This window comes from Onychostoma macrolepis, chromosome 03 (assembly GCF_012432095.1).
Source record: "Onychostoma macrolepis isolate SWU-2019 chromosome 03, ASM1243209v1, whole genome shotgun sequence".
In the NCBI taxonomy this organism is placed as follows: Eukaryota; Metazoa; Chordata; class Actinopteri; order Cypriniformes; family Cyprinidae; genus Onychostoma; species Onychostoma macrolepis.
Window position 1 is genome coordinate 38512316 of NC_081157.1, and position 144179 is coordinate 38656494.

The window sequence follows — 144179 nt, forward strand, 5'->3', positions numbered from 1 at the left end:
ATATATTAGTAAGAACATCAAATGCAATCAGATTTGCTTGAGAAAATATTTAATAAATTAAATAAGTAAAATAATTAGTACATATATAAAATAAAATAATTAGTGTGCATTAGAAAAAAACAACCACTATGATGAAATATTAGCTACTGTATATTTAGATTTTTTTTATTACATTTTAGTGCACCATAAAATGCAAAAAAAGTTTGAATATATTAGGAAAAAAAATCTATATAAGCAAATACCAGCTAAGATATATTTTGCCTGAAAAAAATAAAATAAAAAAATTGTATACAATAAAAAATTAGTATACATTGGGAAAAAGACCCCTGTAATGAAAAATTAGCTGGGTGTTTTTTTACATTTTAAATGAAATAAGAATAAAATTAGTACATAAATAAAATTATTAGCAGACAGTGGGAAAACACTGTCTGCTCTTTCTTGAATTTTAAATATTATTAAATCAATTACATTCAAATAAAATAATTAGCAAATACATACTAAAATAACTGAAACAATTAATATACATCTGTTTTAATATAATGACATGTTTGCTATTATGTGTGGTTATTCTCAGTTTGTCCATAGTCTTAAGAAGGATGCTTTTGGGGCTAGCAGACCCATGCTAACCAAGAAAAACCTTGACCTTGTGTTCCAGCATGATGGTTTCTGTATTTCCGCAGATTAAACTTCACGCTGAGAAACATGGACGTGTCCTGTGAAGCTTATGATCACTTCTGCCACTGTCTAGACCAGTTACAGCAGATGACAGATGGAAAGATGAATTTCACGGTAGAGCCTGTGAAGAGCTCCTTTCCTCAGTTCTTTCAGTATGAAAGGGTGGAACAGCTGGTGAGGAGCACTTGTCTGTGTTTATTTACTCAGTAAATCATTCAATTGTTTCTTTGAATATGCATCATATACAATGGTTGTCAGTTATTTTGTTAGCTTGTTCTGATCCCCTCGAGCATGCTTTTGTTACTGCCTTTAGGGGGAGCTGTTGATTCTTGAAGTAGATATTGTGTTCTGATTAATGGTGTTAATCAAATGTTATGTATTCTCTCCTCTGCAGGAACTTTGGAAGGTGACGGCAGAAAGACTTTAATATATAGCACCAAAGGTTTTTATGCTTTTAACACCAGGATTTATAATGTTTGCAGAATTAATCTTTGTAATTCCTATTTTACTTAAACGTGAAATTCAAGTCCTTAGTTTGTTAATTTGCTTAAAAGTTATTTATTAAAAACTTTAATAAAAAAGCAAAGGTTTTTCAGTGAAGGCCTTTCACTTTTCTTGTGAAAATTGATGCAAATGTATGTTTTACTGTGACCTGCTTGTTTTTCAAAGGATCATTGGGAGAGACTTTGGGGCATGTTTTATGAAATTTTGAAAACAAACACAGAATGTATTGTTATTGGGGTAGTATATTATTACCTGTGCCAAAACTGTGTTTCGGCAAATATGCATTTTAAGACACTGAAGAGAAGGAAAAGATGTTTTTCCATTAAATGAATTATGCTTGAGCTCACATGTTGGTGTAAATGAATAAAATGGTTTAATGCAGCAACACACAGGTGAAGTGGCTGAATGTTATTTGTGTGTTTCCTTTCTCTGAACACTAGAGTGTGCAAGAGTTGAGACAGGAACATGCTCACCTCATAAAGTAGATGAGTACAAAATCTTTGCCTGGTCTGACCAGTATTTCTTGTTTTGAGTAACTGTTCATGAAGCTATTCAATTTATAAAGGAACCTGGCATGTGAATTTGGTTTACGGTGTTTCAATGCACAGTTGGAAGGTAGAGAGCCTGAAAACAATAAAAATGTAAATAAATTCAAATGTAAAATAAACTTAAAATGTAGTTAAACTTGTTGCTACCTTTAAAGCTAAATGCACACATTTCCCCCAACCAATTAAATGCATCTTTGCATTTAAATCCATTTTGTATGTACATACAACAGTCTTTGTAATATTGTTGTGTCCACTCTGACTGTAACATTTACAATATGGGAAATATGAAGTGCTGACAAAACACTGGTGATGCTTCTTGCCTGGAATTGGTGTTTTTGAACCAATCTTTTAAGTGAATGAATCATTCTCGTTCACTTTCATTCCCTCATACTTCACTCACTGACTATTTTCCTACCTCTGAGACTGACAGTAACACGAACCAATAGCATTCGAGTAAGGGGTGTTAAGAATCATTTAATTGGTTGTACATACTAAACGAACACGCCCAATTCACTTAACTAGTCTGAATCACATGTAAACAAAATGAGGGAATGAATATGATTTGAACAGTTATTTTTAAACCTTTATAAAATTATTTCAAATAAAAGACATTATTTTTGCTAACTCAAGCAGCATGCATTAAAAAGAAAATAAATAAATAACCTACACAAAATAATTAATGACAAATAATAATTACTGAAATATATAAAATTCAAGCATAAATTAAACTTATGAGCGTTTAAGAATATAAATACTGTGCATGAAAAATACTATAGTAATTTATAGTATATACTAGTGTTTTTGAACCATATTATACTAATGTGTATTATACTGTATATATCATAGTATTTACAACACTTTGTTAATGAATGCTACAGCATACTGTAGTATTAACTATAATGAACTGATAAACTGCAATAAATACTGTAGTATACTTTAGTTTTTACTACAGTAAACTAGTGTATTGTAGTATAATATACCCTATATTTGTAGAAAACGTGGTATTGGGTAGTAATTTGTTTATAATATATTACTATAGTTGTTATATTGCTATATACTGTGTATACACCACAGTAACTATAGAATTATCACAACAAATTAATTCCAGTACTTGGTTCAAAAACACTATAGTATTTTTTCATGTAAGGCATTCCATTTTTAGCTGCTTTTACAATTGTAGCCAATGCAGCTTTTTATGCAGCAGGTTTTTAAATTTGAAATTTCAAAAGGTGAGTGGAATAATTAGTATGTGTGACAAAATATATAAGCTAGGCTACTATTTTTGTATTCGTATAGCTTGATAAAAGTCACGCTCTGTAATTGATAACAGAGTGAAAACCTACTTGGCAATAATTTGTGCAATTCTGAAACGCAAGACTCAAAGTACATTTGCAGACATGCACATTTAAATCATTTTGGACTGTTTTGAAAGGAATCGGTTGGACGAATGATTCAGTAACTCACTCATAACGCAACCTACTGGCATAAAGAAAGGGACTGCGAATTAAACAGTGAGCGAATCTTTCTGCTGAACAGATTCGAGTCACGGAGATGAAGCAAAACCCCGACTACTAGACTGGAGCTTGGATTACATTATGGGAAATATGAAGTGCTGACTGCACACAGCTGTGCTCGGTGCAAGGCATCTGACATTTCCGGGAGCTGCAAGTCTCTCTCTATTGGCTGGAGTCGCAGGATCCCTCAGCAAAACCCTCCTCTCGCGAAAAAGGCTAGACTTCAAATGATGTTTTAAAGTCTGTCTGTGTTCCCAGCTCCTGAGCCCATCTCCGCCAAGAACCTGCTAGATTTCACCTCCTCTACAGAAAAAAGGCACAAAGGTGAGTCTTTAAATATCATTACAGCAGCAGCAGCGAACAGTGTAGCGAATGAGACGCAGCAGCGCTCCCACCGCGAAGCATAAGCATGCGGTTTGTTTTAGTAATTCATAATCATAAGTTTAGTGTGCATTAGACGTATAGAGGCGTTTCGTAATGGACGCGTTTCTTATGAAACATTGCGGCGTTGTGATAGAGTAGAGCTGGCCTGCTTCAGCGATTCGATGTCCTCCGTACGTCTCTCGCTCCAGAACCGTTTGACAGGTCAGATCCAGTCGGAACCGGATACTGTTGCGTCTCCCTTCCACCAGCTGCTTTGTGTGCAGCAAGTTTCCTCTGCTTTGAGACTGAGACTGAGAAAAACAACAGAAGCCACTTATCGTTTATATGCATTCGTTTATTGCTTCCCATAATGGATTGAAGCTTTGTTTTGTTTTGTCTTTTTAAAAAATACCTAACTGCATTTTTGCTCTGTCTTGCTATATTAAAAAGACACATTTCCTCTAGAAATAAAATAGCAAAATATACTTGTTTTCAGTTATTTCTCTACTTTTTTTTGTCTTAAGAATAAACCTCATAAAATGCTGTTAGATTTATACTTCAAAAATACAAAATAAAAACATGAAATGGGTTAAAACTGAATAAAAATTATAATTTTTAACAGTGATGACCTATAGTTGAAAAATAATGGATTAATATATATAACTGTTTGTTTGTCATTTTGTTTACTACACTACACACATCTACACGCAAATACTGTGTTTTTGGCAGAAAGCATGGTTTACTAAAGTCAGTTTATGGGTGTGCTTGCTGTAGATTGTACGCACACTTTAAAACTAAAAGATATAGAGCATAGATATTTGTAATATCTATGCAATATTTGTAATATTGGGGGCAGTCGTGGCCTAATGGATAGAGAGTCGGACTTGTAACCCAAAGGTTGTGGGTTCGAGTCTCAGGTCTGGCAGGGATTGTAGGTGGGGGGAGTTGAGCAAGGCGCCGAACCCCCAACTGCTCCAGGTGTGTGTTCACTGCTGTGTGTGTGCACTTTGATGGGTTAAATGCAGAGCACAAATTCCAAATTATGGGTCACCATACTTGGCCACATGTCACTTCACTTTCACTTAAATTTAGCTATGAATGTGTTGGTTTCTTACACTGATGATTATATATACATCAGTTCAATATTTACACCTCAGTCTGTATCGTCTACATGCATACTGAACTCTCTATGACATTAAAGGCCTGTTTCTTTGAAACTCAAAAGGCCAATTTAAATTCTGCAAGATTATTTAAAGTTTAAGTATTGTTTGACAAGAAACCCCATTTTTCATCATCAAATGTTTACAGTTGATACACCAGCATCAACATAATTGTTGAATTTCTCCTTTTGAGTCGTGTTTCCTAAACATCCGCGTGAAATGTTGTTTACATGCTCAGCTGCGCTTGATTTATGCTCTGTCATCATGTTAAACATCATTTTAGACTTGTTTGCTGTCTCTCCTGAAATATTGTCCTTGATTTGCACACTGAAATCTGCTAAAGGACGATTTGTCCTGTAAAAAATATGAATTTATGTTATGGTTAAAAATAAAAAAAATGGTAGCTGTGGTTGGCAGAACATTTACCAGTTTGTTTAAAGGTGCATTAGGAGATCTCGGAAAATACTAACTTTAGCCTGATAGCACTGAAAGCAAATTTCCGTCCAAAGCCATGCCTCCTGAACGCATATACAGTGAGGAAAATAAGTATTTGAACACCCTGCTATTTTGCAAGTTCTCCCACTTAGAAATCATGGAGGGGTCTGAAATTGTCATCGTAGGTGCATGTCCACTGTGAGAGACATAATCTAAAAAAAAAAATCCAGAAATCACAATGTATGATTTTTTAACTATTTATTTGTATGATACAGCTGCAAATAAGTATTTGAACACCTGAGAAAATCAATGTTAATACTTGGTACAGTAGCCTTTGTTTGCAATTACAGAGGTCAAACGTTTCCTGTAGTTTTTCACCAGGTTTGCACACACTGCAGGAGGGATTTTGGCCCACTCCTCCACACAGATCTTCTCTAGATCAGTCAGGTTTCTGGCCTGTCGCTGAGAAACACAGAGTTTGAGCTCCCTCAAAGATTCTCTATTGGGTTTAGGTCTGGAGACTGGCTAGGCCACGCCAGAACCTTGATATGCTTCTTACAGAGCCACTCCTTGGTTATCCTGGCTGTGTGCTTGGTCATTGTCATGTTGGAAGACCCAGCCTCGACCCATCTTCAATGCTCTAACTGAGGAAGGAGGTTGTTCCCCAAAATCTCGCAATACATGGCCCCGCTCATCCTCTCCTTAATACAGTGCAGTCGCCCTGTCCCATGTGCAGAAAAACACCCCAAAGCATGATGCTACCACCCCATGCTTCACAGTAGGGATGGTGTTCTTGGGATGGTACTCATCATTCTTCTTCCTCCAAACACGTTTAGTGGAATTATGACCAAAAGTTCTATTTTGGTCTCATCTGACCACATGACTTTCTCCCATGACTCCTCTGGATCATCCAAATGGTCATTGGCAAACTTAAGTCGGGCCTGGACATGTGCTGGTTTAAGCAGGGGAACCTTCCGTGCCATGCATGATTTCAAACCATGACGTCTTAGTGTATTACCAACAGTAACCTTGGAAGCGGTGGTCCCAGCTCTTTTCAGGTCATTGACCAGCTCCTCCCGTGTAGTTCTGGGCTGATTTCTCACCTTTCTTAGGATCATTGAGACCCCACGGTGAGATCTTGCATGGAGCCCCAGTCCGAGGAGATTGACAGTCATGTTTAGCTTCTTCCATTTTCTAATGATTGCTCCAACAGTGGACCTTTTTCACCAAGCTGCTTGGCAATTTCCCGTAGCCCTTTCCAGCCTTGTGGAGGTGTACAATTTTGTCTCTAGTGTCTTTGGACAGCTCTTTGGTCTTGGCCATGTTAGTAGTTGGATTCTTACTGATTGTATGGGGTGGACAGGTGTCTTTATGCAGCTAACGGCCTCAAACAGGTGCATCTAATTTAGGATAATAAATGGAGTGGAGGTGGACATTTTAAAGGCAGACTAACAGGTCTTTGAGGGTCAGAATTCTAGCTGATAGACAGGTGTTCAAATACTTATTTGCAGCTGTATCATACAAATAAATAGTTAAAAAATCATACATTGTGATTTCTGGATTTTTTTATTTTTTAGATTATGTCTCTCACAGTGGACATGCACCTACGATGACAATTTCAGACCCCTCCATGATTTCTAAGTGGGAGAACTTGCAAAATAGCAGGGTGTTCAAATACTTATTTTCCTCACTGTATGCTCACAGACCAGAACACCTGAGACGGCATTACTACAATACATCATATGTCATTCACCGGTGAGAAAACTTTATAGCACAGTTAGTAAAAGCACTACAATACCAGGAAGGAAGATCAGGTTGTTGATGTTTGTCTGCCATTCTCGGTCTGTCTGCTAATGAAGTATCCTGTCTGCGTTTTGATTGAACAAACATTTCTTGGTCCTATACGCCTTCCACAGAATATATAAATCCATTTAGACCACTTAACTTAATGATTGCTATCGGGATGTGAAGAGACTTTCAACCAGCATAACAAAAAATGTCTCTGAAGACAATCACCTATTGCACCTTTAAAGTAACAAAATCAAATTTTTACCTTAAAATGGTATAAAATATCTAATAACAAAAATAAGAAACAGGATAGTTTATATAAACTTTATTCACGTGTTGCGTAATGCAGGGACTTTTTTCTGTCTTTACAATAAATTATAGGTTTTACTCACCAAAAACATTTATTTATAGTAAGATTAAATATAATGCAATGTTTACCATTTATAAATGATCAAAAATTACACTGTTTTAACAGTATAGTTTTACAGCGCAATGCTTATCAGTTGAATTGTGGAGCAGGTTTACAGGAATGCTTAATGTCTTTAGAAGGCATATTGACAGTGTACATGTACAGACAAAGACCATGAATAATATTTACTTATGGCACAGTAGTTTGGCTGTTATTCATAGCAACCTCCCATCTGACGTTGAGAATCACACATCTTTGTCCAATTTTCAAGATGCATTTGTGATTAACCCTGCAGTACTGTCTATCATGCTATGTTTTAAATGAATCAGCCGTGCATTTCTTATTATTGAGGTATTGATAGGCATGCATAAAGCATGGCCAATTGCTTTTTAACTAGGATTTATCCTTTAAATAGCGCCGCAGTTTTCCCTACAGAGGTTGATCTGTCATCCAGACAAGAAAGACAGCCAGTAGTACAATTGTTTTCCTCAGCTGGTTCCCTTGGCAACCGTCTTGGAGTATTTATCAGTTTGGAGAGGTTTTACCTCTTCAATCCCCCCAATTGTCCCCTTTTTCACGTACCGTTGCTACAGAGACTGATTAAAGACCCTTAATGTCTATTTCAACTACATAACCTCTCAGATTTTGACTGACTCTTTATATTAGTCATATTTTTGTAGCACTTTCAGTGCAGAGTTCCCGATTCATCTAGATTCTTATGTTTTTAATGAAATAGGGAAAAGCATGAGTGGTTTGAATCCCCTCGTATTCATATGAGAAAATGTAGCACAGAATGACTTCTGCATGACCTAATAGGCTGTTTAAATCATGCAGAGGGGGATTGGTGTAATGAAGTTTACCAATAGGCTTTAACGGGGTTAGAGATGAGCATTATGCGCAATGAACCATGCTCATATCCTGCACTGACAGCTCAGTGTCTTTAGCCAGCTCAATGTTATCACTAGCCAACGATCAAAGTTCATTTGGTGCTAAATATCTGATCGGGATTATGATGATGATTTCACAAGCACAAACCAAAATTGGTGCTATCTTTTCTTTTTTTAATTATGATCAGTCAAAGATTAGTTAATCACATTTTGTCATCTCTGAAGTTTGAAAATGAGCTGTATTGAGGATGTAGACGCTTTCATGTCTTGTTGCTTACTTCTAGTGATGTTATCTGGATCCTTCAGCGAGGGGGCGCTCACACTGCTGTGTTACGTAACACCAGAAAATTTGCATTTAAAAAATGGCTTTGCGGTTGGTGCTGTTGGTCATTGCTCTCTGGGGCTGCTGGCTTTAGTTCACACTCTGAGCTGAGCAGGGGGATTGGTGTTGTGTAATCCAGCACAGGCGGCTATTGTTGGCTTTGAAATGGTCCCCCAGCACAGTGACCACGCGGAGACCCCTGATGAATATTGATTAGCTGCAATGAAATGTGATGTGAGCAAAGAGTGTCGGTTTGATTTTTATGCTGAAAATAAGAAGATAAATGAAAGCTCATGTAATGTTTTTAAAGGTGGTGGTGTATTTCCAGTGTTTTTATTGCCTGTACAGTCCTTCTCTCATATTATCACCAGGGATCAATTTTTTTTTGTTTGGACAGCCGATTGTTCAAATGTATCTTTTATTATTTAAACATTTTTTACTTTACATTACTAGAAATACAGCTATAATCTATATGATGTTCAATGACAGATTCATAAAAATTCATAAACACACTCTTAAACTGGTAAACAATGCACAATCAACAATGTTTATGACTTTCATCTTCTCATAAACCATTTTTAACAAATTTCAACAAATCTGTGTTGGCCAGCTTGATGGCATTGTCACAGGAAAAGTTTTTCATAAAAACAAGGGATTTTTTTTATTTAAAAAATTTAAGTAACAGTTTGAATTAAATTGCTCAAAAGCAAATGTAAAGATATTTACAATGTTACAATATTTCTGCTTTAAAGACATGCAGTTCTTGAAAAAATGTATTGTGCTGCTTAATATTTTGGTGGAAATCACAACTGTTTTCAACTTTGATCATAGTTATTAGAATAATAGAAATGTTACTTGAACATCAAATCATCATATCAGAATATTTTCTGAAGGATCATGTGACACTGGAGTAATGACTGCTAAAAAATTCAGCTTTGCATCACAGGAAAAAAATACATTTTAAAATATATTCAAATTGAAAATGGCTATTTTAAATTGTAATTATATTTTGCAATATTTCAGTTTTTACTGCGTTTTTGAACAAGTAAATGCAGCCTTGGTGAGCATAAGAGACATCTCTTTTTTTTTTTAAATTTACCAACCCCAAACATTTGAATGGTATTGTTTATGATCAGTGATAGGGAAAGTGACGAAAACTCTTTATGGCTGATCCCTGATTATTGTCTAAATAGAATTTTTGAGACCCCAAGGTTTTAACTGACAGTGTCCAGACTGTTTTACACTTGGGCATGAAGCTGACCCACGATACTTTGACAATAAATCATTTCAAAGATGTATCCACACTCTTTTTTCCCATCAGCATTCACTGTCGCTATCAGTCAATGAAATAGAATTAGTCCCTTTCACTGGAGAAAGGAAAATCAGCTCCATCAGTCAAGTTGTTCCCCCACACCCCCCGGCCATTAAACTAGTTTAACCCATTTTGCTTGCTGCATCCTCACAGGCGCATGACAACAGGCTTGTGTAACACATATTTTCAGAACCAGTTCTATCCAGTCGATGAGCCGTCTGGTTGGGGTGCTTCTGAGAGAGGAGCGTCTGGATTTTTCTTGCTTCTGCCGCTTCGATTGCGTAAGCGTCCTCAGATCTGGAGCACATGAGAGATGCACTTTCTGCTTTTCCTCTCCTGCACATGAATAAAGATGCCGTGGATCTGCTCCGATGTCCAGCGGGCTCCCAGTTCTTCCCTCTGAATTGATTCCTTTGGACAAGCAAATACACAAGACTAGCTTCTTTTCAATAGAACAGGAAGACTGATTCTCAGCTTTCCAGTGTCCAGACTTTGAGGAAAACATACACCATGACATTTAAACTAAGGAGGAACAATACTGGTAAAAAACAAAACAAGGTGCTTAATTTAACATTTTGTGCATAATAATTGCATGCCGTAACCATGCTGCTCCTTTCCTAAGCATATGCTCACTCATTATGAGAGCTGAAGATATGTTGGGATTCCCTCAGGCATTGGCTTTTCCCTTAGGCAGGACTACTCGTCCCAATTAATCTTAGCGCTAAAGTGTGACCGAGTGAGCTCGGGTGAGCTTCCCTGAACCCTGTGCCTGTTGGGAAGGTTTAACGGTACTTGAAAGTCACAGCGTTAGTCACTTGTCTGCTGCCCCCAGCCTTGTCCTCACAAGATTCACCATCCCAAGAAACGACTGCGATGGTTCCGCAGTGCAAAAAGATCATCTGAGGGTCAGTGAGCGTCTAAGCAATGTTGTAATTAACACCAATTAACCGTGCTTTAATTAAAGAGGCATGATGGCCGACTGTCAGGACCACTGGAATAGGACAGGATTGATGGCCAGGGCTGAACCTGCTGCTCAGTGAAAGAGGAACTGTCTGTGGTACTGAAGCCTGATCCCAGGACTGTCACTTCACAGCCTGTAAGATTTGCTCCCATCTGGTTGTTAATCAGTTTCTGATTAAATGTTTTTTCAGCACAAAGGCGTAAATGGTGATGTTAAAATACTTCCTTCTGTCCCAAATGAATATGCAGAGACAGCTATTTGTAGAGACGAGCTGTTTGTAGGTTGATTTCACTGAATATTGTGAACACAGTGACTCTGTGGAGCTATCTGAACATTGCTCTGATTGTTTGAGCGTCCAGAACAGGCCAGTGTATCATCATTTCATCCAGTGGGTTGAATTTGTAGCAGAACTATATCTGTCTTTTGTCAATTTGTCTGACTTATGCCAAATTTCTAGATGATATATTGTATAAAAGATTTTCATTTACACATCTCTTTTAATTAAATTTTTTAATTAAATTTAAAATTAATTTAAAATTATATTTATTTATTTATATACATTTGATATATATATTTTTTTATGCATGTTAATTTATTATTAAATTTTTTTAATTTGCTATTTATATTATTTTTGTGGTATTTTATAGAGGCATACCGATTTATCGGTTTTGCAGATTAATCGGCACCGATAGTTGATTTGCAGAACTATCGGTCATCGGCAAAAATCCATGCCGATAGTTTTCCGTGTTGCGTCTGTTGCTGGAGTGGTTGAGAATGATCTGCTGCCATTATACAGCACGAGTGCGGCCTCTAGAGGCGGAAATCACTAACAGCACATGTTGTTTGTTTTGGCATGTGACACTGAGCGCTGCACAGAGTGGGAAACTTCAAACGCGCATTTAAATGCATCCGACAGAAAATCCTGCCACGGAACAGAGCACCATTCACATAGTTTTCCATTAAATAACATTAAGTTTGTCCTAAATCATTGTTAATTTACATAATGACTTCACCCTAGGCTATAAATTATGTTTTGTGCATTTTTCAGCAAAACGTTTGTCTTTCTGTGGCTCTAATGCAGTCTGTATGCTTCATATAGAGAGCTGTAATACAGATCGTTTTACAGATTTAATAATACGTAATACAGATTTTTTTTTAAACACCGAACCTCAAACTCATTTATGCCACATGAAGCAAATTTATGTCCGTTTGGTACTTAAATAAACAGTTTTAGACCGCTGCTTGAATTGAACGTGACGCATCTGTTGTGTGTGACACCTGTGACTTCTCCAAGACGCAGCGTTGAGCTTTTGCACAGTGGGTCACTTGCATATTTTTTTTTTTTATATTTTGATTAGATAATTATGCAGTGTTCTAAAACAGCAGCAAATAAAATGTGAGAGTACACATACAATATCAATAACTTGTGCATGTAATGTTAATATGGCCTTGTGTAGGTATTTCAAGATGGCTATCTTTAATTTAAGCATGACTTGAAATTAAATGGTAATACTTAACAATAAGAGTCCATTTGTAACGTTAATGAAAGCTGTAGAAGTATTGTTCCTTGTTAGAGTGTGTTCATTTCATTTCAACATTTACAATTACTAATAGGCTTCATTTTTAAATTTTAAAGTTTCTTCTTTTAACATTAGTGAACTATGAAATAACTTTAATGATCAATATAATAATTAATATTAATACAAAAATTTTATTCATTTACAAAGTATGGTTCAGTACTGTTACTGCTTTTTAAAAAATTGTAAAGCTCTATTTTAGTTTTCATTCAGTATCCATTTTAAAAACTATCGGTTGATTAATTGGTATCGGCCAGTGTGGTCCAACCTAGCTATCGGTATCTGTAAAATCCACTATCAGTCGACCTCTAGTATTTTATAAAAATCATCAAACAAATGCTTAAAATAAAAACTATAAACTATATAAATAAATATATATATATATATATATATATATATATATATATATATATAGTTTTATATAGTTTATACAGTTTTTATTTTATTTAAAGCATAATATGTTTATGCAATTTATTTTGTTATATTATTTTGTTATATTATTTACATTATATATATATATATATATATATATATATATATATATATATATATATATATATATTATAATATATAAAATACTTTTTACAATTTTATTTTTGTATATAGAGTGGTATATAATAGTATAATTAAATAGTACATTAAACATTTGTATTTCCAAAGATCAAAGTAATTCCTGTTATGTCACATAAAACTGTAAATATCATGTCCTGGAAATTGTATTATCTACCAGAATGTCTTTGATTGACATTTTCGTAACCCATATCGGCTTCCCACTCCCTGTAACTCCCTGTATCTTATCTCTGTGTTTGTCTTTCCTCAGGTGAAGTGAAAGGCTGGTCCTGTGTGCTGTCTCTCTCTCACTCTTCATCTCTGTCTCAGTGAGTGTTACACATGGCCTCCTCACTCCTGACCCGCCAGCTGGCCATCTCCCTTCAGCAAAACCTGCGTCTCGCCGCTCCAGGTAAAAATACCACAGAGAGATGGAGGACTAAGATACCCTCCAGTCTTAAAAGCTTGTTTAACTTCCCGGTCAGATAGAGGACAGACTATAATGTTCCCAACCTACCAATGACCCTCAAAAAGAGCTGTAGTTGTCACAGAGACTTTATCGAAGTGATGCAACTCCACACTCAGCTTAGGAAGTGAGACGCTTCCTTTAAAATGATAACGATGTGCGGTTATGGAGCCGAATGTTGAGAGGGACGCAGTTCAAAGTTTCTTAACCATGTAAATGAGTTACTGGGATCTGGTTTTGTCCAGCTTTGGCTAGTGAATTCTGCATTCGTAGAAAAGTCTGTGCATGTCTCGTCCTTCAGTGGCTGGTCACGCTGATTCAATCCTGCCAGCGTCCTTCATTAATCAGTGGCTCAGTAGTGAAAACTTGTGTATCCCCTCAAGAGGTTTCTACTGTCCAAATATGGCTATAAAAGACTGGCTGTTTAGATGCATTCGTTGACCACTGTTCAAATGTACTGCAACAGTACAAAAGGTCTTACAGAGTTCAGTTGGTTAATTACTTTGAGATGTCATATAAACATCTAAAATGCATTGCTAAGCATTTTTAGGAAGTTACTTTCACTGAAACTGACCTTTCATAATTCAGGAGGAACTGAGAATGAATGATTCGTTCCAGCACCTGTTGAACTCTGTACCTTTTTAAAAAGTGAATATGCTTCATGTCTTATAATTTAAGGACAAATATCTATAAAAGGGCACCAGATTGGATCATTTACACATGTGCAAGAAATTACTAAATAAAACAAAACTCAAGTAAACCTGTTGATTTTAATTTAGTGCACAGCACTCGGGGCATGGACTAAATGGTAACATCTGCTCAAATCAAAGTAAAATTATATATGATTTCAGTTAAATGTGATATTAATGAGTTTTTCTTGTAATAGGATTGCCGCTTTTGTAATAAGAGTTTATTTTTGGGTGAAGCAATATTTAATCCAGCATATTAAGTCATGATGGGGAAAATATGTAGTCTTATTTATTTATTCATTTTGCATTAGGTTCCAGATATGTCAGCAAAACTGCCACAAAGACAGTTTCAGAGTTTGAATATGATGCCCCATCCATGAAAACTGCTGTGCCAGGTCCAAAGTCGCAGGTACATTCTCAACATTTTTACACTTTTACCATGAGATTTGTCACTAGATTGCTGTGTGACACCTCTCTGTTGGAAATAACATATTTTTATTTAGTTTTTATTGGTATTTTACTGTAGGCTCCTTTTATATATATATATATATATATATATATATATATATATATATAAATCAGAAGTTTGGGCACACATATGCGTTTTATTACTTTTTTCCCATATGTGACCCTGGACCACAAAATCAGTGAATAACAGTCGCTGCCGCTGGGGTATATTTGTAGCACAAGCCAAAAATACATTGTATGGGTCAAAATTATAGATTTTTCTTTAATGCCAAAAATCATTAGGACATTAAGTAAAGATCATGTTCCATGAAGATATTTTGTACATTTCCTACTGTAAATATATAAAAACTTAATTTTTGATTAGTAATGTGCATTGCTAAGAACTTCATTTGGACAACTTTAAAGGCGATTTTCTCAATATTTAGATTTTTTTAGCACCCTCAGATTCTAGATTTTCAAATAGTTGTATCTCGGTCAAATAATGTCCTATCCTAACGAACCATATATCAATGGAAAGCTTATTTATTCAGCTTTCAGATAATTTATAAATCTAAATTTTGTAAAAATTGACCCTTATGACTGGTTTTGTGGTCCAGGGTCACATATTTCAAAATAAATAGATTGTGTCAAAACAGCTTTACAGTATTAAACAGGGAAGCAGTGTGGCGAAATAGTGTTCCTCTGTGCTCCTCTGGCTAGACAAAACCAGCAGTTTAATTCTTAAAGCTTAAGCACTTAAGCATAAGCGTATTTAAAATCATAAGAAAAATAACTTGTGTCCAATCTTTGTGTGTTTGAAGCATCTTTCAATAATGCTGCAGAACAGAATGGCTAATAGATTAATTTCTCTCATTCAACAGGAGCTGCTGAGACAACTCGGAGAGATTCAGGTGAGATAGACATGGAAACGAACTTTGGTGTTTGCTCAGTTGTTTTAGTTTACCTTTACAAACTTGTGTTATGCAATCAGATTTGAGGTCTTGCAGACTCTGTACATGCAGTTTGTTACATTGCCAGTGCCAATCAGGTGCAGTTCTCTTAATGATTTAAGTGTAATGAGTCACTTTTTCAGACAGTACTACACAAAACAAACAACTGTATGAGAAACATTAACAGCAGTAAAGCTAAAGTGTGACAGCCCACTGATGTGACGTCCAGCCATATTTCAGCCTGCCTGGATTTCTTCTGCTTATTGAGTGATGAATGTATTTTGGGAAGTAATTTATCTGCTGTCTGGACCGGCTTCTTGAGAGCCGTCACAGTCGTCTTCTGACCGCTTTGCTGTGGATGAGCACATAGATGTGAGCTGACAGGCATCGATGAAGCTAATATCACAGATTCGCTTCGCCGCAGCTCCTGTGCGTGTCTGCTGGCCGCTGTCTGTCTCCCTTGTACGAGAGCAGACATAAGAAGAGTCATAATCTATTCATCAGATGGGCTAAAAATAGATGCTGCATCAGGTTCAAAGCCACACAGGGGGAAAAGGCATTTTCATTAGATAAAGCACCGCTGCTCACAATTTTGCGGTAATAAGTCACAGTGCGAATCGTGATATCTTCTGCTTTTTCAGTTGTACTGTGCATGTGAATCCATTAAAGGAGTTGTTCACAAAAAAAAGAAAATTTGCTGAAAATGTACTTTTCAAGATGTCATTCAAGATATCGATGAGTTAATTTATTCATCAGAACAGATTTGGAGAAATTTGGTATTACATCATTTGCTCACCAGTGGATCCTCTGCAGTGAATGGGTGCCGTCAGAACAAGAGTTCAAACAGCTGATAAAAACATCACAGTAATCCACAAGTAACCCACACCACTCCTATGCATCAAATCCATAAAGACGTTTTAACTTTAAATAGTTGCTTCCAGACAAAATACAAGTCCTCTATTCATAATATTGTCCAGTTAAAAAATCATCTCATCTGAATCAGCAGAGAAATATGCACAGATTAAGCACCGTTTATAATTGATTACAGTCTAAAATAGTTATGAATAAATACATCAGTGGATTTTGGTGTGTAAGAACGACATTTGATGGGCTTTTTTACTGAAGGAAACATTATTATGGATTCTGGACTGGTATTTTGGCCAGAAGCCGCATTTTAAAGTTAAAATGCTTTAATGATGGATTTGTTTCTCAAGATGTTCATTGATGAACTGGTGTCATGTGGATGATTGTAATGTTTTTATCAGCAACTGATGCAATGCTGATGTAAATATTTCCCCCCCAAAAAAATAAACTCTCGTCTACATCTTGGATGGCCTGAGGGTGAGAACATTTTCATTAATTTTCCATTGTTGGGTGAACTATTCCTTTAAAGAGAATATATTGTACATTTTTGTGGGATTAAGTTTTGTTTTTCTGTTATTCACTCCCTTCAGCTATTCATTGACATGGAGTTGAAGCTCTGCCAAAAACATAAATAAATAATAATAACAATATCAGGTGTGCAGATGGATCGCAAATCACCTTGATAGCAACATTCAACTCTGCCTGTCTCCTGGTCTGCAGAATGTTGGAGCGGTTCATTTCTTCTGCAACTATGAGGAGAGCAGAGGGAACTACCTGGTGGACGTGGATGGCAACCGAATGCTGGACGTGTACACACAAATTTCCTCCATCCCCATCGGTGAGCTCAGTCAATAAGCAGATCCCTTTTACAACACACACTGACACATCTAAAACAGGAAAGCGGACATCTTTAAATTAATGTTGTGAGTTAGTACTTACTTTTGTCTAGTGTCAGGGGGTATTTTGTGTCGCTTGAAGGGATAGTTTACCCAAATAAACCCATTATCTTACCCTAACGTCATTCCAAACATGTATGTAGTTTTAGTTTCAGCCTAAATGAAATTTGGAAGTTTTGCATTCAGCTTTATTTCAATTAATGAAATGTTTTTTTTAATGTTTGTAGTTAACAATAAGAACAACAACACTGCACTAGAGATGGAAAGGATCTTAATTCCACCATGTAGTTGTTGCTGTGGCTGCTTTGTTGTTCGGTAAATGTGAGCAGTGTCCTGTGGCTTTGCATGAAGGCACGTTTGTTGTGGGTGATTAAAAGTGACTGACAGGATCTGAGGACTTCCCGAGTGGCAGAAAGAGCGCCTTTCTTCTGTCTGCATGCTATTGGTTTGGTCCGTTAGCTTACTTGCATTTAATCAGCTTCAACAAATTGAGTGAAGCTGCTGTCTCTCGCTCTCAGAGATGCCTTCAGGTGGTGACTCAGATTTAATGAGCTTTGATTTCCCTCGCACTTGCTGCTCCTGTATCATTTTGACAGATGTACATTATAGGATATTTTAGTTACATTAGTGTATAACCCCCACTCACCTGCAGCATTCACAATTACAGACAAATGCATACAAAAGGAATGTAACTTGACCACTAAAGAAAAATTAGTTTGTTTCCTTTTTGCGTAACGTCAACATAACTGCAATATACCTGCGCTTAGGGATATGCTGGTATCAATTTTTCATGTTGCGATTAATTGCTAAAGTTTTTATCACGGTATACGGTATTATCACGGTATTGAAATTTAGTTGCAAAAAAAGTGTTGTCATATTACAGTATAACAGGTTTAATAACTTTTTTCTTATGACAAAAATATCTGATTTAAATACAATAAAGCAATACACAAATTTCTAAAGTTAAACATTTTGCACAGATTAAAGTGTAAAAGAATTAAAGGTCCCATGACATGCTGCTTTTTGGATGCTTTTATATAGGCCTAAGTGGTCCCTAGTACTGTATCTGATGTCTCTTTCCCGAAATTCAGCCTTGGTGCAGAATTTCAGCCACTACGAGCCAGTCCCACAATGAGCTTTCCTTAGGACGTGCTATTTCTGTGTCTGTAGCTTTAAATGCTAATGAGGAGGAGAGAGGCGGGGCAAGGTGGAGGGTGGGTGTGTGGCCTTAACCAGCTTGCGCTACCATGCGCTAATGTTGACAGTGGATGTATCGCAATGGCTCATAGACACACAGTCCTTCAAGCTTTTCAGTTTGACCCAGAATCTGATCCGGATGGAGAAGCATCGGATGAAGAAGTACAGCAGGACGTCTCCGAATGGTTAGTTTAAAATATTGTGTCTGGATACGGTACTTTAGTTGGTTGGTTTGTTTATGTATGCTGTTACAGTTATTATCATGTAGCTAATGCTAGCCATAGGCTCGGATGAAGGAACTAAAAAAATACTTCGGTGTTCATTTGTACATCCAAACACTGAGCAACTGTCATGCTTCGCTCGTTTGCAAGCCATGATGTCTCTCGAGGAAAAAAAAATATTGCACTCGCCTCGCACGGTAGTACCTCATTTTCTCATGGGCGGGCAAAGCAGAGAAAGGGGAGGTAACCTTTGGGCCATCTGAGCTTTCATTTTCTCAAAGACGAAGCAGGATACCCAGGGCTCGGGTTTACACCTATCGCCATTTCTAGCCACTGGGGGACCATAGGCAGGCTAGGGGAACTCATATTAATGTTAAAAAACCTCATAAAGTGACATTTTCATGCCATGGGACCTTTAAAAGACCAATAGGTATCACTTTACAGTAAGATCTCATTAGTTAACCTTAGTTAATGCATTAACATTATCAATGAGCAAAAGCTACATTTGCTACAGAAGTTATTCATCTTTGTTAAAAATAATAATAATGCCTAAGGCACACCTGTGCAATAATCATGCTGTCTAATCAGCATCTTGATATGCCACACCTGTGAGGTGGATGGAGTATCTCAGCAAAGGAGAAGTGCTCACTAACACAGATTTAGACAGATTTGTGAACAATATTTGAGAGAAATAGGCATTTTGTGTACATAGAGAAAGTCTTAGATCTTTTGAGTTCAGCTCATGAAAAATGGGGGCAAAAACAAAAGTGTTGCGTTTAACAACGTGCTATTAAATATTTGAATTACCTAAAATTAATGAACGTTTAGAAGAATATTTCATTGGGAGTTTATGTTAACTAATTAATTGACTAATGTTAACCAATAAAGCCCTAATGTAAAGTATGACCGAACAATAAAGAATCAAAATACTTTTAAACAATATCTCTATGGTATGTTGTAGTCCAGATTAAAATGTAAAAAGGTTTTAAAATAAATAGCCTATTTAGTCTAACAATTAAAGTATTTGGCGCTGTGCTGAACACCACTGCGAATACAAAAATCTGAATGGCTATTAAAATCATTTAAATACATTTTAGAAGTTTTTTTTTTTATTTTTTTTTATGCAATTATGTACATGTTAATACAAATATATACATCTCACAACAGTATAAGAAAAAAAATTGAAAAAGGGTGTACAGAGAAAGGGGGAAAAAATTAAAAGAAAAAAAAATAAGATCTTTGCCAGAGAAAAAATAAAAACATTTAATTAACCAAATTAAACTGACATAATGCTTCATAAGTCTTTTTAGCTTTTCTGTTTCTAATATTGTGCAAAGTAGTACCATATTGTTTCATTTCTTTAATAAAATATTCACAATTTGGCTTAGCTTTAGCCCACTTCTTTACATGAATATGATATTTTCCAAGTAAAATAATTAGTTGTGTAAGAAAATAAATTGTACTTTTAGAATCAATGGTATCTTGTACAAAACAAATATGACATCATATATTCCTATTTGTATTAATGTTCCAAACATCCTAGAAATGAAGTTAGAGACATCTACCCAAAATAATCTTGAGTATAGCCTACACATTGAAAGAAAAGATGAGTTACAGATACACTCAATGTTTTCATATTTAGATGACCAAAAGACTGTTGAGCATGGCACAAAATTCTTCTTTAACACATTTCTAATATATCTATTACTGCATTTATCTTTAACAATATTAATATCACCAATAAATATCATATCACAAGTCAATGGCTGTTGGTCAGCATTAATGTAATGTGCAGAATTACGTAATAATGAAACAACATTACTTGGAATTGCATCAAAAATAGCAGCATAGTCTTTTGGTTTCACAGGAATTTACATTTTTTTAAGAAATTCTGAATATGACAAAAGCAAACCATGTTCATTAAGCAACTGACAATTGTCATACCATGACTGATTAAAAATAGATTTTTTTTATACAAGATATCTCAATTATTCCACAGAAAATACCAATGTGGTGTGAAATTGTGCTTATTATGCCATGGTCTGTCTGAATACTCGATTCTGATTGGCTGGGAGGTGTTGATTAAAATTCGTTTAACACTGCGTGTCGGGTGGTTCTTCGCCTCCACGTCATGCATTCAAATTGTTTAATGCACAGCTAGCCATTGATTATTCCTTAGACTAATTGCCAAGCCAGCAGTGGGATTTTATTAACTGAAAAATTACATTTTAATAGAAAGTTAATACCACCCAAAGAATTGAATATAAAATTGTGGAATATATGCCACACAATATCTTTATTTTGAATGTACTCAATTATTCATTTTATTTTAAATACCTCATTGAGGTCTGTAAAATGTAACACTTCAAGACCCTCAAATTCTTTACTATTATTTAAAATATCATTTCGTAAATAGTGAGGGTTTTTTTTCCAAATGAAATCAAATCCTTAACAACAATCTTTGGAACTTCCATTGACATTGATACATACAGACCTTGAAATCCCTTCTGCCTTTGACAGTAAAATACGACCAAATAAGGACAAATCTCTCATTAACCAAATATTATACCTGTTTTTAATCTTCTCAACAATAGGCTTAAAACTGAATGCATTTCTTTGCTTCAAATCTTTACATATTACTATACCAAGGTATGTGACAGTGTCTTTAATTGGTATTCCTTTAATTTTTTTCAAAGGACAGTCTTTAAGAGAGAATAAAATGGACTTACTCTTATTCATCTTTAAACCAGAGACCTCAGAAAATTCATCTATACAATTTATAACACTCTCCACTTCTTCTCTGCTTTTGACAAAAATTGTGGTGTCTTCTGCTAACTGACTGAGTTTAATGTCTTTGTCAAACACTGAGATTCCATGAAAACTAGCTTGTTTAATATGAGTGGCCATCACTTAAAAAGAAGAGGCGATATAGGGCACCCTTGCCTTATCCCACGGCCCATATTAAATCTCGGACAAGGACCATGAGATAACTGGACTGAGCTATTACAACCATTATAAAGAGTTTGAATTGCTTTTTGAAAAAATATAGCAAAGACAAAAAAATCTATAACTTTGAACATAAAAGAATAATCAATAGTATCATATGCTTTATAAAAGTCTATGAATAATATTAAACTATCATCTGAAATAAAATGTCTGTGATCAATTAAATCAAGAATTAATCTAATATTATTTCCAATATAGCGTCCTTTCAGAAAACCTGATTTTTCTTCATCAATTATCATATTTAAACATTTTATACGTTTTAGAAGTAGCGCAGCTGCTTTGTTTACTGGGTTTGCGGGGTAATAACACTGCATCTGCTGTTCAGCGCCATCTGTTGTCAGAGAGTGAATGTGCGCTTTCATCCAGCGCGCCTCTCACGCGCTCCGCCACGTGCTTCTCATCCGTGCTTGTTTACATCAGAGTGCACAGGCGTCTTTGACGCAGTGGTGTTGTGCATTTAACCAGTTGATGGGAAAAGTATTCTTAAAATGCATTCAAAATTCTGAATAATTTTTAATAAATAATTATTTTCGGTATTTTGAAGTGCCCACGAATACCGGCACACGTCTACCTGCGCTATTACTTAATATTTTACTTCAAATTTAATATCTAGAGCTCTCTGCGATCCTGGATCAGCCGCTGGACAGATTTAGCCATCAGTCTGCCAAATGGATAATTCGGCCACTTTTGACATCTGACAAAAATGAGAATATCCTTTTCAGATAACTGAAACAGTGGGTGGAGGGTTAAGCTAGTCTGTACTTGCTTGTTACGAGTTCATGTGAAGGTTATTCCTTTTCAGCAGTACTTTTTGTACTCAGTATAGGTATAGGACATAAGTATGCTTGCGTAATTAAAGGAAGTATTTCTTTGAAAAACATTTCAGAAATGTGCTCAGGAGGACAAGCTCAGGCATTTCAACTTTTTTGATTATTACTTGATAATTTACTCTATATGGCAAGAAAATCATGAAGATGGATCTCAACATGATGGAAATAAGAAAAAAAGAGATAAAGTTCACCACTGCAAGTTCATTTTGATTCTGGTTCCTTTAAATTTATATAGCTTGATAAATTTCTTAATTTCTTAAATTTCTTCTTCTTTCTTTTTAATGGAACAGACTAATAGCACAAAACATTATGGCATTAGTTTGGTAGAAAATTTACATATACTTTTATTTGTTTCTAAGAAAACATGTATTGTTTGAACTACGTTAATTAGGGCAAAGGAAAAACAGGTGAAAGATCAAAAGAACAGAACTCAAAAAACAATAATTAAGAGTAAAATTAATGGGATCTTTAGTGTTGTTTGTTCAACACAATAGCGAATACAACAATCTAAAAAAAAAAACGCTTTCATTTTTATGGACATATGCTTGTTTCAGTTGACCTCACAGGACTGGAAGTGCCAGATGAATGCAGTGGTTAGAATGAACTCAGCATTCAAACTGAGGTCGAACTATTGTTCTGTTTCACTACGTAGTGAGCTTTAGGCATGCCGCTTTAAAAGGTTGTCATCTTAATTTGCATCTGCCTTTAAACAAGCCTAATTTCTGAGAGATATTTTTGAGATATTAATTAGAAACTGAAAAGTATTTGTGTATATTATTATTGTTGTTGTTGTTGTTCTCCTAATATGCGGACATGCTGAATATCATGGCAGTGATGGATGTATCAGCTGAGTTCAGCTTTCTGTTTTTGGACAGAAGGGAACAACACAGTCCAACAATGTTATGCCACATATCTATAATTCATTTTCTGTGCTTTGCCATAATTTGTCTGTTATATGTTCAGTATGTACAAGAGCTCTCTGCTGGTCATAGCTAGGATTGCTATGCAGAGGTTTATGTAATCTCAATTTAAAGAAAGAAAATAAAACACTGAACATTGTGTGCACTTAAATTTTGGGCAGGACACATGTTCATGTGAACCTTGACATTTATTCAGTTTGCTTTGGGTGAGTCTTGTTCTGCAGACATGACAGATTATTTCAGGCATTTTTCCCCTTGTTTTTTTTCATATCTAACTGCTACAACGAAGTTTTAAGTAAAAATTATTACAGTTAATAACAAGCTCACGCAACCTTAACTGCATTTTATCCAAGAAACAAACTAGAATGCAGTACAATTAATTATTAATCTGTTAATTATGATTGATTAATCTCAATAAATTGAGTTTGTGCACAGTGCACAGTGACCCCAAAAAGTGTTTTGGACACTTGAGGCAGACTTTATCAATTATCTACCTAAACTCACTAGCATGCAAATACGCTTTGTTGCCTTCGGCTCCAATTGACAAATGTCAGTTCGACAAAGGTTAATTCAGTTGCTGTTTGCTTTGGTTGGATTGTGCGTGTTTACACTGTTGAATCTCTGCAGATATCACAATACATGTATAATAAATAGACTGACAATATTTTTGATCTTCCTTTCTAGGTTACAATCATCCAGCATTAATGAAAGTGATGACCAATCCAAATAATGTGGTGAGTCCTGATCGGACTGTGTAATCATTGTTTGTGTGTATTTATAGATTGTAGAATGGAAAATAGATTTGCAGTGATCTGTCAGACAGAGCAGCATGAGTGTGACAAGATGAGAGATTTTTCAGTTTGATACTGATATGATTTTTACATTTCAATGGCTTACTTCAGTTTGCCCTTGCAGAATTAAATTCACTTCCTTTATAATTCACTTTTAGCAAATGGTCTACTGTTCTAAAGTTTGGGATCTGTAAGATTGCATTTATTTGATCCAAAATATAGTAAAAGAGTAATATTGTAAAAAGTTATGATGATTTAAATATCAGTTTTAATATGTTTTAAATGTAGTTTATTCCTTATTCTTGCAAAGCTGAATTTTCAGCATCATTACTCCAGTCTTCAGTTTCACATGATCCTTCAGAAATCATTCTAATATGTTGTTTTGCTGCTCAAGAAACATTTCTTCTTGTTATTAATGTACAAAACAGTTTAATATACTTAATATTTTTATAAAAACCATGATGCATTTCTTTCAGGATCTTTTTTTTTTTAATGGACGGTTCAAAAGAACAGCAATGTGAAATAGAGATATTTTGTAACATTATAAATGCATTTGCTGTCACTTCTGATCAATTTAATGCAACCTTACAAAAGTAAAGCTTCTCTCGAAACAAAATCTTACTGACTCCAAACTCTTGAATAGTAGGTAAACACCCTCAATATTAGTTCTGTCAGGAGGACTACTATCGTCAAAATGATAGACACTTAGCATCCAGTTTGGATTGGCGGTATGGTTCTGTTCTGTGCAAAAACTCCCTGACCATCCATGTAGCCTGTCATGAATGAGCAGGAAGAGCAGCAATAATAATACCCCCAGGATAAACAGATCAGAGCAAAGCAGATACCATTAATGTACTTAATGATATTTAAAGGGTTACTCCACCCCAAAATTCAAATTTGGTCTTTAATCACTTACCCCCATGTCGTTCCAAACCCGTAAAAGCTTCGTTCGTCCTCAGAACACAATTTAAGATATTTTGGATGAAAACCGGGAGGTTTGTGACTGTCCCATTGACTATTCTCTGTCATCAGTAACGCATGGATACACTGTTTTCATTTAAATCAAAGCGTAAATAAACGTACAATACGTATTCATGCATTACTGATGACAGAGAATAGCGTACGCACTTTGCATCCATCGGATGCTCTCCAAAACGGCGCTATGCTGACACAGAGAGACAGAGAGGAGACGAATTGTTGAATAAATGTCGTTATTTTTATTTTATTTGCATACAAAAGTATTCTCGTCGCTTCATAAAATTCAGATTGAACCACTGATGGCAGATGGACTATTTTGGCGATGTTTTTTACACTTTTCTGGGCTTTGACAGTGTAATTTACTTGGCAGTCAATGGGACAGTCACAAGCCTCCCAGTTTTCATCCAAAATATCTTAAATTGTGTTCCGAGGACGAACGAATCTTTTATAGGTTTGGAACGACATGGGGGTAAGTGATTAATGACAAAATTTGCATTTTGGGGTGGAGTATCCCTTTAAGTGTAACACATTATTCAAGATAAAAGGAGTCTGATTCAATAAGGAATATCAGAAAGCCAAGTCCTGATTATGGCGAAAGGAGGAGTTGGGGATGGAGGAGGGTAATTTGCTCCTGAGCAAGCGAAAAAGCTGCTGAATAAAGGTGCGTTCACGCCATATCGGAATTCCCGTAATTACAAGATTGCAACTTGTAAAAAGCGTTCACGTCCTCGTAGAACTCGTAATTACAACTTGTGAACTGGGAGTTTTCTGAGAGCTACGACTTGTACCTCATAACTAGCCAATCATGTTCATCTCTGTGACATTACTAAAGCCTGTTGGCTTTTATAAAGAAGGACATGCATGTTTGACCTAAACTTCCTGTTTCAAAGAAAATGCATAAATATAGGAAAGAAATACTTTTCTTGGGCACTTAAAACATTTTTACGAAATAATGAAATTCTTAGGGTCACTGTTTCCTTTAGTGAATTCTTTTTGTGTGAATCTTTGTTTTCACAGAGTGCATTTGTCAACCGGCCGGCGCTTGGTATTCTGCCTCCTGAGAACTTTCCAGACAAACTGATGGAGAGCCTGCTGTCGGTGAGTGTTGTTGAATTGGAAGAAACACAACACAAGTAAAGCATCTCTTGGAAAAACAATCTGTGTTCATATTTCAAAACATCCACGAAAGCTGATTACAGCATATGTCTCTACATTATTGCTGATAATGCTGAAACACTTCACAAGTACAGTATAAGGACTACGTTTTGCACAAGGATTACAGATTGCCTGGATCTGCTCCAATAATGAGGCAACTACAACCTTTCACTTGAAGAATAGCTTGTGTTCAGCAGTTAAAAAACAGCTCAGTGTGATTCTCTTAATCTTGATAACATCCTTTGCAGATATCATAAATAAGTGCACTCTTTTTCACATTGGCCGGAAGTGGCCTACTATTTATTGTAGTGTGGAGTTCTGTGAATGACCCTTTCTTCAACATCAGATTGCCCCCAGTGGGATGACGCGAGTACAAACCATGGCCTGTGGTTCCTGCTCCAATGAGAATGCTTTCAAGACCATGTTTATCTGGTACAGAGTGAGTGGACTTTCCTCAGTTTGCTCTTGCACAGACTTGATGTGTCATGATGACCCACACAAAGCAGATCTGCTTTATGTACTCTAGCTGTGATATTGGTTGTATTCTGGCAGTAATAATAATACACATGGAGAAGCAGTCTTCTAAAACTGTTGCTGAAAAAACTCACTGTAGTATCTATTGAATATAAAAAATACTAGTGAATATAATGATTTTTTTCCTAATATAAAAAACATAATATTTTATAATAATAATTATTCTGATATTTTCATTGGTGTTATTGCTTTCATTTATATTACATTTTTTCAAATTACTTTGCATTATGGCTGTTATATAATATAGTAATTTGATCAATGGGCATATCGCTATTGACAGCCCTACTTTATGTACATTAATAGCTCTTAAATCACCTGATATCTAATCATTGTTTTTATTGGTTTCTAGAATAAAGAGAGAGGATACGCCACCCCCTCTGAGCAGGAAGTCGACTCTTGCATGATCAACCAGGTTAGAAAAAAACACTACGCATATGACTATGCAACATCATTTAATTTTCAAACACACTAATCTCTTATTTTCTCTGTCTCAGAGTCCTGGTTGCCCAGATTTGAGCATCCTGTCTTTCATGGGAGCTTTCCATGGGAGAACTTTGGGTAAGTGCTTGTAAATTGTATGTTGACTTATATAACTAAATGTAATTGAAAGATGTGTCTGATGCAGTTAGAGTAGATTTTGAGCAGATTCTGATTGTCTAATTTTGAGGCATTTGACCTAGCCTGCGTATATTTGCCTTACATTTGTTTGCCTTTGCAGCTGTTTGTATCATATGACTTCATTTGAAAAACAAAGAAGCCTTTTTTGACTAGGACACACATCCCTAATGCGTGTGCTGTTGGATTGCAGGTTGCCTGGCCACAACACATTCCAAAGTCATTCACAAGCTGGATATACCGTCCTTCGACTGGCCCATCGCACCCTTCCCTAAGCTGCAGTACCCTCTGGAGGAATTTGTGAGGGAGAACGCCCAGGAAGAGGCCCGCTGCCTGGAGGAGGTCAGAGATGTCTCCTTGATATGTTCACAAAAAAACTTTCCTCCACTTACCAAGCAAAGAAGTATTCCGGGTTCAGTACAGGTTAAAAAGTGAATGTTGCCAATCCATAAATGATAAAATGCTCACCGTGGTCACATTTACCATTGTTTGGCAAAATGTTCTGAACGATTTTCTGAGATTTAATAGAAATGTGCATGATCAAGAGTTTTGCATAAGGGCAAAAGATTACCAAAAGAAAAAATCAACATAATGCTACAAATGCATATATATATATATATATATATATATATATATATATATATATGTGTATATATATATATATATATATATATATATATATATAATTCACAGAATGGCATTTTTCATATTTTAAATGTTCCTCTAAAATAGCCTAAATTTAGTTTTTATTAAAATTATTAATTGTTAAAAGCTTTTGTCATTTGAATTAGTTTTTGTCATTTTTAAATATTACTATTTAGGTTTCATGTATTTTTATTTCAGTTTCAAGTTTTGCTTTTTATTTATTTCCAATTAATAATTTTAGTTTGAAATGTAACTTATTTTAATTAGTTGCAAATGCAACATTTCAGATTTTTTTAATCTAAAATATAATATCTATTTTATGTCAGCTTTATTTCAGTTAACAACAACGTTTTATTATTTTTTAATTTTAGTTAATGATAATAACCCTGGCTGGCACTGAATATTCATTAGAATTGCAGCATTATTTAAGAAAAACAGACTAATCGCTGCGTTTCATTGCACCTACTGCAAAGTGTTACCTACCTCTTCACATAAAAGTAAGATATTAATATTTGTGTGTGTCAGGTTGAGGATCTCATCGTGAAGTGGAGGCAGAAGGGCAAACCAGTGGCTGGCATTGTGATCGAGCCCATCCAGGCAGAGGGAGGGGACAACCATGCTTCACCTGACTTCTTCATCAAACTGAGAGATATTGCACGCAAGGTGAAAATGCTTCTTTTTTTTTTTCAGATGAACTGTTCTATAATGCTTAGTTATCATCCTTGTTTACCGGATCTGTGCTTTGAAGTCGTTTGAGAGAGACCCTACAGTTATAAATAGCTAAAATGAGGCTCTTTGAACTGTCCAATAAAAAAGACACTCGAGACTCTGTAGGAAGTTCTTCTTATCTGCTCTAATTTGAAAGAGATAAAGCTGGAGACAAAAGGGAATCATTTAATATGGCTGCTTTATTCAGAGAAAAGAGGCTCCTTAAGTAATTGTAATGAAGTCCACGCTCTCCCTTAAAAGCTCGGGAAGTGTTCGCTTCAAATGGAGCGTAGCAAAGTGCAGCAGCTGTGTCCGGCGGGTGTTGTATGCAGTTTTATGCAGGCTGACAGGATGTCTTTTGACAGAGGGTGAGCTGACAGATGTTTATCTGTGTCTGGTTCTTTCAGCATGGCTGTGCTTTCCACGTGGATGAGGTGCAGACAGGTGGAGGAACAACAGGCAAGTTCTGGGCCCATGAGCATTGGGGCCTGGACGACCCTGCTGATATTGTCTCCTTCAGTAAGAAGCTGCTGACAGGAGGATACTACCACAGGGATGAACTGCAACCAGACAAAGTAAGAGCTGTCACTGCTTCCGCAACCTCATAAAAAATCGGCAGCAATAATCACTCCCAGTAATTGTCCCCTGTAACTGGCTGCTTTATCCTTTTCGTTAACGAGCCATCGTTGATGAATAGCATTATAATGTATTTCAGTACAAGATGATTGTTCTGTCAGTTTCACAATCTTTGTTTGTCTAAATGAGTGTGTGTGTCTTTGGGTGAGGTTCATGGTTGTGTGGAATTGAGCAATCACGCCCCCTACTGTTGAAAACTCGTTTCTTCCTGTAAAGTAACCTTCTATGGTGCAGCTTTATCTAAATTCTAATCAAAAAATAGCTTGGGCTACATTTAGCTAATTGACTAGAAAGACTAAATTACAAGAACAACAGCTTATTGAATCGAAGACCTTGGTTGGCAGTAATATATGCACACGACAGGATGTTACTTCTTGTTGCAACTTTCCAAATGTTGTAAACTATAAAGTGATTTTTGTATCAATTGTTGTAAAAAGAAATCTGAGTGTGATTATTTTAATAATGAAATAATCACACTCAGACCCCTCCCCTTATTATTTTTATTAATAGTAGTAGTAGTATGCTTTACTAACAAATATTTTTTTTTACTATTATTTACTATTATTATTTTTGTTGGAATTATAAAAATAATGTATTTATCAATAAAAAAATTGTAATAATAATAATGTATTATTATTATTATCATTATTATTATTATTATTATTACAAAACAATAACAAAAATGTCATTGTTTTGGTCTAAGGGATCTTTTTGCCATTATTTTAATGAAATTATGATTATCATGAAAATGCTTGTAAGATTTATTTTTTGTCGACACATTACAACATAAAAGTTGAGGTGGAACATTTTTTGTTTTGTTTTACTTTGTTTTTAAATAGCCAATAGCCTTTTTGGGTCTAATTCCATTTAGGATACTTTATATTTACCAAAAAATAGAAATTAAAAAAAAACTTTGGTAACGCCTTATTTTAGGGACTAATTCTCTCTATTAACTAGTTGCTTTTTAGCATGCCTGTTATTAACATATTGGCTGTAACTACCTTACTAGCTACTAATAAGCAGCAAATTAGGAGTTTCTTGAGACAAAAGTTGTAGTTAATGGTTTGTTAATAGCGAGAATTGGACCTTAAAATAAAGCGTGTCCATAACTTTTAATAGTGTATTTGCCTCTAGATGACCTCAAAGCTAAAAGACATCAAATAAATGCCTCAAAATGCAAATGTTGGTTGCATGACATCTTTAAAGAAGACTTAAGTATAAGAACGCTTTAGTTACACAAGTATAATGACCTGATGTGACTCTATGCACCTCAGCCCTACAGAATCTTCAACACTTGGATGGGAGACCCCTCAAAGAATCTGTTCTTGTTAGAGGTGCTTAATGTGATCCGAAGAGAGAACCTTCTGGAAGAGGTGGTGCGCTCAGGGAAGGCTCTTCTACAGGGCCTTTACGCACTGCAGGTACGGCCATCTCCATTTATACCCCCACATGACTGATTCCTCACAGGTGCCACAGCTCAACGCGAGATGCTTTAAAAGCATTAATGGTTCTATTATGTGGACGTTCATTGTTCATCTGAGAGCCGGCCTCATAACTTCTGCTGGGAACCTGAGCCTGTAATCGATCTTGTCAGCGTAATGAGTGTTTGTTTTGAGGCTGTGCTTGTAGATTGATGATACCTTTCACATGTGGGCTGTACATTCGTTTATTGTCTCGCTTCTTCCCCTCACGTAGACCCAGTACCCTCATATTCTGAGCGGAGCCCGCGGCCAGGGTACATTCTGTGCCATAGACGCCTGCAATGATGCCACACGTGACAGTATCATGAATAAGGCCAGGAACAAGGGTAAGCCATGGCCACTTTAGTTATTTTAATAGTAGGATTATTTATATGTATTTTTTCTTGCATAAAAGTTACAAAGGTCATTGTGTCTTTAGCAGCAGCATATAGCATAGTTATTATCTAATATTCAATTTTTAGTAATAATAAAGTAATTATAGTAATAACTTTTAAGGATAATAATAATGTATACAATATATCATTATATAATGTATGTATATAATGTATCATTTTATTATTATTATTATTATTATATCAATGCGTGCATTATCACCTACTACTAATAATAAAAAATAATAACAATTGTTAGTATTTTTATGAATATTAATATTGTTATTGCTAACTGAACATTACTAATTAAATTACTAAATATAATTACTAATGAACTACTACACAGTACGGTACTACTACTGTGGTTGTTGTGCTTACTGTTAACTATTATTATTATTATTGAAAATAATAATAACAGTAATAATTTTAATTATTTTATAATTCTGATAATAATAATTATCTGATCAAATTTATGATCGTTAATCACAACAATAACAGTAATCATAATATGAATTATCATTAGGATTATTATTGTTGTTTTGCATCATAATAATTATTAATACTAGACTAATAATAATAATAAAGTTACACATAAATAAGTTAAATTTAGACCTGGTCTTCACCATAAGATGCAGTGGCTTTATGGGATGCTGTGCTCTTTCACCAGGTCTGTTTATGGGTTCCTGTGGAGAAAAGACCATCCGTTTCCGTCCTGCTTTGGTCTTCAAGGAGTTCCATGTCCATCAGCTCCTGAACATCCTGAACGACGTTCTGGCTGAGCATAAATAGAGTTCTTGCTGCCAGGTCGGCCTTGATTACGGAGCACATAGGGGTCCAAGACCACTCAAGGGTTTATACCAGCCTGTCACAATTAATTGGTCACTCTGTCTCTCTCTTTTCATTCACTCTCTTCCTGTCATTACTAATTAAGAAGGATAGAAATCTGTTTTCTATCTCTTTTTATTTAGCTGACAGATTTCAGCCCCATCAACATATTTCTCGTCTTTTACTGAGGGTTGACAGATTGAAGATCTGAAGGAGTTTGCAGGAATGATCCCACTCAAATTACATATTTAAATCCACCTCAGTTTGTGTCCTACAATGAATGAATGAATGAATGAATGAGGCATTTATATAGCGCTTTATTGTGTATTGCAATACACCCAAAGCGCTTTACAAGCAGCAAGTCAGCTGAATAAAGCAATATAGTGACCACAGACACAGGACAGGATTTCAAATCGCAATATTTCTTATATCCCTTTATATGTCAAATAAAAAAAGTCCTTAGCATTTGGAAGGTAACATTAAAAGATTAGTGATCTAATTGTGTATGACGCCAAAACTACAGAAAAGCAGCTGTTGTCTGATTGATTATATCATTTATGGACATGAAATCGAACTATTGTAGTATCTATAGAGAAATGGCTGCATTTGAAATGTCAATAGTGTGAAATTTTGCATGACGGAAGATTGAATTTCCAGAGTACCTGAATATAACAGTCCTCTCTGAATTAAAAGCATGTGTGAAAGACAAACCGTGGAAGCAGCGTTGGCCTCATTGCATTCTGAGGTACTAGAGAAAGCCAATGGAAAGCTGGAAGAAGTGAAAGTGCAGAGAACTATAGAGCCTCTATTCCCATTTTAATAAGACGTCCGTAGAGAGGAAAACCTTCAAGCAATCAACAAGTTCCTTTATTGAGGTGGCAGCTTTACTGTCATTGCTCAGTCATAAAGAACCATTGTCTGAGACACGAGGCCTCTCATTTGAATCCCGGTGAGATATATGAGCGCAGTGTTTCCAGCACAAACATATAAAGCACAACCTGGTGTGGTAATGTGAGGGCTGATATTTTCTACAATCCTACAGCATTAACAGGGTGAATGAAAGGCCATAAATCTGTATTTTTCAAAGCCAAACATCAACCTAACAATAGAAATCTGTCAGGAAGCCTGTTTGAAAAGCACAAGCCTCTGCTCAGGTGAACATGATCCCCTCGTGTTTCTCATTACAGGCCGTGCAAGAAAAGGTATATCGTTTTGCTGGATAACAACTACAAGGCCATCTTCACTTAATGGTTATCATAGCCTGTAAACATTTATGATCTTTGGGGTGATTCTCCTCTTCCAGTTGCTCCGAGCCGACAGAGTAAACGTCCTTTCAGCTTGATTAAAACAAACCGTCTTTTCCTTTTTAAAAACACTTAAACCCCAGTATGTACTTACTGTAGTGAGATTATGCAATGCTCATTGTGTAAGTTTTGTTTGTGAACACTAAAATGTTTCCAGCCGCATCGGAATCAAGTTCCTGACATTAACTGACATTAACGCATCAAATATTAATATGTACGAAATCAAACCCTCTCTAACACAGAGTGTTACTCTTTCGTGATATTGTGCCCCATATGTTAGTGTAATGTAGAAATGTAATTCATGTTGTTTTAATGTTGTGAACAGGCAGTGTGCATAGCTGCGACCTGAGTTGTGAAAGCTGTCTGTACTCTGCAAAATCAGTATTTAATTGAGAAATGTGTATTATTGATACATACAATAACAATTATATTAAAAAAATGCAGATGTTTACAGTTGTGTGTAGTACAAATAGAAAGAAATTGATGTAATTTCTACATAAAATCTAAATGTTGTCTGAGGAAGCTATAAAATAAATCTGTTAAAATAAATCTGACAATTTTGATTAATCTTCTATTGTTCTTGACTGTGTTTGAACCAAAATGACCAATAAACACACGTGCACATGAGAAATGATCAAAATGATATATTTTCACAATGTAGACATACACAGACAACTTTTTTTTTTCAAAAAAAAAAAAGAAGCAAATTTACATATTTTAGCAATTTAGATATGCGTTAAGATTGTGCAGTCAGTTCTTAAAAGTATTCAAATCAATCAGCGATTTACAGATGGTTAGTGTAAGTATAACTGACTGCTGTTCAGTCCACATTATTAACCACAAACCCAACAATAGAATTTTAAACAAACTCCCCTCCTGAGCCCAAAAAAACAGAAAGGAGGAAAAACAGATGCAGTATTTATATATTTTTCTTGGAATTGTGGCGTCATGTTACACAGCACTTAAAGGCATTCAATCATTCATTCAGCCCCGTTCCCATCCCCCCCAAACCTCCAGAAAAGGGACAGAAACCCATTTTAACATCACTATCACACAGTTCAGAGTTAAGAGAGGATCTCAGGATTCAACCACCGCTCCAGACCAGGTCTCATGCTTCGTGCCTGGTGCTAAATGAGTGATGGTCACCTCCACGGCCTGGATCTTCTCATGTTTGGGTGGAATAGAGCATATCTTGTAGCTAACTTCATCTCCTTCCATAGGCACATATTCACCCTCGATGCTGTGGGAAGAATGGAGATCATTAGCAAAACATTAGATGTGTTTGCTTGATGGATTTAGTCAAAGGTGTTTACATGGAAAACACACTGGTAATTATTGTATACAGATATTTTTGAAGGAGCAGATTGACATTTCCAAATAAAAAAATGCCATGAACAAAGTCTACACAAAGACTAGACATTTTGGTGATAAAGTCATTTTTATTTTACTATTCTCAATCTCTGAAATTATTTTCTTGATGTTGTAACCAACATTTAGTTTGATGGTGGAACAAAAAAAAAAACAATAATATTGTATATTATTTGTATTGTATTGTATATATATAAAATATTTGTATTATTCAATACTAATATATATTTTTAAAATTATTAATATTAACTAATTATGGTTTTTAATTATAGAATTAAAGCGTGTGTGTATATATTTTTTCCTGTTGAATATTCTGTTAATTATACATTTGGAAATACATAATGAAATACATGCTACAAATGTGTTATGTTTTCTCAAAAGTAACCTTACAGAATTTCATTTTATGTAGTTAAAGAACATTAATAAATCTAGAACTAAGCAAATCCAAAAGAGTGCAAACGCTCATCTGAAGGTTCCCAACATTCTGTAAAATCTATAAAATAATTGAATGTGCTGAATGTTTGACAAGAGGGCAGCTGGCAAGTCTATCCATTTTTCCACTGGTCAAACACACTTGATCTGAGAGAAGCCAGTGACTGCTCTTATCTCTCATATACAAGTGTTTAACTGAGCCTTGACACAAAGACCTTTCACACACACACTCCACAAGTTTCTATTCCCAGAAGCCTCTCCTTCACGATCAGCTCAAATCCATCTACAAATACACTGGGAGCACTAACATTTATGATCTCCGATTAGGAATGCATATTAATAATGATTTGTGTTTGCATCTGCTCCACTGATAATCAAGGTGTTGTTGATACGTGTGATTCCGAGTTAACTGGGTTTGTTGTGGAATGCGTGTTGGCTTGGATGTAGGAGCATGAAATCTTGTTGAAGGTTCAAGATGTTTCCCCGGTGAACTCACTCAGATATGTGCACAAAAATGTCATTGCCTCCATCCGATGGCGTGATGAAACCATGTCCTTTGGAACGTGAAAAGCACTTGCAGACCCCAGTGAAGGCTGGACCCTCGGCTGCACGCGCTGCACTGTAGTGGTAGAGAGGAAAACACATGATTCAACTTTCTACATATGGATGAATTTCACAGAAACGTGCCTAGGTCACAATCTAAAAAATAATATGGAACGTTTGGATAATTAAGATGTTTTAATGTTATGTTCACCAAGGCTACATTTATTTGATTAAACATACAGTAATATTGTGAAATGTTATTACAATTTAAAATAACTGTTTTTAGTTTAATATTTAATATATAATTTATTCCTGTGATCAAAGCTGAATTTTCAGCATCATTACTCCAGTCTTCAGTGTCACACGATCCTTCAGAAATCATTCTCGTATGATGATTTGGTGCTCAAATATTATCAGTTGATATTTGTGCTCAATGATTAATAATGGTTCTTATTATTGTCAATGTTGAAAGTTTTTTTTTTCTCAATATTTTTGTGGAAATAATACAGGATTCTCTGATGAATAGACATTTCAAAGCAGCATTTATTTTAAATAGAAATATTTTGCAATATTATAAATGTTATAAATACAGTCTCAAATACGGTTCAATTTAATGCATCCTTGCAAAATAAAATTCTTTTTTATATATTATATATATATATATATATATATATATATATATATCTTACTGAACCCAAACTTTTAAATGGTAGGGTACCATGGTTTTCACAAAATTAAGCAGCACACCTGTTCTTATCGATAAAAAAAATTCTTCAGCAGCAAATCAGCATATTAGAATGATTTCTGAAGGATCATGTGACACTGAAGACTGGAGTAATGATGCTGAAAATTCAGCTTTGATTTCACTCGAAAAAGTTAGATTTTAAAATGTATTAAAACTGAAAACAGTTATTTTACACTAATATTATTTTTACAAAATGGCCGTTTTGACCATATATACACAAACGCATGAAGATATGACATGGACAGGGACAACAGTAGGTGGTTGTGGCTGTACTCACGCTGAGCACGTGCGGTTGCGGCGGGTGGGCAGGGGGCTGGGAATCAGATAGCCCCTCATAGGGGAGGGTGATCGGTCTCTTTGGCGGCAGGCGGGCAGACGCAGAGAGCTGGGGGAAACTGGAGAGACAGGAGACAGCGGGGACAGAGGAGGGGTGGTGGACTTCACAGGAGATGATGCGTCTGAGGACATGCTGATGGTAGGACACTCAAAGGATACTGGGAAGACAGAGACGGTGAGGAGCTTGAGTTTTTTGGACTGAAATGGGTTCTCCAGCAGGATTTCCTTAAAATACAAAGCATGACATTTGTCTGGATGATGAACCAAAAACAGAAACAAAGCCCAAATTCCCTTAATCATCCATCACAATGAGAAAAACCAAAGAATATATTTCTGATGTGCAGCAAAAGATAATTGAGCTTCACAAATTAGTGAAGCGGCTTTAAGAAAAGAGCTAGAGCAGTGAAAATTTCCATTTCCACCGTCAGGGTAATAATTAAGAATTTCCAATCAACATAAAATGTTACGAAACTGTCTGGAAGAGGACGTGTGTCTATATCGTCCTAATGCACGGTGAGAAGGAGAGTTTGAGTGGCTAAAGACTCTCCAAGGACCACAGCTGGAGAATTACAGAAAATAGTTGAGTCTCGGGGTCAGAAAACCTTTAAAAAAAAAATAAAAAAATAAAAAAATTGTCAAACAGCACCTACATCACCACATGTTGTTTGGGAGGGTTTCAAGAAAAATTATCCTCGCTCATCCTAAAACAAACTCCAGCATATTCAGTTATCAGACACGACTGGGACTTCAAATGGGACTGGCTTCTATGGTCAGATGAAACTAAAAAAAAAAAAAAAGAGCTTTTTAGCAGCAAACACTCAAGATGGTTTTGGTGAACACAGGGATATAAAGTACCCCATGTGTACAATGAAATATACTGCTGTATTTTTGATGTTGTGGGCCTATATTTCTGCTGGAGGTCCTGGACATCTTGTTTAGACACATGGCATCATGGATTCTATCAAATACCAACAGATAGAAAAAACAAGAAGTGACTGACTCTGTTAGAAATCTTATAATGGGCCATGTTTGGATCTTCCAACCGTACAATAATCCAAACACAAACCTCAAAAACACAAAAATGGGTCACTGAGCACAAAACCAAGCTTCTGCTGGCCATTCCAGTCCTCTGACCTGAACCCTATAGAAAATGAGTGGTGAACTGAAGAGAAGAAGCACCAACATGGAGCTGGGAATCTAAAGGGTCTGGAGTGATTCTGGATGAAGGAATGGTCTCTGATCTCTTGTCAGGTGGTCTCTAACCTCATCAGGCATTATAGGAGAACATTTAGAGCTGTTAAACTGGCAAATGGAGATTTCAAAAAGTATTGAATAAAAGGGTGCCGTTAATTGTGGCCAATGTGTATTAGAAAAAAAACATTTATTTCATAATGATATTTCCCCCCATTTTAAATTCTTATTATCCAATGAAAGGTTAGAGTTTTGTGAATTTTTTTTAAATACAAGATCAAAAGGATTAACAATGCAGATTAATTTTCACGGCCTTCTTTGATCATATTTACCAAGGGTGACTATATTTTTGGCCATGACTGTATGTAATGTAGCGCCCTCTGTTGCACTGAAGTTGGATGTTTAAGGGAGTGGGTTCAGTTAACAGGAGTCAGTTCAGCCTTCTAAAATGACATGAGTAGATAATAAAGTTTTAATGACAAACAAATAAATTTTAAGTAGGCTTTCTACACAAAATCTTTACAAACAAATGTACAAACGGACAAGCTATATGTGGTACTATTGGGGCACTATTCTCTCAGCTGTAGTACAGCAAGTTCAAAACAAAACCTGCTCTATTGAGCTGCAATAGCAAGCTACAAAATAAATATCTTAATGTGTCTATGTAACCACCTGTTTAAAGTTACATTGTCTTATCGCCCATCTGTTTATTTCCCACGGAGAAAGTGAGCGAGAGGCTGGTGTCTTTACACAGTAGTGGTAAATAAAAACTCTCCAGAATATGTGATACCACTCGTATTCCCTGAGAGAGGGACTTGCTAAGGTGGAGTATACAAAGAGCCTGTCAGTGCTCAGACCATACGCCGCACACTGCATCAAATTGGTCTGCATGGCTGTCGTCCCAGAAGGAAGCCTCTTCTAAAAATGATGCACAAGAAAGCCCGCAAACAGTTTGCTGAAGACAAGCAGACTAAGTACATGGATTACTGGACCCATGTCCTGTGGTCTGATGAGACCAAGATAAACTTATTTGGTTCAGATGGTGTCAAGTGTGTGTGGCAGCAACCAGGTGAGGAGTACAAAGACAAGTGTGTCTTGCCTACTGTCAAGCATGGTGGTGGGAGTGTCATGGTCTGGGCTGCATGAGTGCTGCCGGCACTGGGGAGCTACAGTGCATTGAGGGAAACATGGATGCTACTGTGACATACTGAAGCAGAGCATGATCAACAGAGCAGTATTCCAACATGATAACGACCCCAAACACACCTCCAAGACGACCAATGCCTTGCTAAAGAAGCTGAGGGTAAAGGTGATGGACCGGCCAAGCATGTCTCCAGACCTAAACCCTATTGAGCATCTGTGGGGCATCCTCAAACGGAAGGCAGAGGAGCGCAAGGTCTCTAACATCCACCAGCTCCGTGATGTCGTCATGGAGGAGTGGAAGAGGACTTTAGTGGCAACCTGTGAAGCTCTGGTGAACTCTATGCCCAAGAGGGTTAAGGCAGTGCTGGAAAATAATGGTGGCCACACAAAATATTGACACTTTTGGCCCAATTTGGACATTTTCACTTAAGGGTGTACTCACTTTTGTGGCCAGCAGTTTAGACATTAACGGCTGTGTGTTGAGTTATTTTGAGGGGACAGCTAATTTACACTGTTATACAAGCTGTACACTCACTAATTTACATTGTAGCAAAGCGTCACTTCTTCAGCGTTGTCACATAAAAAGATATAATAAAATATTTACAAAAATGTGAGGGGTGTACTCACTTCTGTGAGATACTGTATATACACACACACACACAAATTGGGGAAAATAATTATTTGATCCCCTACTGATTTTGTAAGTTTGCCTACTTAACAGAAAAAGAAGGATTTATCATTTTTATGGTAGGTTTATTTTAACTGATAGAGACAGAATATCAAACAAAACAAAAAAACCCAGAAAAAAGTAGTATACAAATGTTAAAAAAAGATTTACATTTTAGTAAGTCAAATAAGTATTTGATCCCCTACCAACCAACAGGAATTTTGGCTCCCACAGATTGGTTATGTGCACATGTGGAACACAGATTAGTCCTGTCACTTTAAGAAGATACTCCTAATTTCAACTCGCTGTGTGTATAAAAGACTCCGGTCCACAGAATCTGTATCTTCCATTCCAACCTCTCCACTACCATGGCCAAGACCAAAGAGCTGTCAAAGGACATCATGGACAAGATTGTAGATCTGCACAAGGCTGGAATGGGCTACAAGACCATCAGCAAGAAGCTTCGTGAGGAGGAGACAACTGTTGGTGCGATTATTCGGAAATGGAAAAAATACAAAACAACCATCAATCGACCTTAGTCTGAAGCCCCGTGCAAAATCTTGCCTCATGTGATAAGGATGATCATGAGAAAGGTGAGGGATTATCCCCGAACTACACGGGAGGAGCTTGTTAATGATCTCAAGGCAGTTGGGACCACAATCACCAAGCAAACCACTGGTAACACACTACGCCGCAATGGACTGAAATCCTGCAGTGCCTGCAAAGTCCCTCTGCTCAAGAAGTCACATGTATTGGCCTGTCTGAAGTTTGCCAATGAACATCTAAATGATTCAGAGAAGGCTTGGGACAATGTGTTGTGGTCAGATGAGACCAAAATTGAGCTCTTTGGCATCAACTCGACTCGTCGTGTTTGGAGGAAGAGAAATGCTGACCATCATCCCAAGAACACCATCCCTACAGTCAAGCATGGAGGTGGAAACATTATGCTTTGGGGCTGTTTTTCTGCTAAGGGAACAGAAAAACTTTACCACATTGAGAGGCAAATAGACGGGGCCATGTACTGTAAATCTTGGACAAAACCTCAGCCAGAACACTGAAGATGGGTCATGGATGGGTCTTCCAGCATGACAGTGACCCGAAACATACCGCCAAGGCAACAAAGAAGTGGCTCAAGAAGCAGCACATTAAGGTCCTGGAGTAGCCTAGCCAGTCTCCAGACCATAATCCCATAGAAAATCTGTGGAGGGAGCTGAAATTTCGAGTTTCCAAGAGACAGCTAAGAAACCTTAATGATTTAGAGAGGATCAGTAAAGAGGAATGGACCAAAATCCCTCCTGAGATGTGTGCAAACCTGGTGACCAACTACAAGAAACGTCTGACCTCTGTGCTTGCCAACAAGGGTTTTGCCACTAAGTACTAAGTCATGTTTTGCTTGGAGATCAAATACGTATTTGACTTACTAAAATGTAAATCTTTTTTTAACATTTGTATGCTGCTTTTTTTTTCTGGATTTTTTTTTTTTTTTTTTTTTTTGGATATTCTGACTCTATCAGTTAAAATAAACCTACCATTAAAAAAAATGATAAACCCTTCTTTTTTTAAGTGGGCAAACTTATAAAATCAGCAGGGGATCAAATAATTATTTTCCCCACTGTATCTATGAAGAGTTCAGATGCAAAAGTTTAACATTTTCTTCTAAAATGAGGATTTGTATCAAGCTCCTATGTGTAGGTTCAGTAGTTTCACTTTAATAGCAAAGAATGTGTTATTTTCATTGCCATTAAAATGAAATATCTGAACATAGGTGCCTGAGAAAAATCCTCATTTTAGAAGAAAATTTCAAATGGCACTTAGAGGCTTTTGCATCTGAATTCGTCATGTGTGGATAGACAGACAGACAGACAGAAAGATAATTTGTATAAATATATATTTGGTGACTTTTCTCAGCAAATATATTGATACATGCAATTATGTCTAATCAATTAATCAGCATATCATCCAATTAATTTGATTATAATTTTAATAAGCAGCATTCAACAAAAATCAAATTTTTTTACACTGAAAAAAAAAAGCAATCACTGAGAAGCACTCATCATAAAAAAAGATACCTGATACCCATCCTTCAGAGACTTTTTCAATGCTGTGAAACAACAAAAAATTAAAAATAAAACAAATCAATAATAAAATAATAATAATAATAATAATAATAATAATAATATTGCAATTCCTCAGACAGCTGGCTGTGACATTGACACAGATCTCAGGTAACTCAGTATCTCTAGTGTACACAGCAGAGGATGCAACACAGCCTGAGGGAGCCACTTGACAAACCCGACACTGCATGACTCAGATCAGCAATTAATTACTTTACTACTGAAGCATGAGACATAAAGCCTGTTATTTCTTCTCCTGCATCTAAATATACAACTATAACATTCCATATCCAAGCTCTCTCTGCATCTCTCACTTGCATATTCCTTTTAAATACAACTACTATAGATGTTGTTAATTATTCATATTATTCATATACAATTTTTATCAAACCGAATGTCAGCTGTGCCCCTTGACTTTGTCTTTCAGCATCCCTGATAACCACCAGCACTGAAACACAAGCCTCCAGTGGCCGCAGGCTGCAGCTCCCATTTGCAACAGACAATAATGCGATCGTTCACTGTTGATGCTGCAGGCCACGTTTAGCCTTTGTTGGCCCTATCTGACCGATCCACCCCGACCGGGAAGATATTACAAACTTTGGTTGTGGAATCTGTTAACTGATGCAGTGGAGCGCTGCATGTTAACATGAATGGGCCAGGAAGGGTCAAGCATCCCTAGTAATCACAGCAGGAAATGGCACCGAATGCATAATCGCACGCCCTCCCACATTGGCATTGCTCTCCTCTGGGCCATTACAGCCCACACAAATCATATCAAGAGCGGGATGACCAAGAAAGATGTTCCTTATGTGCAATAAAGCATATTAAATAATAATTTGATTATTTCAAATCGCACCCAAGAAGTGGCAAAGCGGCTTTCCGGACACTCCCGGGCGGCTCTGCCATGGCAACACAGTACCAACGGCTCCCTCGAGAGATGCGAGATGAGAAAGGGCCCTTTGTACCTTCAGATGGATTACATCACTGCAATTATAGCTTTCTGCTGTCAGGCTCAGCATGCCCCATAAACAGAAAACGAGGCCAGTGAGTGTTTGAAAGCCAGAGCCAATTATACAGCGCTGATTGTGTGCTGAGGTACTGATGCATGGGTGAACATTCGCTTCTGCTCTCATTCGTTCTACATACACATCAGCAGAAGTGGACACGGGCTGTTCATCCCATCAGGAGGAAGAAACTTCCATCATACACAAAAAGTACCAAGGTTTTGGTCATTTGAACAATGTAAATACCACAATATATGAATTTGGCAATCAACATATTTTGACAGCACATATTACAACACCAGGGTATTACCGCCACTGTGCCATGATATTACCACAGTAATGTTGTAAGGAATTCTGTTCATATAAAGCAGACTCTTCAACCTTTGCCACTCCACATGGAGTTTCCTATTACCAAAGACAATATTTGACAGCCCCCTAGCCAGGGAGTGATATTTCCCCTTGCACCCTGCTGAAATTAAAACAAAGATACTAGGGAGAATCTAAGGATGTTATTACAATTCAAATAATTCCAATCTCTAGAATATTTTGTAACCAACACATTAAAGGAGATATTGAGGGGATTATTACTCCGCAATAAAAAGTGCGCATGTCAAGTTCTTAATTTCTGAGTAAGAAATATGTCATATGATCTTTACCTTTTATTATTATTATTATTTTTAGAATTACTTTATTTTTTATTTTTTTTAAATAAGAAGTATTGTGTATAACTTGATTTTAAGCTTTTTTGTATTATTTTTGAATCATTAAAGGCAGGGTAGATGATTTGGTTCAAAAACATTTTTTGTTACTGGTTGAAAGTCTCTTCACCAAAGTATCTTTACCGTCACTTTTGATTGATTTAATGCATTCTTTCTGAATATAAGTATTAATGTCTTACAAAAAATCTTTCTAACACCAAACTTTTAAATCTATACATGCATGATTTGTTTATGCAATACACAGAGAAACTAGCTGTTAGACAATTTGTCCATAATTTCAAAGAGGTCCAAAACCAAACAACAACTTTTAGACAAAGGTCAACAGAATGAGCACACAGACCACACTAAGGTCAGCTATGGAATTTACTGGAATTTTCCATCAACTCCACCTCTAACCAGAGTTTGCTGTTGAAAAGTCTGCCTGCGTAGGCAAATAACTCTGTTCCACAATAGGAGCACTAAGCCATATTGTGAATAGAGATCCTAATGCCATGCCAGTGTGCAATATACCGTAGCACAACAGAACAGGTCTTTATAGACAAAATGTGATTTCAATTTACGTCTTGAGGTCAATAAGGACTTAAAATACTAGCACAAGCGCTGCACACTCATAAAAACAGGGAATAAAACATGCAGCAGGGCCAGAAAATGTACATTTGCATTTACATCACCTAACAGGAAACTCATGTCAAAGCAGCAATGATGAAACACTTGAGTACCGCCCACAACAACTAGTTTAACCTTTTCAGTGGTGAGTTTAAAATAGGCGACCTTATTTTAGAACGTTTCCCCTTAATGTTTCCATGGCGACGCGTCATGATTGTCACGTGACACACCGCGGCCACAATAACACTGTATGACAGATGGATGGCTTTTATTTCGTTTTTCTTTTTTTTATTCAAAATATTCATAAACTTGCTTACCATATAATCAACTATCTGATATTCCGATTCACAAATATGTGCAAATGAGTGTGTTTTATTTAAAAACAGTTCTAAATGATCTTGATCGTGATCTGTAACGTGAGATGGGCGCCGCCATGTTTGTTCGCGCGGCAGTTCAGAGTCCTGTCAGTCGGATTTACATCACGTAAATTCATAAATTTCTCGGGAAATACATGCAAGTAAGTGGCGGGTGAAATGGGAGAAGAATAGAGTGAATTTTATAGTTACTTACACTATGTGTATTTGATATTAATAAAACACGTCTTAAAATTATATTTGAATGGATTGTTATTGCTGCTTCCATAAACATCTGAGTGTATTTTACGAACTCTAAATGTATTGTTTTACTAGTACTTGTGTATTTAAATGTCTAAAGCATAAAATAAACATTATGTGGTTAAAAACACTGCATAGGTGCGATTATATGACAAGTGCAGCGGCATCTCAGCATCAGACAAAGGTTTGAATTTGGCAGTTATGCAACGTCACGGAACGTTCTAAATCCCATATTCTACCCACCATCTAACAAAAATATGTTCCAAGAAGGTTTTGCTGATGTTCCCAGTGTTTATGAAAATGTTCAAAATTTGTTTAAAAAAAAAAAAGTTTCTCTTTGGTTATAAACTGTACAAAGATGTTACATATTGGAGTATGTTTTACAAGAAAATACTATTTTTCAGTTTTTCTACTTCTAAATGTCTTTAGTTGCCACTTATTTGTAATTACTTGTGAAATTAACTAGTCATTTCTGAGTGAAGGTTTTTTCCCCCGGTGTACACAAACATCAACGGAACATTCCATTTTCTCATCATGCAACCTTTATTGAAAAGTTACTTTGAATGTTCTCTGAAACAAGTAGTAAAATTCTTAAAGCATTAAACAAACACTCAGAAAAGAGAAATGTTCCATGCTGAATAATAGCATTTTTGTGCTAACACTTTTAGAACATTAAAGACCAGTTATATTTGAATGAACATTCTAATAATGTTGCTTACTACTTACCTAGGCCAAGATTTGAGAACATTTCCTGTTAGCTGGGTAACGTTCTAGCATACTCTTTACATGAAGCATACAAATGATACAAAATGAATGAAGCATGCAAAGGCCACAAACAAACGTACATGACGCAGAATGTACGTTCTGCGTCATGTACGCAGAACGTACATTCCCTCCAAGCTTGATTGTTGGGACAAACAAGCCCAGCAGGAAGATCACAAGTAGACGTCATCAGCAGAAAGTTATGTACGGTATGTAACTGCTGATTTACTAATCTACACCTGATCTAGCAACTGTAATAACAAGCAGCTTTGAAATCAACCTCATCTCTGGCCTTGACGTGACCGGGCTACTCACCAGCAACAGTGTGCTCTGGTACAAGCACTACTTGTTCTTCAAAGAGGAAGTGCGGCGACCTTGGTGACATCAACCACCTCTTCCTCTTGCACTCCACCTGTAGCCCGTATTGGTGGGCGAAGCTTCTGTGAAGGTAGTGATTATAAATACGGCAGTGATGGAGAGATAAAGGGAATCTAAACGCTCTCCATCTGGACTGTGAGTTGCCAGGCTACAGAACAGCTGCGGGACATGTCCGGGAGAGGGACAGTCTGACGCGTCTGGAGGTGGGAATGTTGCGTGGGTTACAATTATCCGTTTGTTTGCACTCAAGGGCTGAAAGCACCTGAAGAGGTTCAGTTTGTAAGGTACACAGGAAGTGAGGAGCACTGCTTTTATTGCCTTTTAACGATCCAATGAATGTACATTTCCAACAAAACGCGAGTTAAGAGATACACTTAACAAAACCGCACCACTTAATGGAATCAACAACAATCATTATCACACCAGCACAGTAAAACTATCACGCCAACCTCAGCTGCCTTCGTCCAATACCATGCCCACTCCTGCAGATGTTTTCCCTGAGGAAAACATGCTAAATGGATATAAACTGACGGATGAATATAATAAAGAGTTTGCATGCATCATAGCCTGCAGGAAATGAAATAATGTGCCTAAAATGAATGGCAAAATGACTAAAACCTCTGCCAGGTCCAGACGCCTACATTTTCAACAATCGATGTTTCTACACATAGTGACGGCACACTATTGAATCCGGCCCACAGTTTCAGGGTGCAAGGACAGCTCTGACTCAGATCCTAATGTTACAACCTCAATAAGTCTGAATACAGCGTGAATGAGAGTGCACAAAACTTTCTCCAGTGACATATTAGACCCTGAAATATTTGGTTTTACGACACATTTGAGCACAATGTGGCGCACAACATGGGGACATACTGCACACAATATTCAGAAAAGAGGTCAATCTTTTTTTTCTTTCAATAACTGAGTCTTAAGCTTTACATTTAGCCTCTACCATTCAGGAATGTCCTTTCATTTTGCAGAATATACTTCAATGCCAGCAGCAGCAGTTACAGCAACATGCCATTTCCTGTTTTCGTAAAGCCATGTGCAAAAGACATATGAATTTGACCTGTTTGAACACAGCAAGCTGAAACATTTTTCATTGTTTATGCACAGAAAAGAAAGACAAGTGATACTTCTTGAAACCATCAAGTAAAACATGGTGCCTAGGAATCGAAGGGATCATTTTCCCTGAATAAACAGATACTTTACTCAATGATTGTGCTTAAAAGAGTAGTTCTCAAATCATTTAAAAAAAATGAATAATAAGCTGGGATTTTCATTGAATAACAACTTAAATTTGACTAATAATTGATAGACTTTTTTTGGTCTGTTCCATGATATTTCTGCAAAGGGAAAAATCATACAGGTTTGTAACGACAAGAGGGTGAGTAAACCGTTTTCATTTTTAGGTGAATTATCCCTGTAAATGAAAATGCACTATAATAAAATTCACTGCCCCACATAAACTACACCACAGGTATCCTGACAAAATGCCACTGCTTAAGATTGTGCACAAACACATCTGTGAAGATATTCAGGCCTAGCCACAAAGACTAACAAGCTGATACAAGTTAACATGTCTATTTTGATTATTTAGAAATGCAGAATACATGATGGAAAACAGGGAAAGCTTAGGTTTTTTTTTTTTTTGCAGGATTCAGAAGGGTGGAGATCCAAAAACGTATCCAAATTTCCAAACGGCCTTGAGACAAGCATTAGCAGGAGGGAAATCAGGGAGGCAGGGACCTTTTGTTCAATCAAAGGACACAACCAGGAAACAGTTAATCAAAACTGGTAGGGTAGTTTCCTCATCCGAGGACTGATGGGTTTCCAACAATACAGTTATTATAAATACAACATAAAAAGATTTCTATGTGCATTCATCCTAACATCGATTTATTTATTTTTATTTCTATATCAGCATCAAACTCCTCCATACTCGTACGGATTACGGATGCACCGAATGTTCAACAACCGAAATTGTTTGGCTGAAAATAGCAAAAAAAAGCGTAAAGACCGAATAAATTATACCGAAAAATGACGTGACGCGATCAAACAGAGGCACGCACTAATACAGCAAACGTGTCGGCAGTGTGAAAGCATTTAAAACTGTCCAAGACACAAAAATCATTACAAGCACCGACAGCGAGAGACTGCTTAGAACTGCATCGCATGTCTTCACTGAGAAGAGGAAGGGGTGGTTGTCGCTAGTTACTGTATGATAATTGAAATCGTGAAATGGCCTTTGATAAATTAACTGCAGAACGTTATGTTTTCTAATACACGCATGAATTGCATGTTCAAACAGCGCTGCACGAGCTCAAGGCATCAGGGTTCAAAGTCCAAAGTGCAAGGAAAATCTGAGCTGAAACAGTGTTAGTCGTCAGTTGTTACTGTCAGTTTAAAAAAAAAACATAATAATAATAATAATAATTACAACAGCTCTATTAATTCATTTATTATAACATTCACACACAGTGTTCAAATTGGGATCTGTAATATTTTCTAATGTTTTAAAAGAATTATCTTCTGCTCAGCAAGGCTGCATTTATTTGTACATTAAAAATACATAACAGATTCAAGAAGGGATCCCAAAAAATATTATTTTACTAACTTATTAATTTTAAGTTAAATTGTGCTTTGTTGGTATAATGTCTGCTAGAATACTTAACACTAAAAATGTTCAGTGTTAAGTAAGCATTTTTAAATTTATGCAATGGTGAAAACAACTGGCTAAATACATGAGGGAAAAAAACGTGTTCGGTATTCGGTCTTCGGCCCAGTGTTTCATTTTGAAATGGCTTCGGCTTTGGCCAAGAATCTTCATTTCGGTGCATCCCTAATAAATAGGCTACGCAAATAAACAGAACAATTAGTACAACAATGGTCATTTGGTTGTTTTTCCAGAACCTGCGGAAAGCAAATATCTGGAAATAGTACATCACAGATCAAGCAGCTGAAACACGCTGCATGGCTCTTCTGATCAGAACAGCTTTCATGATGAAGTTCTCTGGTACAGAACAACAATCAAAATGAAATAGCATGAACAGGCAGACTCCACCTGATACTAGGTTCAACCCACTTTGTCCTGGTTGACCGAGGTTGGGATTGCACAATATGAAATGCATAGGTCACACACATGGTGATGCTTGCAAAATATGATCTTTGTAAGAGATGTATATGACTGGTAGAGTTGAAAAGGCCAAATCTTTTCTGTCAAGAGGCTTTGAACTCCAATTTACATCTCAATGGTATTCTCTGACAGCAAAACCTCAAGGTGCTTTCTCTAGAAAAAATTAACATAATTTGCCATTTCATTATCCTCTTCCTTATTGACTATGAGCTTGCTGTTCTTGAGTTTGAACAGCAACAGATTGTGCTAGTCTATGTAAACAGATGATCAGATACCCATCCTCATGTCTTTAACTACATTAAAACATGCATGTGTCAGTTTTGTATTATGCTCTCTCCATTAACTCGATGGTTGGATTATACAGAGAGATATCCTCTTAAATCAATGTTTTTATACCAGGTCACACAAAATGGCTACACACACAAGGAAAATCCTGTTAATAAAACCTCTGTCTGGATAACCTCATAATTGTGTAACAAGGGAAGAGAGCACACTGCAGTATTTCTTTTAGTCAGATTCAGTACACTATGATGACCTCTAGTTGTCTGTATAAGGTCCCAACGGGGTAAGCTGTCACTTTCCAAAATCCAATATCCCAACTTGAGAACTATCAGTTACGTAACTGGAAGCATGTCCCAGTGGTCTAGGCAGAAACAAGTAATTAACACAATGTGGAGTGAAGACACAAAATAATTTTCAAGACAAGAAATGTGTTATGATGCAATTGTTTTTCAAAACAATGGAAAAAATGGATCAGCCCCCTCAAAATACAAAAACATGTACGAGTGGCACCATTTCACTGGGTTCCTTTAAGCTCTATGACTTCAGTATTGGGAAAAATAGTGAACATCAGCCTGTATATGTAACCCTCAACGTAATCAGCCTTTTCCTTGTAGTTTACAGTATCATTTTACTTTCTCAAATCAATAATAATAATACACTAAATAACCATAAATTATATCACCTAAGACAATCAATGATACTGGGAAATTTGTATTTACGAGTTGGGAAGATGTAATTACAATGTCAGGTATTACTTTGGTCAGACCAAAATACTGATGCTTTCTTTTTTTTTAAATAAAAAATAAAATAAGATTTTGGAAATCTATTTCTACATAATGATACATAAACAATCTGCATCAGGTGTGTTTATGTTTTATGTTTTTATTCAATTTAGGCTTTAACCTTAATCATTATATAGGCTATTCTATAATAATTGTATTGTGTATCCAGTAACTAGTTTTGTTGATAAGTTTAAAAAAAATAATACTAATAATTGTAATAATTTCAACAATTGTACCCTTGTATCTGCTATGTTTTCTAACTGACACACCCCAACTCTGAGCTAAAAGAAAATCTAAAGTTTACACACTCGCCAACTTTGTGGTGGCAATCATGTGCGTTCAACCTGATAACACAATCTTTCCGACACGACTTGAAGGTAACATTACTCATATTCGTTCCAAACCTAGGCAATATGATTCACCGATTTGGAATTTGTGTTCCAGTGGGGGAAAAAAAATAATTTTTTTTTTAACTCCTGCTGAAACAAATTTTTTTTTTTTTTTTAAATCACAATTAATGAATGTCACTGCAGACTGAGATTGTCAAAATCCAAAATAACAAAAAAATCTGCATAGAGAGACTTCTGCAAGTCAGAAGACTTGTAATATAGTGAACAAGTCATATGAACCCCCAGAACCCCCTCTTACATCGTTTTGAAAATTAAAAATGTATTGCAAGTGCATAGAAAACAGCAACCAAATACATCAGTCGAGTCAATGTCTACTTTTGCATTCAGCAGAAAGGGGAGAACAAATTTCCATTTTGGGTTAAAAAAAATTCATTCTTCAAAATGGAAAAACATATTTATGTTTAAAAATGTAGCTTTATATAAGTCTTATAATCCTAAACTATGTAATGCATTAATCAAGATGTTAATTCAACATTATTTATATAAGGTGAAAGACTTGCCAAAGGTCAGGTGTACCTTCATTTCCTGTACAATGTTCTAGAAGATTAAGTCATCAACCCAATACTGAGACACTTTTTTTGTAGCGTTAAATCAAAAGCAGTAAAGAACACTAAGTTACATTGTTATTTGTTCTGGTGAAGCAAAACTGAGAAGCAAAGCACACATCTCTAGGGATGATGTTTTTCACTGTCATCTAGTATCAACACGACTTCTGCAATATTGTGTCAACATCTGCGCGTCAGCCAATGACTTACAAGGCAAATGTATCAGAATCAAAGTCGCAGTCTACCACCAAAACACCTTCTTTACACGAAACACACATTTTTCCTGTATATTTCCTAGAATTGTGGCACATGTGTACTTGTATTGTTACTTCGACGAGCTGCGCTTCGACCCCTCCCTTCACAAACTCAACTAGTCTCTCTGTGCATTAATTAAAGCACTTTATTTCACTCATTCGCTCAAACTTTCTACAATATCTCATATCTGAAAGCTTCAAAGTTACATATTTAAAAAGAAATGTACAACAGTAAAAGTAGAACGATGCCGATGGTCGTGCAAAGATGCAACAGATTAAAGACCGCCAAAAGATAAATTAATCAATATTCAGCAGAGGTCAAAAACACGTCTAACCGATTTTAAACAGCGACCATGGCTCGTTATAATTCATTTAATCTCTTGAATAATTCACGAACACGTAGAAGTGCATTTTCTTTCACTTTCATAAAAAAACCAAGTCACTCCCTGCGTCCCAATGTGCATACTATCCACCCTAAATAGTATTGAAAATGACTACCATCACAGAATTTAGGAAGGATAGTATGCACATTGGGACGTAGGCACTTTGTTTGGCTACAACATTTCAAAAAGAATCACAGCATCACTCACCGTTAGCAAATGTGCACGAGCCAAAGAAAGCAATCGTAGACTGTTGGAGACGGTAAACAACGAAAAGCAGCCACGATAGAAAGTAGTTGCCAGGCGTTTGCTGGTCTCTAGTCTCACTCTGAATGAGGGTCCAAAGAGGCGTGACTAAACCGGAGCCATCCAAAATTACATCATTAGATGACAATTACCGTAAAACCCAAAAAGTAACATAATACTATTCAAACAAATGGTTGCACAATCTTGGTTTCTTTATTTATTTTTATCTCTCTTACCTATAGGTCATCTCAAAATGCTTTTAATGCATGAATGAATAATCAATTCATAAATGAAGAAAAGACAAATGGACAAGAGCAATACAACAAATAAAATTCATTTTGTGAATATTAAAAAAATCCCCTGGTTTAATATCCTCTCAATGAACACTAGAGGGTGCTTCACAATTCAGAGACCATCGGGTAAGATTAAGAAAAACATTTCAGTTACTCTTTTCAGTATTTCAAGTCACCTACATGTTGACCATCCTGGCTTCAGAATGTTATTTTTATTTAATTTTTTTTTTTACTGTAAGAGTAAAACATTTTCCCTGTTTAGATTCTTCACAAAAAAAAAAAAAAAAAATACACAACAATGTACCAGTTCACAAGAATGTAACATTAAAACAGACTGGATAATAATTGTAGGAGATTTACATACAATCTCAAACTCAAAAGCACAAGGTGACAGTGGTTCTATTACATATACTGATAACTTGTTCAAAACAGCTATTCATACATGCAATTTTGTCTCCAAAAACTCATAATTTCATTCAGTGTTTACACATCCAGAAATGGAAGACACAAATTTCCAAATACACGAAGGCCAATTACACATGATAGAACAGTTTTTGTAAGGTTCCTTATGTAATCTCACAGAAATGTTTCTCTGTAAACACCCTTCGCCGATAAACCAGTGTTTCATCAAAGACATCATGAATGAATGGTCAAACATAGATAAATAACATTTTTGATATTGTAAGTCACGTAATGCAGGAGTGTCTATTTTTAAACATGTTTATTTTGTGTGTAAATCCCTGATTCACAGCAACATACCGAAATTCAAGCATTCCTCCCCCCTCAACATTCACTTATTTCCCCATTAAAAGAACAGAAAGTACACTGCATGGAACGGCAGGATGCAACTCTCTAGCTAAATTAAGATGATCTGAATTTAAAGAGTTTTCACATTTGCATTTGACAGTGACAATACACATTTGGCGAGATGGAGGGTTGTCTGCATCTGTGTTATTTTCCCTTCATAGCAACACTACATTCATTGCCTCTGTGCAAAATGTTATTAAAAAAACATCTTACTTAAAACTGGGGGCTAAAATATATGCTTAGTGTCAAAGTGTTCCTGCACAAAACCCCACACTATAGTGCTTGACACATGCATGAAAGTGACTAAATGAAAAAAAGTATGCATACTTCTACCATCAAACCCTAAAATCACCTATATAGAACAGGCACAAATAAAAAAAATCTATTTATATTAAAAATCTGGATAAGCAATATATTTCTACACAGCAGCAAAATTACAGGCATGAAGTGGAGATTTTATATTAAGAGGGCAATCTACTAATGACTAGGCATATATTAATTAAAGTATATATAGGTATATACATGTAAAATATACAAGTATAATACACTGCTCGAGATCTGATGTCAGTCTTCACAATCCTCTTCGGCATCTGATGTGACCCAAACAAATCAATCCCTTCCACCTGAAAAATAAAACATCATTAGATCATAGAAGAGTTAAAAGAGGTGATCTCTGTAGGTGGATGAGTCAGGCTTACCCTGCACTGTCGTGACCTGACGATCCTCACATTGTTCTGCTGTACTCAATGCCGCTCTTGGAAGAGATGCCCGACCACGGCAGAAAACTGCGCAGCAGATTCTGTGCTTGCCGGTAAATTCTCTGAGGAATTGAGCAGGGGCTCAGACTGGCCAGTGCCGAACCTATATGATGAATATAATCAGTGCCGAGTGAGTCAAGGAACGCTATTAGACAACTGGGAATATACACTACTGATCAAAAGTTTGGGGTTGGTAGAATTTTTGTAACTTATTAACATCAAAGCTGCATTTATTTGAAAAGGATATAAGATAGTCCATGGAGGATGTCCGCCATTGATGTAGAGGACATAGGTGAAGCCATCCTTCAGCACTCCTCGTATAGAGTAATAATACGGTAAATAGTGGTGCTGTTTAAAGTCTCTGTTCTCATAGAAGTGAATGGCAGTGTTATTGGTGGTGAGCACATGCAGGTAGATGGCTTTACAGTGGTCCTGTGCCGTGGTGGAGATGTGCTCCTTTAGACTGTCTAGTAAAAGAGAGCCTGCAAAGAGAAAGACATATGAGTGACCGTTCAAACTATTTGAATACAGTTTGTAAGAACAGGTGAGACAAACGTCACCTCTCACCTATTCCATGTTTTCGAAACTCCTTCACGACCCCTAAACTCAGGATGTACGCAACTTGAGTGTCAACAGGAAAGCTGGAGGCCAAGATGTCTCCATCCTGGTGGAGAGAAGTATATGCTGAGTTAGCAACACAGATGGTTAGCTGCGAAAACAAACTGAAATAACAAAAAGTGATGATTTGGATTTTGTTTTTAGTTACTGAAGGAGTTAAAGTTTTTTTTTTTTTGTCTCGTGCTCATCAGGGTTGGATTTCTTTGGTCAAAAATACAGTAAAAACGCCAATATTGTTAAGTATCATTACAATTTAAAATTATTATTTTTTCTATTTTAATATACATTAAAATGTAATTTATCCTGTGATGCAAAGCTGAAATTTCAGCATCATTACTCCAGTCTTCAATGTCACATGATCCTTCAGAAATCATTCTAATATGCTGATTTGCTGCTCAAGAAACAATCATTATTGTTATCATTGTTAAAAACAAATGTTAAGCTAATTTTAAGCAAATACATTTTTTGTGGAAACATCAGCAATTAGCGTGAATATTATTATAATAAAACAATAATATACATTGTGTTCATTTGGGTGCTAAGCATATTTTAGGGAAAAATATGAATAAAAAATTTAAATAAAACTTTTAAAAAATGCTAAAAGAATTTTGCACTTATCTCTTGCAATCACTTTAAGAAGAAATCACACTCAAACCCAGACAAATCACATATTATCATGCTATCACACTAAAATCACACTTCTCTTTTCTGCCCTCTGCACTAACACGATTAGATACAGAAATAGTTTCTACCCCAGTGTTGTAAGAATGTTCCACACACAACAACATCAAGGTGTAATATCAATAATGGCACTGGACTTTATACTGCCAATCTCTACAGAACCTGATCTTTTACCAATTTCAGTAAACTCATCAATAGCACTGCCTTTTTTGTTTGGTAATTATAATAATTATTATAGTTTTCTCTGCATATATGTATGTTTAAATGCACAGCAGTACTGTATATTATGTTCTGTCTATTATATAGTCTGTGGAAAAGCATTCAAGTAAGATTGTACTGTTTCATTGTACTTCATGCACAGAACTTGTACATATTAAGGACTTTGACAGTACTCATCATTTTTGGGTTTAAATAGTTCACTGAAAGTGAACTGACAGTAACATCTAACTTGCATAATATAAAAGCACAGAGAGTAACTGCAAGCATTCAGTAGGGAGACATAACTGTACCATGAAGAGGTAAAATCCTTTCTAATGAAGGTCAAATCCTTTGCTACGTGCAGAAATTTAGTCTGTAACCTAATTAATCATCTGCTATAAAAAGGCTTTGGATATGTCAGATGATCTTAATTATGATCTTTTACATCAAAGCTCAAAGTAATTTTTACTGATCCAAACATTTATTATTCAATAGCATAAAACTCAGTAAACAAAATCAACTCACATTTTCATAGACGTTAAAGGAATAGTTCACCCAAAAATACAAATTTCCTGAAAATGCACTCATCCTCAGACAATCCAAAATGTAGATGAGCTCTTCACGGGAACAGATTTGAAGAATTTAGCATTATATGACTTGCTCACCAGTGGATCCTCTGCAGTGAATGGGTGCCATGAGAATCCAAACAGCTGATAAAAACAGCGTAATAATCCACATGACTCCAGTCTATCAATTAACTTATGAATTGAAAATCTGTGTGTTTGTAAGAAACAAATCCATCATTTTGTCACAAGTCCAAAAACCATAATAAAGTTCCACAAGTGAAAAAGTCCATTCCCTTTTGTCCCTCTCACATAAAAATCCACTTACATATTTGATTAAAACTATTTTGGACTGTTTTATAAGTTGTTCTTGATTTGTGCATATTTCTCTCTTGATTCAGATGAGACAACATTTTTAATGGAGAAAAAAATCTATATTATGGACAGAGGGCTCGTTTTAAGATCTTAATGATTAATTGGAGTGGTGTGGATTGTTGTGATGTTTTTATCAGCTGTTTTGGACTCTCATTCTGACGGCACCCATTCACTGCAGAGGATCCATTGGTGAACAGGTGATGTAATGTTAAACTTCTCCTTATATGTTCCGTTGAATAAACAAACTCATCTATGTCTTGGATGGCCTGGGGGTAAATACATTTTCAATTGTATTTTTGGATGAACACCTTTAACACTAGAACTAGCAAGGCAGTCATTTTGACTTTAAAAATTTTGCAATGTAATAACTTTATTGAAATAAAACCGATATAACTATAATACCCTGACTTTTCCTAAATGTGTATATATTTTATTCTAACATTGTTATTTTATTAAAATTACAAAACATAAAAGAGTTCTGAGTATTTCTACCTTGAATGGCCATAGCGGTCAAATCAACCGCTCGCATTACAGACGACATATAATTTCAGGTTTTGCGACTTTTTCCCATGGTTGAAGATGCGTGTCACTGTTGCCTAGCAACTTTTGTTCTAGTTGTTTTTATATTCTATTGCTAAGCTAAAATTCCCGTTTGTAAAAAAGCCGGGTGAACGCCTCCAATTCAACAACTGCTGTCATTCAATCTGCCACGGTTCCAGTTAGGCTATGTGAGGCTGATCCTAGGAAGACCAGCCTGGCTGTTATCAATAATAGCTTACTTCAATGTTATGACAAAATAGCCATTATGTTATTATTATTAGTAGTAGTAGTAGTAGTAGTAGTATGCTATTGTAATGCTATAGCTAATCCCTATAGGCTAATTTTAGCCCTGACAAGACTGACATTGTGAAATAAATAAATAAAAAAAATAATAATAATTAGGGTATTTTTTAGAGACAGTGACAATGTTTATTATTACCTGTACTATCATAACACATCCATTTATTCATGGATTATGATTCCACTGGTGGCTGCACAGTTTCCGATTCGTGTGCTCCAAACACTTTCAATGTCCTCCAGAGCGTTGTAAAGTACAAATAGTCAAAATGTATTGAAAAAAAAAAAGATATGTAATCATTTCCAAAATTCATAACATGTTTTATCTATTGAAATATTCAGGTTCATTTCATATTTGTTGGCATTTAGACTTTTAAATAGACTACACTGCGGTGAAAAACCTTTGCTCTCCCGCTTGCCGGACACACAGCGAGCAAGTCACGCACATTTGGGAGCGGTCTAGTCTTACATAATTATATATATTACAAAAAATATTGTATTTTTTAGGGTGATGGCATCATAAAATATGACGACGGACATTCAAAGCTTCATTGTAAAACCTCAATATAAGCTTCAAATGTAAATATGATATGACAAAAATGGCATTCGGTTCAGTCTAGTATGAACAGTCAGAATGACTGCTATGGCCATTCTAGTAGTTTTAGAATTCCGGTAGTTCTAGTGTGAAGCACAGAATGTAGCGCACTATTATAACAAGCATTCTTTTATTCTGACACTGCTTTTCCTCTTTGTGTCATTGACTCAATACACATATGAAAGTTGTACCTCTTTGTGCACTTTGGTCCTGCTTTTTATTTCTGCCACAATCATCCCGACAATTCCACCTCTAAAGGTGGCAGCCAGAGAGAAGAACTTCTTATTTGATGTGATGTCATGGTACCATGAGTCTGGATACCTAAAACACAAGCAAACCAATAACAGAGTGTGTTAGAAGGTTACTTGGCCTGTATAAAGGGATGGTTTGGTTAGATGTTTTGGCACTCACTCAATGGGAAACCACTCTCCACAGAGCACTTTTATTCTCTCTATGTCATCGTGGCAGAGTAGGCGGAGCTTTATTTCACTGAGGGCAGTGGTAGGCACCACGTCGGTCATTCACACCTGAAAGAAAGAGTTAAGATGAAGAGTTCAGAAGTGCAAAACAAGCTGAGCAACATGCATCTCAATTTGAAAACCATTACTTGTACTGATCAGTCCATTATGTATTACAAGATTGATGGACTGGGACATTGCGGTCAGTATGTGTAAAAATCATGCCCAATAACTTGCTTTCAAAGGCTTTTAGCTACTTGTTTATTATCATCTTCACCAGTGAAGTAGTCACTCTGAGGAGAAATATGATAAGTGTAAACACGCTACTTTAAAGTTTAATGTCAACTCAAATGCTGTCATTTGTAAAGAAAAACATAACATAGTTAAAACATTTTTGCCATAATAAATAAGCAAATGAAAAAACTGTATTGAACAAATACCACGGAATTGACACTTTGATACTGACCTGCGTCAATTACAGTAACCTCACAGTAATCTAATTAAACTTCAGGAACAGAAAAATCAATTCAAAACACTGTTGAGTAATTTTATACACCCACAAAAACCCAAAAACTAAACAACAACTTCATAATCTCACAAGCTAGCAGCTAGTTAGCACTCCTGCCTGTCAAAACACATACATGGATTTCACAGAGCCAACTAAAAAAAATAATAATAATACGAAGATTGAAATTTCCAATAGCATGATGTGGGAATGTAATGCATTCAAATAATCAATCTGTCAGTCGCGTTTGCTTTATTTCTTTACATGCTAACAGCTACCTGCAGGATCGTTAGCTGAGATGCGAAATAATTCCTAACCTGCCTAGTTTCACCGCTTGGATAAGCAGAAGGATATGCAGTCGTTTCTTTTTATTGCCGTGAAGAAGGTTCACTGCTGCGGTAGCATGGCGACAGTGTTTAAATTTGTGTCCGGAGTGGAGATGACACATTCAGTCAGAGAATCGTATCGCGCTCTGTAATGCATTAGCGTAGCCGTTAGCACTTCTACAAACTCTGACCAGACACTTCCGGTGTTACACCAAATTCTGTGACCGTAGTTGGCGCTGTTTAGCTTTAACTCGATCACACAGGCGAGTTTCAGCTTCATGAAATGTTCAGCACTACAGGTTCTGGCGACCGTGTGCACGTTATATGAGCGCGCCTACCATAGCCATACTCCAAATTCACTCTGGTCATTTCTAACCTCCTCTAATTCTCCTAGAAGCATTTTGGTCCGATGTGAACAGTAACGGACATACAGTACTAGGGTCACCAAATGGACCCCCTTGGCAGAATTACAGGTTATCAAAATCTGAACACTGTGTTGGGCATTGTGTTCTTTGACTGTAGTAGGTGCTGTTTTCACTGTGCAGATGAGTTCAGTACGCAAACAGCAGTTCAGAGTATATGTGACCCTGGTCCACAAAACCAGTCTTAAATGTCAATTTTTCAAAATTGAGATTTATACATCACCTGAACGCTGAATAAATAAGTTTTCCATTGATGTATGGTTTGTTATGATCGGACAATATTTGACAAAATCTGAGGGTGCATAGAATTAAAATATTGAGAAAATCGCCTTTAAAGTTGTCCAAATGAAGTTCTTAGCAATGCATATTACTAATCAAAAATTAAGTTTTGATGCATTCATGGTAAGAAATTGACAAAATATCTTCATGGAACATGATCTTTATCTTAATGATTTTTGGCATAAAAGAAAAATCGATAATTTTGACCCATAAAATCTATTTTTGGCTATTGCTACAAATATACCCCAGCGACTTAAGACTGGTTTTGTGGTCCAGGGTCACATATGCTACTGAAGGCTTGCAATTTTAATTCATTTATTTATTTTTTGGTTTATTTACGACCACATTTTACAATTAAATTTTCTTCAATTGTAATGATTTTATTTTTTATTTATTTTCATTTTTCCCATTTTGTCATGTTTTAGCCTTGTTTGTCACTATATCTTCATTGTCCTCCTGAAGATGTACTTTTCATATCTGTTTCTTTAATAAAAAAAATTTTAAAAAGAGAAGGATTTGGAGGCAGAAGTTTAAACACAACCCATTGTTTGCAGAATTTATTTGTGTGTTTCATAGCAACATAATCCCTTACGTGGTTGAAAATGCCTGACACACCAATCAAACCATTCCAGGTGACTTATCTTTTATTTGTATTTTTAATTTTTTTTTTACCACAAATGTAAAATAAATACCGTTTACTACTACTATTGTATTATATACATGTAATTATATAGCCTAAATGAAACAAAGCTACAGTACTGTGAAACGTTTTCAACACTTGTGTAAAAATGCTGTAAAGTGAGGATGCTTTTATTTATCAATTAACTCAATCAAATCAACATTTTGTGTGACCACTCTTTGCGTCTAAAACAGCATTTGCTCATGGGCGTAGATTTCATCTAACAGTTGGGGGGAGGGGGGCAGCAAACAAAACATATCTCAAGAGCAATTTTTGAGGGGGACACTAAGATGTTTTGCTTTAATTATGGCCAAATTGCCTTAGTATGGGGACTTTTTGTACTTGGCATTTTGGTGCACTGAAAAATCTGATCTCATGTCTGTTTTCATTTTATCTGACCAACAACACAAAGCGATAGTTGTTTAAATATGAGTTAGGTTCATAGGTTCACCACATGATCATATTATAATTATCAGACTATTTTGCATCCTCCATATAGTATTTTAGGTTTCACCTGGGAGAGAGGACGTCTCTTAGATATTCAACTGATCTGCCACTTAACGTCATACTGAGCAAAACGCAATACAACCACAAATCCTCTCCAGAGATTTAAATCCCTGAGCATGCCCCAGAGCTTCTTATATCTAGTGTCTGGTGTTCCCTTTTCTTTTGAGGTTTGTGGTGTCATCAAGCTGCAATATAAAGAAATATAAAGAAAAAAGAGACGCACAACAATTCTGCTCCAGACTGAATTCTGAGGTGGATAATAATAGTTTGCCAAACTGAGATTTTGATTTGTGTATTAGCAGTGGCTTATAGAGCTTCAGTACTGAACTGCGTCTGTGTCCTTGCTTATTGTCAAGCTAAAATATATCATTAATGTGTCCTTTTTATTTCTTTGTTTGTATATTGAGTTAAAAGGAAGCTTTAGGAAGAGAATGCTTTTTTCTTTGAATATTGCTTTTATCCCTTTTTTTGGTACAGTTAGGGAGTTGTGGTAAGTGTATGTTGTTTATTTGTCTTTTCTTTTACATTTGAGGTAAGTTAGAGCTGCTTCCAAAACTAGTTAGAGAACCATTTTGTTTGTTTTTTAGGCCTTGCTCTCTCCTGAGCCATTGCTTAAACTTATTGCTTTTCTTTTGTAAATAAAACCCCTTTGTTTGTACACGTCTAAATTGGTGTCATCTCCTTGCTTCCCTCCTATTCGAAGGAAGCAAAAAAATTTAAAAAAAAATCAAGCAAGTGTTGCGTTATAGGCTTGTGGAATCTGGGATTTTACCAGAGTCTGCTGCCATGGAGGATGAGGAGGTTTCGCTTGACATTAGGAGCTATGTCAGATAGGGGCCTTCCTAATGTTGCCACGTCAGAGTCTTCTGTCGACCCAGATTTAGCAGTTAAAATGAAGGAGATGGATCTCTGGATTAAGTAAGTGAAGCATGAAACATTACTCGTTAAGCTGCACATTATAGAGGTGAAGACAGACCAAGCTTTAAAATGATGGCAATTAGAGCTAAATGATCTGGACCTGAAAAACTGGCCTGTACCTAAGGTGCGGTCACGTCCTCCTTCTGTTTGCTCCCCTGCTGTTGTCCCCTCAGAGTTTGAATGAGGTGAAGTGTCTGATTAATATCAATAAAAATCCTCTACAGAGGCTGGTGCAGATGTGAACTATGATGGTAGTAAGAATCCAAACCATTTAGAGAGAGCGAGGTAGACACATGTTTTATCACATTTGAACAAACCGAGACACCATCAAACTCATCAAACTTTGTAGGAAAAGTAACAGTAAACAAGCTTGCTTCTTCTTTCTTGACACAAATGATCTCATTTCCGATTGTAGGGCTTGGAAACAAAAGGTTTCTGCTTCACAACCCAAAAGTACAGCTTTGGTTTACACGTTATGTGATGTTGCTAATGTCACTACTGTTACTTGCGGGTATCAGCGGTTTCTGCTGGATGGCACGGTGTATTATTCAGTCAGTGAAGATTCTGAGAGACACTGGGTCAGTCCAGGCACTTATTCTGGAAGAACAGTTACCGTCACTATCTAATTATCCTGGTGCAGATGTTTTAATACGAGCTATAAGGGGTAGATGTTATCATGGGTAGAAATCTTGCCAGTGGAGATGTTTTTCCATATTTGTTAGCGAACAGAACAAAAGTTATTGTTCAAAATTTGCCCAATGTTTTCCTGAAAGCTGATGTGAAGGGAAACGATAATGCAGAGACAGAAAACAGACCCCTTGTTAGCCAGATGCATTGAGTCTATGGTAGATCTCAAGGGAAATCTAATGATAAGGTAGTGTATTTCTGGGATGACTAAGTTTTAATGTGGAGATGGAGGCCAAAAGCTTGTGCTGTCCTTAAAGGGTTACTCCACCCCAAAATAAAATTTTTGTCATTAATCACTTACCCCCATGTTGTTCCAAACCTGTAAAAGCTTTGTTTGTCTTCTGAACACAATTTAAGATATTTTGGATGAGGCTAAACCGAGAGGCTTGTGACTGTACCATTGACTGCCAAATAATTAACACTGTCAAGGCACAGAAAAGTATGAAAGACATCGCCAAAATAGTCCATCTGCCATCAGTGGTTCAACCGTAACATTAAGAAGCTACGAGAATACTTTTTGTATTTTTTTTGTAACGCTGATCTGAAGCGCCTCATTTGTGCAGCAGTCCCGCGAGTGGACTGTAGACTAGCACAGGTTAATTCTCACACTTTAATATTTATAGCTCCTAACAGGCTGTGTGACTATGAGACGTTATTACCTCAAAATGTACATTGGTATGCAGTTTTCCCTATTGCTCGTGTGCCAGCGTTTATCCCTATGGTTGCCACTGTTGGCATGCGTGCCATAGGTTGCCTACCCCTGCTCTAGTGGAAAGAACTGGGCAAAAGGCTTACCATTTTTAATGTTTGCCATTAGAGAAGCAGAGCAGGAGTCCCTTGGAATTAGTCCTGCAGACCTTGTATTCAGACATACAGTGCATGGTCCACTTAAAGTGCTAGCTGAACAATTGCTTGTGTAATGCTTCCAAGTTGGTTACCACTACTTTCTAGACACTAGACACTACTTTGATTTTTGGTTTGTATTCTTAAGGGTGTTATGTCCCTAGACATATAGTTTTTGTTGTTGTTGTTATTATTGTTCTTATTTATTCCTTTCTGGTTTGCAAATGTATGGGCATGTTGTATGCCCTGTGTCTGTGTTAGGCTTGGTCTCTCTCTCTCTCTCTCTCTCTCTCTCTGTATCCCTCTCAGGCTGAATCACTGCCACCTGTAGTTTGTAATGAGAGTGTGCCTAAGGGCCTGTCCACATGGAGATGTGCTTAGCTGTATACATACACATTTTGTGTCATACTTTTATTTATTTTTTATTATTTATTTTTAATTATTTATTATTATCTCCTTCACTCTGGGACAGAGGATTGAAGTGTTCTTGCCTTATCCTCTTAACTTTTTTATTTCATTTATGCTTTTCCCTTTGTTACCTCCCTTCCTAATGTATGTAACAGGTTTCATCTGGGACAGAGGACATCTCTTACGTAGATATTCAACTGCAGCAACACCTCCTGATCTGCCACTTAACACATCGAGAAAAACCAAACACAACCCTTAGTCAGCTCTAGAGAGTGAAATCCCGAGCACGCCCCGGAGCTCAGGTATGAGGCTGCTCACGCCCCCAAAGCTTCTTATATTTAGTGTCTGGTGTTCTCTTTTCTTTTGAGGTTTGTGGTGTCTAAAGAGTTCCATGGAGCCTTCAGGAAAAAAAAAAAAAAGGTTGTGGATACCTTTGAGACTGGCAAGGGATTTAAAAAGAAATTATTTGAAATGTATCATTCCACTGTAAGGAAAATAATTTACAAGTGGCCAATTTGTCCAGGACTGGCCATCCCAGCAAATTTAGCCAAAGAGCAGACAGTCTGATGTAAAATGTATTCTCAAAGAACCCCAAAATTTAATCACAGGAATATGTCCTGCAACTGTTGGTGACAAACTACATGTATCTACACTCAGAAAGAGATTACATGAATTTGCCCCGCATGGAATGTGTGCAAAGAAAAATGCCTTTGCTGTCTAAAAAAACATTAAAGCAAGACTACAGTTTGCCATTAGTATATAGACAAAGACCAGACCTTTTGGAGTAATGTGATTAGGATAGATGAATCAAAGAAAGAGCTTTTTGGCCACAGACAATGAAAGACAGCTTTTCAAAAAAAGAACCTCATGCCAACAATGAAGCACTGTGGTGGAAATATTATGGTTGCTTTGCATCCTTTAAGGACTGGATAGCTGACATTCATTGATTCAACTATGAATATTGCATCATATCAAGAATACTGCATAGAAGAGTGGTCCAAATTTCCAGCAGGTCAATGTCAGCAACTATCAGTTTTTGAATTCAAAACATTGGGTCTCATTCACTAAGCATGTGTGCACACAAATTTGTGTGTGAAATCTGCATACAAATGTTTTCACAAACAAATCATGATCAGAGTTGGGGAAAGTTACTTTTAAAAGTAATGCATTACAATATTGCGTTACCCACTAAAAAAGTAACTAATTACGTTAGTTACTTTTTATGGAAAGTAATGCATTACATTACTTTTGAGTTACTTTTTACATCTGGGCAGGGCTTGCTTGTTTGTTTTTAATATAAAAAAGTACTTCTTTTACAAATATAAAAGAAATGAATACGCCTCAGGCTGAAGGAAATGTAAATTCACGTCTGTACAATAGAGGGCGCAGCTCAAACATATTGCATGAAGAATATGATAAATGTGTCATTTATGTTTAGTGTGGTAATGGAATTAAATACATAAATGATATTTGTCTTATTTAACATATTTAATTTTTGCAGGTTCGTTTCATATTCTGAGTTTGCATTTGACTGTTTTTATTGATTTTGAGGAATACTGAATGTGTTTTTGTGCAGGTGAGATGAGTAAATACATGTTCATATTTAGTCTAGAATTACAGTAAAATAATCTTCACACGCAACTCCTCTGCACTTACTCCCGCTAAGAAACAAAGTAACTAGAGTTACTTATTTGAAAAACGTATATTATTTACTTGTATTTCCTTCTAAATTAAAAAGTAATGCGTTACTTTACTAGTTACTTAAAAAAGTAATCTGATTATGTAACTCACGTTACTTGTAATGCATTACCCCCAACACTGATCACGATACACCAAAAACTTTCATATTAAAGCCTATTCTAAATTTACAAATATACAGTAAGTATATATATATATATATATATATATATATATATATATATATATATTGGAACAAGAAGAAACAACTTGAAGAATAATATAATATAGAAAAATATAATAAAGAAGAAGCTATCTAAACATGATAAAATTATACAATTTATATATATTTGCAATGAAATTTATATTTATAATATATACACTACTTTGCAGAAGTCTTAGGCCATTAGTATTTTCACCAACAACAAAAAAATGGTGTTAAGCCATCCCTTAAGTAGATATTCAATTGCAGCAACACCCACTAATCTTCCACTTAACATCATATTGAGCAAAACCCAATACAACCCGAGTCCGCTCCAGAGAGTGAAATCCCTGAGCACGCCCCAGAGATCAGCCAGGAGCCCGCTCACACCCCAGAGCTCAGACAGAAGCCCAATCACGCCCCAGAGCTCAGACAGGAGCCCGCTAATGCCCCAGAGCTCAGCCAGGTGCCTGCCCCAGAGCACAGCTTGGTGTTCACAGAGCAGTCGGATCCAGCAATCACTGAGCCAGAAATACCATCAGCTCTGTCTCTGATGACCATTGAGGGGGTTTTGAGGCTATACCTTGATGGTCGAGGTGGCTGTTCCTGACTCCAGCATTTCCTACTCCTTCGTCATGGCCAAGGAGTCTGTTCCTGGCTCCAGGGTCTCCCACTCCTTTGTCTCGGACAAGGAGCCTGTTCATGACTCCAGCGTCTCCTACCTCTTCATCTCGGCCAAGGATGCTGTTCCTGACTCCAGTGTCTCCTACTCCCTAGTCATGGTCAAGAAGGCCGTTCCTAGGTCAAGTGTTCCCAATATACAGCATCTTCTATTCCTTCGTCTCAGCCATGGAGGCTGTTCCTAACACCAATTATCTCCTGCTCCTTCGTCACAGCCCCGGTGGCTGTTCCTGACTCCAGCGTACATCTCCTACTCCTCCATCACAGCCAAGGAGGCCGTTCCTAACTCCAATTTCTCCTGCTCCTTCATCACGACTGCGCAGGCCGTTCCTGACTCCAGCGTACATCTCCTACTCCTCCATCACAGCCAAGGAGGCCGTTCCTAACTCCAATTTCTCCTGCTCCATCATCACGACTGCGCAGGCTGTTCCTGACTCCAGCATCTCCTACTCCTCCATCACAGCCAAGGAGGCCGTTCCTAACTCCAATTTCTCCTGCTCCATCATCACGACTGCGCAGGCTGTTCCTGACTCCAGCATCTCCTACTCCTCCATCACAGCCAAGGAGGCCGTTCCTAACTCCAATTTCTCGTGCTCCTTCATCACGACTGCGCAGGCCGTTCCTAACTCCAGCGTACATCTCCTACTCCTCCATCACAGCCAAGGAGGCCGTTCCTAACTACAATTTCTCCTGCTCCATCATCACGACTGCGCAGGCCATTTCTGACTCCAGCGTACATCTCCTACTCCTTCATCACAGCCACGGAGGCCGTTCCTAGCTCCAATGTTTCCTGCTCCTTCATCACGACTGCGCAGGCTGTTCCTGACTCCAGCATCTCCTACTCCCTCATCACAGCCAAGAAGGCTGTTCCTAGCTCTAGTGTTCCCAATGTATAGCATCTCCTACTCCTTCGTCATGGTGCGGTGGCCATTCCTTACTTTAGCGTGCGTCTCCTACTCCGTCATGGCCAAGGATGCCGTTCCTTACTTCAGTGTCTCCTACTCCCTTGTCACAGCCAAGAAGGCCATTTCTAGCTCCAGTGTTCCCAATGTACAGCATCTCCTACTCCTTCGTCTCGGCCACAGAGGCCGTTCCTAATTCCAGTGTTTCCTGCTCCTTCGTCACGGCCGCTGTGACAGTTCCTGACTCCAGCATGCGTCTCCTACTCCCTCGTCATGGCCAAGAAGGCCATTCCTAGCTCCAGTGTTCCCAATGTACCCAGCCCACTTGTCACGTCTATGGACAGGGCCACATTAAACGGGACAGCAGATGCAATACCTAGGCCATTTGAGAGAATAAGTTCACGGGATAATTAATATAAACGTGATTATAAGTTTATCCCTTGTCATTTGAAATGTAGCTTAAAGAGTTAGGAATAAATACGGAAAATGTATTTATTATTTTAAAATACGGCAGTAATTTTCTTTAAATTTACCAGTAATGGTCGCCTCCGCTTTATCGTTATGACTCATCAGGATTGTAGCGTGTTCTCATTGGTTTGCTGGACTGCGGCTGGTTTCATGCACGAGGTAAGCTGTCCGTGAAGCACTTGCCCAAGCAGAAAAATGCGCTGTTGCTGTCAGATCTCAATTGCCAATTGTTTGATGTAAAACCTACTCGACTAAATCAAAAGAAAAAAAATAAACGCTGTAACTGTATATTTTTATGCTTTCTCAAGCAAAGCAAATTTGAAAAGTCCACTGAAAACATATCTTCTTACATTTTTGGTCATAGACAACGTATTTTGAAGTTATACGTTGTCAACATGCCTGGTAAATAAAAAAAAAATAAAAATGTTTATAAAAATGTGGGCTATATAAAATTTTAATAATAACAAACATCAGGAAAAGAAAAAGAAAGAAACATAAATCTTCTGAACATTTTGAACATTAAGATGTTATTGTTCCCTTTGTTTTGTGTATGCTCGTGTCGCTTACAGTTAAAGTCCTCTGATTTTATTGTTGTTTGCAAGGTTGCAACGTTAGCCTACTTGGCAATATTTTTTAAGATATTATTATTTTGGATATTTTGCATGGTCTGTTATTGGAGTAGTGTCACTTGGGTGGGAGTCTTAACTCCTATTCATGGGTTCCAAAGATGTCATTTCCGCTATGCTCGCCACCATATTTGTGTCCGATGTGACAACGAGCACAGCTCTATGAGATTTAATACCTTTTACTACCATCTCCCACACTGATCCCTGTACTTGATTATTTTTAGGATAGCAAGTGTAACAGTTAGGCCATGTAATGTCCTGATTGCTTGTAAATTAAAAACTGACATCAGCTCAAAGCACTTTCGTGTCAATGATAGTGTAACAACGTTATTAGCTTACTACACAATCTGAATTTAATGGCAATTTAGCTAATATTAGCACAATCTATAATTAATCATTCTTTTTGGACAAATTACTGTTTGAATTGTGAACGTTAGGCTCGATGAAGGCTTTAAGAGCTTGAAGAATCCTCTGCCAGCTGGTCGCTCCTGCTTCACAGCGAGCGGGGCTCACGATACCTTCTCCGTCCACGTTTTGATTTCAGCAAGTCAGTTTTGGTGAATGCAAACAACGTGATTACTGATCATGAGCCCAACATCCAGTAAGCCAAGAAAACATGCAATCTGCCTGAGGGAAGACGTCTTTCACTTCTAGTGTATTCTTAAACCTGGCTTTCATTATCGAAGCACAAATCCAAGCGCCAAAAGCATCCCACACTAAGTTCTCTTTAATTAAAAAATATGCATTTTCATTTATTCATAGGCTACATGGCTGCAATAACATTTCAGTTCAAAATTTTGCCATTGTTAAAATAAAATGACATTTCAGACTTTCAGTTGTTATGCTCTCAAAATTTATGCCATATATGTATGTAGCTTATGTCGTAAATTATTACACCAATTGTGCAGCCAGTCACAATTCACAAGGTAATTCGATAATTTACTCAGGACAATGTTTTTTTTTTTTTGGTTGTTTTTTGTTTTTTGTATTACAAATTCAATATAATGATAAATAAATAGGTTTAGCAAAACAAATGTGAATATTTTTTAGAACCTTGTGATTATTTGTATACACCTATTTATATAGTATATAGGCTATATATATATACATATATATATATATATATATATATATATATATATATATATATATATATATATATACATATATACACTTAACTGCAGACACAAATGACATAGCCTATGGTACAATACAAGTATTTTAGTGTCCTTTATTCTCCTGTAAAGAACCACAATTGTCCCTTATTATCCTTTTCTGACCGTACGTTAGCTGCCAGTGGTGCCTTCTGATTGAAACCAACAATTTATTCCGCCGATCTAACCTCTTTGGGACCAAAATAAAATTGTAGTTCGGAGGTTTTTCTGACGACTGTTGTTACAGCACAACATATCCCGGGCATATTGTAACCTTGTGAACCTTCTGGGAGTGTTTCGTTGATCTTCCTCTGGTAGTTGTGGCTGCTGTGACTCGGACACAAAAATGGCGGCGATAAAACACTGTGACGTCACATGGTACCTATGGATTCACTGGGAATAAAAATAAATAAATAAATAATTTAGCATATGCAGAGACACATAGACCAGGGGAATCCCCCTATCTCCCCACACTCTGAATATTACGTATCATAACGTAACTATGTGTAAAGGTTATTTGGCGGTCTTTACTTTTACCAGCTATATTTTTCTATAGCAATCGAATATGGATAAACCTGAAACGATAGAAAATGGATTGGAGATTAATTTTATTTACTACTAAGGCAGGAAATGTGCATACTTTTAAATCAACACCTGCCACGGTATTTCTTAATTGTCATCTGTGATCCCTCTGAGTGTGTCCTAAAAGCCGATGTGGGTGGGTGGGGAGGGTCTTATCACTCAGCATACCCGGTTAAAAAAGTCACCGCTCGCCACTGCTTTTACATGGTGTTTGAACATAAATGTGTTTTGGCAGTGTGCGTACACAACCACCTTATAATGATAAAAATACACCCAAAAAATGCTTTTTTTTAAATCCACAAAATTCATGAGCACTGTCTCAAATCAAGCCATTCACAGATTCTTGGCAGAGTGATGTCACACAGGCTAAGTATGGATGTCTGTTGACAGACACTGGCATTTTAGCACAGACCTGCCCTGAGTGAGCTGTAAACAGTTCACCATAGTTTCGACGCCGGAGTAAATGTACTGTAGACAAGAATGTCTCCTAAGCGATTGAGGTGTTTTGTTGGATGTAATAATGAACATAGCAGTCATCATTTACTCCCGACATCTGAGCCGCTGAAGACGCAGTGGATTACTTCTTTTTTTTTTTTTTCATTTTATATTTATTTAAATAACAATCAAAAACATACATTCACATATCAACACAGCTAACAACACATCATGCATACAGACATTGTGCTTTTACATACATATAAACAAAGAAAAGAGAGAGAAAGTAACATCAATAAATCACAAGCAAAACCTGACAGCATCAGTTTGTCCACTTACAGTTATACTTGGTTTTGGAGATAATTTATGAAAGGACCATATGGCAGTGAACTGCAAAAAAGGGTGCAAAAAAATTTCCCGGGGATGAACTCTGGAGAGCTCTGGAGAACATCTACGCTGTGTGTCGATGCACCTTACGAGAGATTAAGACCAGCAAGCAAGGTAAAAATATATGTACGTTTGCCTGTGTGTTTGTGTCATATTTTTGCACACCAGTTTAACCTAGTAACATGGCGGTAACAAACTTTACTATGGTAAACTGTGCTGTCATTTCATACGACTTTTGTCTGCTTATTGAATTAAGTTACCGAATTAAAATTATTTTAACGAGTAACGCTTTTCTTATATTAACATTAGGTTAACTAATGTGAAATTTTGTTCAGGTGTCAAGTTAAACAAGTTTTATGGCTAGCTGCCTTTTCTAGTTTTAGAATTAGTTTGTTATAATTTTTAATGGAATTTAAAATTACTGCATTTTTTTTGTATTTGTGTTTTAAAGGCAACTGCAATGAAGCATCAAAAAAGACACGAGCAGGCCAGCCACCCTGAGACTGATAATTCATGGTAAGAGAACAACTATGGTTTTGAGAGGTTTGTGTATTCTATATGTGACCCTAGACCACAAAACCAGTCTTAAGTGTCAATTTTTCAAAATTGAGATGTACACATCCTATGAAAGCTGAATAAATAAGCTTTCCACTGATGTATGGTTTGTTAGGATAGGACAATATTTGGCCGAGATACGACTATTTGAAAACCTGGAATCTGAGGGTGCAAAAAAATCAAAATATTGAGAAAATCGCCTTTAAAGTTGTCCAAATGAAGTTCTTAGCAATGCATATTATTAATCAAAAATTAAGTTTTGATATATTTATGGTAGGAAATTAAGATGATGCCCTCCCTTCAGAAACTGTTTTCCAACATAATAACGACCCCAAACACACCGCCAAGATGACAACTGCCTTGCTGATGCTGGAGTGGCCAAGTATGTCTCCAGACCTGAACCCTACTGAGCACATGTGGGGCATCCTTAAGCGGAAGGTGGAGAAGCACCATGTGTCTAACATCCATCAGCTCCGTGATGTCATTATGGAGGAGTTGAAGAGGATCCCAGCAACAACCTGCGCAGCTCTGGTGAATTCCATTAAGGCAGTGCTAGATAACAATGGTGCCACTACAAAATATTGACACTTGGGACACAGTTTTGACATGTTCACTTAGGGTGTACTCATTTTTGTTGCCAGTTATTTGGACAATAATGGCTATATGTTGAGTTATATTTAGAGGACAGTAAATTTGTACTTCTATACAAGCTGCACATTGACTACTCTAAAATATATCCAAGTTGTGTAGTATTGTCCCTTTTTTGCTGAAATGTGAGAGGTGTACTCACTTTTGTGAGATACTGTCAATAGGTATAGTTTGGAACAGATATAAAAATTTAGGGAGCGTATTAATTCTAATTACATTGATCCTACCAATCAAAGAAGTGGGGAGCTTAGATCAGTTTTCAAGGGATATCTTAGTTTGTTCTAAGAGGGGAGTGAAGTTGAGCTTAAACAGCTCGGAAATATTTCTTGAAACAACCACACCTAAATATGTAAATTTATCAGGGGCTACTGCAAATCTGTAGGGAGAAAAATAAGTATTTTTTGCTACGCGATTTATATGAAATAATTCACTCTTAGAAAGGCTGAGTTTGTATCCTGAAATGCGACTAAAGCGCTCAAGTGCAGTCACAACATGAGGGAGAGAATTATGAGGATCTGCGATTAATAAAAGCAGGTCATCTGCATAGAGTGATAGTTGTGTTCACTGTCCCCCCTAGATATGCCCTGGATATCTGAGGTTGACCTCAGCAAAATAACTAGAGGTTCAATCGCCACTGCAAATAATAAGGGGGACAGAGGGCAACCCTGTCTAGTTCCCCTAAACAATGGAAAATATTGTGAACTAGTGTTGTTTGTAAAAACAAAACAGAAGGGAGAAGCTTTTTTAGAAGAGTTTTACCCAAGTCAAAGGGGGGTCAGAGGGTCTTTCCCTTTTTTAGGTAAAATGGAAATTGTCGCCTGATAGAATGTGTGTGGGAGGCAGCCTATAGAGAATGATTCCTCAAGTACAGCAAGTAGCAGAGGCATTAGTTTACCTTTAAAATATATATTTTCTTTTAATTCTACCATGAAGCCATCTGGCCCATGAGCTTTTGAGTTTTGCATGTTTGAGAGAGCTACATTAAGTTCTTCTAAATTTAGAATTTTCTCCAATTCTGCATTATTGTCAGATGGGATTTGGGGCATTTGAATAGAATTTAAAAAAGAATCAATTTCGGAAGGGTTACAGTCAATTTCAGATGAATACAGGGCTGTATAGAATTGTTCAAAGACTGATTTCTAACTCATCCTTGGTGACCCTGCCATCATCCCTACGAATGGATGTTATAGTATTTGTAGTTGAGTACTGTCTTATTTGTTGAGCAAGACTTTTCCCAGATTTGTCCGAATGTTCGTATAATTGATGTTTATAACAACTGTACACAATAGCACAAGTAAACATGAACAAGTTTGAATACCAAACGAACACCTTGACCTCAACCCACCCACCAAACAGCTCCCCAAACGAGAAGCACAAAAACATTCCACATGTAACTAACCTTTAACTTTCCCAAATTTTTTTTTTTTTTACAGAATTCCAGGAATTTGTTTTAGTGACAGAAGCTCCACAATGCAACAGAATGACAATGACAAGACAAGACACAGATAATAAAAAGAATAATATACAAATATACAAAATAGACAATGTACAAAATAGCAAAAAACACAATATATAATATAGACAATTATGTATGTACAGTTATGATATGTGCAAATTTGAAATGTAAATAAGTTTTTGTGTTAAATAAATAATTTATTATAGTGTTGTGTGTTCTGCGTTTATTGTCAAGTGTTCATGAGATGGATTGCCTGAGAGAAGAAACTGTTCATGTGTCTGGTTGTTCTGATGCTCAGAGCTCTGTAGCGTCGACCAGACAGCAACAGTTCAAAGAGGGAGTGTGCTAGATGTGAGGGGTCCAGAGTGATTTTCTTAGCCCTTTTGCTCACTCTGGATAAGTACAGTTCTTGGAGAGTGGGGATGGTTGTACCAATGATTCGCTCAGCAGTCCGGACCACCCTCTGTAGTCTTCTGAGGTCAGATTTGGTAGCTGAGCTGAACCAGACAGTTATAGAAGTGCAGAGGATGGATTCAATGATGGCGGAGTAGAACTGTTTCAGCAGCTCCTGTGGCAGGTTGAACTTCCTCAGCTGGCGAAGGAAGTACAACCTCTGCTGGGCCTTTTTCACAATGGACTCAATGTGATTATTCCACTTCAGGTCCTGGGAGATTGTGGTGCCCAGGAATCTGAATGACTCCACTGCAGCCACAGTGCTGTTCGTGATGGTGAGTGGGGGGAGAGCAGGGGGGTTTCTCCTGAAGTCCACAGTCATCTCCACTGTTTTGAGCGTGTTCAGCTCCAGGTTGTTGTGACTGCACCAGACAGCAAGCTCTTTAACCTCCTGTCTGTAAGCAGACTCGTCACCGTCCTGGATGAGGCCGATGAGTGTGGTGTCATCTGCAGACTTGAGGAGCTTGACAGAGGGGTCTTTAGAGATGCAGTCATTGGTGTACAGGGAGAAGAGTAGTGGGGAGAGAACACAGCCCTGAGGGGCACCAGTGCTGATGGTGCGGGTGTTGGATGTGAATTTTCCCAGCCTCACTAGCTGCTGCCTGTCTGTCAGGAAGCTGGTGATCCACTGACAGACTTAGGTGGGCACGGACAGCTGAGTTAATTTGGGCTGGAGGAGTGATGGGCTGATGGTGTTAAAAGCAGAGCTGAAGTCTACAAACAGGATCCTCACATAAATCCCTAGTCTGTCCAGATGCTGCAGAACATAATGCAGTCCCATATTGACTGCATCGTCCACAGACCTGTTTGCTCTGTATGCAAACTGCAGGGGGTCCAGTAAGGGTCAAGTGATGTCCTTCAGATAAGCCAAAACCAGTCTTTCAAATTATTTCATGGCCACAGACGTTAGAGCCACAGGTCTGTAGTCATTAAGTCAGTGGTTCTCACTTCCAGTCCTGGGGCCCCTGCTCTGCACATTTTGCATGTCTCCCTTACTTAACACACCTGATTGAGATCATCAGCTCGTTAGGAAAGAGATCCATGAACTGAACTAACAAGCTGATGATCTCAATCAGGTGTGTTAAGCAAGGGAGACATGCAAAATTAAAACAGAGTCCGGGTGTTGTTGCTCACTCTCTGTGATCAGATCAGTGAGTTTCTGTAAAACCGAGCTCATGTGCGCTTGCGGAGGAATGTAAACACTCACCAAGTCAAGTCAAGTCACTTTTATTTATATAGTGCTTTTAACAATACAGATTGTGTCAAAGCACTTAACAGTATCAAATTGGAGGACAGAGTGTCAGTAATGTATAATGATAAGATTAAACACTCAATTTTCAGTTAAAGGCATTTCATTATTGAATTCAGAGATGTCATTGTCTAGTTCAGTTTAGTTTAAATAGTATCTGTGCAATCAAATCGACGATAATCGCTAGAAATTAATTAAGTGTCCCCAACTGAGCAAGCCAGAGGCGACAGCGGCAAGGAACCAAAACTCCCTTGGGAGAAACCAGGCTCAGTCAGGGGGCCAGTTCTCCTCTGGCCAGACGAAACCTGCAGTTCAATTCCAACTGCAGTCATGTCAGATTGTGTAAAGGGCTTAATAATTTATTATTTAAAAAATAGTTTAAAAAACCCTAAAAATAATGTATTTATAAATTTTTGATATTTGTATGTATTATTGTTTTTTTTTGTTTGTTTTTAAATGTATTATATTTCTATTTTTATATTGTTTCAATTTCTAACAATAATAGTATTATGTAGTTAGGTTTTTTATAATATATATATTTTATTTATTTATTTATTATATTTTATATATTTTAGTTATTTTGTTATATTTTTAGTTTTATTGTATATTCACCAGAATGAACGAGCAAAACTCCCGCGGCGAATGGAACGGTTTGCAGTAGAGATTTGCCAGATGGATGCTAAGCAATGGCGTTCTGAATCTGCGCTGTCTGAGCTTTAGGAGCGCGCTGGCTCGCTTCCCCCATCTGCGCGTCCTGAAGCGTTTGATCAGCCGACGACTACAATGTTCAGCAAATGTCGGAATAATCGAAATCCGGTAAAAGATTGTGTTGTGTGTTCTGCCGAATGTTCAGCTGTTCATCTCTGGTAAAACTGATCGTGTTTGAGAAACAAAAAACAGGAAAAACTAACAAAAACAGTACAAACACTGGAGAGCTAAGCACTGTGGCTTCCATGCACAGCGCCATCTTGGATATTATAGAATGAATATAATGTCCAGTTTAACAAAAACAAGTCCAAAAAGTGAACAAGCACTGTTAACGTTTATGCGCTGCATAGTACCAAACACACTGTAGCAGATATCAAGGGGGTCCTGAAAAACTATTCAGAGACGAGTGCATCCATTTTTGGTTTGATGTGTTGCTCAAAGCGTCCACCTCCGATGGTGACTTAAAAGAAAGTCTAGTGTTATCAAAAGTGAACCGTAAATCTGCCGGATGGTGGATTCCGTAAGAAATCCCAGCCTGCTTAAGCTTGAATTCCACTCATATCAGGAAAAATATGGACCCGTGCACCACGAAATGTAAGCTCACCACGCTTTCTGGACGCTTGGAGAATCTCGGCCTTATTGGAGAAGTAGTGCAGATGAACGATCATTGCTCTGGGCCTGTCGCCAGTGCAAGGTTTCGGAGCGAGGGCGCGATGAGCGTGATCTAACACCTTCTCCGCGTCTTCAGGTATGCCAATTATCCGCAGGTTTTGGCGACGACTCCTATTCTCAAGGTCTTGTTGTTGCTCTTGCAACTTCTGTATTTGGTCTTTCAAAGTTGAAACTGTGGTTTCCATTGTTTCGAGCGAGTCATGGTGAGAGTTGAGCGTTGTTTCCATTTTCTCCATAGTATCGGACATATTGGTTTGCTTAGTTTGAATGGAATTAATTTGCCCAGCTTTCTCCAGTTGTAGAGCATCCATTTTGGTTTTGACCTCCGATCGGAAGGTTTCGACAATCAATCCAATCTCAGAGCGAGAGCTCGCCATCTCTGTTTTGATGGTATCTGCCATCTGACTGCAGGAGGATATTAATTCAGTTTTAACCAGCTGAAGAAGCGTATTGTCCTCCGACGTCAAAAAGATAGCTCAGTGCGGCTATTACTTTTGGTGTTGTTAGCAGCGGCCTCCATACTAGCTTGCTTTAGGTCGGGACTGTCGAGCCGCATCTGTCTTGTCGCCGATTTTTTCACATTTTTGCTTGTCATTTTCAGACATATCAGTTAACCATAGATGCAGGGTATCAGCAGAGACAGAGTTATCCCTTTTCAAAGTATACTTGCGTGTATTAGTGCAAATAAAATGAAAATGAATGAGAGTGCAAACGAAACGCGACTACCTCATCATCTTGCCGCCTGGATTACTTTTGTTTTTGAAGGGAATGCGCCTCCAATCTACCTAAATGGGTTTATGTTCGCACGAATCATTCGTGATCCAGCTTCACTTTAAGAAGAAGTGAGTACAATGTTTTTATGAATCTTTGCAAATTGCCTTTCATAATAATGTGCTAGTTATCAGTGCGGCTAAAGTTTACAATCACAAAGAGAACTGCTAGTCTCCCCCCTTGGAAAAGAGGGGTGGTGGTGAGCAGAGCTCATTAGCATTTAAAGGAACATGCACCGAAACAGGTCGCTGTGAACAGAGCTGTTTTTGACAAGATAAAAAGGGTGTTGTTTTACACTACCATGGAAAATGGGCATCTGATGTCCCCTTTAAGACTGTAAGGGGCCCCTGGTCTGTACCTCTTGAGGGGCCCTTCACCCACCAGAACTACAGCCTACATTCACGCAAATTGTCAGCCTTTTATTTTACAGTAATGAATGCCATTAACAAAACATCCAAACCTAGATCTGTCATATAAAATAAACAAAATATCATGAACCACACATATGCACACAGTCCAACATATTTTATAGAGATATCTACATATAAAACGTGTAGCATTAAATCGTACATTAATGTTGGTTAAATGCATTATGAACTAACATTAAATTAACAGACTAGGAAGGTAAGTTAGTGAAGGTAAATGTAAATGTACAAGTTCATGTTTTCACAAATCTTACTCTACACATTTTTTAAATCACGAAATTACTTTAATCATGGCAGTTATTCTTGACAGCGAATGCAATAAATAGATAATATTAACAAGCGAAACCTTTGTAATGTGCAACAGTTCTTTTTAAGTGCTCATCATCACAACTGTATTTATGCATTTTTAATTCAAACTAAGGCCACAGGCTCGACAATACGGACTGCCCAAAAGACACTTGGGACAGTTAACGAATTTGTCACTGGTCCAATCGGGTCACTGCTGCATCCTCATGAAAGTTTATTATTTGCACGTTTTAAGCCTTGCCAATTTATACATTTAATAGAGTTACAGTGAGCAAAGCAAGCACACAGTGAGCCACGTCTCTAAAAATGAACACAGAATTGAGTTCTCATTCACGTCTGCTTGCTCTTGAAGAGACAAATACACCTTGCCAATTTGAACATTCAAGTGATTTTAAAGCATTCAAGAGCAAGAAGATACGATAAAAAACTCCATTCAGTGTGTTCTGTGTGAGAACTGAGAAAATCACTCAATGCTCTTGAGTGAATAACTTTTCTGGCTTTAACAAGGATTAAACTATATTTATGTGATACAGTGAAGAATATTCAATGCTATTTTACATTTGATTATACAGTTTCTGTACATGAACACCTACAAACCTAAAGCATTGTTTAATTTACATATTTTTTTCTATTTATTTCTTTGTGCAATTATTTATTTCAAACAATTTGACTGAATTTATATTTTATTTTGGGGAAATTTTTCTCTTTGATATTTGTGAGCATTTGACTGAGCCTTCCCACGCAGGACATGCAACGCAATGCAAGTGATAAAGCACCATTTTAAAGGAACAGTCAATTCATTATAAAATGTGGTTACAATATTTTCTGGTATCACTAGGGGCCCCCCTCAGCCCGGAGCCCTAGGCTTAAGCCCAGGTAAGCCTGTGCATTAATGTGGCCCAGCCCATGGAGGCTTTATCTTTATATACTGATTGCCAGCTACCACCAGCGCCACCCTGGCCTCCAGTGCTGCCGGCACCTCCCTGGTCTCAAGTGTCACCGATACCAGCCTGAGGACTCCCATCCTGCCAACACCACCCTTCTTGGTCACCTGCACCTGTCACTCTCCCAACTCCAGGGTAACCACCCTCCCTCCCTGGGACGGACTCTGGCATGAGGTTGCGCCTTCCAGGAGGGGGGAGCACTGTCAAGGTGCTGTGTTTTCCCTCACTTACACACTGATCACTCACACCTACTGCTTGTCCCATTCATCATCAGCACCTCTATTTAAGCGCACACCTCATCTCTCCTCTTTGTCTGGTCTCATTCAGTCGAAGTGGACTGCTACCTTATACTCCAGCAATTATCTCCAGTGTTTGTCTCCAGCGATTCCCTCCAGTGTGTCTTCCCTTCCTCGTGTGACCTGTATTGTTTGAAACCATTACGGATACTGACCTGCTCGAAGTGGTGTGTGATCATTCCCCTTCAGCTCCTCCATCCAAGATCTCCTGCATCTGCGAACAAGGTAAGTCTGATTAACATTCTCATCTCCATTCTCTACCATATTGAAATGATTCTTGCCTGCCATTACCATCCATTTTCTCATATCTGTCAATAAACACTTGTTTGCATTGTCAGTCCTTTACGAAAATTAACCATGGTTTTATTATAGTGAAAGTGTAGTAACCATGGTTCATCTGCAACTGTATGGTTTAAAAAAAACATGTTTAGATGTTTAAAAAACACTAGTCATCTATATGTGCTTTGGTGGATGCATTTTTCACCTCTGTATGGTGCCATTGAGCCTCTCCTCCAATCCATTCGTCTGAAGATGGTAAAGGGCACAGAGACTTCTCTTAATGACCAGTATCCATTTATATTCCGTTTTGGCACTTCAAATTGATATATAAATTTTAAGACGGACTGGGTAAGTTCTGCAGCTCACTTCGATTTTAGGGGATACGCCAGATTTCGGTATCTGCTGGTTACTGTTCAAGTAATAATAAAAAAAAACTTAATAATAAAAAAATAATACTAATAATATCTTTAATACCTGTGTGATTGAGCTAAAGCTAAACAATGACAACAGAGCCTACTACGGTCACAGAATAGCCTACAATGGTCACAGAATTTTGTGTAAAACCATTCTGGAATCAGCTGAACGATGCCGAAGTGCCCTTGACGTGCCTGCGAGACGAGATTTACAATTTGAACTTTTAAATACGACTTTTTGTAAACACTGGTCAACATATCTGTGGACTAACTTTATGTTTGATTTCAATTTCTAAATAAATAAATAGGCTACATATATAGGCCTATTTTCTTCATCCAAACAATTAACAATGTACGATACACAGAAGAATGACATAACATGAAATGCAAAAACAGCATACACTATATACACAATTCACATAATATATAGTATTTGTATCTACTAAGTGTATCTGAATGGCACACATATGTAATGTAGCGCCCTCTGTTGCACTGAAGTTGGATGTTTAAGGGAGTGGGTACAGTTAACAGGGGTCAGTTCAGCCTTCTAAAATTCTAAATTCTAAAATTTCTACACAAAATCTTTACAAACAAATTTATGATGAACAGTTACGGACAAGCTATCTGTGGTACTATTGGGGCACTATTCTCTCAGCTGTAGTACAGCAAGTTCAAAACAAAACCTGCTCTATTGAGCTGCAATAGCAAGCTACAAAATAAATATCTTAATGTGTCTATGTAACCACCTGTTTAAAGTTACATTGTCTTATCGCCCATCTGTTTATTTCCCACGGAGAAAGTGAGCGAGAGGCTGGTGTCTTTACACAGTAGTGGTAAATAAAAACTCTCCAGAATATGTGATACCACTTTTATTCCCTGAGAGAGGGACTTGCTAAGGTGGAGTATACAAAGACTTAGTTGTGCGAGAAAGCTTTCTCCCTGTTCTCACAGCATAAGCAGAACTCAGCAGCAGGTAAATCTATTTTCATTGCATATATTCAAAACTGATGCATATTGATTATATTTCTCGTATTTATGCCTTTACCCTTTCATCTGTATTGCTATGTCTAGTTTGAAATCTGTCTCAGGTATGACTACTGTTTAATTCATGTCTAAATATGTCCTCTATCTCTGTATACAGCATGAAGATTATTACTGCTATAGGACTACTCCTGGTATCTGTCCACCTTGGATGCTCCTTTCTGATTGGAGCCTTCAACATCAAAGCCTTTGGGGATTCAAAAGCATCTAACGCCACCCTGCTTGACATCATTACCAAAGTGAGTAACATGCAGACCTATAAAATACTTATACGCTCTCATCTGGTAACTGTATTGTGTTTGTTAGGTAGTACACCGGTATGACATTGTACTCATCCAAGAAGTGAGAGACAGTGATCTCTCTGCAACGAATAAGCTGATGCAAAGTGTGAATGGGTATGTTGTCTTAACTGTCTATTTGTTACTATATTTATTTGTATAGATTAATTAATAAATATCATTTTCATTATCAGAGGTGCCTCTCCATATGTATACCAGTACATTGTAAGTGAGCCCTTGGGTAGGAGCACTTATAAAGAGAGATATCTCTTTATTTACAGGTAACATTTAGTTCATCTATCATGTAAGATTTTATATGTATGTTTCCTATCAAATTAATAATTACACATTTATTTTCATCAGACGTCAGACAGTGTCCGCTGCAAAAAGCTTCCAGTATGATGATGGATGTGAATCCTGTGGAACTGATACTTTCAATAGAGAACCCTTTGTTGTGATGTTCTCCTCTAATACAGGTGGAGGTCCAAGTTCATTGTGAGAATGTTAGCAGTAATGCAGTGAGAACGCACAGTTCAGCAAAAGCTTTTCATCCAAAGCAATTTACAGTACAGTAAATTCAGAGACAGCTCCCCTGAAATTAAAAGGCGTGCTACAGGCCACAATGGCAATGAAAGGGATGTGATTTTCAGTTCCTGTGACCATATTTAGGGTTCAATACCGTACCGTTCAAAGTTTGGGGTCAGTAAGACTTTTTTCTGAAATAATTATTTTTTTCAGCAAGCATTAATGATTTATATAAATTTATCAAAAGTCAATTAAGTCTTCTAATTTGTTTAAAAGATTTCTATTTAAAATAAATGCTGTTCCTTCAACTTTCTACTCATGAAAGAAACCATGAAAAGTGTATCACAGTTTTCACAAAAATATTAAACCACAGCTGTTTTCAACATTGATTAGATATTAGAATGATTTCTGAAAGATCCCGTGACACTGAAGACTGGAGTAATATCTGCTGTAAATTCAGCTTTGCCATCACAGGAAAAAAATTACATTTGAAAATGTATTAAAATAGAAAATAGTTATTTTAACACACATTAATATTTTTACAGTATTTTTGATCACATAAATGGAGCCTTGGTGAGCATAAGAGACTTACAACCCAAAAAAACTTACAGACTTACAGACTCAAACATGAACAGTAGCGTACATTGTATTTGTAATGTAATATACATACAATGACTGTATTTATATTATTATTTATCAAGGATTTGGCAGGGATTGAATTTCAATGATTAAAAGTTATTTGCAGCTCATAGTGACACTAAACAACATTCACTGATTGTTATTTTTGCTCAAAATACTAACAAAGTATCTTTTCTATAGCTGTCCGGGAATTTGCTCTCATTCCTCAGCATACATCCCCAGAAGTCGCTGTGAAGGAGATTGATGCTCTGCATGATGTTGTCTTGGATACTAGAAAACGTCTGAACACAAATGTAACTATGCTGTTGCATAGCGTCCTGTATGAACTAGTCCTGTTAATATGACAGACATTTCAGTTTAATTTATATGGTTCTGAACATCATCATGCTAATATGCAATATGATTTGGAGGATTTATGTCAATTCCAAGTTCGTTTCAGAACATCATGCTTTTGGGAGACTTCAATGCTGGCTGTAGCTACGTTTCGAATTCAGACTGGTCCAAGATACGCCTCCGCACTGACCAAAGTTACACCTGGCTCATCCCTGATAGTGCGGACACAACCGTCACACACACAAACTGCCCTTATGACAGGTAGGAAGACATCACAGGCTATTTAGCTGGATAAGATGAACCTACAGTATGTTATAAAATTATTCATAATATGCTTGATAAAAGGATTGTGGCCACCCCTGACATGATGAAAGGAGTGTCCGCTGGATCAGCGCGGGTCTTTGACTTCATGCAAGCCCATGGATTGAGCCAGAGTTGGGTAAGGATTGGTTTTGCTTCATTGGGATTCAGTATTCTAAACATTAGCCCTAAGAAGCTCCCTGGAGAGTTGAGTTATTGCTGAGTGTATTCCTCTGTCTGAAGCGTTCATGTCTCTCTCACAGGCCCTGGCAGTGAGCGATCACTTTCCAGTTGAGGTCAAGCTCCTGTGAAAAACATAAAGGTTGTTCCCTCACAGCAGATATACGTCGCAATGCTAATACATGATGTATAGTGCTGTCTTACATTTTGCAAGAATAAAAAATAAATAAAAAATTTTCTTCAACAATTAATTGTACAATATCATTATATATCTATAAGAAATACATAACTGAATGTGAAATTCAATTGTTCTATAGCTAATTATTATTATTGTAGTTTTTATTACCCCATTAAGAACCAACACTGAAAAAAAGGGTGTAGAAACCATTTTTACTGAGAAAGTAAATTTCATAACTAAAAAGAAATTTTACGTATTACGTTTACGTATTGAATTAAACGTAAAATTTTAGAAAAACTGAAATAGTATAATCAATATCTCAAACTTTGAGGGGGAGGCAAATTAGTGTATATAAAATATTTGTATGTTTATTTATATTTTAAGGTGTTCTTGTTACAGAATAATTACACAAATAAGTACTGAGTAATATTAATTAATAACATACATTGGTTTAGGGCAAGTTGCTTGTAATTATCCTTAATTTACTGTTATTACTATAGTAAGCACATGTAACGTATAACAAGGATACTGTAAACTAAACCTAAAACTAAAGACCATTTCAAATCAACTAGTAAAGACAAAAGTTGATTAAAAATATAGAAATACTTCAAAGAAATTTTAACCATTTACTTTACCTAGCCTATACACTTTTCCTTATGCATATACTGCATGTAAAATTTTAATCTAAAATCTTGATGTTGAATTTAAAAAAGTTATGGATAAGCTATGTGTCAACTGTTTGAATGCTAAAAAGATCCCATCCCATTTTGGTTTTAAAAGATTTTATTTACGAACAAAGTTACCCTCTAGTAACAAAAGAGAAGACAGTGTGATATACAGTGACACTGATGAGCTTCATAAAGGCAACGTCAACAACAGGCACGTGTTTCGGTCCTCAAAACCTCCTCTTCTTCAGCATCTCCATGTACATCCCAAGAGATTTCTGGATGGAGTCTTTGGTGATGAAACTGACAAAGTTTGTGGTGTCGGCTTCTCGGTTTGCCAGAAGTTTGTCTATTGTGGATTTTCTCATCATGGACTTACTTATCTGACGGGCATGATCTGTAGGGAAAAAAATGCTCTACATAAACAAAATGTACTATAACAGGCAAAGATATCATATTTTGGAGCAAGATAATACCATTTACCTGGGATGGCCAACCATTTCGTCATGGTCTCAGCAGCTGCGCTAAGAACTTTATCCTCAGGAACAAGCTCATCCACCAAACCGATCTTCAGGGCTTCAGGGGCACTGTACAGTAAACCCAGCTGAAGACCCTTCTCGGTTTCTCTGTGGCCCACAACGTTTGTCATGGAGTCCTTAAACCTGATTTACAAAATCTCTGTTTAGTACCACCCTGTGTCCCTGAAGGTATGCTTACACGCACTCAATTTTGTCAAACCGTGTAAAAAACCTGAAAGTTCCGTTTACATGAATCCTAAACTTGACAATTCAATCCACATTTACAAAGAAGTATTATAAAAGTAGTCTGGTAGAGCACGCATGTCACAAAGTATTTTTGAGTCCATCTGAGAAGATAGCTGTATGCTTGTGTTTTTTCCTACTGATTGGATTATTTCAGGTCTACACCGCAATTTCATTCGGATCAAGCTCAGTCAGATCAATTTAGGTGTTTACATGAAGGCTTTTCAATCCGATTGAACCGTCAATCTGATTACTAATGGATTACTTGTGGTTTCAAAGTTTCAAAGAATTGTGAAAAATCAAGATTTAAAAAAAACACTCACCAAAAAGGTGCAACTATACCAAGTTGTGTTTCATTGAGACCGATGTTATAGCGAGGGTTATCAGCCATGATCCTGTAGTCACAACACAAAGCCAACAAACAACCACCTGCCGGACTATTGCCCTAAAAACACAACAATTACATCATTCATCTCACAATTTGACCTTAAAGGAATATTTGAGACAAAAATCCAGCTAACATAAAACAGTAGAAAGGGTTTATAGTGGCACTCACATTGATAGCAGCGATTGTGACCTTGGTGGACCCGTAAAGCTTAAGCCACGCGTCCTGTACAGCCTTCCAGAATTCTGCACAGTGCTCTGGGTTCTTTTTATACATTTCCAAAATATCTAGTCCTGCAGAAAACACCTTCGGCTGGGCCTTTCACAAAAAAACACACTGTCAATGAAATAGGCTAAATTTGATTTTACAAAAGCAGATGTTTCTGATGACTTACGGATGTTATGATCAGACCCCTGCAGCTTCTATCCAGCTCAAGTTTTTCTACATTAATAGCAAACTCAGTCAGAAAGTCGAGACTGAGACTGTTGACAGGAGGATTTTGGAACTGCATTATGGCAACACCTTTAAGAAAGAGAGAGAGAAAAGAAAAAAAAGATTTTCTGGTAGTGTTTTTTTTTTTTTTTTGATAAATATGTAATTGCAAAGTGTTGGAAAACCCATTATTTATGCACATTATGGATTAACATGCTTACCATTACTACTGTCCAGGTCCACTTTAATGTTTGAGGATGAAGAATATCTGTTTTTAGATGCAATGTACAGCATAGCGCAGATTCTCCCATGACGGCTGTTTCCGGACAGCAGTGATACAAACCCTGCAAGAGACATTTTTAATATTCTACAAATGTAAAACTAAAAGCCAGTATGTTAACACAGTGCATTGACTATTGATTACGCAAGAGCATTGTATTTCATGTGTGAATAAGCTGTGCCCTTATTAAAGGACATGGTGTTAACTGCTTACTTTTTACAACCCATAACAATAAAAACAACAACAAAAAACTGTCACAATATGTTGATTTTCTGCTTTCTTTCTTCTTTGAAAACGACAGGAAGGCGTAAACAACACTTTTGTAGTCTGCTGACCTTTGTCCTATTTCCTCGAAATGCTGCAAACTTAATTTGGGGAAAAAACAGCATCAGGTTCAGATAAGGCATGACACACCTACCAGACGGGCTGAATTTGGTAAAGTGTCTTAATACTGAAGCCATCGTGCCAGCTGTAAGGATAATGCTAAATCGCTAGACGTAAACTTCACTGCTTGCAGACACGTGTTGCCAGATTTCTCTAGAAAAACAGGTAAACTGCACTGACATTCTCGAAACAAGTGACTTTCCCCAAAACAAGGCAAAATTGCATTTTCTGCAAATAAAATAGTTCAATGAATTTTAAATGCGTTTATTTAAAAATATATGTTTAAAACTTTTCACTGCAACTGTACATGTTTATGAGCATATTTCATGAAGACACAAATCTAAAGACGCTTTAAAAGGAGGACATGGCAACACTGTGGCGTGCAAACAGTAACATTGTGTGGCTGGTGAGTATGTCAATCATTCAGAGAGCCAATCACCAAAGCTGTATGTAATCTTGTTGATTGTGATTTGGTAATTTACGCTCTTGGAAGTGAAGTGAAGCGATAGGCTATCAATTGCATGTTACTCTCTCCCTTGGTTCGTCTTATCATCTGTTAGTGAACAAATATTAACTTTTCCTTGAAACTTTTTATTTATATTTTTGTTTGCTGCAAACAGAAATAACTTTTTTTTTTTTTCCAATTGCCAGAGATTACTGCTACGTGCTGTGTTTTGCATTTAATAAACAGTTACTTAAGCTATTACATTAATTAAACTACAACATTAGAAGCAAGATATACAATTAAGGATAGGCCAAACTTTATTAAAAATACAAGATGAAAAGTTTAACAATACAGAAGCAATAGAATCTTTTTTTTTAAGCAAATGAATCAGTTGAAAAATGCCCTGACTAAATGTTACTTTACTGCTTACGGCTGCCTCCCCTTACATCACAATGAAACCCCTAATTAACATGTTCAAAAAGCAGCATCATGCAATACAGACCACAAGCAGACTAATCATAACATCCAATTATGAAGACGATTTCATTATATGAGACAGTATGAATCTCAGACAATATGCATCATGTGGGAATATTTAGAAATATTGCAAGTATTTAATTTGATGTTATACTGACTGTGGAATCACAGTTATAAAAAAATGAAAATTCATAAAAGATTGCAGTTAATCTTTTGTGTGCTGTTGTATTTTTCTTCCTGTTGCTGACTAGCTCACAGTTAATGATGATTCAGCATTTGTCTCCCCCATAACGGCATTACATAATGCACATGCCAGTTAGACATTTCCTGTGGCATTTATTACCTTTCTTCAAGAAATTTTATTCTGTAGGAACAATAAACCCAGTCATTTCCACAGAGTATTTTGAATATTCTGCAGTGTTATCTAATATTTCTGAATATGATCGTGTAGTAGGGAATTCCAAAAAAAAGAAAAGAAAATCAAGATAATCTTTTGTCAGATAATAAAATCAGCGATGGAGATGGAAGTGTCAGGTATCAGCAGGCATATAAACAATAAATGTATTTATTTTGGAATAAATCAGAGACAATCTAATATAAAAGCTAGATGGAAGACAGTTACAGACACCTGGACAGAGATGAACAGATCTTAAATTGTTTCAGGGAATGAAGAGGGTGCTTGACTATGGGCTCCACTGATGGTTCCCAGCTGAAAAGACCAGCAAAATCACCAGCAAATGTTGCATTTTAGAAGCTGATGTGCCAGTCCGGACTTAACCAACATGAAAAGTGAAGCAGCTTTACCAGAATTGGTTGCTGGTGAACAGCCAGACAACTTCATACCGGTTTAAGTTGATCTTTTTCCTCGGGGGTTTTATGCTCAGAAATACCTTTTTTGACAAGCAACACTTAGTACAAACCACGTCCTACACACGTATTTATCAGGTAACAGCAGACTGATTACATCCTCAATACAAGAAATTAGCCATTGCAGACAAGATGGCTTCACATTCAAGCATGCACTGATCTGGTCATGGGCTCTGTAAAGAACTCGAAATGCATTGCAAGAATACAGACATTGTAATATTTACATTTACAGTATACACTAAAACCTGAGTGTACAGGCATGAGGGATTTCATTTGTTGGTTATACCATTGTTATATCTATTACAAAGTACTAAGTCGCCTCTAATACCCTGCCAGTCACTGTATGTCCTCACTGTTGATTACACCTAATATGTAGGAATATCTTCATTGTTTTTTTAATGTATTTGTTTTTTTTTTTTTTTTAATACGACTAATTGTTATTTAATCATTTGCAAAGCCGGCAAAACCATATCTACCAAGCCTATGTCTCTGTATTAAACATCAGTGATAAATTGGCTATGTTGCTATGCATCTGGGAGAGAGAGAGAGACAGAGGAAGACCTCTTTACTCTGCACTGTCCCAGTCTTTTTTGATTTGCAGGTTCCACTCCCACGACAGGTGGTCTGTCTTGTCGTCATCTGTGAAGTAGGATTTGATGTGGTAGCTTCCCCGAACGATCATGCCCTTCGGAGCCTCCTCCACCGGGGTCATGAACTCATGCTCCTCGACTCTCGGACCGTAGCTGCCTACCATGTACACTGCCTTGTCCACTACAGGTAAAGAAAAATCAGTGAGTCAAATTCTTAAAAAATACATCAAAAGCTGATTGGTTGCACCCAACAATAACCTGTCCAATGGCATTTTTAAGTTGATTGTTAAAAGGTAAAGAATTTGACAGAATGACAAAGAAAAGTAACTTGCAATTTCTTAAATTTCTTAATTTCTTAATAAATAATAATAATAGTAATAATAATAGTAATAATAACCACATGAATGATAATAATTAAAAAAAAAATAATTTTTCATTAAAATTTTGTTTTATTTAACTACATTTACAAAAACATTTGAAATCTCTTATTTTTCAATAAAATACATTTTATATTTTTTAAACATGAATTAAATAAACTGTTTTAAATATACATAATTCATTTATTAAAATTTTTACGTTTGAATAAAGAAATTGATGTGTCATATGAAGACAAGTGAAACATATTTATCAGATGGTGTATAATGTGTGTATAAAGATATCAATACACCCTTGACTCGAGCACTTGCAGCGTCAATGCCAACATTTAAATTCATGACTACAGATGTTCTTACCTCTGAGTCCTTTCCTGTAGGTCAGATGCACATATTTCAGTCCAGACACGATGTCCCTGTTGACCTAATGGGAACAGATGGGATGAATTAGAATAAATATTATTAATTTAGCATGTCATTTTCATTCTCAGGACATTCAACCTGTTGTAGCACAGAGTCACCAGCAGAGGTCCTGTTAGATGCTTTAGGAATTCACTCCACATCCACATCCCATCCCCTTTTAGGGAATACCCATACATTGAAATACAGATACTGTCTATTTTAGAATCCCGTTTGAAAAACAAGTACACTTCCATAATGTACTTAAAGTGCTCTATTTTCACGCACTAATTTTGGACTTAATATATTAAAAATGATCCTTTAGTACTTCTTAAGGTCAACTTAAGATCATCTAAGTGTACTCAACTGTGCTATTTTGAGACACCATGAATATGAACTAAAATGCACTTTTAACATACTATCTTTGTATTTAAAAAATGTATTTAACTACCACTTGTAGTACACCTGAGTGTACTAGTGTATGAAAGATGGGTTCAAGTGTGCTACAAGTGTTAACTAAATACATTTTTAAATACTAAGATAGTATGTTAAAAGTGCATTTTAGTTCATATTCATATTCATGGAGTCTACACGATCACTTAGATGATCTAAAGGATCATTTTTAGTATATTAAGTACAAAATTAGTGTGCGAAAATAGAGCACTTTAAGTACATTAAGGAAGTGCACTTGTTTTTCACCTGGGATATTGAGCATGAACTATAAAGCTCTTTTATCTTCTGTGTGAAGCTGTATCAAGCCCATCTTTCCTGATGAATCATGGGCTAGAAAGATATTGTTGAATTGCTGGATCCAAAAGGGATTTTGTGAATAACGCTATTTTGCAGGAATATGATCTGGTGTGACTCACAGTGAAATAAAGTGACTTTAGATGCCATTTTAATTAAATGTTCTTGAGAAAACGGTTATAAAACACAAAACATTTCAACATCACTTATATTTTGAAGCCCAAAACACCCCCCCACACAAACCCATTTTCTGCTTACATTGTACCGCGATCTGTTTACAAAGTGTATTATTTTTAGGACATTTTAGCCTGGGAAAGGGTGTCTGTGTGTATTTCTGTATGCTGTTCATAGCACTGGCCCGGTCAAGACAGGAAATAAACAATCTATCCACTTCTAGCCATGGATTTAATATCTTACAACATTTACGTGCTCTAAGCATGCAGAAGCTTGAGATCAGTCTTTCAAGGGCATTGTTAAAACTTGCCTTTTTTAACATTATCTCAGAATGACACAGATTTTAAGCTAAAAATACACAACGGTATTTGTTAGGCCACAGTATAAAGGAATGACCATCACTGCAGACTGTTTTATGACAGAAATCTGATTTATATTCACCTTGAAGTGGATTTTCACCCTGTAATCCACTCCCTCCTTCATGGTGAAGTTCTTCTTCTTCAAAGCATCGAGGTCACCTATATTAAAAAAAAATAAAAGTTTATTTACATTAGCCAGAGTGAAATTAACAGCAATTTAACCTTGTTATAAGTACATTTTTAAAGAAATACAGCACAAATCAATATCAGAATTGTAAATGTGAGCCTTTTATGTTGCAGGTCGCATCCTTTATGCTTGTAGTTCAACTGAGTTCAATGCAAAGAGCTTCCTTACAAAAGTGCAACTGCTGCGTTATCAATTTATCCCTTGAATCTGCCCTAAGTGCTTTGTAATGGATACTGAAAGAGACAGGGGAGGAAGGAGAAATCGGAGATTGATACAATGAACAACATCAATGATGATTTGTGGGCTGTTCACATGATGCCAAATGCCAGACTGTGTTCATTAGTGTCCTGTGCTCCACATCTCAACATTGATACTATTTTTAGACTGTAGACTAGAGGCTAATGGAACTGGATCTGGGCTTGGAGATTCTCCATCTTGCAGCTGACCCTTTGTATGTGCCGACATGCGATGTCGCTATTAATATAACAGAAGCAGCATCCAGCCCTCTCAAAACCTTTTCTACATCACAAAGATGAAATCCCTTATCTGTAATTGACTAAATCTAGCACTGATAATCACTGTAATAACATAATCCTGATTGGACAAGTGGATTAGTCCGTATGTGCGACAGTGAGCACTGAATCGTGGCGTGTGTGATCTCCTTATGACATGGTGATTAGATTCACTTCAACAATGTAAACTAGATCTGTCTGTCCATATTACACACACACACACACACACACACACACAACTGTTCAAAAGTTTGGGGTCAGTACATTTTTTTTTTTACGTTTTTGAAATAAGTCTTACCAATATATTTAATTGATCAAAAATACAATAAAAACACTGATATTGTGAAATATTAAAGGGTTAGTTCACCCCAAAATGAAAATTCTGTTATTAATTACTCACTCTCGTGTCGTTCCAAACCCGTAAGACCTTCGTTCATCTTCGGAACACAAATTCAGATATTTTTGATGAAATCGGAGAGCTATCGGACCCTCCATAGACAGCAACGCAACTGAAATGTTCCCAGGTCCAGAAACATAGTAAATACATCGGTAAATCAGTCCATGTGACATCAGTGGCTTCAGTTTTGCGACGCTACGAGAATACTTTATTTTTTGTGCGCAAAGAAAACAAAAATAACAATTTACTCAACCATTCTTCTCCCCCGAGTTATGTCTTCCGCCATTTTAGAGAGTATCACAATGCATACACACGCTTTCCCCTAAGCGTAAACAACGCTTAATATGCAGATTACGTCCATGCGCGCACATTTACCGATGTATTTACTACGTTTCTGGACCTGGGAACATTTTGGTTGCGTTGCTGTCTATAGATGGTCCGATAGCTCTCCGATTTCATCAAAAATATCTTAATTTGTGTTCTGAAGATGAACGAAGGTCTTACGGGTTTGGAACGACATGAGGGTGAGTCATTAATGACAATTTTCATTTTGGGGTGAACTAACCCTTTAAATTTAATTTTAAATAACGGTTTTCTATTTGAATATAATTTAAAATGTAATTTATTCCTGTTATGGTAAAGCTGAATTTTCAGCAGCCATTACTCATTCTAATATCCTGATTTTGTGCTTTTGTGAAACATTTCTTATTATTACCATATTTGAAAACAGATTTGCAATTCAATATTTTTGTGGATTTAAATTTTTTTAATGAACAAAGTTTATTTGAACAGCATTTATTTGAAATATATATATATATATATATAAAAAAGCTAAATATTTTTATTTCAATTTGCAAACAACTGTAACCGTGTGAACAGGAGAAACTTCATGAGGGCGATGTGTGTTCATTCTCTCCCTGTGCTTAAAGATTCAGGGGTGTTGGTTTTGAACACAGTTTGCTGAAGTTGCAGTTGGTATGCCGTTTGTATGACTCCCACACAGCAGCAGTGAGAGAGCATAGATGGAGATGGATAATAAGGAAGATCCCAGCGGAGGCTCTAGCAGTCTGGAGGAGCTGCAATCTGGCACGAGGTGAGAATGCGAGTGCCCCGTTCCACCCTCACTCCCACTGCTGCAGCGTTCAACACAGACATCTCATCACCATCAACATAACTCACTGAATTGTGCTTTACTAAAAGATCCATTTCCTGCATTGCCAAGAAAGGACAAAACAGTTCTGAATTTCTAAATCAATCTATTCACATCCATATAAATGTGAACTGACATTGGTGTAATTGACAAATAGCTCATTAATTTATATTTGCACAGGACAGCTCATAATAAGACCCAAACCCAAAGCAGCCCAGATAAAAAGTCAACAGTGTTAAAGGAATAGTTCACCTAAAAATGAAATTTTAAAGTGGCCGAGAGAGCTCAATGCGCTGCAAATAGAAAAAACACCTGCAAATTAAGAAAACAACTTCATCAATTTGACAACACAAGTGCTGCAAATGCTCACAACACAACAAACAAAGAAACGCGCTGCAAATAAAATTCTTTATTTGGTTGTGTTGTGAGAGCATTTGCACCACCTGCTGTCAAACTGATGAAGATGTTTTCTTGATTTGCTGGTGCTTTGGGCGTGGAGCACGTTGAGCTCTCTTGGCCACCATAAAATTTGCTTAAAATTTACAGAACAAATTTGCAGAAATTTCACTTTAAACCACTTATCCACCAACAGAAACACTGCAGTGAATGGGTGCCGTCAGAATGAGAGTCCAAACAGCTGATAAAACATCACAACAATCCACAAGTAATGCACGTGACTCCAGTTCCATCAGTTAACATTTTGTGAATTGAAAATCTGCATGTTTGCAATAACTTCAAAACCATTGTTTCTGGTTCAAATAGAAAAATGTCAGCACACCTGGACTCCAAAAATACGAATATTTTAAAACAGACTATCACATAGATACATTTTACATAATACATACATTCTTGTATTTTTGGAGCCGAGGTTAGCAGACATTCTATTTTTATGATAAATTTTTTTTGTCAAGCACCCTGTTTTCACCCAAAAATGAAAATTCTGTCATTAATTACTTACCCTTATGTCGTTCCACCTGTAAAACCTTTGTTCATCTACTGAGAACAAATTAAGATACTTTTAAGATTTTTGATGAACTCTGACAGCAACGGAACTACCATGTTCAAGGTCCAGAAAGGTAGTAAGAACATCATTAAAAAAAAATTATAAAATTACAGTTGAACCACTGATGTCACTTGGACTATTTTAATTTTAAAAGACTATGTCTTTAATACCTTTCTGGGCCTTGAACGTAGTAGTTGCATTGCTGTCCATGCAGGGTCAGAAGCTCTTGGATTTCATCAAAAATATCTTAATTGTTATATATAATATCTTAATTTATGTTCCAAAAATGAACGAAGGACTTACATGTTTGGAACGACATGAGGGTGAGTAATTAATGACAGGATTTTCATTTTTGTGTGAACTAATCCTTTAATGATGGATTGTTTCTTTCAAACATGCAACTTTTTGCTTCACAAGACATTAATTGATGGACTGGAGACGTGTGGATTACTTGTGTATTATTGTGAAGTTTTTATCGGACTCTCATTCTGACGGCACCCATTCACTGCAGAGGATCCACTGGCATACTTTATTCTGTACTTTATTCACATTCTGTACTTTATTCACATTTCTCTCAGAAGGGATGCGACAAACACCGCAAGATATTCAACTGCTTAGATGTGGATTCACTATTCGGATTCAATTAAGAGCACCGTGATAAGGTCTGGCTTCCTGCTGCTCTAATCTGAACGTCAGCAGAGCAGAACTTCTGCGGTCATGCTGAGTGCTTTTCAAGCCTGGAGTGCAGTCAGGTTCTGCTCCCCACCTTCATCCACCACTAACTGTTACAGTCTTTCTCCACCACCGCATGTCAGCCCAGCCACATCCATCAAAAACTCAGTCTGGTTAGCATGTTCCATCCCAGTGGACGTCCCATCGTGAGGTGCCACGCTCGGCTGTCATTTACAGCAGGACTCTGGCACATCTGCGTTCCTGGATCACAGATCGCTAATGTGCTCCTGCTTACAGCTCAGACTATGGAGCGAGATTTTTTATGCTGTTTGACTGCAGTTTCTTGTACAGTAAAAAGTGTTCATTCTGTATGTATAGATTAAGGCGAACTTACAGCTGCAGCACAGAAATTTTGGTGCAAAACCTATTAAAAAGATTACTACCATTCAAACCTTTGGAGTAATACTTTTTATGCTTTTGAAGGAAGAATCTTACGTTTACCAATTTCATAAAATAAAAAAAAGCTGTCTTACATTGTTAGCTAAATTGACCATCTATCCAGCCATCAGGGAGCCAATGAAGAAAGTAAATGTGTTTTGTTCCCCTTGTGTCAGGGCAGAGGTAATTTAAGAATAAAAGCTGCTAAACAGGAAGTGCACACACAAAAGCGCAACAATGTACTCTATGTTAGAAGGCAACGCCTTCCTGTACCAACTCAAACCGCAGAGTCACTTCTGGTTTTGTTCTAAAAGAGGAAACGTGCTGGTGCATAGGTTCTTCACGCTGTGAATGATAGTTACAGATTTTATATCTGAAAAGGTCTTCTTACTTTAAAGGACTGACTTAAACAGCCCAGAATCATCCCATTGCCTAGCAACCAGGTGCCCTTTTGCCGTGCTCCCGTTGTTAAAGAGAGAAACACACTGTTGAACTGGCTGAGGGCAAAGGAGGGCGGCAGAAACCTGCTCCGACCGTCAAAAGACCCGACAGGCCCCTCCAGTGTATCGAGGCGGGTACGTGGCTACATACAGCAGTGTGCATTGATTTGTGTTGCAGATCTGCTTGCATGATTTAGTCTGGCAGAGGAAGGAATGACATCATCCCTCTGAAGGCAGGGGAGGTGAAGCATTAGAATGCAGCGCAGAGCTGCTGAGCCTCTGTCAATAGTGTCAACTAAGCACATGCCCTTCCAGCTCTTGACCAGAAGCCTTTGTGTGGACAATAGAGACCGCAGATTCAACCCACTTACCTCAACCCACACGACTATTATCCTACGAATACTAATCATGCAAATAATGCAAACCGGATGCTATGGATTTGAGATAGGGTTGTTATTGTTAAATAAAACAGAACTATTGCAAATCATTTTCATTGATTTGATTTGATTTCTTTGTTTGAAATGCAGCTGAAATAAAATAAAAAACGCATATTAGATTAAACTAAAATTAGAAATGCTGCTTTTGCAACTAAATGAAATAAAATAAGTTGAAGTTGAAGTACTAAAATTACAAAAACTAAACTAAAATAAAAATCAATTAAAGCTATATTTCTAAAAACAAAAAAAAACTACTAAAAAAAAAAGACAAAATCAAAATTTAATTAAGTAAAATTAAAATTGAACATGCAAAAACAAAAGCTATTTCAAAATATTAATAAATACTAAATGGTATATTAAATAATAATAAAATAACACTGGTCAATTACTTTAGTACAATTAATAATATTAAAACTATTGTGTGGAAAATTATTATTTTTTAAATACTGTATTAAAGTAAAACAAATGACAAAATAACAAATTTACTAAAACATCAACCAAAATTAAAGTGAAACCTGTAAATGCAAAAATAAATGCTACTTAAAAATATTAATTAATACTAAATTGTATATAAGTCATACTAAAATAACACTGGTCAGTGTAGTATTACTTTAGTTAATAATATTAAAAATAATGTGTGTAAAATAATAAAAAAATAATCAATTAATGTAAAACAAATGAAAAAAAAAAAAAAAAAAATCAATCACATAAATTTACTAAAACATTATTTATGCCTGATTTATAAAGCACTTGTTGAATAATTGTTCTGGTGAGACTCACCTGTCAGGTCCATGGTGATGGGTCCAGGGGCCTGGTCACACATCAGAGTGAGTCGGGTCACCTGAACATTAGGAATGCTGGGATCTACAATGCAATGAATAAAACAGATGAGAAACTGAAAAAAAATCTGCTCTACATTTGCTACCTGCACTATAGGATAAACCAACTTATTCATCAGAGTAGCCTTTTTTCCGTAGCGAATAAAAAAATAAGTTTGACATTAACATTTCAGCAGTACGACTGTGAGCGTTTACTGGTGAGTGTAATATTGTCAGCATGTAGTACAGCTGCTCTTTTAGACCAAAGTGATTTTCTGGTTAAATAACAGTTGTATGTATTTGCTAAAGTGTTATGAACAATTTCAGCACAGTGCTATATAATGCTAGGGTGTTTCTAGATGTTGCCTACTGGCAAAAGTCAAAAAGTGCCTACTTTAAATCTCAAAGGTATTCTGATCCTTTGACATGACTCAGGATTCTCCTTCATTTTAAGTCTGCATAATTTTCTAGCCCATTTTATTGTTTTCCAGGTAAAAACTGCAAGTCTGATCGCTTAGAAAAGTAATAGCCCACATCTTCCGCACAATTTGAGCTATCATTCTTGTCAGTAGCACTGCAAGTCTGGCTGAGGAAAACACCAGAATCTGTCTATTCTTGCGAATCCTGCCTATCCAGCATTACTGGCCCAGTCAATCCTCCAAGCTGATTCGTCCACACATTCATCATGTGTCTCAGACCAGAGGGAAGACACTTAGACTAAATTGAGTGAAAACAGGAAGGGGGAAACAAGGCTTTCATGTGCACCTGCAATGAACTGACCAGTCAGTGTGTAAATAAGACACATTAATCATCTCAGATATGTGCACATGAACATCATCAATTCAGGTTTGTGGAAAGACAGCTCTCTCCAACCGTACAATTCATACTCATTTCCTTTGTTTCATCTGGCATCTATATGAAAAGCGGTGTTCCAAAACCGAGTGAGCTGACTTAATTCCTACAGCCAACACAGACAGCATCCTAATGGGATAGATTTGGAACTCTCTACACAGCACACAGGAAACATGACTCATGATTGATAATGGAGCATGTTGCTAACAGATGATAGTCTAATAATTAACAAAAATACATTTAAAAAATATAAATACTGGGGGAAAAAATGATTTCAATAGAGATTGGCATTAGCATGGTGCTAAGCTAATGGAACAAAATTCTGTTTACTCATAAAAATACGTACAAATATTGGGTAAAATTGATTTCAATGTCTAGAGTTTGACATTAGCTTGTTGCCAAGCTAACGGAATGATACTCTGACCACTCATAAAAACACAAATATATCAGGTAAAATTGATTTCAACAGTATGATGTTAGCATGGTGCTAAGCTAACAGGACAATTAATTACTCATGAAAATAGATATGAAAAAAATACACACAAATATTGGGTAAAACTGATTTCAATAGAGATTGACATTAGCATGGAGCTAAGCTAATGGAACGATACTCTGATTACACGTAAAAATACACACAAATTTTGGGTAAAACTGATTTCAACAGTAGATATTAGCATATTGCTAAGCTAACTAGAAGATACTTTAAGCATAAAACTATACAGCAAAAATATTGGTTAAATGAACCATTTTTAATAACACTGAACTATTTTATTAGTACTTTTAGGAACAGAAAAAAATTATGCAGTATTATTATATTCATTTTTCATTATATATCTGCAGTCTTTGATCAAATTTTTCAATAAACTTGTTGCTTTACATTCTGTAATTGCCTTTTCTGCAATGGTGCCTTTTGGGGGGGGAATCATCTTAAAAGGCAACATAATTAAGTTGCCTATTTTTGCAACAGCCTTTGAATCAGGAACACACCAACGCTTCTTTAAAATGCAGCTCACTAGGTTATGGAACAGAGCTACAGTGTCTTTCACAAACATAATCACCTTCATTATGAGATAAGGAGGCTTTTAAAGTCTTGTCAGTCAGTGTTGCTAATGAACCGCCATGCATTCCCTCCCTAGTTTCTTGTGTCCATAGGAGTGCCGCCCATTACAGAAATAGATCGGGCCTGTCAGGGTTTAGGTGGACACAGAGCTGCTGCAGGTTAGTGACCCCAGCATGCAGCCTCAGCACATTTAACAGTGATAGAGCTGCAGCTGCCCCACCCCTTAAAGGTACAGTTCACCTCAAAACGAAAATTCAGTCATTATTTATTCACCCTCATGTAATTCCAAACCTGTACGCTGTTATTCAATGGAATACAAAAGGAGAATTTCTGAATCTGAATACAACAATAGTGCATTGTGACTATGTCTGTCAAGCTCCAAAGAGTGACAAAAGAACAGCCAAACAGCACTATAAAAGCGGTTCATATGCTATACTTCAAGCCTTCTGAAGGCATACAATGGCCTTGTGTGATGTAAAAAGTGACATTTAAATCTCTGGGAAAAAATATGAGAGTGAAGGTTTGATGTGTGAACTTCCATCGAAGAAGTTGTCCCGTGAAGCACGCAGGGCAGGTGACTAGCTTAAATTAGGCGCCTAACTCTATTGTTCCACTGAAGGATTGTTTCTGCACTGCCAAGAGGGAGCTAGCGGTGTAAAACTGCACATAACAAATTGTTGGATGGGTCTCATTGATGCAGTGTTATTGATGCAGGGTGGGCTGGTTTTAAAAGTGGGAACTACAGTTAATCATCTGCTGATGGCTACAAGTGGCACTACCCGCCGCAGGCATGCTCACTCGCTAAACTGTGCACCGGGGACCGCACACACCAAACATGACTGATCACCCTGGCACAATCCCGCTATTATATCTCAGGAAATCTTATGGCAAATGAATGGACGTCAAGACAAACCTGCTTCATATTTCCAGTGTTTTCAGTCCCAGTGAGGGGGTTAGTTCACCAAAAATGAAAAATCGGCCATCATTTACTCACCCTCATGACCCATATATATATTTTTTCCTTCCTGGAGCACAAAAGGATAATTTTTTAATAATGTACTGATCATTATTACATCATTATTAGATGTTGTCTTGGTTACTAAGTACTAAGTGGAAATAAATATAAACTAAAAAATAAATAATAAATTAAATTACAAAAGCGCTTCACAAAATTACAAAAAGATTCAAATGAAAACTGATAATATAAAAATAAAATAATTAAATATTATAATTAAATACTACTAAAATAACACCAATCTTAACATACAGGTTTGGAATGACATGAGGGTGAGTAAATTATGACACAATTTTCATTCCATACACAATATAGGAAATGAGGATATAAGACAGGTTTTGTATCATAGTTCTCAGAGGCAAAAGATGATGTACTTTTTGGTCCGACTGGTCATGATGATCTCTGTAAGCAGATCTTTCGGTCATTACACTGAAACACAAAACGCTATAAAATACCAGCACAAGCTGAAATTTCCATTCCAGCATATTGAAAGAAGGCTATTATTAACCTGGCCATAACCAACAAAACAAAGATGAATCATTTATGAATCAGAGGACTCACAAGGTAAATACCCTTGGCACACAAGTTGCATTCGAATGAAAAAAAAAGGAAAGAAATTACTGCAGTTGATTGATTCTCAACAGAAAATTAAATTGCATCTAAATCAAACGTTCTAAACCCCTATGAGTCAAGAGGAAATTAATCTGCCTTTTATGCCTTTAGCAACACTGTATCAGCAAGTATTTCCAGTTCACACTTAAAGGATTTAAAGTGTATATTTGGATTTCCCCTGTGGTAAAAGAAATTAGGATTGCTGGGCTTTGATCATAATATCAGAAACAATTCTTCATGAGGGGAAACGGAAAAGAAACAAAGCTATTTCACTCAATAACTGAGTGAGAAATACAATAACTGATCTTATAATTAATGCATTGTACAGCGGGACATAATATCAAATGCAAATTATCCAGTGTTACACAGTGAGTGGAATTATAATTCATGTTTCTCTAAACAACAAAGCAGTTCAAAGCCATGCTCTTCAGACTAAGTGATAGCCACCTTCTCCTTCATTCTCAGAGTTAAGAGGATATTGTTTGGGGGCTTTGAACCAAGACTGGAGTCCCCCGGGGGGACTGAATCAGTCTAGACAGCAGGAGGAGAAGGGAGAGCCGTCCCTGGAGAGCCGAGTAACAGCTTTAAACATGAAGACAATGCAATCTTCAGAAGATGAAATTCTTTGAAACATTCATTATTTGTGTGCATCTACAAATGTGGGTCAAATATCAGTAAGATTCTAATCATTTTGTTGCTTGGTGAGACTGTGATCCTCTAAAAATGTTATCAAATGCTCACTGGCACATTTATTTATGTTTTTATTTATTTGTTTGTTTGTTTGTTTGAAGTCTCTTGTGCTACCAAGGCTGCATTTATTTGAAAATGCAGTAAAATATTATTGCAATTAAATTTTTTTCTATTCGAATATATTTTAAAATGTCATTTATTTTTGTGATTGCAAAGCTGAATTTTCAGCAACCAGTCTTCAGTGTCACAAGATCCTTCAGAATATCTAATTCTTATATGCTGCTTTGGTGCTCAGAAAACATGTTTTTATTATTTTCTATGTACTGCTTAATATTCTTGTGGAAACCATCATACATTTTTGGTGTATTCTTTGATTTATAGAAAGTTTTTGTGAAATACAAAGATTTCCTGTCTTTACTGCCACTTTAGATCAATTTAGTGCATCCTTGTTGGATAAAAGTATTCATTTCTCAAAAAAAAACAAAAAAAAAAAACTTTTTGAACTGTAGTGTATAATTTATATATATACATAAAATATATATATAAAGAATAGTGTGCGCATACAGTAGGCGTGTTCCAAAAATATTTTCCTGGTTTTTAGTGATGGTACACTAACCTGCCACCACAGGTCCAGAACCCAAGAGGGTTTGCTTGTACTTGTTCAGGCTTTCATCATCCTTGTCCAGTTCCTGGATCTCCTGCAGGCTCTTCTGAGCCGGAGGCTGGTAGTTCAGATCTGGCTCATCTTCATCCTCAACCACTGGCACATCTTTATCTTTGTCAGCCATTATACCTGAGAAAAGCAGGGATGAAGGAAGGGTGTTAGAAAGGAAAATAATCTTCATCTGTCGCGTCTCAGTCTGTTTAAAAGAACATTCATATGCATCTTCACACACAAATCACGATTTCACAACATACCTGGATTTCACAACATTCTTATTAACCAATCGGATTCTAGACTGAGGTCTGTGGCTGTGACTTGAACACTGTTTCTGTTCTTGACTTGCATTAAAATTGACTAGAATCTTGAGTTTTGCCTTTTTAACATTACTTTATAATATTATTCTATATTCTCGACCACATATCTAGACTGGTTTTGAAAAGGCTAGTCACGATCAAGTTTGTAGAGTCTGGTAAAAGCATAAAATGGCCAGATATTGAACTATTAGTGCAAAAGTCTAGTGTGAAATCTATGACCTGCTAAACTATATGGTCTGCGATGTTCTGTGTGATTCTTTCATGGTTCTACAGACTCTGATAAAAGACAGACTGAATGTATTTTCTGTTATCTTTCTACCTCTCACACACTGTTAAGACCTGAAACACAAACCAATTCAGATTCGCTAATACTGTTAGAGACAACAGATTTGCACATTTATCTCTTTTAATATTCAGAGTCATTTGTTGTAATCCTCACGTAGCAGAGCAATACACTGATAATTTCATTTCTATTCAGCCCACAGTCTGACAATATATGTAGCAAAAAGAGCAACTGAATCTTCTGTAGCTGTCCCTGTTTAATTATAACGAGCCAGTCTGGTTTTAGCAGATCTCTTTAAAGAAATCATTGCTTTTATTAATTCAACCACATGTCAGACATTGAAAAACTTGTTTTTATTGTCACAACCAACACACTGCGTTTCAGCGTAACAGCTAATAATTACCGGAGACTCGGCAAGCAGACAGCTGAGGTATTACTCCTCAGAGAAAAAGAGGAAAATAAAGACCTAGAAAACTGCTCTCCATGCAGAAGGCCAAGAACAAGGACAACAATTTGTCATATGAATAAAGAGAGCTGAATTGTAATGTCCACATAACTCCCCTAGAGAAGCAGTCTTGTGTAAGTGTTGTACAGAATACTGCACTAATACAAAATGGTGCCTAAAACTCTTAACCTTCACAAATTATTAATTGCCAACCTTAGGAGGTCAAACTCAATATTATATGAGCTGTTTTATTTTCTACATAATTTCTGAGTTGTGCAGTTGTTGCAACCCAAAGTCTGACATGTGTAAATACAGTTTTAATTCTGGATTTGGGCGATTTTGCAATTCTCCAGCAACAAATGTTCACTAACAAACACAACATCAATCAATAAAATAGCATAATAATAATGTTAGTAATTAAAATACATTTAAAATATTTTTTACTAAAATGTACTGAATATCAAATCAGTTCACAGCTTGGAAATGAAAGATTTCTGAGGTAAAGCAAACCAAAACCCACCATTTTTAGGGACATTTGATGCATTTAAAACTAGCTAGTTTTCTCCATAGAATAATTTTATGTTAGATAATAGTTTATCAAGAATATCTTGTAGTTCTCACAACAACAAAAAATATGGGATATGTAGGATACGAATGCTTTAAAAAAAAATAGTCACTGGATCCCAACGTTTACTGACTTCATGGGAAGTGACAAAATCTAAAACATGACAGCATCGCTTTCATTAGCCTGGATGAGAACAAGCGAAGCATATCAGAGGATAGACAAAGAAAAAGACAGAAACACCCCCACCCAGGTTTATATGTTTACCCCAGCTGGGTTTATGTATAGTGTGTCGACGCTGTCTAGGCCAGATCTGCCTCAGCAGCCATGGAAACATGCATATGTCCTTTTTCCCAATGATTATCAAGAGTGATGATGAACCTTCCTTACATTATGAAAGGAGAACAAAAACCCTAAGTGCTGTAATGTGAAGGCAAATGCAATAATGGAAGGACAGGGCTATAAAATCTGATCTGATGGAATCAATAGGGGTGTTTCTGAGGGTCACTCTCTAATACACCATTAGTTTTATAAGAGCGATTTTCACTGATACCATCTAATAAAAATATACCACCATCTCCTTTTGCATTATATAGCAGTAGCTCAAGGACCATGACAATTACATGCTGCTGCTGTATATAAAAAATGGGGAGCCAATTTCCTCCAACAAAAAGGTAGGAAAATGTGGGAATGGATTCTGTATCTCTACATAAATTGAACCTGCAAAAAAAAAAAAAGAAAAAAAAAAAGCCCACTCTATCCAGGAAGACAATTTGAGGAAGGACAAGTAGGTCAGAGTATAGTTTATGAGGAAGATGCACAATTTGTGCAATTTCCAGGTGCAGAATACTGTTGAGACATATGCTATAGTCCAGTTGCAAAAGACAAATTGAGCCAATTAACCTACTAATTAGTGAGAAATAAACAATCTGAATGTGTACAGATGAACGTGGTAATGAAGTGTGAGAGGGGAAATTTGTCTATGCAAAAATATGTATTAATCAACAGTCGACTCTTGTGCAAAATGAACGGCTGAACTGAATGCAGCGTTATGACATTTTACTCAAGTGTGGCCACGTTTTGCACATTGGAGTCCTTTGGACCAATATCCTGTGCATAATAGGGCTATTTAGTTAATTATCCCTGTGCAATTATAGCTTAAATATTGCTAAAAAATGCACACCAATTAAATATCTCGCACACTGAACACACAAATCAAATCCCCAGAGTTGAGATTCACTACAGGGAGGCCTGGTCACACTGAATAAATGACTGGACTAATTGGGCAATTTAAAGCATATCCAAGAGCCAATGCCAAGATTCTCACTGTAAATTACAAGCAAAATGAACTATGTAGTGAGGGATTGCATTAAGGATGATTATAGATACATTTTCATGGCATTTCAGGGCATGTTTTACGCATAATGATGCTGGCATCTCAAAACTTCAATGTGATACATATTAATATTGCACATTAAAGCAGTAAACATCACTGTTCTTCTCTCAATGTGCACAAGTTAACAGCTAATCAGTTGCAAAATATTCCTAAAATACCTTTAATTTGTGTTTCTCAACTGGTTTTGCTTCAGGATCCAGATTATATAGTGCCAAAGTTGTTTAATGTGTATGCTATATTACACTAATTGCAAATAGCAATAGATTTTATTTACACTATATAAAAATAGCAGTATTTTCTGCTTTTTATACTAGGCTACTTATTGCAAATATTGGCAAGTACTGTAGTACATTACAAAACATACACCTACCTTACCCGATACTTTATTTCCTTCATTTTTATTGAAAATAAATGCCTTTCCGATGTGATACGAGATGTGAAAAAGGTCTCTGGTCGATCGCATCAAACCGCTTACTCTACGCAATTTACCACCACTGAAGCTATTATTTGGCCATCTTTTGTAATGTTGTTTAGCCCAAACACATGTTGGTGCGTGGAGTTAGCGTAAATAGCCTCTGCCAATAAGGTATTTATTTTGTTATCCTAACTATGCACAATCATATTTTTAGCATCTAGGATTTTCCCCCTCTTGTCCACTATCCTATCAGATCAGACCAGCAGCCATTTTTATATTGCGATCCACCAATTGAAAAGCACTGCTCTAAAAATCACTAGAGGCTCCCGTTCTCGCAGTGGCCACTAGTGAGAGGTCATTTTTATTAGCAAAGAGAAGAATGACAGTAATTACCCTTGTTCAGTTGTGTTAAATAGCAATGATAATACTTTGAAGAATCTGACAAGCTTTTTTAATTAGCTTTTCCCACCCTCCGGAGATATAATTTCTGAGTGAAATATGTGAGGCGCAGCATCTCGAGCTTCAAAGGCAACATGCTTTGGTCTGCTTTGATCAGTAGAAGCAGTTAAATGCCTGGCTAGATTGTGATGGATAGCATGCTGGTTTTTGTCTGATGGCGTGCTGCAGGTTTCAGTGCACAACTAATGAGGTGGAGTGTGAACGAGCAAACAGCGCTGACAAACTGCAGTCTCTCATACTCAACACACAACAGCTATACACCCAAATATTCAGTGGACTTTCCATAGAAGAATGGAAGGCCCACTAGGGTTTCTGAAGACCACACAAACCTTAATCTTTTTAAACTAACATGAATGTAAGACCCTTGCAAAGGGCAATAAACCCCTCAGGGTTTAAAAATGTCAAAAAATGACCACAAGAACACTGACACTGTTGTTCACTCACTTATGTGTCAAAGTGCGGCGTGTTATAGTAAATATTTTTTGTCTGAATATCTGCTCTAAGATGCTGGTGTAAATAAATTCTTCCTGTAACGCTTTCAGCTACTCTGCAACCTTCACAATACTCCACTTTCACAACTATTTTGAAGCCATGCAGCTTCTCTGCTAATCAAACTGAGCGACACCATGCAGCCTCTCTGCTAACTGAGAGCAAAGTTGAGAGTGATGCATATCTGTAAACCCTGATCCTGTATGTTAGAAACAAACACAAACCACAGCAGGCCAGAAATCTGCACAATTCTCCACAGACAAAAACCTGCAAGCCATTTGACACGGTCACAGAAGGTTTCGACTGTAATGTATTGAAACAACGCAGCAGGAATACACTTATTCACAAGATGATTCCAAAGAAAACGGAGAGGAAATTCAACAAGTAAAGCAGGCCCAGACAAAATCTACAGACTTTCTTAGTACTTTGCACTGATTTTGAGTGTAAAATATATAGAATAAGTATAAAATACATTAAAAGGACTATTAGGCAATCTGTCAACATAACCAAAAAGTAATTTTTGAAAAGGTTTACTACATTTTAAAAAGCTATTTAGTATATATTTGTTTCTGATTAAAATTGTAAATGCAATTTTTTAAATAAGCTCCAGGTTTGCTGTGCCTGTTTGTATGGGCTGCACAATTTGCCTTATATTTGAATTTGATTATATCTCAATACGACTATAAATTAAAATGTATTAATATTTAATATTTTATTTATATTTTATATTATTACTAAATAAAAGAAATTTTACAATTGTAATAAAACAAATTGAGAATTTAATAAAATAATATGATTATATCATTACAATTTACTGCAGTACTAATATTTATAGCTTTGTTAATTTCTTTGCTTTTAATCTTTGAACCACAGAGCTTTTATTTTCGGCTGAAAACCACAGAAAGACCTTAAAGATTTTCTTTTGTTGAAAACAAATTTGGATAATTACATATATTCAAAAAGTAGTAAAAAAACAGGTACCAAAAATATAAAAAAAAAAAAAAAAAAAAAAAGAGTACATAAGTGACATGTAAATTCTCAGGATTGTTAAACTGATAGCAGCTGTAATGTGAGAAACCAGCTGAACACCTGACAGCATGTAGGGAAGGGAAATGATGCATGTGATCTTCCTCATTCATACGGCCTTTCTCTACAGGGTGCACAAACACGTCAGCTGTTTGAAATCTCTGTTTCTCCTGCATGCAATCTAATTGATTTACTCCTTTAAACATGTGTCAGGTCTCTGACATGCAGCCATCCATCACAGCGCAGCAGCAGCTGAGGCTCATTGAGTCGTGATGCAGCTCTGCCGGGCCACAGGGGGTCTTAGCGTGTCAGCACCTGCAGTCCAGCAGAGACCAAGCTGAGAAACCTGTGCACCGGTCAGTCCCTTGGAGCCTGGTTTTGCCTGGTGAGTCTTCTCTCACCATTGACTCGACTGGGATCACCCTGCTTCACACTACTCTGCCACACAAATCCAGTTTGGTTTTCAAATCCAATCTTCAAATCTATCATTGAACTATCTGCACTGTATATCCATGTATACAGTAGTGTCAATATCCAAGTTATCAAATGAAGGTGTGGTCACATTTGCCATTGATTGGCAAATTTTCAAAATCGAAATTCAGTAATTCCAAAAGAAAGCCATACAATCAGGAGATTTGGGTGAGGGCAGAAAAAGTTCACCATGCAGATTTTGCTCAAGTTCAAGTTGGTTGGGTGAATTTACCATGCTGACCAACAGAAAGCTTCTTGGTTTGAAAGTGACTTCTGTGTGAGCAGTGCTTAATACATCTTTACACTATTGACAATGGATAAAGGAGATTTTTTGCATGTTAATTTCGCTCAAGACATTCCAAACTATCAGAGTTTGATCAGATTTCACACTGATTTGATATGAATCGGGTTTGTAAACTTTGGATTGCATGTGCTGTTTTGCTATTCAGATCACAAAAAGCTAACAGATTTGAGTCAGATACAAGAGATCAAGGTTTCCTCAAAATTCTTGTGACAATTCATAACTATTTTACATTTTGCTAAACTGTAATTTGTACAATCTCATTTGTACGATTTTATACAACCTGTTAATGCCCCACTAAGGTTAGGTTTAGGTGCAGGTTCATGCTTACTTTTTTGTTTGTTTTTTTACTACAAATCACATTTTCAAAAGAGTTTTCATCATACATATATATTTATATATTTCCCTGTCCATAGAGCAGTGAGTCAGGTAACTTGCTCAAAACACCAGCAAAACTGAACACCCGTGCACAAAATCACATAGGGGTGTCCTGCGTCATCCAAGCAACTGCCATTGAGATTAATGGGAATGCTTACAGAGAACCCACACTCTATAGGAATCTCAGATAGCAAAAGATATGCAAAGATATGCACATTTACCTTTCACTTTACACATAAAGACAGGTGTCCATTTGTCACACATCATTACTTCCTAGATATCAAAGTGAAATGGAGACACTAAGAGAGTGGAAGACACCGATAAAGAGGTAAATTGGGAGTGAGAAACACTGGATTGGTGTCAGTAAGCAGAAGCTCTGCAGAGTGAAGCCCTGAATCAACAACATCTGTGACATGTAATTACAAGCAACATGATGATCACACACACAAAGCAATGTTGTGAGTGCAACAACAGATTGATCAATACATATTGATCAATCCACCTTTGCTTGTTTTAACTGCATCACATGCCAACAATAAAGATGTCCACATCCACAGAGGAAGTCATCACAAGAAATGATCACATATATGACTTTCTACTTGATTTTAAAGATCTATTAGGATTGCAAATAGGTTTTATGATACATTTCAACTTACAAATACCACCCACAATAAGCTTTAAACTACTTTAGCTGAAGGTTTAGGGATGGTCTATTAAATCGGCAGATCATCTGAGTCTTTTTGTGGAGTTTAAAAAGCATTCCAAATACACACCTTCAAGTTCATTTTGGTATGTTTAGTCATTTTTGTACATAATTTCACTTTTCAAAATGTTTCTCTCATAATAGATAACGTAAATGCATCCTCACCTCTGTAGCAAACTGTTAACCAGAGCAGTTCAAGAAACTGTCCACCAAATTCACAAACATCCAAGCCCAACATTGTGAGTAAGCTCTTTTCAACAAGGTTTCCCAAAAAAAATTACTCCCAAAAAAATTCCAGAAAGCACACCTCCTGTGGTATAGAAAAAAATGTGTCTAAAACACATTCAAAAAAGAATTCACAGCAGCATCCCTCCTACCGCCACAAAAAAAAACAAGATACAGAATCACTGGGTGTGGGTTGGCTAGAGAGAGAGAGAGAGAGAGAGAGAGAGAGAGAGAGAGAGTGGGGAGAGAGATAGTAGGGAGACAAAACGTGAGAGATGGAGAAAGAAAGTAAGGGAGTGAACGAATGTAAAAGCGATCTGAGTGTAATCCGTGCTGGAAGAACAGCCGTGGCTGAAGTGTTGGCAATGAGGCAGTAATGTGGGAACAGTATTCCGGTCTGCAGGCTCTATTGATTCCACCGGCATGAGAAGCAAACCCTCCGCCTCAGTTCAGCACGCCTCCCAACCCCATCACTCATTAGACAGGAGACTGCGATGATCTCATCCTCTTCCTCACACACATGCACACAAACACACACACACACACACGGATCCTTTGCCCCTCCGTTCTCTTTTATTCCCTCTTCTATTTCTCTGTCTTCACATTCCAGCTCTCTAGAGATACTTATTATTCCTACCATCCCCCGTTTTATATCAACTATCATATTGTTTCCCCTTTTATCTCCCCTTCTCTCTCTCTCTCTCTCCTTCTCTCGTTCCTTCCTTCAGGGGCAACATGCTGGGCGGACTGTTTTTTTCTCCTCTAGTCAAAGATGACTTTCTATCAGTTTGCAGTTCTCCAGCACGTCCCTCTGTCATCTCTCTCAGGGGTCATCAACCTGTCAGAGGAACCTGTCGGAGGTTACACTGGGCGTGCCGCTGCATTTCACGCGGCCTTGATGCTCTGCCATTGGTAGCGTCTTGCTGAGTGGTGCTGCATTGCCAAACCCTTTTTCAAGAGACTTGTGAGGAGAGAGTTTGTGCGCGCCGACCCATTATGGCATTTCACTGCATGTCTGGTGCAAAGATAGGGAGCAAACAGCACATGATCTGATGTGTCAACTAGGTAAAGACACAACAGATTGCATCAGAGGTGGCATGTATATTTTAGTACAATGAAGCAATGAGCCATGAAGGCAGTGTGTTACGGTGATTTTTCTAAGCAAAAAGGATGATTTTAGGGATGACGCTAAGTGAAACACCTTTAACTGTTGTAAAATCACTGTAACAAACAGTTACGTATGGGTTTATTATTGAACTCAGAACACAGCAACAAAGAGGAAAGTAACACCATGCCAACAGACAAGACAGAGCAGGTATGAGACAAAGTCGCAGCTTTCAAATAGACATTTAAGAAATTCAAACAATAAATACCATTTTGTGGCTCTTTAATGTGTTGTTACAGATCACTGTAGCACCTCCATTCAAACGGAAGGTGAACCGGTCATCTCTTCCTTTTTACTACACTCTAAAAAACGCTGGGTTAAATACAACCAAGTGCTGGGTAAAATATGGACAAACCCAGCAATTGGGTTGTTTTGACCCAGCGGTTGGGTTACTACCCAGAAGGTTCGGTTAAACATTTAACCCAAGCGCTGGGTCAAAACAACCCAATTCCTGGGTTTGTCCATATTTCACCCAGAACTGGGTTGTATTTAATGTTTTAGCATTAAATAAACATGAATGAACATGAGAAGGTATCTTGTTTCAACCGCGGAAAGATGTCAATATTTTTCGTAAAATATGGACGAACCCAGCAGTTGGGTTACTGCCCAGAAGTTTGGGTTAAACATTTAACCTAACTGTTGGTTGAAAACAACCCAGCATGTGTTCTGTCCAATATTTGCCCAGCACTGGGTTATATTTAACCCAGCATTTTTTAGAGTGTACTCTCCTGTCTGATTTGTTTGTTGGACAAAATGGCGCATTCTGCATTATTATTGGTCAGATCACCTGTCAATCAAGCTCCCTGCGAAGGATCAGTTAAATAAATCAAGCATTTAACGCTGCAGACGACAAAACTGAAACATGCGCTTATAATAAACCGAACATTTGAATTACGCACACGGAATGAATAAAAAAAAATGGCATACAACGTAGACAGGCTAAGCAACGTAGCAACAGATGCCTGGTAACTGCATACACTTCTGGCTAATGGTTAGAGAACAATTAATAACACACAAATAATTCTTTAACTGGGCAAATAAATCAACTGTAAACGGCCATTAACAATAGCCAGAGATAATGAAGTCGAATGCAAAGAGGAGAAAATACTGTAGCAGGCAGAGCATATTCATTTCACCATGTGCAAAATATTGGAAGAAATACTGAATTGGGGTGGGAGTTTATATGAATGTATCTTTGAGGGAAACTGACTGTCTTCAGAAATGTTTAGATGGTATTTTCAATTGATCTTACCTTCATATAATGCATATTATTGTAGTATTTAAGAGTGCAGCTCTGCTTTGTTTACAGCAGTATCCAAAGAAACGTTCTCTGCTGCTCCAAAAGCACCACCTACTGTCAGAGAGTGAATTTGAGATTTCATTCCTGTCTGCTGTTTCTGTTTCATGCAGAGATGTTTTATTTAGCATAGTTTCTCAAAGTTAAGGTCAGACCATTATGTTTTTGCTTTAAATTTGGAAATTATACAATCTAATTTACATTAAAAACTAATCATACTATACTGTAGCATGTTTGTTTGGCTCGTGATTAAAATGCAGTGGTTCTGCAACTGTTTCATGCAATCTGATTCAAAGACACAGTCATGGAAAAACAGCGATAAACTGTGAAACCTCCAGAATCCTGCGAAAACCAGACGTGGAGACGGACATGTATGTGGAACACAGACTGAAGTGCCAAAGCAAAAGCAAAAATACAATGCAAACATCGGGAAAACTACAGCATTCTACACCCAAAAGTTATAATAAAACTCCGGAATATTTAATTCACACATTTAAACAATGATAAAGAGAATAGGATGGGAAGAGCCCCCTCTAGTACCCAATAAAACAGCGTTAATTGAAACAATTTAACGAGAAATTTTGAATTCATTTTAAAATTTCTTACTCTTGACTAAAAAAAAAAACTTTTGTATTTTTTGAAATTTAAGCAGAATGTGTGACCCTGAATTTGCAGTGGCACATTTGAGATTAAAAGGTCTTTTTTTCTCAACTTAGCATAAGCCTCTGTTTTCTCTCAATTTAAACTGATTTAAATTAGATATTAAAGAGACTTCAGTTGTGGTTATTCTTTCCAATTGTTTAAGGTTCACACTGCGGTCCGCTAGCACAATATGGGAGTTGAGTTCAGACTGACTTGACAGTCGTTCACATCAAGCAGCTCCGAAAAGGAATTTGACAGCTTATATAACAGATCTATCAAACTACACTAAGCTGAGAGCACGAGTCTGCTGGTATCCGAGCAGCCTGTGATTTTCAACACTGCCCCTGTCAACACATCAAAAAACTTCTTGAGGGGCTGTCTCAACTTACTAGGAGTAAAAAAAGAGAAAAAAATCTGAAACGACTAACCATCAAGTCATGCATGCACACTTTTGACAAAATAACATCTCTTATGATCTGCATGACTGGAAACTGTTGCACAAACAGGAAGTAACATGAGTAGGCCTCTCATTTCAACCACAGTTGGTGTAGATCAGTGGCACACTCTCAGAAATATGGAGCTTGTCACAAATTGTCTAAATGTGCTCAAGAATTGGGTCTGAAAGTCAAATAAATTTAAACACAGAAGCACACTGGCGTAGTTCTGAACGGTTCCTCTTGGGGCTTGTTCTGAATCCAGCAGCTCTGTTCCACTCAGGAAGTTATGCGCAAGCCTAGGCCTGAACAACAAACACCTCGAGAAGGAAGTGAAAGGGCTGTCTTGATCAATAGACACAGATCTTGTTTATCGAGGTCTGCCAGTTAATACACACAGCTTCCCTTTTACGGATCTCTCAGACATTGTGATATTTTTGGCTGCTTCTCCAGTGACTGTCGTTGGGGACTGCAGAAATTCTTGTTTATTTGTGTGGAAAAACAGCTTTACCTCTTCAGATAGAACGAAAAGTACTAAAAAATAGAGACAGAGTTTTTTCATTGCTATGAAAATCATTTCCACGCTAGCTTTTATAGGCTATTCATCAACTCGGTGATGCACCATGACGTATGTCATCTACTGCACTCATCAATATGAGGCTAAAAAGCACTGCGGGAATTTTCCAATCATTTTACAGCCCCCTAAACCATGTCAATGCAAAATGAGCTTTCAGAAAAAAAAGCGTGTCATATCCGAATTCTCTCGAGGCTGCAATAAAATAGCAATGAACTTTCTCGAGCTGATGCAAGCATTCCAGTTTGGCTATACAGACATGAACAACACCATCATATAGAACACTGGCTTTGTGAGTATGTGTAAAAGATTGATTTTTTTTTTCATTGTGAGACAGTTAGAAGTGCTACTGAATGATAAGACAAATGACTGAATGAGAACAGAGAGCAAGAGTGATTCACCAGCACTTTAAATCAAGTAAAAAAATACCCATAGTTTAATAGTCAAATGCCAAAAGAGATATTTATGACAATTTAAATGCAATAAAAGAGGGCAAATATTGTAATTATTATTATTATTCATGGACAGCTTTCTGGAATACTTGATTGTGATCGGTCAATTGCAACTTTTTCAGCACTTAAATATTTCAGAATAATGACCACAAGCTAATAAAATATGTTTAATGTCCAAGCAGCATAAAAAGTAGGATAATGTATGGCCAATTGGTCATAATTCCAAAATAAACCTTTTTTTGATAATGTCAGACTGTCTATATACAAGTATGTTGATTTGCTAATTCTGCTCAATTTTACTACCATTACATACGTGTTCATATTTATACTTCTAAAGTGATAAAGGTTGCCAGTAAGGTGTCTGTGGTGTCACAGGAGCCAGTCAGAACAGGATCTTAGTTTGGTCTTACCGTTAAAAGAGGATGTGGTTGCATACGACTTTACCAAAAAAGTACATTGAACGTGAGAGGATGGGTCTAATACTATCTTTTAAGTGAACCAAAAGCCATGTATATATGTGAATGGAAGTCTTAAGAATAAATCTGAGGAATCTACAACTTGCTCCAAACCTCCTAGTTTAGTGATACCATTTCAGGAAGTTACTCAGAAAATGAAAACCATGAACATAAAGATCACATATACAATCCTTACATTCTAAAAACAGTTTGACTGCGTTCAAATTGAATCAGCATGCATTTTTGTATTGTTTACATCTTTGCATCAGCGAAACAAGCTGTTTCTAATATTGCAAACAAGTTGAGTTAGAGAGTTACTGAAGTGATAGAGTAAAAGTGTCTTACCGCCTAGTCGTCTTGCAGAACTGTAGATGCGGATGTTCAAGAGTGCTCAGATCATGTGTGTACCAGGAAATCGAGTTTACCAATCACAACTCAACGCCTCACACTAACACACAGCTGCACTGACAAACACCAGCCGAGTGTACTTAAAATTGTTTTACGGGTTTGTAAATATCGCCATTTATGTTTGTAGCTTCTTGCATTATTAATAATAGCAAAATGATGTCTAATAAAATATAGCTAACAGAGTTCAAGTGGACATGCATGAGTAAGTTTGACAGTGATCTCTGTTGTTGCACGTGTGCTGTAAAGCAAAAAACTGCAACATTAGCATTGTCAATCTGATATTGTGTAATCAAACACATTTATCAAACTTTTCTGTATGTGTCGTATCACCCGTATCAGGATATTAATGACTGGCTGCGTAGAAACTCTTATAAAAATGAAGAAATAAGACCGAGCAGTGTCAGTGCAGTCCTGTGCTTTCTCTGCATTCCAGTGTGCAGCGTCTCAGCAGTATCTGCACTACTATCTATCAGCTCCTAAACTTGCCTTCTGCACAAACTCATCTGCTAAAACATATGACACGATCTTTGCCTCGACAAGTCTGTAAATTCCTCGAAGTGCTTTTCGACGTTTCTTAAATTAAACCAATGCCTGCTGCAAACAGCTGCGCTTTTAGGTCGAATGTTAAATGTTCCTTGCATGCAATTTTATAAAATTAGATATATTACTAATATATCTACACTGTTAAATGTGAAGTTATAAATGATTCATTCAGATTATGCTAAACATCTGGCCTATAAATTTGAGACGCCCTTGTTTGATGTTGTCAAGCATATTAAATCTGGAAACAAATAGTCAGTTATTGTATCAGATTTTGTTTGAGTAGCCTAATATACCTCGTACAGTAGCACTAGCTGAAGGGAGTTGAGGAATGCTGAAGAGTAGTTTAGCCCGGGCCACAGCTTTTATCACTCAGCCATACCTGTTTTTCTTTCCTCCAGAAAAGAATATGCTATACCACCGGTTCTCAGTCTTTTTGATTCCAAGGCCCCCCCATTGTCCAAGACGATATTCAAAGCCCTTCTGCACAATCCAGCTGAGTTGCAGCAGTAGTCAAAATTGTCTGAGTGAGACCTCAGATGTGTAGTTTTACCAGAGTGTGAAATATAATGTCAGTTTACATGTTGTAGATCTTCAATTTATTAACAGTTTGAAGCATTTTAATGAAGTTTGATTTAATATATAAGTAGTCTTGTGAATTTGCTGAGGACCCTGGTTGAGAATTACTGTGCTTTACTGAGTATCAGACTAGTAGTCTAGTGTGCCAGCTTTTATTAAGAATCTTACTACCCCCTTCTGTTTAAAAATTGAATTACATTTTCACTACCCTGCTTTTTAGTGTTTGATGTCTGTTGGCATTATTTTATTTTTTTATAACGTTGTTTATGTTTAAAGCCTTTATTTCTAAAGGCTTATGTGATGTCTACTAACTGCTGCTGCTGCTGCTACTAGGCCTAATAATAATTCATACTCTCTTAAGTCATATTTAACAGTAACCAATTTGAGACCAAGGTAAGTTATGCATTGCCACAGAAGACTCAATTCTCTGAACCACACTTTAGGAGCTCCGTGAGATTATAGCCCATCCATGCCTGCAGGGAATGGTGGGTAATTCAGAGTCAAGTTAACTTTCAAAGAGCTCTCTATTTCTTTAAACTGTCTTTAAAAGTCAGTCCTTTTTATTGTTGTATTTTCTCATATGTAATCTGCAAAGGCTGCCTGACGATATTTTACCTTTCGGACTGAATTCCTCTTCTCTTAAAGAAGCAGGTGCTCTTTCTCAAATGTATTAACGCTCTCAGCCCCATGTCACTCATATCCCAGTACTACATTTGACATCTGTCTCTGTGTGACACAATCGTCTTAATGGTGCTCAAACCCCAACATCAATCACAATCTCTATGTCAGGGACTTAACTTTAAGTACATTAGTGCGTAACGTAGTAGATTACTCCATGCTGAACGTCAGCAGCCTTGGCCAGGACAAAGATGATGTATGGTCATCCTATGTTTACAAATGTCTGAAAGTTCTTTGAAATTAGTTTTGAGTGAAATTGCTTTTGATGGCAACTCAGTGAATGAAAACGTTTGCAAAAATCTAGAAGATTCTTTGAAGCACATATTTCTTGCAAAGGAGCTTATATAGCCATCCAGGGCTGGTCTAATGTCATTATCAAAGTTGTTGACCGCTTGGATGCTTGTGAGTGCAGATTTTATCTTCATTCATTTCCTCTGCAGATGCCATGAATGAAGCATATGTTCTGTCTAATCCATGACAGACTCTCCAGGTGTACTGATGTGAGTTGACCATTCAGAAAGATTTCTTAATGAAGGCCGGTTTGTGTTTTCAGAATCCAATGAGTGATCTTGGCTTTTGCCTGAGTTAACCTGCAGCAGATTGCTGTTATGTCACTGCGCCAATCTGTCAGGCTTTGCTGTTGACCCACTGACGTAAACACAGGCCAGCCTGAGTGTATTTAAGTCGGCTTTCCTCGACTGCAAGAAGAGAGATTGACGTTGAATGAGAAGTTGTTGAGTCCACAAGGACTTGGTTTTTTGAAAAATCTGATACAGACAGTGTACGGGATGAGCTCGGGAATTAGCTGCGACAGTCTCAGCGACTCACCTATAAGCCCGATAAGAGTGGTGGGACTGGGACCAACAACACCCAGAAGAGGACCACCTAAATTCAAACAGAGAATGACAAGACAATTCAAAAGCAAACCTCCCAAGAAGGGAGTCAAAGGGTGAGTAGATGACATTAAGATCTGCTTGATCTCTCTATACATTTTTTCTTTTAAAAAAAGGTAAAAGTAAAGGTATTTTTTGGTTCCATGAAGAACCTTCATCTATGGAATCTTTCCATTTCATGAAAGATTCTTTATAGTGGTTCTTTACACTAAGAGAAAAGGGGTTCTTTTAAGAACTGTTCACTGAAAGGTTCTTTGGGGAACCAAACAGTTAAATGTTCCACACATTATGCAATAAAAATGAGCAATAACCTTATATTTATTTGTTACCACCTCCATCCTAGCACATCCCTGCATCTCATTCTATTCTATTCCATTCTATCATCCATAGCACAACTGTACATACAATTTATTTATTTTTCTATTTATTTTTATTCTCATCTTATTCTTTATTGTCTGTGTGTTGTTGTCTCTGTGTACTTGAAGCTTATGTCACTAAAACAAATTCCTTGTATGCGCAAGCATACTTGGCAATAAACCTCTTTGATTCTGATTCTGAAAATGGTTCTTCTTTGGAGGAACTGTTTTTTTTTTAAAGAGTGTATTAGAAATGAACCTTTTTTTCAATTTCTTCTCTTCTTTAATTAGATTTGGAGATGAGATCCCAGGAATGGATGGTCTTGGCACTGGTGAGAACAACTCTTGGAACATTGCTTATATAGTGATCAAATTACTGTGTTGTGTTATATGCTAAACCCATTATTCTTGCAAACTGATTTTTCTCACTGTCTGGCTCATTGCCGAGCTTCATCTGCCAACTTATTTCTTGCACAGACATCACCGTGGTGTGTCCGTGGGAAGCCTTTAGCCATCTGGAGTTGCACGAGCTCGCCCAGTATGGTATTATTTGAAATGGACGACAGGAAGATGTGTCACCTGGACTAGTTTAGTGGACTAGACTAGTTCCACCTCTGGATCCCAAATAAGGGATGCTGCAAATAGACACTTGCACCATTGCCTTGAAACAGTTGTACAAACGCCAACCCACCAGCCTATGAATGCACAATACATATTGTAGTGTTCAGATGCAGGAGAAATTAGGTTTATGAAGCTTTATAGGATGATATAAAGTTATGGAATGTGGAGCGATGTGGAAATTGATTCCAGTCTGTTTGTGTTGTTTTCTACAGCACATAACCAAAATACTTATTTTCAATATCTATGAACTGTTTTTATTTCTATATTTTGACTCTTTTTTTGTTTTCTGAGAGGAGAGGCCTTATTAGCTGTGTAAATCACTTTCGCAAATCTTTTGTATAATGTCTTAGAACGTCTTCTGCTGTTAGCAAATTTAGCTTTTATTGAAATAGACCTTAAGCTGTGTTGTTAAATATGTTCAAATAAAGATTTGATGTAGACATGGTCTTTTTCCTCAAGTATTTGAAACGTGAACAAGAAATATGTACAATGGCTGCAAAAAATTGTGGTCTTTCCTTAAACGACTCTTCTTGAATAAAATGATAAAATGCCTTTTAAATGATATTTGTTTTCTTCTAAATGAAGTTCCTAAACGTAAATTAGGGAGGAGCGAGCCCATCTAATATTTCAATCAACAGCCAGAGCTCGAGTTGAAGCTGCTTGATCGAGCCCCTCATCAGTGGACAGCAAGCCAAATAAGTTTACTCTATTTCCTAATGATTATATGGGCAAACAAACTCATTAATTAGTTTTTGTAAACAGTCTATTTTCTATTTTTTTTTTCTAAATTACTTATTCATACAGATTAACAGGGTAATACATAATCAGTAAATTACATTAGTTATGCATTACAACTGAAAGAATGAGCTCGTCAGCATTTTTCACAAAAGGAAGGCAAAACTAAAGGATCATAAAAGTATGTATTTTTCAGATCTAAGCATATGTAGGCGGATACAATTTAACAGCGTTTTCAAACATTTCAGTAACCCCAAAAGTTAGATGTGCTAAATGCGCAATCGCAAATCAGTTTAGGATAGTTGATGGTTCACTGAGTGTGGGTTGCTATGACGAGCATCAACCGATTGCTCCAGACAATTACTGACAGCAGGGTCAGAGTGGGGCCCACTTTTCAGCCTGGGAGTTTAATGCCCAAAAACAGCCTACAACCTAATCTAAGATATTTAATAAACAGGGAGTAAAAAAATAGGTCCCACTTTATATTAGATGTCCTTAACTACACTCTCAGAAATAAAGGTACAAAAGCTGTCACTGGGGCGGTACCTTTTCAAAAGGTACATGTTTGTGTACTATGTACATGTTTGTGTTTGTGAGAGTGTACTATGTATTTATTTAAATTAATCATTTGATACAATGCTATAATTACACTGTTGACCCATCCCTTACCCACACCACCAAACCTGTCCCTAACCTTACCCATATCCCACCTCAATAGCAGCAGAAGTGTTTTGCAATACAATATGAACACAATAAGTACATTGTACTTATTTTTTGATGTAAGTAGTAGTTAAGATAGTAGTTAATGCCACCTAATTTAAAATTGGAACAAAAAATATATAAAATAGAGCACTGACACAGTTACCGAATGCTCTAGAGCAGCTGATGCCAGACAGATGTATTTTGGCACCTGTTGATTTGAGAAGATTAAGGAAAAGAGATTAGAGACTTGCTCTAAATGGATTAGGACACAGTGATCTTAACCCTCAGGCACCTGCACTGCAGATGGACATATTTAATGCTCTATGCTGAATTAATTAATTTAGTTAGTTAGTAATGGAGCAAGATCAAAATAAAATAAATGTATATAGATGATCACAGTTTTAATACTGTTTAAGCACTAAGTATTTGCCAGTCCATAACCAGACGACGTCATACTCACCCATGATTCAGCAGTATTCAAATATATTTGCATAAACATAAATTATACAATTATGTAAATATCATTTATTTAAATTATTATAAATCCATATGTGATACTGTATAATTACTTAGCCGTCTCTCCTGAGATATACGAGATATACTATATCTCACTGTGTGGATAAAACTATGTCTAGCTGCATATGACAGCACTGATTATAATAAACAGGGTGGATCATCACGGGATTCATACTTGAAACCGTGAGATCCTTGTAGCATTAGTCATAGAATTCCATTTTACACGTTCACACCTTGCACCATTTTTTTCAGATAGCTCACAAGAATGCACCATTGTCGCATAAGGATGAATATGCCAAGTACAGCTTAGTCATGTAGTGTTGTTGCCTTAGCAAATTTAAACACGGGCAGAGTTTCCTGAAGCACTTAGTGGCGCAGGGGCGCCATGAAGAGTTTTAAGGGGGGTATGCAAGACAGAAATTTGGGCCCCCTTCTTCCAGATGATTTTCTTTTTTCTTTTAAAGCTTAATAAGAAATTGAAAGAAACGGAATAAGTATAAGAAATGTAAATAATTTATCTGTTAATATTTATATTATTTCAAGTAACATTGAAATATTTTATTTCAAGTAGCCTAACTTCGTTGTAAAAAGTTATAATTGTTTTTGACCCGTTATCTTGTATTATAATAAATAAGCTTAAATAACACCAAATTTATAGGCCTATACCAGTTAAATTTTACAATTCACGATTACAATTTCAATAACACAGCAAAAACTACTAACAAATATAATGTTCAAACATTATTAAAGACAAGTGAACAGTCAGTAAATTAAGAAGAACAAATGAACAAATTACAAGCAATAGCACAAATAAATAAATAGAACAAAGATACAAATTAAAGATGTTTTGGGTTTTTAGATTTGTAGGTGTTCCAAGTACAGAAATTAAATAACCAAATGTAAAATAACATTGCATATTCTTCACTGTATAAATGGAATAGGCTATAGATTAATCATAAGTTATTCAGTCGAGAGCAGTGAGTTAACGTTTCGATAGGACACAGTGGTGTCACGGTTCGACAGCCTAAGTTTTCGATATAGCAAAAAGAACGAAATGCCAGAGAAATGTTCTTGTTTTTACCATTTTTTAAATTTATTATAAAGTATATCATAAAGTTTTCAATTTTTTTTTTTTTTTTACTTTGAACAATGCAGTGTGCCGAACAACAGTCGCATCTCAGATCAGCTGAGGAGAGTGAGTCGAGCTGACGAGTATTGTATTTTTTACAGTCATGCCAATAAAGCAATTTTGAATTGAATTGAATTGAAATGAAAGAAAAGGAAGTTGGCGAAAGGAAATATAAAAGCGCCTGCTTTAAAAATATTTTAGACTTTGGAAGGCCTTTTGACTTTTGTCGTTTATCTAAGATGATTTATTTAGTTCCAGCAAATAAATGTGTTAATAATGTTTGCTGATTTTCAGTGTTTTATATTTAAACTTTGTGTGAGTTATTTATTTTATATTAGGCCTGATAGCATGGTGTTTGTGTTCGCTTTGTTAATATATTAAACATTCTGTGTAAACATTCTATAGCCTAAGTGAGTTTGTCATACTGTTTTGTTGTTGTCAATTCATTCAACTGACACCGAATTGCCGCTAATTCGAAAGTGAAAGTAAAATGCGCACATGCATTTAAAGCAAATAAAAGCGAGGAAATTAGGGAAAACTCTAACGAATTTTTGGGGGTGGGAGGGCCAGACATCACGTTGCCTGCTACATCGTTTGGACTGCCTTTTGAGGAATTTAAATTGTCAGATAATAAATTGTTTTTGAGGCTGCCAAGACAAGTATTTTGACATACTTTTGTATTCCACGCTGTCGGGAGTCACTTAAAAGATTTGACATATTTTGGTCACTGGCTAAACACGACAGAAAGATGCAGAAGGGAGTCAGGGAGAGGCAGTGGCGTTGTTTTACAGTGTATTACAGTGACATATCTACAAGCTAAACATAAGGGGTCATACTGTAAATATTTAAAAACGTTGCTCTCTTTCTCCTTATCTTCGTCCTCCTTATAGCCTACTCGCGAATTTACTGGCTTTCGTGGCACATCAGCTTATAAATGAAAGAGTAAACGCGTAAAATTAGGGTAAACTATTCAAATGCAGTGGCCTTCATGTTTACTTCCGTATGACAGCGCGCTTCATGCCGTCTTGTTGTTGTTCTTTTGCGCATGTGGGTCAGTTCAAGAATATGTCATTCATTCACAATGAAATTTGGTCACATTTAATAAAAAATATTATGAACAGCCAAAAAAAAAAAAAATAATAATAATAAAAAAGCAAATTGGCAAGGTGTATCTGTCCTTTAAAGTGCTAGAAGACACGCTCAAATAAAAATATAAACAAAACAATTACCAAAGTCGTAATTTGGGGCCCCCTAGCGGTCTGGGCCCGTATGCCTGGCATATTCTGCATTCCCCCTAACGGCGCCCCCTGGGTGTGCAATATGACGATTTTTGATAGTGGACGATAAAAATGTCTCCACGATCTGCTTTTGAAGAAATACGGTAGTATCGTGCTACAGAGCACATTCTATCAGCTGCAGTTCTTATTCCTCCGTCTCAATATACTGTACATTATTCGGATCTGCTTTAAAGCCTTGCCGGTTAAATGTTTTATTCACGCGTCGGTCTGACGCGCGTCCTAAAGCCTGTCAAAAAGCGCCTGATTACTGAACTAAGTTATCTTGTGCACTAATACTGTCAAACCACACAAGGTTTATGTATAGACTCCGTTGCTTATGTCTAAAATGAGTAAGTAAACAGCTGAGAGAAAACGGATGCGTGCCTCTGTATATTAGATGTGTGCATGTCTTAAAGGGGCAGTACTGAACATGCTGCCGACTGTCATTAAAGGGATAGTTCACCTTAAAATTAAATTTCTGTCATTATTTACTAACTCGCATGTTGTCCCAAACCTGTATTAATTTCTTTCTTGTGCTGAACACAAAAGAAGATATTTTGAAGAATGTGGGTAACCAAATAGTATCTGGTCCACATTGACTTTTGATAGAAGGAAAAAAAAACATACTATGGAATAAGTCACTGGGGACCAGCAACTGTTTGGTTTTCCACGTTCCTCAAAATAGCATTTATGTTTAGCAGAAGAAACTCATTCAGGTTTAAAGAAACTTTTGAGTGAGTAAATGATGGTATAAATATAAAACACTTTTTATTTTGGGGTTAATTATTCCTTCAATGTTAATAAAACACCAAAACACAGAGAAAAATCACTCACTACTCTTGACTGAAAAACGTTAATACAGTTGATTTAATAGGAATCAATCTATATAGTGTTTTATTTTTATATTTGTTGATTCAATTTATTGAATGCTCCTGCTAAATACACCTATTGTACCTGAAAATAAAACACTGTTTTATTTGTATAGTATGTGTATTTGTAATGTGTATCTTTGTTCTCATTTTTTAATAACAAAGATAAAATAATGACAAAGATTTTTATCTTCGCCCACTTTGGCCTAAATATACACTATTTTTTTTAAATATTTTGTTATCTTGAAAGGTTTTGTCTTTATAATAGGGAAATTAGTTTGGCTGTAATGCTCAGACAACTTGCAAAATAGTAAAACCAACATGACAAAGATAAAATCGTGATTTTTCTTAAAAATATCGTGATATCATATTTTTGCCATATCGCCCACCCCTAGTGGAACGTCAGTCACATATACACATAATGCGCGCTTCTCTGAATCACTGATATCCAAGTTAAGTGAAAACATGTATAGCCAAAGCCTGTTTAGTTAAAGCCTTAGTAGACTCAAAAAGGTTGACAATTCACTTTTAACAGATACACACATTAAAGAAATACATGTTTGGCACCAAAAATATCGTCCTTTCTTGAACTGCACAGATGTTTATCCAAATCAGTCATGATCATCTGAGAGAGTCACTAAAGAAACCTGAGGAATTCATTTGTTGATTCATAGCTTTATTAGTTCACAAAGTTGTTCAAACGGTTATAAAACTCCTCTTTTTTACTTCAAATCAACAACCATATAAAAAGTAGAGATCAGCAAAGAGAAAGATCATTAATCAATAAAAACAAATAATGTTGGCTTTGAACAATGAAGCATGAGTCAAACTTTATAGCACACGAACAAAACAGGATGTCGTGTTCAGTTAAATAACGTTTGTTGCAATCACCGCTTGGCAATTATTTTAGCATAATCATCTTTCACTGCTCAATACTGTAATTTATATGTTCATTTTAAAGTACAGATTTTCACAGAAAACAAATGCAGCTCGAGGCAGAAAATTCACATTGTGTAGACAAGAACTACCCTCACGAAATGTACTACATAAAACCTCTAGCTATAGTTTTAAACTCGTACCAAAACTTGCCAGTGCCAAGAGGCTTGTGAAAAATAGGATTTATGCATTTAATTTTAGGGCCTGATCCACCCTAACAGATTTAATACCAATTAAATTGATAAATCAAGACAGAAACATTTAAAAATCCTAAACAGCACTGGGTAAACAAAAATGTAATTAACCATATTTGCATATCTGTAACAATATAATATGTAGTAGTAAACATCACCAACAGGTTTCTTAAAGCTACGAATGGGGATTAGAAGAATCTATATTATTCCATATCAGGAAACTTGCTTGAATTGTCCTGCATATTTATAACGAATAGCTTACTTTGAGCTAACAACACCTGAATCTGTTAAGCATTAGCAAGTAAGTATTCAAAACCACAGCCTTGCTGAAAATGAAAAATAAAAAATGCATACTGACACACTGTTATGTCAATATCCATTATCATTGGCATGGCAATACACAGGGACGTACACATCTCAAATGATAACTAGCCATGATAAACATGTAAGGTGACACAAAATGGTGCTTTTGGAGAGGCACAAAAAGTGAGGGCTCCAGAAAAGCTCATCTACTCTAAAATATTATAATTGTAATAAATAAACAGTCACATAGTGCAAAACTACCATAATGTGCTCATCCACTCTTTTTCTACAGGCAAAAATAAACGCATAACTAACTGTGTGATAAAGGAGCAATAATGTATTTTTTTCAAATATCAAGCCCTTAAAATACTGAACTTCAGACAAATTGTGCATGTTGCAGGTTTGTGTTTGGCATCTTTGACACGAGAGACTCTGACCAGCCCCTGAGTTTTTAAAAGTCCAAAGCTGGTGCTCTGAAGGCAGGGTCCAGGGTGAACATGATGACCAATCATGTCTGAGCCAGCTGAAGCTCCTCCAGACCATCTTTACCCAAATGATAGCGGGCGAGATCCTTCCTGGTTACCAGTCCCACAACCTTCACATCCAAAGCACAGGGAATTAGAAACTGATAACATTACTGGAGATGAACGATATTTGAATAATATTTGCAACGCTATATGGCCAATTTTGACTGATACAATAAGTATTGACGCTATTGCAGATAACCGTTAAAAAACTGGTCAATATTCAAATGTTATATTATTTCCTCTATAATATTATATTTCCTCTTTACAGAGATATTAAAATAAATAAATAATAATAATATTAAACGTTATTTTTATAGCACTTTTCATAAATAAAAGCTCATGTGCAATACAACAGGTATAAAAATAAAAACACAACACTGACGATGTGATTTCACACAGTATCAATATCAATACATATTTAAATCGATATACTCAAAAGCAACTTTAAAAAGATATGTCTTGACTTGCCTAAAAAATATATTAATGCTTGAAGCCTGTCTGACACAATAAAAATAAAATGGATGAAATAAAAAAAATATATAATGAATTATTATTAAGTAAATAAATTGTAAATAGATAAATAAATACAATAATTTAAATGCTGTAAGAAAATTTAGGAATACTACCATTAAATGTGCTATAAAAAAAAAAGTATATTCTAAAGATTTGACAGTTTTATTAATTCATTATTAGTTTTTTTGAAGATTCATTTGAAGTGTTAGATGATGGAAAGGTAATCTAAATGTAAAACTAAAGGAAATGAACATGCAAAATTAAATATCCAATACTGATCAACAATGATATATTAAACAAACAAACAAACAAAAAATTCTCTAATATCGGCCAATAATAACAATTAATAATACTAGTATAGTGCTACTATTTTGTGCATCTCTAAAGATGAGCTGAAAGTTAAAAGTAGTAACTGAACCACAATAAAACAATAGAATAGTGAAACACTTACCCTGTTTTCATTATCAACCACCACCAGATGTCTCAGTCCTAGCGCCCGAAACAATTTAAACACACGGGGGAGTGAAGTCTCCTGAAATCAAATAGCAAAGACTGAACAGTTATTGCTGCAGATGATTAAAGCACATGACAACTGAAATACACTTCCTGGTGACATTTATTACAGATCATTTGCAATTGGTTTTGAGTTATTTCAGTTGGATGTGGCAGTGCGTTCTATTTAAAGCTCTGGCACTGCATAATTCCAGGTACGATAGCTGAAAACTGGAGATCTTCCAGTATCCAATATCAATTTATTTGACTTCCTATGCCATTGTTATGGCATTATAAATTTCACATAAACTTTCCCAAATGGCATGTAAATACAAAAATTCTGTCAAATTCCGCAACTGCAGGCCAGAATATGCTACCATGCAAGTTAACCGACCTGAGGCACAGTGTATGGGGTCGGGTTCATGAACTCTGTGAGGTCCATCATGCACTCCCTCTCGTCCTGAGAGACGTGGATGGACTGGATCGGGGGGAAACGAGGATATGCATCTCTGAAGTCCTTCAGCTGTAACTTCCTTTGGCTGAGACCCGAAGACGCCCTTTCCACAAACACCTGAGACACAGACAGAGGGCCGAATTTGCTGTAGTAACAGTATTTCCTAAAAAATGAGGATTAAAGTCCATCCGAAGTATCATAATTCAGTTTTTTAGACCTTATGTTTGAGAAGAACAATCAGCTGAGAGCGAAGAATAAGTCCACAGATTTTTCCTGGCTGTGAAAAGAAAACAACTTTTAGTTTTTATTGAAACTGAAATAAACTTGTAGGAATGACAGGATCTGAGGTTGTGTTTTCGTGGTTATGTCACCTCGTCGTTCTCAGTAGCATGAGCCACCACTGGGAAGCCGTTGTGATTGGTGGATGTGTTGCTAAGGACGTCCACAATTCTCCCGACTTTGTCCACTCTGTTGAAGCAGGTGACTGGAGAGCTCATGACCTCTCTGTGATGAAAACATCAACACGCAAATGACTTCATGATACTTCACCAGGGTTTTTTAGAATTATTTAATATTTTAATAATTAAAAAATAATTTGAATTAACTTTTATTTAGTGCTTTTTTATTTGTTTCTATTTATAAAAATGTACATGAAACATTAAACAATGCTAACATATTTGTTTCAGTTTTAGTTATTTTAATTAAACTATTTTTAGTTCATTTCTGTTAGTTGCCAAGGCAACATTTATTATTTTCTTTCTATTTATCATTTTGTTTTCAAGTTTTTCATCTAATATTACATTCTATTTTATTTCAATTAATGAAAACAATTTTAATGATAATTGTAGTTTTGGTGAACTACAACAATATTGCACTACACTACTGGTTGACTTTTGGTTGCCATATCTTTCTGTTTTGCTAATACCAGTTGGATGAAGGACTTTTCTTTCTTCAGACAGCGCTGAGAATGCTTGTGTTCAGACTCACAGTCGCACTCACCTTCATTACTTTATGGTCTTCGTCAGTTCTGTCTAATAATTGAAAGGTAAATACTATAAAACTTTTTACATATACTCTCAACAGTCAGTAAATACACTCTTTAATAAAGTCTTTGAATATCTACTAAATATTTTTTAAATGTCTAAATGTTTTTTATTTGTGTTGTGACAGCTTTATTTGTAAAACAAATACTACAACAGGATTACAGAATCAACAAGTTCCTATCTAAAGTATAAATCTGTTCATTTTACAGACATTTTTTAAGTTCAAATACATTTTTTTGAATTTATACATTTTTAATTAATTTATTTTATTATTTATTATTTTATTTATATTATTTTATTCTTTCTGTAAAAAAAACACACATTTAGATTTTTAATGCATGTGTTCTCTACTAACTTTAAATTAAATACTGTGATATTACTTAGTCCTTTATATCGGCCATTAGCTACCCTGCTCTGTGAAAAATCAGCATGAGCCATCAACCACAACACTACACCTAAAAACCTTCAGCTGACTGAAACTCAGCACTGGTTTATTTAATATATGTAACATTTTATACTCATTTTGCTCTCTCACCTGAGACGGGAGTCATGAGTCATGATTAAGTGTAATGTTGCATGGTTGTGTGAATTACCTGGAAGCTCAGACTGAGAGTCAGTACTGAGAAGTTCAAAGCATCATATGACATGTAATGCTAGAGGGTGTGGTTACCTGGCCGTCAGCCAATGAGAAGTAGGAGGAGCATCCCAATGGAGGAAAGGAACACTCTGAAGCTTAATATGGATGTCATACAGGCCCTATAAACAACAAAAACCAGTCAGACAAACGCACAAACGTGCTTCATGCTCTAATAACACAAAACATATATGACATGCATGCATGACTAATGCTTCACGGCACCCTTAAAAACCACAGATCAAAAACTCCTGGAAAAACAAATCACCAGCTCTCAGGAGACAAAAACAGCCAGGCCAGGTGTTTTGCTTCTCACCTCTATAAAGTAATCCCCCACAATCTTGGCAGTCATCAGTACAAGCATGATGGGAAAGCCATAGGTCACGTTCCCGGTGGCTTCTACCAGGATTACGGTGAGACTGAGGGTCATTCTGACAATGCCTCCTGTCAGATTAACACAACAAAACCATACTTGTTATTGCTGCTGACATGTACTTCCTTCACAGAAATGCAGATGGGAGAACTATTATAAACCATAAGACAGCATTCCTGCTGCATTTTCTTAAAGAATATCTAGTTGGCACTCACATCACGCTAAAACATCAATAACTCACCAAGCTGGGCCGCAGCACCTATTAGAGCATATTTCCCAGGATCCGCCCAAATCTATCAGTTAAGAAAACATGTCAACAGCACAATACGGCATATTTTTCTTCATTAAGCTTTATTTTTCTCAGATTTGTTGTTAAAGATTAATTAAAAATGTAGGTGGGATTAAAAAAGGGTGTTGGAAGCAGAGAAGTGGAAAGCTGTTCTTACTGATTGGCTGGAAGTAATGGTAGACAGAAGGATCCCAAATAGTCGTCCCCAGGCTGCTCCAATGAGCAGAGACGGGATGAACACTCCAGCCGACACGGTCAGACCATACGTCCAGACAGCCAGGAAGAAATAGGCCAGAGTGAAAACCCCCAAAGTCAAGGGGTTGTAAGATCCTGAGCGAGAGATATTCCCAGTAAAATTACATTAGTAAAATAAAACTAGATTGCAGTCGCCTTCAAAATGTTGGGCAGCCTGGTTAGAAGGTATGGCTTTAGACTGGGACTGCAGTCTTAATAATAGACTGTCCAGTTATGGCCCATTTACGAGGTAATAATAATTTATATAATCATATTACTTTTTTGTCCCGCTTCCCTTGGTTAGATTCAAGGATTGATATCATATTATCTACAACATTCTTTATTATTTTCATTATGTTGTCATTATTTATATATATATATATATATAAAATATATTTTAAATAAGTGAAAGTGAAGTGACGTGTGGCCAAGTATGGTGACCCATAATCAGAATTCGTGCTCTGCATTTAACCCATCCAAGTGCACACACACACACCGTGAACACACACCCGGAGCAGTGGGCACCCAGTGGGCACCCGGGTAGCAGTTGCACAAGGGTCTCACCTCACCCGTGGTATTGAAGGTGGAAGACAGCACTGGTTATTTACTCCCCCCACTGACAATTCCTGCCAGACCTGAGACTCGAACCCACAACCTTTGGGTTACAAGTCCAAATTTTTACATAAATATTATAAATATGCATTATATAAATATTATAAATGTGTGTGTGTGTGTATATATGTATATATACAGTCATGGTCAAAAATATCGGCACCCTTGGTAAATATGATCAAAGTCGGCTGTGAAAATTAATCTGCATTGTTAATCTTTTATTTAATAAATTCACAAAAATCTAACCTTTCATTAGATAATAAGAATTTAAAATGGGGGGAAATATCATTATGAAATAAATGTTTTTCTCTAATACACATTGGCCACAATTAACAGCACCCTTTTATTCAATACTTCTTGAAACCTCCATTTGCCAGTTTAACAGCTCTAAATGTTCTCCTATAATGCCTGATGAGGTTAGAGAACACCTGACAAGATATCAGAGACCATTCCTTCATCCAGAATCACTCCAGACCCTTTAGATTCCCAGCTCCATGTTGGTGCTTCTTCTCTTCAGTTCACCACTCATTTTCTACAGGGTTCAGGTCAGAGGACTGGAATGGCCAGCAGAAGCTTGGTTTTGTGCTCAGTGACCCATTTTTGTGTTGTTTTTGAGGTTTGTGTTTGGATTATTGTACGGTTGGAAGATCCAAACATGGCCCATTATAAGATTTCTAACAGAGTCAGTCACAGATTTTTCTATCTGTTGGTATTTGATAGAATCCATGATGCCATGTGTCTAAACAAGATGTCCAGGACCTCCAGCAGAAATATAGGCCCACAACATCAAAAATACAGCAGTATATTTCATTGTACACATGGGGTACTTTATATCCCTGTGTTCACCAAACCCATCTTGAGTGTTTGCTGCTAAAAAGCTCTTTTTTTTTTTAGTTTCATCTGACCATAGAAGCCAGTCCCATTTGAAGTTCCAGTCGTGTCTGATAACTGAATATGCTGGAGTTTGTTTTTGGATGAATGAGGAGAATTTTTCTTGAAACCCTCTCAAACAACATGTGGTGATGTAGGTGCTGTTTGACAATTTTTTTTAAGGTTTTCTGACCCCGAGACTCAACTATTTTCTGTAATTCTCCAGCTGTGGTCCTTGGAGAGTCTTTAGCCACTCAAACTCTCCTTCTCACCGTGCATTAGGACAATATAGACACATGTCCTCTTCCAGACAGTTTCGTAGCATTATATGTTGATTGGAAATTCTTAATCATTGTCCTGATGGTGGAAATGGGAATTCATTGTATTTGAGAAAAACATTTATTTCATAATGATATTTCCCCCGTTTTTAATTCTTATTATCCAATGAAAGGTTAGATTTTTGTGGATTTTTTAAATAAAAGATCAAAAGGATAAACAATGCAGATTAATTTTCACAGCCTTCTTTGATCTTACTTACCAAGGGTGCCAATATATGTATATGTACAGTGGGGGAAAAAATTATTTGATCCCCTGTTGATTTTGTACGTTCGCCCACTGACAAAGAAATGATCAGTCTATAATTTTAATGGTAGGTTTATTTGAACAGTGAGAGACAGAATAACAACAAAAAAATCCAGAAAAACGCATTTCAAAAAAGTTATAAATTGATTTGCATTTTAATGAGTCAAATAAGTATTTGATCCCTTCGCAAAACATGACTTAGTAATTGGTGGCAAAACCCTTGTTGGCAATCACAGAGGTCAGACGTTTCTTATAGTTGGTCACCAGGTTTGCACACATCTCAGGAGGGATTTTGTCCCACTCCTCTTTGCAGATCCTCTCCAAGTCATTAAGGTTTCGAGGCTGACGTTTGGCAACTCACCTTCAGCCCCCTCCACCGATTTTCTATGGGATTAAGGTCTGGAGACTGGCTAGGCCACTCCAGGACCTTAATGTGCTTCTTCTTGAGCCACTCCTTTGTTGCCTCGGAATACCCATCCACGACCCATTTTCAATGCCCTGGCTGGCTTCAGTGCCCTGGCCCTGATGGTACATGGCCCCGTACATCGTCCCTTTGATGCGGTGCAGTTGTCCTGTCCCCTTAGCAGAAAAACATCCCCAAAGCATAATGTTTCCACCTCCATGTTGGACGGTGGGGATGGTGTTCTTGGGGTCATAGGCAGCATTCGTCCTCCTCCAAACACGGCGAGCTGAGTTGATGCCAAAGTTGAGCTGGATTTTGTTCTCATCTGACCACAATACTTTCACCCAGTTCTCCTCTGAATCATTGGCAAACTTCAGACAGGCTGTACATGTGCTTTCTTGAGCAGGGGGACCTTGCGGGCGCTGCAGGATTTCAGTCCTTCATGGCGTAGTGTGTTACCAATTGTTTTCTTGGTGACTATGGTCCCAGCTGCCTTGAGATCATTGACAAGACACTCCTGTGTAGTTCTGGGCTGATTCCTCACCATTCTCATGATCATTGAAACTCCACGAAGTGAGATCTTGCATGGAGCCCCAGTCCGAGGGAGATTGACAGTTATTTTGTGCTTCTTCCGTTTGCAAATAATCGCACCAACTGTTGTCACCTTCTCTCAAACTGCTTGGCGATGGTCTTGTAGCCCATTCCAGCCTTTTGTAGGTCTACAATCTTGTCCCTGACATCCTTGGACAGCTCTTCAGTCTTGGCCATGGTGGAGAGTTTGGAATCTGATTGATTGATTGCTTCTGTGGACAGGTTGTCTTTTATACAGGTAACAAACTGAGATTCGGAGCACTCCCTTTATGAGAGTGCTCTTAATTTCAGCTCATTATCTATATAAAAGACACCTGGGAGCCAGAAATCTTGCTGATTGATAGGGGATCAAATACTTATTTGACTCATTAAAATGCAATTTATAACTTTTTTGAAATGCATTTTTATGGATTGAAAAATTTTGTTATTCTGTCTCTCACTGTTGAAATAAACTGACCATTAAAATTATAGACTTATAATTTCTTTGTCAGTGGGCAAACGTACAAAATCAGCAGGGGATCAAAAAAAATTTTCCCCACTGTGTGTATATGTATATGTATATGTATATGTATATGTATATATATATATATATATATATATATATATATATATATATATATATATACACACACATATATATACACATACATGCATACATATTTACATAAAGATTTATATACACTTCCGTTCAAAAGTTTGGGATCAGTAAGATTTTTAACGTTTTTAAAGATGTTTCTTATGCTCATCAATGCTGTATCTATTTGATCAAAAATACAGGGAATTTTTTATTTTTTTTATTTTCTGAAATATTATTGCAATTTAAAATAACAGTTTTCTATTTTTATATACTTAAAATATAATTTATTCTTTATTCTTTTTTAAAGAAATTAATAATTTTATTCAGCAAGGATATGTTAAATACAGTATCTCACAGAAGTGAGTACACCCCTCACATTTTTGTAAATATTTTATTATATCTTTTCATGTGACAACACTGAAGAAATGACACTTTGCTACAATGTAAAGTAGTGAGTGCACAGCTTGTATAACAGTGTAAATTTGCTGTCCCCTCAAAATAACTCAACACACAGACATTAATGTCTAAACCGCTGGCCACAAAAGTGAGTAAACCCCTAAGTGAAAATGTCCAAATTGGGCCCAATTAGCCATTTTCTCACCCCGGTGTCATGTGACTCGTTAGTGTTACAAGGTCTCAGGTGTGAATGGGGAGCAGGTGTGTTAAATTTGGTGTTATCGCTCTCACTCTCTCATACTGGTCACAGGAAGTTCAACATGGCACCTCATGGCAAAGAACTCTCTGAGGATCTGAAAAAAAGAATTGTTGCTCTACATAAAGAAGGCGCAGGCTATAAGAAGATTGCCAAGACCCTGAAACTGAGCTGCAGCACGGTGGCCAAGACCATACAGCGGTTTAACAGGACAGGTTCCACTCAGAACAGGCCTCGCCATGGTCGACCAAAAAAGTTGAGTGCACGTGCTCGGCGTCATATCCAGAGGTTGTGTTTGGGAAATAGACGTATGAGTGCTGCCAGCATTGCTGCAGAGGTTGAAGGGGTGGGGGGGTCAGCCTGTCAGTGCTCAGACCATACGCCGCACACCACATCAAATTGGTCTGCATGGCTGTCGTCCCAGAAGGAAGCCTCTTCTAAAGATGATGCACAAGAAAGCCCGCACACAGTTTGCTGAAGACAAGCAGACTAAGGACATGGATTACTGGAACCATGTCCTGTGGTCTGATGAGACCAAGATAAACTTATTTGGTTCAGATGGTGTCAAGCGTGTGTGGCGGCAACCAGGTGAGGAGTACAAAGACAAGTGTGTCTTGCCTACTGTCAAGCATGGTGGTGGGAGTGTCATGGTCTGGGGCTGCATGAGTGCTGCCGGCACTGGGGAGCTACAGTGCATTGAGGGAAACATGAATGCTACTGTGACATACTGAAGCAGAGCATGATCAACAGAGCAGTATTCCATCATGATAACGACCCCAAACACACCTCCAAGACGACCAATGCCTTGCAAAAGAAGCTGAGGGTAAAGGTGATGGACTGGCCAAGCATGTCCCCAGACCTAAACCTAAACCAAGCATCATTGAGCGCAAGGTCTCTAACATCCACCAGCTCCGTGATGTCGTCATGGAGGAGTGGAAGAGGACTTTAGTGGCAACCTGTGAAGCTCTGGTGAACTCTATGCCCAAGAGGGTTAAGGCAGTGCTGGAAAATAATGGTGGCCACACAAAATATTGACACTTTGGGCCCAACTTGGACATTTTTTGGCCAGCGGTTTAGACATTAACGGCTGTGTGTTGAGTTATTTTGAGGGGACAGCAAATTTACACTGTTATACAAGCTGTACACTCACTACTTTACATTGTAGCAAAGTGTCATTTCTTCAGTGTTGTCACATGAAAAGATATAATAAAATATTTACAAAAATGTGAGGGGTGTACTCACTTCTGTGAGACACTGTAGATAAAAAGTGATAGTAAAGACAAGTATGTCTATTTTGAAAAAATGCTGCTCTTTTTAATTTTTCATTAGTGGTGCAACGGATCACAAAACTCATGGTTCGGATCATACTACGGATTTAGAGTCATGGATCGGATAATTTTTCAGATCAGCTTACTTTAAGTAGTACTTAAGTATTTAGTATTTCTAGGCTGCTGTCTCTTTAAGACTAAATGCACGGACCTAAATACTGACAGACATTCGATTTTTTCTTAGTCAGCTGTACACGTTAATTTAAGACATGGACATGACCTACTGTGTTTACCAGAATACTTGCCAAAACTGGTATTTCACATAACTTTGTGTGTATGTATCCATATTAGAATGATTTCTGAAGGATCACGTGACACTGAAGACTGGAGTAATGATGCTGAAAATTCAGCGCTGCGTCAGAAATAAATTCTATTTTAAAGTATATTAAAATAGGAAACCAATATTAGAAATTGCAATAAGATTTCACAATATTACTGTTTTTTTCCCCCTGTATTTTAGATCAAATAAATACAGCCTTTATGAGCAGAAGAGACTTAAAAACATTAAAAATTACTGTAACAATTATTGTAATTATAAATTACTGGTCCCAAACTTTTAATTGGCAGTGTGTGTATATATATATATATATATATATATATATATATATATATATTAAACAAGATGCTTGGTTTGGTTTCTACAGTATCTTCTACATGCCCTAAATGTACATGTAAAAGACATCCATATACAACTCTGCACAATCCGTAGTAAGGTAAACATCTGTTCCCTTTCAGTCAGTCACTTTCCACGTTACGTCGGTGACCGACGAACTGGGACGTGACGTCTCTGTTGCCTCCCTCAGGGTCCGAGGGTTACACAAGTAACCGAGACGTTTTTTCATCATACTATTAGGCTGATTATATACGGTTGCCTGGCAACATTGCTCAAAAAGCTGCCCAGTGTATCATCAGCCTTAAGCATTCCAGCTCTAGGGGGCAGTATAGGGCCACTAGCAAAGACATATCATCAAAACCATATAAATTAAGTGTAATATTAATCATATAAAAAAAAAATCATATAAATCTGATTTTAGGAAATAATATAATCATATTAGGACATTCTAATGCATTAACAACTTGCCATATTTAAAGACCAAAAATTGTCATGATAAACTTTGGCCACTTGTTATTTGTGATTTTGCTTGTTTAAGTCCAGTGGCTGTGTACTGACTGTTGTGCACTCACTGCACTCTGGGAAAGCAATCAAAGATGGCTTCTCTCCAGAGCGTAGGAAGATTTTAGCTGCCTGTCAGCAGGCCTGCTTCCAGCTTGTAACTCTAAATCTGCTTTGGCAGACACGTGCATGCAAACACACACAGGCTAAAAAACATGCAGATACACCACATAACAAGTGAAGAAGTGTTTGAAGGCTTGATGTTTCGATTGCAAGTTTGATAAGATGTCCACACACATTCCCAAACCCGTCCACACCCAACCACACCCTCACTGAGACACACCTGGAGGGTTGTGGAACAGACTCCTCACACTCCGCTCAGGGGTGTTGAAGAAGGCGGTGGCCATGGAATTATATTCACCATCAGCACAGAACAGCTGTAAAGGAACAATATAACAAATCACATTACTCTTTGGCATTGCTGACTATATTCTGATCTAAGATCTGTTCAGCTTAGCATTTTATCGTTTAAGGAAACATCTTGACAGCCTAGTAAGTATATAAACACCTGTAGGGGATATTCTTCAGTGTTGTCCTGTCCCAACGGCTGGCAGTCATTGGAGAAATAGATCATAGCAAAGGAAACTGTAGCGGTCACCGCGGCAACCAGCATAGCCTCCATCACCTGCAGGCACGGCCGGTGGATGTACCTGAGAAAGAAAGAAAGAAAGAAACATTTTTCAGCACAAAATGTAAAAATTACAGATTTTTAAATGTTTTTAAAAGTTGGCTTTTATGCTCACCAATGCTACATTTATTTGAGGGGGAAAAAACCCCCCTGCAATATTCTGAAATATTATTACAATTGAAAATAATGTTTTTTCTTATTATCATGTATTACAAAATGTAATTTATTCTTTTGATGGCAAAGCTGAATTTTCAGCATAATTATTCTAGTCTTCAGTGTTACATGATCCTTCAGAAATCATTCTAATATGCTGAGTTGCTGCTCAAGAAACATTTATTATTATTATTATCAATGTTGAAAACAATTTTTTTTTCGTAGGGGTGTGCGATATAACAATTTTTAATCGTGGACGATAAAAATGTCTCCACGATCTGCTTTCGAAGAAATATCATAGTATCGTGCTACAGCGCACATTCTATCAGCTGCAGTTCTGGCGCCTCCGTCATATAGCCTACTGTACAACGCCACATGCATTCACATCAGTGTTAAAGGGGTCATATGATGCGATTTCAAGTTTTCCTTTCTCTTTGGAGTGTTACTGTGGCTCAGTGGTAGAGCATTGTGTTAGCAGCGCAAAAGGTCGTGGGTTCAATTCCCAGGGAACACACATACTGATAAATGTATAAATGAATACCCTGAATGCACTGTAAGTCGCTTTGGATAAAAGCGTCTGCTAAATGCATAAATGTAAATGTTACCAGCTGTTTGTGCATAGATAAGATCCCTGAAGTTGCAAAGACTAAAGTCTGAAAACCAAAGAGATATTCTTTATAAAAGTTAAGATTCAACAGGGTACTTGCACCTTTCCCAAATTTAAATTCAAGCACTTTTTAAGCACTTTCAAGGTGCATTTTCAAGATTTTCCAGCACTTTAAACTGTGGTAAACACACTTGAGTTTTTCACTTTAAATCAGATGTTATTGTGCTATTAAAAACCACCGGTCTGGTTCGCATATAGCATTGCATAATATAAATAACCAACATAAAGTATATAAATTATAAAATAAAAAATAAAGAAAGAAATAATTTACAGGGTACCACCATTTTTCAAATAAAATGTAAGGCTTTTTAAGACCTGCACAAATCAAATAAATACTATATGAGCGGGGAAGGGCAATGTCTATGGTAACATATTAAACCATAAAATGACTGCAAAAAACATGATCTGCAGTTCAAATACAGGTTTTCACAAATAGAGTTTTATAAAGTGACAAACTCAACATTTCAGCCTTTAAAATATTTTTAAGAAATAACTAAAAGGGATGAGTCAGAAGTACAAAGAATAATTTTGTTTTTCAGCAGCTTTCAACAAGCCCGCCTTCTGTTTTTGCTCAGAACAAAAAGCTTTCAAAAATTAAAAAATCAGCCTTCCAAAATCTAAAACATTTAAACAGTAAGATGTCTTGTGTGCTTTAAATTAAAATAATTCTTTACACTTTTGACTGTATTGATGCAGCGGTTTCCCCGGTAACGGCTGTACACAAAGCAGCGCTGTTCTCATAAATGATACTTTCAGAAATTATACTGTACGTCGATGAAATGAAACGAAAATGCCAAGGCAGTCGGTTCACTTCAGAGATAAATATTAAAAACACCCGCCCTGCATTTTGACTTTGAATGTTTATTTTATCATTTCACTTTAATCGTGACAGTCTTAACATATTTAACTGAACATGGGCATTTTTGCTTACCTTTTACACAACTTGAAAGCACAGACTCTCCCATGAAAAAAAGCTGAATTTACAGGAGACTTTACATTATTTTAACCATAATTTGTATTTGTTGTTTTCAAGCCAATGCTCATTGAAGCGGCAATCTCCCGACGTGTTCCATCAGAGGGCGCGCGTCAATAAAGACAGACAGCTCACACTACAGCCACACGGACTCGAGCGGAGCTGTAGCTTATTTTATGTAAAAGAAATAAAGAAATAAATAAAAATTATATTAAGTATTCCGTAAGAAAATGTTTTTTTAATGAAACCAATGCAACTGCATTTTCAAGCATTTTTAAGTACTTTATCCAAAATCCAAGCACTTTTCAAGGATTTCAAGCACCTGTACAAACCCTGATTCAACCACACCCCCCTAAAACGGCTCATTCAAACACGTCCCCACATGTCTACGTCACGGTGTGGGGAGATTTGCAAAACATGTCCTGGAGACGCTGTGTTTCATTGTGAAAGTGAAACTATTTTGTTTGGGCTACCAAAAGAGGACACAACTAGAAATCAGTGGTTAAGTTTTTTACACAAACTAATGTTCTTTTTAGCAACGTCATATGACCCCTTTAACTCAGCGGTAGAGTTACTCTCACAGGACACTGCAATTATTCACAATCAGAAAAGTACATTATTTGCATGTGCTTGTAAATGTTTCATTCGCGCTTTTTGTTCAGCTTAGCATTGCGTGCAGGTCTTAAAGGGACAGCCGACTGTCATTAAAGGGATAGATCACCCTAAAATTAAATTTCTGTCATTATTTACTCACTGTCACGTTGACCCAAATCTAATCTAATCTAGAAATCTAATTTCTTTCTTGTGCTGAACACAAAAGAAGATATTTTGAAGAATGTGGGTAACCAAACAGTTGCTGGTCCACATAGAATTTGATAGAAGGAAAAAAAATCATATGGAAGTCACTAGGGACCAGCAACTGCTGTTCAGCAGAAGAAGAAACTCATTCAGGTTTAAAATAACTTTTGGAAGTAAATGGTGGTATAAAAATAAAACACTAAGGCAGAATTTTTTGTTTGTTTTATTTGTATATTATATGTAGTTGTAATGTGTATCTTTGTTCTTATTTTTTAATAACAAAGATAAAATAATGACAAAGATTTTTATCTTCGCCCACTTTGGCCTAAATATCTGCCATTCTTAAATTTTTTTTTTTTTTATTATTTTGTTACCTTGAAAGGCTTTGTCTTTATAATAGGGAAATTAGTTTGGCTGTAATGCTCAGACAAAATTATAAAACCAATATGATAAAGAATCGTGATAAAATCGTGAATCGTGATATTTTTAAAAAAGAAATCGTGATATGATATTTTATCCATATCGCCCACCCCTAGTGTGACGTCATTAAAACTATGAATTTAACGTGTGGGTGTAACCCAGAAGATTGTCACATGACATGTGATTGATGTGTAAAAGTCTTCAGACACATTCCATTGGCTTTTGCTTAGAAATACACCCAGTAATACACCCTAATTGCGACAAAACCTACACATTTGACCAATCATATAGCAAACTCAGCAACTGTAACCTATTGTCAAGTTGCTGCAAAAAAATTAATTAATAATAAAAAAAAAAAAATGGCCAAAATACAGACTAGATGCATTAGTAGTTTTTCCACTATACAAAATTTAGATTTTCCAGTTCAATTTTTGGCCATACGTATTACGCATGACCTTCCATATTCAATAGCTTGCAATCATACCTTATTCTGAAAATTGTTAGCCAATAATTGATGACATTGAACAATGCTCCAAGCACCCCTCCTGGAAAATGAAAGCAAAAAAAGAGGAATGATTCAAATGGTATATCCTTTCATTATCATTTTATTAAAAAAAATTATGATGATATTTTATGCATGGACAAAGTGACGTTCCCCTCACCTAAAGCTCCCATGATAATGAAGAGAGGAATTTCATATAAATTATACTGTACTGTCTAAAAGGGGAAAAAAACATCAAATTTAGTACAGGAATGTCATGACTAATATAGCTACAATATAATATAGTTTTTTCATTCTTGTGGTATTTTAGACAGCTTCAAGGGTCAATTCCACTTTAACAGATTTTCCTTTTAAATCTCAGTGCTGAGTTAAAACTTTCCTAAAAAAGGGAAAGAGTGTCAGAGTAACTGTAGGAGATAGAGACAGAACTTACATCACTGTCAAAACGACCAAAGTTAATGAGACCGGGGCTAGACAGTTCTCCAGGCTTCCCATGGTAAATACTCAGGAAAAAGTTCAGTGTGAAGGAGGAGACCATTGATGCAAAGAACTAGATCAAAAACAAAGCAGGATGAGGGGTTCAAACGGTCGAACTTTAAAAAACAGACAGTGCTCTTTAATGAGAAGCCAAGCTCTTATTCACAATCACTCACAATTCTCCACGTCAACAGCTGGTTCCAGAAAGACGCGCCTTCCTCTAAACTGAACAGAACCCCACCTGTGCCACAAAAACACAATGAATCAAAGATGATCCTGGACAGTCTTATCCAAGAACCATTTCAGGGAGGTTTAACAGTCTTTGAGCTTTTATTCAGAGGAGCAAATGATGGATTTTCACTTATAACCACAACTCTGTAGTGTATCAGGTACTTTAATATGCTTTAACAACATCATAATACCATATTTGACATTGGTTTTGCATAACTTACTTCTATCGCATGTAAAATATGGATATTTAAAATGATTTTCTTTATGTCTCACCAACAGGGGCTCCAAAGGCAGCGGAGACTCCAGCCGCTGCTCCTGCCGAGACAAAGTCTCTCTTCTCTGTGTCCCTGCGGAAATACTCAAATATCTGCAGGAACAGAAACTTGAAGTCAGGCTCTGTGTTTACTGTAAGATTACTGTTAGAGTCCTAGCAGTACAGAAAACTGACCTTAAAATCTTTTTTCAGTGAAGTGCTTCTGCCTTGAGATACTCCTGCAGCCACCACTGCTCCCGAGTGAATCATGGGTCCTTCCTGTGAGAGGAGAGCAGCTGCTGAGTCCAACAATTAGCTTATTAATCTCATTAACCCCAGCTGACTGTTTTTCTATTGTACCTTTCCAACAGCGAGACCTCCAGCAACTGAGCAGATCACACCAAAGACCTTTATCGCCAGAGTCTGTGGACATGGAAGAAAACTGTTGTTATGGGGATCTATTATAAGAAAATTGAACAGTATCTATTTATCTACACATCATATCCATCTATATCTATCTGTAATCATTTGTTTAAATTTTAACCTTTTTGTTCAGTTAAAAATCAATCTGTCTTGTTTTTCTTATAGAGAAGCTTAAGCTATCACCTTTAGTCGAACAACACGAGGGATCTTCACTCCATTCAGGTAACATTTTATTTGAGGGATTCCACTTCCTGCTGCAATGGGCTGTGAGAAAACAGACAGAATTTAAAATAATGTTCAAAGTAAAATAATATACACTTATTTACTAAACATTGCATAGTGCACAATGTACACCATTCAAAGTTTATTTTTTATTTTTTTTGTGTTTAAAATCTTATACTGACCAGGGCTGCATTTATTTGATACAGTAAAACCAGCAATATTGTGAAATATTACAAAATAAAATTGTTATAATATATTTAAAAAGTTATTTATTTGTGTGATGGTTAAGCTGAAGTTTTAGCAGTTATTAGTCCAGCCTTTAGTGACACATAAACCTTCAGAAATTATTCTAATGTACTGATTTGCTGCTCAAAACGGTTCCTTATTATTACTATTATTATTATTATCAATGTTGAAAACAGTTGTGCTACTTAACAGTTGCAGAGGTGGAAAGTAACTAATTATAAATACTTTCGTTACAGTACTTGAGCATTTTTAAATTTTTTCTACTTTCTTGAGTATAATTAAATTGTGGTACTTTTTCTTTTACTTGAGCAGAATAAAACTAAAGTATTCAACTTCGCAACATTTAGTTTTCACCAAAAGTACAAAGCACAAAAAAATAAACGAATAAAAATAAGACAAGGGAGGTGCCGATGGAGAAACAGAGCGAGCTGACTTCAAACTTCTGGGGTGGAGCCCTGCGCTTCAGGCAATAACAGACATATCTGACTCGGGTGCAAAACCAATCAAAACGATCCAGTTCAGCTGGGGGGCTGTTTCTGAGCGTTTCTATATTTTAGTGAATGTGAGCTATGCTCTGATTTTAAATCGTAATTTTTTCAGCTCCTGAAATGGGTCACACTGTTGATATTACCAGAGCACACAGCAGCATAAGTAAATAGAAAACTCGGTTGATAGAAGCACAGTTATTGCATGGATGGAGCAAGAACAATGTAAGTGTCTAAAATACATGCACACAGTTCAATTGAATGGTAAAACTTCCCTCTTTAACAGTGCAGTTAAACTAAATGTACGAAGCTAAAATAACCTCAACATTAACAACAACACTGAAATAAGAGTGCATGCATTTTAACGTGCATCTGGCTGATAGATCCACCATGATTTATCTGTTAATCACTTTTTCTGTGTGCGTGCTTTGGATGTGTGTGCACATGGGCGCAGAAACGAGATAGTCTATGAATGACCGGACGATTTATTCATATCCAAAACAAAACGATGTGAACATGCAGAGAGTCCAAAACGGCCTAGTAGAAGTAATACATAATAACTTATGACGTGCAGGAAATCCCTAATATGGACAAAGGCATCCTGCTATCGCTGTAGCTAAAATAAAAAAGTTAATTTCAGGTCATTTCCAGGTAATAAATATAGTATATGAATAATGCAGTGCTAATTGACATAACATTCATTACAGTATAGAAACTATTCTTATTATGTGTTTGTATAAACCAATCCTAAAATTGTCATTAGGAAAATACAGAAGAAATTATCGTCCAGCAGTGTATTTGATTTCCTAGCCAATTAAAAGACATAAGAAAAAATAAAGCCTGTCAATTTGACAAAAGTTGTTCTTTTTTTTCTTTACATTTCTGTCCCCCTCATTTCTGAAATGATAGCTATGTCAGTCTTCTTGTTCTTGAATGGTTTAAAGTCATATTAAAATGCACACAAAGGAATCGATAAGAGGAATAGAAATTTTAATTTTAGAACAAGTTACAGCATTGGAATAGATTTTGGATTCCCAAGCCTATGTATGGGTTAACATGTTAAATAAAATGCTCTTTTTTTGTCCTGCCGAAAATGTGCCTGGAGTCCACCTTTGTTATTATAACAAACTACACTTTC

The 144179-nt window shown here is 36.7% G+C and overlaps 9 protein-coding genes across 26 annotated transcripts in view; 4 read left to right on the forward strand and 5 right to left on the reverse strand.

Annotated features, from left to right (window-relative positions):
- The window catches only part of mettl22 (methyltransferase 22, Kin17 lysine), a 15127-nt gene extending 13570 nt beyond the window's left edge, over positions 1 to 1557 (forward strand). For all 5 annotated transcript variants that reach the window (XM_058771856.1, XM_058771855.1, XM_058771857.1 and 2 more), the window contains 2 exons: positions 681 to 849; positions 1070 to 1557. In XM_058771856.1, the coding sequence (XP_058627839.1) occupies positions 681 to 849; positions 1070 to 1102 (202 nt within the window). In that variant the 3' untranslated portion in view covers positions 1103 to 1557. The remainder of the gene's footprint in view (positions 1 to 680; positions 850 to 1069) is intronic.
- A 1653-nt stretch (positions 1558 to 3210) lies between these two features.
- On the forward strand, positions 3211 to 34100 carry abat (4-aminobutyrate aminotransferase). Its single transcript, XM_058768475.1, has 16 exons — positions 3211 to 3565; positions 13276 to 13416; positions 14471 to 14568; positions 15488 to 15517; positions 17141 to 17258; positions 24175 to 24224; positions 26277 to 26357; positions 26761 to 26853; positions 27298 to 27360; positions 27443 to 27506; positions 27757 to 27905; positions 28734 to 28871; positions 29324 to 29491; positions 30827 to 30973; positions 31248 to 31359; positions 32072 to 34100. Exons 2-16 carry the CDS (start codon positions 13347 to 13349, stop codon positions 32191 to 32193), a joined length of 1503 nt encoding a protein of 500 aa, XP_058624458.1. The 5' UTR covers positions 3211 to 3565; positions 13276 to 13346; the 3' UTR covers positions 32194 to 34100.
- Positions 34101 to 34162: 62 nt separating this feature from the next.
- carhsp1 (calcium regulated heat stable protein 1) lies at positions 34163 to 52314 on the reverse strand. 6 transcript variants are annotated; one of them, XM_058768481.1, is made up of 5 exons: positions 52155 to 52276; positions 37608 to 37737; positions 36899 to 37115; positions 35830 to 35952; positions 34163 to 34773 (listed from the first exon to the last, which is right to left on the reverse strand). In XM_058768481.1, the coding sequence occupies exons 3-5, from the start codon at positions 37087 to 37089 to the stop codon at positions 34611 to 34613; spliced, it is 477 nt and encodes a 158-aa protein (XP_058624464.1). In that variant the 5' UTR covers positions 37090 to 37115; positions 37608 to 37737; positions 52155 to 52276; the 3' UTR covers positions 34163 to 34610. The 6 variants fall into 6 exon arrangements, with proteins under 6 accessions (XP_058624464.1, XP_058624463.1, XP_058624462.1 ...); XM_058768480.1 differs by having other exon boundaries at positions 36899 to 37182; positions 52155 to 52275; XM_058768479.1 differs by lacking the exon at positions 37608 to 37737 and having other exon boundaries at positions 52155 to 52314.
- Positions 52315 to 53187: 873 nt separating this feature from the next.
- nat15 (N-acetyltransferase 15 (GCN5-related, putative)) lies at positions 53188 to 59430 on the reverse strand. Of its 2 annotated transcripts, XM_058768476.1 has the most exons (7): positions 59196 to 59425; positions 58327 to 58442; positions 58107 to 58236; positions 54616 to 54712; positions 54296 to 54530; positions 53989 to 54171; positions 53188 to 53913 (listed from the first exon to the last, which is right to left on the reverse strand). In XM_058768476.1, the coding sequence occupies exons 2-6, from the start codon at positions 58434 to 58436 to the stop codon at positions 54015 to 54017; spliced, it is 729 nt and encodes a 242-aa protein (XP_058624459.1). In that variant the 5' UTR covers positions 58437 to 58442; positions 59196 to 59425; the 3' UTR covers positions 53188 to 53913; positions 53989 to 54014. The 2 variants fall into 2 exon arrangements, 1 of the variants encoding a protein (XP_058624459.1); XR_009269785.1 differs by having other exon boundaries at positions 53989 to 54530; positions 59200 to 59430.
- Positions 59431 to 79675: 20245 nt separating this feature from the next.
- On the forward strand, positions 79676 to 83825 carry dnase1 (deoxyribonuclease I). Of its 2 annotated transcripts, XM_058771243.1 has the most exons (9): positions 79676 to 79769; positions 81378 to 81516; positions 81584 to 81672; positions 81750 to 81836; positions 81919 to 82031; positions 82900 to 83012; positions 83159 to 83313; positions 83398 to 83491; positions 83616 to 83825. In XM_058771243.1, the coding sequence occupies exons 2-9, from the start codon at positions 81379 to 81381 to the stop codon at positions 83661 to 83663; spliced, it is 837 nt and encodes a 278-aa protein (XP_058627226.1). In that variant the 5' UTR covers positions 79676 to 79769; position 81378; the 3' UTR covers positions 83664 to 83825. The 2 variants fall into 2 exon arrangements, with proteins under 2 accessions (XP_058627226.1, XP_058627225.1); XM_058771242.1 differs by lacking the exon at positions 83616 to 83825 and having other exon boundaries at positions 83398 to 83589.
- Positions 83826 to 84475: 650 nt separating this feature from the next.
- On the reverse strand, positions 84476 to 86810 carry eci1 (enoyl-CoA delta isomerase 1). 3 transcript variants are annotated; one of them, XM_058770121.1, is made up of 7 exons: positions 86652 to 86810; positions 86175 to 86297; positions 85916 to 86043; positions 85693 to 85839; positions 85460 to 85581; positions 84859 to 85037; positions 84476 to 84772 (listed from the first exon to the last, which is right to left on the reverse strand). In XM_058770121.1, exons 1-7 carry the CDS (start codon positions 86692 to 86694, stop codon positions 84606 to 84608), a joined length of 909 nt encoding a protein of 302 aa, XP_058626104.1. In that variant the 5' UTR covers positions 86695 to 86810; the 3' UTR covers positions 84476 to 84605. The 3 variants fall into 3 exon arrangements, with proteins under 3 accessions (XP_058626104.1, XP_058626106.1, XP_058626105.1); XM_058770123.1 differs by having other exon boundaries at positions 86569 to 86687; XM_058770122.1 differs by lacking the exon at positions 86652 to 86810 and adding an exon at positions 86447 to 86579.
- A 546-nt stretch (positions 86811 to 87356) lies between these two features.
- arhgdig (Rho GDP dissociation inhibitor (GDI) gamma) lies at positions 87357 to 114962 on the reverse strand. 2 transcript variants are annotated; one of them, XM_058770124.1, is made up of 6 exons: positions 109401 to 109516; positions 101946 to 102122; positions 97063 to 97146; positions 91129 to 91205; positions 89728 to 89791; positions 87357 to 89177 (listed from the first exon to the last, which is right to left on the reverse strand). In XM_058770124.1, the coding sequence occupies exons 1-6, from the start codon at positions 109471 to 109473 to the stop codon at positions 88972 to 88974; spliced, it is 681 nt and encodes a 226-aa protein (XP_058626107.1). In that variant the 5' UTR covers positions 109474 to 109516; the 3' UTR covers positions 87357 to 88971. The 2 variants fall into 2 exon arrangements, with proteins under 2 accessions (XP_058626107.1, XP_058626108.1); XM_058770125.1 differs by lacking the exon at positions 109401 to 109516 and adding an exon at positions 114825 to 114962 and having other exon boundaries at positions 88089 to 89177.
- On the forward strand, positions 114921 to 118839 carry LOC131536930 (retinal cone rhodopsin-sensitive cGMP 3',5'-cyclic phosphodiesterase subunit gamma). 3 transcript variants are annotated; one of them, XM_058770128.1, is made up of 4 exons: positions 114921 to 114963; positions 117238 to 117633; positions 118225 to 118265; positions 118411 to 118839. In XM_058770128.1, the coding sequence occupies exons 2-4, from the start codon at positions 117473 to 117475 to the stop codon at positions 118485 to 118487; spliced, it is 279 nt and encodes a 92-aa protein (XP_058626111.1). In that variant the 5' UTR covers positions 114921 to 114963; positions 117238 to 117472; the 3' UTR covers positions 118488 to 118839. The 3 variants fall into 3 exon arrangements, with proteins under 3 accessions (XP_058626111.1, XP_058626109.1, XP_058626112.1); XM_058770126.1 differs by having other exon boundaries at positions 114924 to 114984; XM_058770129.1 differs by lacking the exon at positions 114921 to 114963 and adding an exon at positions 117169 to 117184 and having other exon boundaries at positions 117461 to 117633.
- A 5598-nt stretch (positions 118840 to 124437) lies between these two features.
- clcn7 (chloride channel 7) overlaps positions 124438 to 144179 on the reverse strand; it is a 26142-nt gene continuing 6400 nt past the window's right edge. For both annotated transcript variants that reach the window (XM_058770743.1, XM_058770742.1), the window contains 19 exons: positions 142272 to 142352; positions 142026 to 142088; positions 141861 to 141944; positions 141686 to 141779; positions 141358 to 141422; positions 141138 to 141254; positions 140865 to 140919; positions 140687 to 140747; positions 137072 to 137213; positions 136847 to 136940; positions 129698 to 129870; positions 129493 to 129544; positions 129195 to 129322; positions 128915 to 129000; positions 127573 to 127705; positions 127419 to 127478; positions 127142 to 127318; positions 126707 to 126787; positions 124438 to 125810 (listed from right to left, as the gene is read on the reverse strand). In XM_058770743.1, coding sequence (XP_058626726.1) covers positions 125724 to 125810; positions 126707 to 126787; positions 127142 to 127318; positions 127419 to 127478; positions 127573 to 127705; positions 128915 to 129000; positions 129195 to 129322; positions 129493 to 129544; positions 129698 to 129870; positions 136847 to 136940; positions 137072 to 137213; positions 140687 to 140747; positions 140865 to 140919; positions 141138 to 141254; positions 141358 to 141422; positions 141686 to 141779; positions 141861 to 141944; positions 142026 to 142088; positions 142272 to 142352 — 1833 coding nt within the window. In that variant the 3' untranslated portion in view covers positions 124438 to 125723. The remainder of the gene's footprint in view (positions 125811 to 126706; positions 126788 to 127141; positions 127319 to 127418; positions 127479 to 127572; positions 127706 to 128914; positions 129001 to 129194; positions 129323 to 129492; positions 129545 to 129697; positions 129871 to 136846; positions 136941 to 137071; positions 137214 to 140686; positions 140748 to 140864; positions 140920 to 141137; positions 141255 to 141357; positions 141423 to 141685; positions 141780 to 141860; positions 141945 to 142025; positions 142089 to 142271; positions 142353 to 144179) is intronic.

Coding starts and splice junctions, on each gene's coding strand:
- dnase1 (XM_058771242.1), top strand. CDS start 81,379: ATGAAGATTATTACTGCTATAGGACTACTCCTGGTATCTGTCCACCTT. Junction 81,517..81,583: donor TGCTTGACATCATTACCAAA/GTGAGTAACATG, acceptor TGTGTTTGTTAG/GTAGTACACCGGTATGACAT. Junction 81,837..81,918: donor AGATATCTCTTTATTTACAG/GTAACATTTAGT, acceptor TATTTTCATCAG/ACGTCAGACAGTGTCCGCTG.
- carhsp1 (XM_058768477.1), bottom strand. CDS start 45,763: ATGTTCTCAAATCTTGGCCTAG. Junction 35,953..36,898: donor CGCAACCGCACGTGCTCAGC/GTGAGTACAGCC, acceptor CTACCACTACAG/TGCAGCGCGTGCAGCCGAGG. Junction 34,774..35,829: donor ATTTTTGTGCACATATCTGA/GTGAGTTCACCG, acceptor TTCTTCCCACAG/CATCGAGGGTGAATATGTGC.
- eci1 (XM_058770121.1), bottom strand. CDS start 86,694: ATGGCTTCAGTATTAAGACACTTTACCAAATTCAGCCCGTCTG. Junction 86,044..86,174: donor GGACCTGGACAGTAGTAATG/GTAAGCATGTTA, acceptor TCTTTCTTAAAG/GTGTTGCCATAATGCAGTTC. Junction 85,038..85,459: donor GGTATAGTTGCACCTTTTTG/GTGAGTGTTTTT, acceptor TTTGTAAATCAG/GTTTAAGGACTCCATGACAA.
- nat15 (XM_058768476.1), bottom strand. CDS start 58,436: ATGACCGACGTGGTGCCTACCACTGCCCTCAGTGAAATAAAGCTCCGC. Junction 58,237..58,326: donor GGAGAGTGGTTTCCCATTGA/GTGAGTGCCAAA, acceptor CTTGTGTTTTAG/GTATCCAGACTCATGGTACC. Junction 54,172..54,295: donor CATCCTCCATGGACTATCTT/ATATCCTTTTCA, acceptor CTCACTCGGCAC/TGATTATATTCATCATATAG.
- LOC131536930 (XM_058770128.1), top strand. CDS start 117,473: ATGAGCTCGGGAATTAGCTGCGACAGTCTCAGCGACTCACCTATAAGC. Junction 117,634..118,224: donor CCCAAGAAGGGAGTCAAAGG/GTGAGTAGATGA, acceptor TTCTTTAATTAG/ATTTGGAGATGAGATCCCAG. Junction 118,266..118,410: donor AATGGATGGTCTTGGCACTG/GTGAGAACAACT, acceptor TTTCTTGCACAG/ACATCACCGTGGTGTGTCCG.
- arhgdig (XM_058770124.1), bottom strand. CDS start 109,473: ATGTTGGGCTTGGATGTTTGTGAATTTGGTGGACAGTTTCTTGAACTG. Junction 102,123..109,400: donor GTTAACAGTTTGCTACAGAG/GTGAGGATGCAT, acceptor TGCTTTTCTCAG/GTATAATGGCTGACAAAGAT. Junction 89,792..91,128: donor GGGTGAAAATCCACTTCAAG/GTGAATATAAAT, acceptor TGTTCCCATTAG/GTCAACAGGGACATCGTGTC.
- abat (XM_058768475.1), top strand. CDS start 13,347: ATGGCCTCCTCACTCCTGACCCGCCAGCTGGCCATCTCCCTTCAGCAA. Junction 15,518..17,140: donor GACAACTCGGAGAGATTCAG/GTGAGATAGACA, acceptor CCTGGTCTGCAG/AATGTTGGAGCGGTTCATTT. Junction 31,360..32,071: donor GAATAAGGCCAGGAACAAGG/GTAAGCCATGGC, acceptor CTCTTTCACCAG/GTCTGTTTATGGGTTCCTGT.